This window comes from Bos indicus, chromosome 1 (assembly GCF_029378745.1).
Source record: "Bos indicus isolate NIAB-ARS_2022 breed Sahiwal x Tharparkar chromosome 1, NIAB-ARS_B.indTharparkar_mat_pri_1.0, whole genome shotgun sequence".
NCBI lineage: Eukaryota > Metazoa > Chordata > Mammalia > Artiodactyla > Bovidae > Bos > Bos indicus.
The window spans coordinates 73,475,088-73,618,756 of record NC_091760.1 but is presented as its reverse complement, the minus strand read 5'-3'; the positions used below and the strand labels follow the sequence as shown (position 1 = coordinate 73,618,756).

Below are 143,669 nucleotides of genomic sequence, written 5' to 3'. Positions count from 1 at the left end.
GATCGCTGTGCCTGAGGAGACTTCAAAACCCTGTGAGACCTGGACCACAGCAAGAAATAGTTTATATTCCAGAAGTTCTCATTGTGTCAGAGCAGCATGAATGCTTCATTTTCTGATCCACCCATAAACCAGAAGAGATTCAGTTTAGAAAGATAGTGATGGAATCAAGCCTAGAGCAGAGATCTCCCAACAACCGCCTGCTTACTGTTCTGTTACACTTTCTGTGCCTCTGTTCCCATCATCTGAGTAGCCCAGGGTCAAGGGCCTGCCACCCACCAGAGCAAGGTTATGAGTTTTCTATTGACATTTGTATAAGGTTACCTTTAGGTAATGGTCTCCCTCCATGGCTTATTGATAAAGAACCCACCTGCAATGCAGGAGCAGGAGACCAGAGTTCAATCCCTAGTTGGGCAGATCTGCTGGAGGAGGGCATGGCAACCCACTCCAGTATTCTTGCCTGGAGAATCCCATGGACAGAGGAGCCTGGCGGGCTACAGTCCATAGGGTCGCAGAGTCAGATGTGACTGAAGTGACTTTGCACGGCACCTCTCAGTCAATTCAGTCTTTCAGTCATGTCCGACTCTTAGTGACCCCATGGACTGCAGCACACCAGGCCTCCGTGTCCATCACCAACTCCTGGAATTTACCCAAACTCATGCCCATTAAGTCAGTGATGCCATCCCACCATCTCATCCTCTGTCATCCCCTTCTCCTGCCGTCAACCTTCCCCACCATCAGAGTCTTATCTAATGAGTCAGTTCTTCACATCAGGTGGCCAAAATATTGGAACTTCAGTTTCAGCATCAGTCCTTCCAATGAATATTCAGGACTAATTTCCTTTAGGATCAACTGATTTGATCTCCTTGCAGTCCAAGGAAGTCTCAAGAATCTTCTCCAACACCACAGTCCAAGAGGATCAATTCTTTGGAGTTCAGCTTTCTTCATGGGCCAACTCTCACATCCATACACGGCTACTAGGAAAACCATAGCTTGATGAGCCTTTGACAGCAAAGTAACATCTCTGCTTTTTGATATGCTGTCTAGGTTTGTCACAGCTTTTCTTCTAAGGAGCAAGCATCTTTTAACTTCATGGCTCCAGTCACCATCTGCAGTGATTTTGGAGTCCAAGAAAAGAAAGTCTGTCCATGTTTGCATTGTTTCCCCAAATATTTGACATGAAGTGATGGGACTGGATGCTATGATCTTAGTTTTTAGAGGAAAGTGAAAAAGCTGGCTTAAAACTCAACAGCAACTCTATATAACGGAAAGCAAAATAGCTATTGAGTGGATAAATAGTAAATACTCCTTCCTAAATTCTGTCTTTATAACGTGGCAAGGATTGGGTGGGGGTGGGAATTCTAATGGGTTGTTTATTTTTCATTCATTTGCATAAATGAGTTTCTAAGCCCCCCAGCAAATACCATGAATTAATTAGTAGAATCTGTAGTAGCCAAATCATTATGTGGAGCATTGGGACAGCCACAATAAAAATGAGGACTTATTGTTATTTTTTAGCAACTGATACACCCTAGAAGCATGAAATCATTTCCAGAACAAGGTGGAGTGTACATGGGTAAATATGTTATCCATGTCCCAGTGTAGGAAAGCAGATACCCTAGTAATTGGTGTCTGTTATCCCAAGTCACAAAGAGACGAGATGAACATTCTGTTCTCCCCTGACTTATTCTGAAATAGGCAGGAGGGATCATGAAAAGGGTACATAAGAGAGCCCTTCCCTTAATAATGAGACATAGGGCAGCCTGATTTCTAATCATTCATTAGCTGAGAAAATATTGCTGGAGTCCCCTTTATGTGCAAGGCTTTGCCTGGGGAGAAGAGGCAACGCATCCAGCTAGATCCAGGAGCCCATCCTTTGCAAAGATGCTGACCCGATGGTACAAGGTGACAAGCAGACATAGGAGAAGGTGACTGCTGCCACGGATAGATGTGCTCCCAACTGGAGGCCTGAAAACCTGCCTCCAGTCACAGCTCTGCCCCTAGTGTGCTGTGTGACTTTGGGCAAATGGCTTCATCTCTCTGGGTCTTTATATCCTTGGCTGTGGAATCAGAGGTGAGAAGACTTGCAGAAGGAACACAGCATGGATAAAGGTCCCATAATCCTTCTATACTTTGCTGTCTATGGCTGTCTGGCTCCCCACAGAGAACGCAACAGACCTTCCTCTCCTCACAGATCCACCCATCTCTTCCAAGTCTCCTCACTGTTTGCAAATGACCTGACTTCCTACTGCACAGAAAAAAAGAAATCTCTGATGGTGACTGTTTCACCCTCCCACCACTGCACCTGCATCATGCTCTTCCCATCATCCCTCGTGGACATGGAGAAAGCATCTTTTTTTGTCAGGGTCTTATGGCACATTCTCCAGTCATTCCATCCTAAACACAGAACAAATATAAATTCTCTTCTGTCCTACATCTCCCTCTGGTTGCTAATGTCTCTCTTTCCTCCCTTCCCAAGGTTCCTGAAAGTTGTCTTCACGCCCTGTCTTGTTTCCTCACCCGTCAGTCATTCTTCAGCCCCCTCCGGTCTGGATCCCCCTACACCCACTTCCCCTGCAGCTGCAGCTGCCACCATCACCAGGACCTTTGTTACCAGAACAACCTGTTCACACTTCCTCCAAGTTCTCGGCAGAGCACCCAGCCCAGCTGGCCACTTCCTCCTTCCTGAAACACTCCATTTTCTTGGTTTTCAGTACCACACACTGGTGATTCCTATCTGGGCATTTCTTCGTTTTCTTTACCTGTTTCTCCCACTCTAGCTGATCATTGACCCAGTCCCAGGCTCATGTTCATCTCACCGTACTTTTCTTCCTAAGCAATCTCACTTTTTCTCAGGTTTAAATCAGAGCTCAGTCCCTTGCTTACCTGTTCACATGCATTTATTGAGCCTTTAGAATAGGCCAGATTTTATGAGTTTGAAGTCCGGAGAAGGCAATGGCACCCCAATCCAGTACTCTTGCCTGGAAAATCCCATGGACGGAGGAGCCTGGTGGGCTGCAGTCCCTGGGGTCGCTAGGAGTCAGACACGACTGAGCGACTTCACTTTCACTTTTCACTTTCATGCATTGGAGAAGGAAATGGCAACCCACTCCAGTGTTCTTACCTGGAGAATCCCAGAGACGGGGGAGCCTGGTGGGCTGCTGTCTCTGGGGTCGCACAGAGTTGGACACGACTGAAGCGACTTAGCAGCAGCAGTAGCAGTATGAGTTTGAAGTCAGTTTGCTTCTCTATTTATTACTGATACACTTTATATATTGAAATCATATGACTCAGATTAGGACTAGAACTCACTGTCTTTTATAACTGAGATCACACACCTGGTCTCAGAACTTAATGAAGCTCAGGTTCTTGATGCCTCATTACAGAAATAATCCAGTGAGAGACAAAATAATAGATAAGAAGTGGATTTATTTAGAGAGAAAAGCACTCCACAGACAGAATGTGGACTATCTCAGAAGGTGAGAGTGGCATCAGGGTATAGGGTTGTGAGTTTTTATCAGGGTGGGTAACTTCATAGGCTAATAAGTGGGAGGAGTAGTCCAGCTATTTTGGGGAAGGGGTGGATCTAGAAATTGGGCCACCACCCACTTGCTGACATTTTAGGGTCAGCCTTGGAACTGTCATGGTGCCTTGGGTGTGTCGTTTAGCATGCCAATGTGCTACAGTGAGGATATACTGAGGCTCAAGGTCTAGTGGTATTCTCGTCCCCCATCTTGGACCTAGTTGGTTCTAACCAGTTTGTATCATGTCCTATGGTTATGTTTTTCTTTTAAAGGTCATGCCCTATCCTCTTCCTTCCTGTTTCAATATTAGTGGAGAAACACATTTCGTTGCTGAAATAATCAAAAAAGACTAAAAGAAGCAAGTAAAAATTAGCCATAATTGCATTACCCAAAGATTACCACGGTCCACATTTTGACACATATTCTCTAGCCTTAATCCTCTTCATATAGCTATGGTAGGTTTTTATTATAAAAATTGGATGATATATTCTGTTTTGTAACTTGCATTTTTTTCACCAACAATAAATCATGGACATTTTTTCATGTCAGCAAACATATTTTTAGAACATAATTTTTATTGAATATACAGTACACTTTCACAGAAATTTACCCCAATTTTTCAGCCTATTCTTCTGGTACGCATGTAATTTGCCCTGATTTTCCCTTGTGGTTAAATCTTTACCAGTTTATATAATTATTACTTGGGATAAATTTCTAACAAGAGAACTGCTGCATCAAAACAGGAAGGAGGAGCTACCCTTCTAAGCCTGTGCTCAGGTAGCTGCCTTGACCAAGTGTCTGGCCACAGTCTATTTGAAACCACAGTTGGAGGGTGTTTGATATGCCCAAATCCCAGGCCACATGCCAGGTTTCTTTGTTTTTGAATATGTCAAATTTTATCTTTTCGGGGTTCTTTATACAGGAAATTCTTTACTGTCTGAGCCACCAAGGAATGAACAGAAACTAATATTGCAGCTTCTAGCCTATTACCATTTTAAATTAGCAAAGTCTTTAATTTGATTCTGTGAAAGTGCCAAAGGCCCTGACGTGTGACTGTCTCTCGTACTAATTTGACCTCAAAGAGCTCAGTTTCCTGTGGGCTGCGGTGTTGGGAAGGGAGCACAGTGGGCAGGAGCCCACACAGTTAGCCTAAATATCATGCAGACTGTGGCAAGCCTTATGATAAAGTGCCTTGACCGAGAACAGGGTAAGTTAGGGTTTCGGAAGGTGGTTTTGAGAGCCAGGGGGCAAAGAAAAGACTTGGACACAGGCCCAGAGATGTGGGGAGACTGTGGGGGTAAAGACCTGGCCATCATGAATAGAATGTTTGTGGGTGTGGGTGCGTGCACGTGCGTGCATACGTACACACAGGGCATATTTAAGAGAAGACGGTTTACTCTTGCGGAAAGTCTAAATGGTGTGAGGTTTTGAATCAGAGGCCACCAGGGTTAACCCCTGTACTACAGGCAACAGGAAACTAGGGAAAGACTTTAAAAAATAATGCACAGCCTGGGCAGGGCAATACATCCAAGAACAAAAACAGAAATCAACCCCAAATATTCATTGGAAGGACTGATGCTCAAGCTGAAGTTCCAGTACTTTGGCCACCTGATGAGAAGAGCCAACTCATTGGAAAAGACCCCGATGCTGGGAAAGAATGAGGTCAGGAGAAGGGGGAGACAGAGAATGAGATGATTGGATGGCATTATCGACTCAATGGACATGAGTTTGAGCAAACTCTGGAATGTAGCGAAGGACAGGGAAGCCTGGCTTGCTGCAGTCCATGGGGTCACAAAAAGTTGAACACAACTGAAAGACTAAACAACAACAGTATTGGGCTATATTGTCCCAACATTGTTCTCAGCCTGTCTACTGGTCAGGGGAGCAGAGCTGTCAGCCTGTCCCCTCAGCCTGACAAGTACACTCCCAGAAGCCTCAAGAATAATCAGTGGGGCTTTGTTTTGTATTGAGCCTCCAGATCTGTCAACCTGTCCTGCAGGTCTGCTGCTGCTGCTGCTGCTAAGTTGCTTCAGTCATGTCCGACTCTGTGTGACCCCATAGATGGCAGCCCACCAGGCTCCTCCATCCCTGGGATTCTCCAGGCAAGAACACTAGGGTGGGTTGCCATTTCCTTCTCCAATGCATAGAAGTGAAAAGTGAAAGTGAAATCGCTCAGTCGTGTCCGACTCTTCTCGACCCCATGGACTGCAGCCTACCAGGCTCCTCCATCCATGGGATTTTCCAGGCAAGAGTACTGGAGTGAGGTGCCATTGCCTGCAGGTCAGATGAAGTTATTTCAGGAGTTTGGTGCTCTAAGGGGAAAGAGAGTAAAGAGAGAGACGGTGAAGGCCCAAGAGTACAATTTCTGGAATGCATGGGGTCCTGGCTTGGTGTCCAGAGAAGTCACAATAGAATCAGAGAATCTGTTGCTGGGAGAGGGAAGGTGGCCCAAGGGGCAGTGGGCAGTGATGGGGCGGGAGTGGGGGGCAGTTTAGAAAGTTTATCTGGGGTGCAAAAATTGCTAGTTCCTTTTGCGGCTGCTCCAAATATAGCAGTCCTCCGCTCTTCCCTCTAATCTCGGTGTGGCCACCACGACCTTCCAACTTGGCTGCATCCAGACAGCCCACAGAAATTGTAGTCGAAATCCAGAACTCACAGTAGGACACACCCTGCAGCCCCACACAGTCTGATGAGCTCTGCTGTGTGCAATCCTTTTTCAAGAGGACACATTTTAAGGAGTTAAGGCATGCACTGCATTCTCCTCCACTTGCAGTTTTTCCCTGTTCCTATAGAAGAGAGAGAGTCCTGAAGCCTGAGAAAAAAGATGTGTGGCTGAGGATTCATCACAAGTCTGGTCTCGCTTGCCTTCGCCCAAAAAGAAAAATTCCCTGGAGAACTCAGGACCCAGCACTGTAATTAAACTTCTGACCCAGAGATGGCACTGACAGGGGCAAAGCTGGGGAAACCCCGTCTGCAGCCTCCCTATGGAGCACAGAGGCTGCAGGGGAAACCCTGGGAGTTCATTTCTTTCCACTGGAATTGTCTGCTGCATGCAAATAATCTCTAATTTGCTCCCACTCCCTTTTTTTTCCACAACACCAAGAAACGAAGAAATCCTGCGTCAATCAATGCATACTGCCATTTACCCTGCCAGCAAACCTCTGCCTAGCTTGGTACAAGATGTTACTGCTGTTGCAATCAGGAATGAGGGATTTAGCAATCACTGATGGGAAACTCATGCTCATTATTTTAAAATGAAACCTACATTTTTCAGATTTTCCTTTTCTCTTTCAGCCAACCTCTTCTGGAAAAAGTCACAGAGTCAAATCCTGTTTGCTGGTTCTTTTTCTCTCATCCTCTGGGTCTCTATGTGGGAGGGGCTGGGAACTGACCTGGGAGTCTCTTCTAATCTCTGTGTCTATGTTGGAGTTTGTCTGCATCTTTTGTGTTTTCGTGTTATAAAGCTTATAAAAATGGGAATATTTCATCTATCCTGAAGGAAAGATCTTTGGGGTGCATATTAAGTATGTTAAGGTCAAAAGAGCAATGGTCCCTGAATGGCTCACAATTAAATAATGTGGCAGTCAGAAGGGCTTTACAGAGGAGAGGAATACTCTGATAATGAACATGCCTGTGGGGTTCCCTTCAACTTGAGGCATCCAATTCTAATTTCCTCTATAGGAGCCCCAGAGAAGGAAATAACAACCCACTCCAGTATTCTTGCCTGGAGAATTTCATGGACAGAGGAGCTTGGCAGGATACAGTCCATGGGGTTCCAAAGAGTCAGACACAACTGAAGCAATTCAGCATGCATGCATGCCAACATGCCATAAGCATCTCCCACCTCACCCTCTCTTCCCCAAAGCCTTGTCTCATCTTTACCTCTGTAAATCAAAACCCCAGCTGCTCAAGCCTCAAACCTTGAATCCGTCTTATATTCCTGTTTACTCCTCACATTATATGTAAACCACCTTGCTTGCTTTACCTCCAAAATGTATTCAGAATCTCTCTCACGTCTTCTTTCTGCTATCCTAGAGCAAGACATTATTACCCCGCTTCTGGAGTATTCTAGAACCCTGTTAACTAACCTCCTACAATCTACAGGGATCCTTTTACAATATGAGTCAGTTCAGCTCAGTTCAGTCGCTCAGTCATGTCCAACTCTTTGCAACCCCATGAATCGCAGCACGCCAGGCCTCCCTGTCCATCACCAACTCCTGGAGTTCACTCAGACTCACGTCCATTGAGTCAGTGATGCCATCCAGCCATCTCATCCTCTGTCGCCCCCTTCTCCTCCTGCCCCCAATCCCCCCCAGCATCAGAGTCTTTTCCAATGAGTAAACTCTTCACATGAGGTGGCCAAAGTACTGGAGTTTCAGCTTTAGCATCATTCCTTCCAAAGAAATCCCAGGGCTGATCTCCTTCAGAATGGACTGGTTGGATCTCCTTGCAGTCCAAAGGGCTCTCAAGAGTCTTCTCCAACACCACAGTTCAAAAGCATCAATTCTTCAGCGCTCAGCTTTCTTCACAGTCCAACTCTCACATCCATACATGACTACTGGAAAAACCATAGCCTTGACTAGACGGACCTTTGTTGGCAAAGTAATGTCTCTGCTTTTCAACATGCTATCTAGGTTGGTCATAACTTTCCTTCCAAGGAGTAAGCATCTTTTAATTTCATGGCTGCAGTCACCATCTGTAGTGATTTTGGAGCCCCCCAAAATAAAGTCTGACACTGTTTCCACTGTTTCCTCATCTATTTCCCATGAAGTGATGGGACTGGATGTCATGATCTTCGTTTTCCGAATGTTGAGCTTTAAGCCAACTTTTTCACTCTCCACTTTCACTTTCATCAAGAGGCTTTTTAGTTCCTCTTCACTTTCTGCCATAGGGGTGGTGTCATCTGCATATCTGAGGTTATTGATATTTCTGGCAATCTTGATTCCAGCTTGTGTTTCTTCCAGTCCAGCGTTTCTCATGATGTACTCTGCACATAAGTTAAATAAACAGGGTGACAATACACAGCCTTGACGTACTCCTTTTCCTGTTTGGAACCGGTCTGTTGTTCCATGTCCAGTTCTAACTGTTGCTTCCTGACCTGCATACAGATTTCTCAAGAGGCAGGTCAGGTGGTCTGGTATTCCCATCTCTTGAAGAATTTTCCACAGTTTATTGTGATCCACACTGTCAAAGGCTTTGGCATAGTCAATAAAGCAGAAATAGATGTTTTTCCGGAACTCTCTTGCTTTTTCCATGATCCAGCAGATGTTGGCAATTTGATCTCTGGTTCCTCTGCCTTTTCTAAAACCAGCTTGAACATCAGGAAGTTCACGGTTCACATATTGCTGAAGCCTGGCTTGGAGAATTTTGAGCATTATTTTACTAGCATGTGAGATGAGTACAATTGTGCAGTAGTCTGAGCATTCTTTGGCATTGCCTTTCTTTGGGATTGGAATGAAAACTGACCTTTTCCAGTCCTGTGGCCACTGCTGGGTTCTCCAAATTTGCTGGCATATTGAGTGCAGCACTTTCACAGCATCATCTTTCAGGATTTGAATAGCTCAACTGGAATTCCATCACCTCCACTAGCTTTGTTTGTAGTGATGCTTTCTAAGACCCACTTGACTTCACATTCCAGAATGTCTGGCTCTCGATGAGTGATCACACCATCATGATTATCTGGGTCGTGAAGATCTTTTTTGTACAGTTCTTCTGTGTATTCTTGCCACCTCTTCTTAATATCTTCTGCTTCTGTTAGGTCCATACCATTTCTGTCCTTTATCAAGCCCATCTTTGCATGAAATGTTCCTTTGGTATCTCTAATTTTCTTGAAGAGATCCCTAGTCTTTCCCATTCTGTTGTTTTCCTCTATTTCTTTGCATTGATCGCTGAAGAAGGCTTTCTTATCTCTCCTTGCTATTCTTTGGAACTCTGCATTCAGATGCTTATATCTTTCCTTTTCTCCTTTGCTTTTTGCTTCTCTTCTTTTCACAGCTATTTGTAAGGCCTCCCCAGACAGCCATTTGGCTTTTTTGCATTTCTTTCTCCATGCCATGCCCGAGCAACAAGTGGGATCTTAATTCTTCCACCCCCAGGGATTGAACCCATGCCTTCTGCAGTAGAAGTGCAGAGTCTTAACCACTGGACCACGAGGGAATGCCCCACAATATGAGTCAAATCAGGTCAAACCCACTCCAGGCTTTGTTTCCACTGATCTGGCCCCCCTCCCCCTGATGCTCCTACCCCTGGCTCACTCTGCTCCAGCCACTCTGGCCTGTTCCTCCAATAAGGCAAGCACTTTTCATCTTGGCAGTATCTACTTTTCTTCCAGTACTCTGGCCCCCTTATATGAAGAGCTGACTCACTGGAAAAGACCCTGATGCTGGCAAAGATTGAAGGCAGGAGGAGAAAGGGACGACAGAGGATGAGATGTTGGATGGGATCACTGACTCCGTGGACGTGAGTTTGAGCAAGCTCCAGGAGTTGGTGATGGACAGGGAAGCCTGGCGTGCTGCGTCCATGGGGTTGCAGAGTCAGACACAACTTAGCAACTTACAACAACAACTCTTCCACTAGATATCTGGGTGGTTTGTGTCTTTCACTTTCTTAATGTCTCAACTGAAATGTCATCTCATCAGAGAGGCTCCATCCACCCACATTAAAAACCAGCATCCCCTCCCTTCATTGTTCTGTAAGCTCCCTTATCTTTGTTTTTCTTCATTGCGCTTATCACCACTCAGCATTTTATTTATTCACTTGTTCGACTATTGTTGGGCATCCCCCCATCATAATATAAACTCAGTAGGGGCAAAGTCTTGGCTAATGAATCCCCACTGCTTGGCACCTACTAGGTGTTCAATTGATTTGTGTTAAACCTGGGGGCTTGGAAGACTCTTAGGGTTCATTCTGTCCAAATATATCACTTTATACATAAGGATAACAAGGCCAGAGGGGACAATGGATTAGAGGAGGCCCCTTGGAAAATTAACAGCTCTGCTGGAACAAGTGCCCAAGTGCCTTGACCCCCAGCCAGTTCTACTCACCTCGGCCACATTGAAGAGCGCAGCCTATGATCACACCCAGCACGCGTGTGTCGGCGTGTATCATCCAACGTTCACTTTGCTCTGTGTGAAACACTCTGATGCTTATGATGATTCTCACTCTGTTTCACTTTTTTTGAAAGCTGCTGATCAGATTGTTAAATTAATTTCATGACCTATTAAAGGATTGTGACCTACCATTTAAAAAACTGTACACTATACTACAGGATAAAAAATACATATATATCTTTCTATCTCTTTTTCATTTTTTAATAGTGCTGTAAGTATGGCCACACTTATTTCAAGAGTTTTAAAAGTACCAGAAGAAAATCATGTATTGATAGTCATTCCATAGTGAGTGTGACTACACAAAGCAACAAAAGAAATATCTGAGATCTGGTTTCTAGGCTCTCATGTCTCAGTATATTAATTTTGAAATATCCCCTTGTTCCTGATTCCATTCCTGTCTCCAAGTTTTCAGCTTTGGGTTTCATGCTATGCCATATCATATTCATTTTCTTGGTTTTCTGTACCAAGTCATGCTTATAAATTGCTTCTTTGTACTTGCAGTCAGAACAGTGCATTCCAAAAGGAGGCAGGGGGAATGGTGAGGGTTTTCACATAGCTAACTTTGTTTTGACAATCATGGTATCTGATGGAGGGGGCACCAAGTACAGCCCCACACCAGTCTCATTGTACACACCGACCCCTTGGAACTTCCGGGGGTGGGGAGATTCATACAAGCATGGGGGCGAGAGACTGAAAAGCTGGTCAAGCTCAGGACAAGAAATAAATGGTTATGCAAAGCACAGAGGTCAAGGTCATATTAAAAATCAAGTATGTAAAATATTGGCTCTGGCACAATAACTCTCTGGTCTAAATTTATCCCAGTCTTCCAACCCTCACAGGACTGACAGAGCAGCTAGTGTTACCACTCAAGAAAAAGGCAGAACAATGTCTGAATCTGTATCTACAAGCAATCGCAGAGGAAAGATGCCAAAAACTCAACCTGGCTCCTTCAGAGGCTGCAAAAGTTGCTCCAGGTAATCAGATATTATAGCACGAGAGTAGAGTTTATAAACAAGATAAGTTCACCATCTTCATTATTGTGGCTGTTGTCACCCCCGTGGCTGGGATATTGTGGAGAGTGGACCACCAGGATTAAACCTTTCCACATCTCATCGAGGATGGGAGGAAGACCAGGTGAGACCTGAGACTCACACCCTGGTTATTTTCCAAGTGTGTCTGCCACATGTTCCTGGCCCTGCTCTGGGCCCTCTGGGCTCTGTAACCACATCACCAAGCTTCTATTCCTTTGGCTTCTTATTGAGTTGGGCAGGAGACTCCACGCTGACAAATTTATTCCTTACTCCTTAATACCATCTTCCTTCCTGCTTTACTGCTCTTTTGGCAGTGATCTCGTTCATTTGTGGCTCTGGTTCCTAAGTGGAGGCCCCTCTCCCAGGACTTTTGCTCTCATGGAGTCCTGGCAGAGCGTCTCCTCACCTTACCCTTCAGGCTCAGTCCTAGTCCTAGGGTGCCCACCACTCTCTGTTGATCCCATAACTCTGGCCACACCTTTTGTAAACAGTCCTTTTGTTAAGCTCTTTTTCTCCCCACTCCCACTGCACTAAACACCCAAGTATGCACTGTTGCCTGCTGGGACCCTGACTCACGTACTTGGACTCACACCTATGGATGCTCTAGGCTTCGCTCACACCCAGGATCTCACAGAGGTCCCCGCAGGCAGAATGCTTTGCTGCCTTGAAATCTGACCTCTGGCCCTCGCACATGCCCTTGGGTCTCTCCATCTATCCTCTCAGGTCCTGCTTTTTGGGGATAGTTGCCAGTAGCTGAATGCCAGCAGCTGCTCAGCTGAAGTTGTCACTGAGTTTGTTAGGCAGTGTGGGGCAGGATCAGATAGGGCCACAGGTCACAGCAATAACTCCAGGGTTTTCAGGCCTCATTCCTTTCCAAGGGCGCAGGAACAGTAGAAGTGGACTGGTTAAATCCAGTCCTCAGGCAAAGTAGACTGAAGCCTGGAAAGAACATGAAAGACCATCTTGGCCAATCCACTCCCTTTGCAGTTAGGGAAACTAAGGCCCTAACTGCAGGAAAGGTAAGAGGGTAAGGTACCAGAGAGGCAGGGTGAGAATCCAAAACTGAATACTCATCAGTATTGGAAGGAGCATTAAAGATACAGTCACAGTGAAAGACAGAGTACAAGGCCTTGCCATTTACAGGGAGGGGTTTGGTGACCTCCGGGCCTCATCTGAACCAGGAATAGTCCAGATGGGGCAGCAGGGTGTGACTTGGAGTGAGGAGGCCCCCTTCTGCTGGGGTCACAACATCTGCCCACTCCTGACACTGGCCCGTGGCCAACCTCCTGAGAGCCACACAAGTGTGGGTGGCATGGCCTCCCCTACTTTGTGGGTCAGGCCTGCAGTAGAGGGTTGGCTGTGCTCCCCAGCCAGGCTCACTTCCTGGGCCCATGGCTGGACTAGGTTTCCAGGTCCTTGGAAGTGAGGTGGGGCCCCATGACTAATCCTCACCAACAGAAGCAAGTGAAAGCTATGGGTCAACTCCCATTCATGGCAGTGAAGAAAAAGCTTTACTTTCTCTTCTGCCCATCTGGCTGGACACGAAGGATTCTAAGATGGTGCAGTTACCAGATGGGCTGAGCCAGGATGCCTGTGTCCCTGGAAGATACCCACAGCAGACTATCGGAATGAGACATAAACAAGCCTTTGTTGGGACTTCCCTGGTGGTCCCATGGCTGAGACTCCACACTCCCATTGCAGTCAGGCCAAGTTCGATACCTGGTCAGGGAACCAGACCCCACGTGCTACATACAACTAAGAGTTTGCATGCCTCAACCAAAACCCAGGACAGTCAAATAAATAAATAATAAAACATAAATATTTAATAAATAAATAAATAAGCCTTTGTCCTCACATAGGAAGGGTGGAGGAAGATGATTAGCAGCTAGAGGTAACTACCCTGTTTAATAGCGAAATTGAGGAAATTTACAGGTGACCCACCAATCCCCCAATCCTTCAGGCTTGATCTTTCAAAGACATCTGGGAGCCCCTCTTTCTGCCCAGGTGTCTCTGCAGTGTATCCCATCTTCCTCTCCCTGCCTTTCTTTTCCCTCTCTCCTGCCACTTATCTCCTGATCAGCTTAAACAGACCCACCTAGAGAGTGGGTCTTCTTCCATTGAAAGTGCCCTTCACAGTCTGCCAGAACCACTTCTTGAAGGGTCCTCTGATCCTCTCCAGTCCTGCTCCTGCAATTGCCTGGATTCCCACAGTCATTACTGGGCCATTTTTCTGACGGCAAAGCTGCTGATGAATAGCAAATGCATGCAGAAGTCTCGATTATCTCCTTTATTGTTTCAAAGGGACAATAAATTAAGAGCACTATTTACAAGTTTTTGATAATAACTACAATAATAGCAATGACAGAGATGATAACCCGCCTTTTTTTTCCCATTGTAGAAGCTTCCAGCCATTCACCCTAGCCATCTCTTAAAATAGAGTCCTTCCTATCTTGACTCTTCCCTTTTGGGACATGACCTGGGTTTCTATGTTTAATCTCCAAGATTCTGGGGTGGTACCCACATAAGGATTTTTTTTTTTTTTAATTGTTTGAGGCCAGAGGGGATTTTTCTGCTGAGAAGACAATGAAATCTGTGCCTTTTCCCACAAAAGAGGAAGAAATGTTTCAGGGGACACCACACCTAAACATCCTGGGCATTTCCAGCAAATCTCAGCAGAGGATGAGATAGTTTGGGAGAAATACTGAAACTAAGGCCGATAGCACTCATGGTCTGTTTTGTTTTGTTTTTTTAAAAAATCAGGGTAGGTGGTCAATTGAGTTACATTAGTCTGTTATCAATTTCTCTTGACTGGATCTTGAGTTCTTAAAAGGTAAAAATCTTTAGTGAGATGATCGTGTCTGATTATGGAATGGCCTTAGTGATGAGTGAGTGAGTTAGTGACTAAATGAATGAATTTATAATCTCATGACCTGAGAGCCATGGACAGTGGGCTTGCCAGAGTCAGGAGACCTGGGCCCTAGCCTTGACCCAGTTATGAACCTAACCATGTGATTGTAAGCAAGTCACTTCCACACACTGATACTTGGTTTCATCGCTTGTAAAATGAGGGCCTTGGACTAGACCAGTGCTTCTCACACCTCCATGTCAACACAGGTCATCAGGGGATCTTGTTAAATGCAAACTCTGATTCAGGAGGTCTGGGGTGGTGTTCTAAGATTCTTCATGTATAATAAGCTTCTTCTGCTGCTGCTTCAGTCATGTCCGACTCTGTGTGACCCCGTAGATGGCAGCCCACCAGGCTCCTCTGTCCCTGGGATTCTCCAGGCAAGAATACTGGAGTGGGTCATTCTTCTGGTCCATAGCCACACTTTGTGTAGCAAGAGTCTTGATCTCCAAGGTCCCTTTGCTAATATTCAATGGCTCCATTCTTAACAAATTAGAATAATCAGTTTATTCACCACTCAGCAGCCAGACTCCTTATAAAAGGTGAGTTTGACCCTTTGGTGGTTTCTCATATCATTCAGAATAATATCCACTTTTCACAACGTGGAACTACAAAGCCCTACATGATCTGATTCCACTTCATCACTTCTATGGCACCTTCCTCTACCTCTTCTTCCCCTTGCTTATATATATTCCAGCTGGATCTCTTTGCTGTTCCATCCATGCTCTTGCCCCAAAGCCTTTGAATGTGCGTTCCCTCCACTTGGAACACTGTCCCCCCGCCTGCCCACCCCCCCACCCCGCTCTGCCTCCTGCTGTAGTTTGGTCTTTGTTCAAATGTAACCTTATCAGAAAGAACTTCTCTGATCACCCTCTAAAAATATTCCCCATTTTCATCTATTATTCTTTAACCTCTTACTCTGCTTAATTTTCATTCATAGCAAATCTTGACTTCTAACATCTTGCATAAAGATTTTTGCAGTTAACAATTGTCTTATTTATTAAATGGTTTTTTAATTATCGTCTATTGGTTCAGTTATCTGTCTATTGTCTTTCTCCTCCTCTAGCACATGAGCTCCACAAGAACAAACATTTGGTCTATTTTACCCACTGCTATCTTCCCAGGACCTGACAGATATCCAACCATCATTTGTTGAATGTGCGAATAAAGGAAGAGATGAATAGAAAAGTGAGAAGTGGTTACACTGTTAAAAAATAAAAAGGAGTCCCTATGGCATCATTCAACCCTTCTGTACCCTATCAACAAGAAAAGCTGTGAGTCTCTGAGACCCTAAAGACTGCTGGATGGAAGAAAGGATTCTGCAGAGAGAATGGCTTGCGGCGCACCTTAGCCCCAGAGCAATTTCTGTTCTTACAACTCGCTGGACTCTCCTTTGCAGCCACTGTCACATGGTGAGTTTATATTACCCTCGCCCTGGTGGAGAAGTGGATACATCAGGCCACCATTCAGATCACACCACACTAACTCTCCTTCCTCTGTTCTAGGGACACCACTAGCTTTTGACTGTGATTTGACTGCCCACACTGACTGCCACAACCAGAAAGAACAGGCTGGTCAGGCTGACCCGAATGCCCGCTTCACCTGGCATGTACATGTCTCATTATAAATTAATCACTTGGCATTCTGCTTTATCCCCTTCAGTCTACTCTGAATGACTCAGCTTTCTGAGACTGATTAACTCTGGGACCCAATGGGATCAAGTTTCTGAACCTTCAAAGCCAGACCCTGAACAGTGGCTGCTTCTATAACATGTTGCTGCTCTGTGAAGGTTCATAGCAGGTGGCCAACTGGCCCTTCCCAGCACCATGCAACATCACTGAAGGATTTGTTTAGCATTTCCCCACAAACCCAGCAACTCCACTTAGAGAAGTGACTCTTGTGACCCCATGGACAGTAACTCACCAAGCTCCTCTGTCCATAGGATTATCCAGGCAAGAATACTGGAGTGGGTAGCAATTCCCTTCTTCGGGGAGGTCTTCCCAACCCAGGGACTGAATTCCAGTCTCCTGAATTGCAGGCAGATTCTTTACTGTTTGAGCCATCAGGGAAGCCCATATTAAACAGATATCTGGATAAATACGTAGAGATGTAGAAAAGTGCATTGTCGTCTTCTCTCTTCCTTGGTTGAAGTGGTGGTGGGGTGCTTTTGTGTCCTTGCTGTTCCCAGAATGTGGCTGGGTCCTCGACTCCTCTATTTCCCACTTTCTCTAGCACCCCTAGGAACTAACTGATGGTCGTGTCACTTATTATCATTGTGAGGGGAATGTTGGTGACAGCAGAGTTGGTTAAGTAATCTATACCCAAAACTGGGAAGTGAATGAACTTTTGGCCTCATCTAGTGACCAAGTTATGACCAACCTAGATAGCATATTGAAAAGCAGAGACATTACTTTGCCAACAAAGGTCTGTCTAGTCAAGGCTATGGTTTTTCCTGTGGTCATATATGGATGTGAGAGTTTGACTGTGAAGAAGGCTGAGCGCTGAAGAATTGATGCTTTTGAACTGTGGTGTTGGAGAAGACTCTTGAGGGTCCTTTGGACTGCAAGGAGATCCAACCAGTCCATTCTGAAGGAGATCAGCCCTGGGATTTCTTTGGAAGGAATGATGCTAAAGCTGAAACTCCAGTACTTTGGCCATCTCATGCGAAGAGTTGACTCATTGGAAAAGACTCTGATGCTGGGAGGGATTGGGGGCAGGAGGAGAAGGGGGCGACAGAGGATGAGATGGCTGGATGGCATCACTGACTCGATGGATGAGTCTGAGTGAACTCCGGGAGTTGGTGATGGTCAGGGAGGCCTGGCGTGCTGTGATTCATGGGGTCGCAAAGAGTCAGACACGACTGAGCGACTGAACTGAACTGAACTGAGTGACCAAGGAATTAGGCAGCTGTGTCTCAAGCTCCAGGAGTGCAGTCTTTGTCACAGAGTAGCAACTGACCTGAGAGATTTGAGTTCTGGACCAGAGGTTTGTTGAGTCCTCAATTCTGGTTGCTGCTGTGGACAGGGCAGAAGCAGTTTTGCAAGCTGATTGGGAAGTCAGCCAAGGTCAGATGGTTTCCAGTCACTGACAACTCCTGGAGTCCTTTCCCTGGAGTATGGTAGCTTCTCCAGCAAACCAGAGGCTTCTTTAAACTCTCTTTCCCAGTGGAGAATATAGAGCCCTCCTTCCACCCACTCACATTCCAGGGAGCCTTAGCCCTGCAATCACCCTCATCACCACTTTGTAGCAGCAAGTTTCTTTTAGTTTTCAGAGATGATATACACCCTTCCAAGGGTGACCGAGATGACCTCTTTCCCTGAAGCAGGAAATAATCCCCCATATTAGTAAGAAAACTGAGAACAACTAATCCATGTCAGCATCTGACTCACCACATTAAGGTGTATCATACAGCCATTAAAATGAAGATGCAGATCTATACAGAGAGAAGAATGTGACAAAACTGTCACTTAAAATCAGTCCCAACTTTACAAAAATATAGATGTGCAAGTGGAAACATATGTTTGTGGAGAAATAATTAAATGATATCAAAATGCTAACCATGGTTATCTCTGAGTGGTGAGATTTCTGGTAAGCTTTTTTCCTTCTTACTTTGTTTTATACTTCTCTGTACTATTTGAAATTTTACAAAAAGTATGTTTATTTTATTAGGGGGAAGAAACTATTATCAGTTTGGAAGAAAAAACTTTCATTCAGTTTTGTGTACTCCAGCAAAATGCTAGAGTAGTTGCTGGTACAAGGTACCACGAGACATAAAGCTGAGAGCAGCGTGAACCCTGCCCATTATTTGCAGGACCAGTGTGCCCTGGATTAGAGGACCTCTTCGTAGGTCTTCCTATTTCAAGAACCTATGATTTGAAGACGCCAAACAGTATCTCCAGATCAAAACTATTTATAAGAATCATTTCCTTCATAATGAGTTGGAACTTCCGCTAACTGCTAGTGAGTTTGGATGACATCATCTCTGAGATTTATGTGAAATGACTCCTTTTCCTTGATGTTATCAAGGAGTTTCAGCAGTTGGGTTCCTTATATTTCTTTGTGTTTAAATGACATCTGAAGAAGCTGTCATTTGTCAAGGTTTAATTGTTTCCAATTTTTTTTTTCCTGGCAAGTTTCCAGATATTGCTGGGCAGATTTGATAATGAGACCAGCAAAGATGTTGAGAGATGAAACACACTGAAAGTTCTAGTCCAGATCATCCACTTTTTAGCTATGTGACCCTGAACTTGTCACTTGTCTCTGGGCCTTACTTTTTTTCCATTTAGATAAAATGTGAAGAGTTGGATAAGATGATTTTAAAGATCCTGTCCATCTCTGATTCTCTGTGATGAGTTTTAACTCTGGGATTATTAAAAACAAAACAAAACAAAACAAAAAAACCTCCTTGTTCTGGTCTCAGATATTCTTAAAGTTATCTCAGTATCTGCATCATTCAATAACGATAGAATTATACTGTTAAATATAATCCAGCAGAGTTCTCTGCCACACCACCCATATTAGGTGGTCATCTGTATCTACTAATACCTATAGAAGCAAGAAACTCACTTCCTGCCAAGGCAGACCATTTCCCTTTAGTCAGAAAGAGCACTTGAAAGGTATTTTTGGCAGAACTGAAATGTGTCGCCCTGTGCCTTCCACCCAGGGTTCTGTAAAGGGGAATGTGAAGGCACTATGCTTTTGCCCCCGTCACTGCCCCTTTGGCAGCCTCAGTGCAGGCGTTTCTAATTTCTGATGCTGATCTTGGAGGTGGGGGTGCAGGGTGGTTCTCTCGCTTCCTGTTTTAGACACCAGAATCTCAACAAAGGTGAGCAGTCGTGCAGTCCTTTACTCAAAGTTCCACTGATGGATGTAAACCATATTAAGTCGGGAGTTTGGAAAGTCTGGCATTGAATCTCTTTTCTCAAATGTTGTCCTTTTGCCTCAGACAGAAGTCTGGAGCTTCACTGCCTTGCCCTCAACCATATGGATGACCCTTCCTCTCCTAACATCAGCCTTCTCTCCCTTCTCATATTTCCTCTTTCCTTTTTAAAGCCCCGAGAGTCCCTGCATCTCCCAACCCCATTTTATTGAATTACCAACATTCAGTCAAACATCTGTGTTCAAGTCCCCTCTTATGTCTAAATTGCATAGTTCTTGCCTGGAGAATTCCAGGGACGGGGGAGCCTGGTGGGCTGCCGTCTATGGGGTCGCACAGAGTTGGACACGACTGAAGCGACTTAGCAGCAGCAGCAGCAGCAGCATATCTCTGTCTTCTCTCCACTTTCTGCCTCTGGGTATGGAGAAGAGGTGGCTCCAGCAATGGAAATGGAGGACATCCAGAACAAAGAGGGATCCCATTTCAGAGTGCAGTTCGCTTTCCTCCAAATATGTTAGGAAAACAAACGAAAAAATTAGAGGCGTCTTGCACCTCAAGGATTACAAATTTGCAACTAGTAGATAAATATGACCTGGAGATCTAATGCACAACATAGTAATTATAGTCAACAATGCTGTATTATAAACTTCAAAGTTGCTAAGAGACCAGATCTTCATTGTTCTCACTACAAAAAAAAAAAGTAATTATGTGACTTGATGGAGGTGTTAACTGATACCAAGGTGGTAGTCATACTGCAACATATCAATGCATCAAATCAACACCTGTACAACTCAACTCAAACTAACACAATGTTATGTGTCAATTGTATCTCAATTAAAAAAAAAACCCAGAAACAAAAGGATCAGTTAAGCTTCAATGGGTCTACATTAGATTCCTTTGGTCAACATGATTTTAATCTTTCACTTTCTAGATGATCAGTTCAGCTTCAATGGGTGTACATTACATTCCTTTGGTCAACATAATTTTAATCTTTCACTTTCTAGAGGAACAAAGGTCCCTCTGCCTTCTTAGGTTTACATTTTCATTTTAATATCCTTTTCCATTAAGAGAAAATGAGCCCACGCTATCCTAATTCTTAGGTTTCTCCTGTGAATGGGAAGGTGGGGAATGGGAGGGGCTTTGGAGAGAGGGCTTTCTAATGTCTCTACCAGGATTCGAGTAGAGAAGAACAAGTAGGTGACATATATTAATATATTAAGAGATTCATTGCGAGGAATTGGCCTATGCAATTGTGGGGGCTGGCTGGGCAAAGCTGAAATCCATATTGCAGACAGTCTGGGAAGGTAGGCTGAACCCTCGGGCAGATTCTCTAAGGAAGAAGTTCTTATGACCTTTCAACTGATCAAACCACTTGATTACCTCGGTTAAACTCCCTTAAAGATTACTCCTTCAGTTGCGTCTGACTCTTTGTGACCCCATGGACTGTAGCTCACCAGGCTCCTCTGTCCATGGAATGGTCCAGGCAAGAATACTGGAGTGTGTATCCATTTCCTTCTCCAGGGGATCTTCCCAACCCAGGAATTGAACCTGGGTCTCCTGCATTGCAGGCAGACTCTACCATCTGAGCCATCAGGGAAACCCTTTTCTCCCTTACTTAAAGTCAACTGATTAAGGACTTTAAACATATCTGTAAATAACTTCACAGCAACATCAGTCAATGCTTGACTGAATAATTGGGGACTATAATTAGACAAGTTGATACATAATGAAGACCATCTTGTCTCTCAAATACCTATCTTGGAATCTTGGAAGTTCCAAGAAAAAGTGAAATACGCTCAAATCATTGCTGTGTTTCCTTCCTTTGGAACTAAGACCCCTTAGACCAGTAGAGCCTCAGGTCACAAGGGAAGACAACAGACATTTTGCTAGTGGATCATTAGGAGTCAGTAACTGGAGCCACTCCCGTTTCCACCCCCTGACTCCTGAACCCAGAAATCCTGGCTCTGGGAGAAACAGTACCATATATTGGATACTGATTTACAGAGTACACAGCCTGCTGGAGGACACTGGGCCAACCTCATGAGATACTGCCACCTGGCTGGTGCAATGGATAAGTCTTCAGAAGGCCATCCCACATTCTATCAACATGCAGAATGATGGGGAGCATGGAAAGGCTAATGAATTCCATGAGCAGAGGCTCACTGGTGTACTTCATGAGCTGTAAAGTAAACGTCCTGATCAGAAGCACAGTGGTGTGGGGTAATGAGATGGTGAGTAAATTATTCTGTACATCCCCATATGGTCATTTGGGCAGAAGCATTGTGTGTCGGGAAGGCATATCCATGTATAGATTAAGTGGCTATTGAATAAGAACAAAGTGCTGGCCTTTCCATGATGGAAACAGTCCAGTGTAATCAATTTGTCACCAAGTAGCTCTCTGATCTCTCCAGAATTATAACAGGATCTCAGTACTGGTCTCTGCTGCTGACAATCTGGGCACTTAGCAATGGTCATAGCCAGGTCAGTTTCGGTGAGGAGAAGCTGAGCCCATGCATAATCTCCATCCCTGCCACCATTCCCACTTTGTTTATGAGCCTGATAGGCAATGACAGGACTGATTGAAGAAAGAAGTTGACCGACGGCCACAGAATGTATTACCCCATCCACCTGATTCTTTACTGTCTGAGCCCTGGGGCTTCCATCCAACTCTCACCTCTGCAGAGGTTACCCTTTGGTGAGCATTCACATGGATTACAAATATCTTCACAGTTTTTGCCCATTCAGAGATGGCTATACACTGACTTCTTGCTGGGACCTCCTCGTCCCTACCTTTCCAATAATGTTCCTTTCTGGTTCTTGCCCATTCAGCCCAACCACTGCTCATAGCCTGTGGACCCACATAGACCCTTGCCTATGGATAAGCATAGCAATTCTACATTGAGTGAACAGTGGTATATCTTAGACCACCAAAACAGAGTCACTCAGAACATTCACTCAATTCCCAGACTTGAGCCAGTTTACAGGCCAAGGAACTCTTGGATGAAGTGGAGGCCAGGTCCCTTGAGAAGGGCTCTGGTGCACTGCCAAAGTTTTACACTGTTAATCTTTCTCTCACTCTTCCCCAAAAGAGACCATGATTTGCTAGCCAAATGTAGTTCTCTGTGACTCAGACTGCTGCGATGACTGCCTTGGCTCAGTTGTCCATTATGGTAACCACACCCATCTTCTGTGAGGAAGTACTATCACTTGGTATCTGCCACTCTGGGGATCCTATCATTAGGATCACCAGTGTGCATTAGGGACACCAGTGTGGTGGCTGTAGCTCCTACTGCAGTGTTTGACCTACAGAGAAAAGTGCCCACAGAGCTCTTCAAGGATCTGAGGCTCCCCTCAACCTAAAACACGGAGTTCAGGATCTTTGCTGAGAGGGATTTTACAAATCACCCCCATACCTTCCTGTCAGAAAACAACAGTGATGACTTATTATTCCATTATTTTTGTGGGCCCGAAATTCAGACAGGACACAGCAGAGACAACTTATCTCTGTTGTCTGGGTTCTTTGCTGAAGACTCAAATGCTGAGAAGCTGGAATCATCTGAAGGTTTAACGGGAACTAAAGAATCTGCTTCCAGGCATTGTTCATTCAAGTGCCTGGCAAGTTCTTGCTGGAGATTTGTTCATCCCAACTTGGTCTTTCCATGTGTTGCTTGAAGGTCCTTAATGACGTGGCAGTTGGCTTCTTCAAGTGAGCAGGTCAAGGGCCCAAACTGGAAGCTGTAATGTTTATTAATAGTCTTGTTTGGGAACCCCCAGGGCTCAGACGGTAAAGAATCCACCTGTAATGCCGGAGACCCGCATTCAATCCTGGGTCAGGAAGATCCCCTGGAGAAGGGAATGGCTACCCACTCCAGTGTTCTTGCCTGGAGAATCCCATGGACAGAGGATCCAGATGGGCTACAGTCCATGGGGTCACAAAGAATTGGATACAACTCAACAACTAACACTTCACTTTGGGAAGTCTCAAACCATCAGGTCTGCAATATCTTATTGATCTCATAGATCAGCCCTCTTCATTATGTGAGGGGACTACACAGTTGTGAATACTAAGAGATGAAGATATTAGGGGTCATCTGGGAGGGTGGCTACCACACCTGGCTCGGTGAGGTCAGGTAAAGCCAGATAGGAGAAGTGCTGACAGAAAGCTAAAGGGCAGGTAACTGAGAGAGATGCGTCACTGTGTTGGCTACTGCAGCCCAGGCTTTGTGGATGGTGTTCTCGGTCTGTCCGATTTCCCATCAGCCCAAATAACCTTCCAAAGGTAGAGTTTAAAGTTTCCCAAAAGGGAAGCATCAGCTGGGAACATCAAAGCCAAGGTATACAAAGCCACTTTGCTGGGCTGCGCAGACTCTTTGTTGGCTACATGTCTGTGTTGCCCAGTTTCCTGAGGCACATTGTCTTCAGCTGCTAATGGATTTAGAGCCAAGTGGAAAGGGGTAGGGAAACAACAACAGGGCTTCGAAAATGATTCTCCACTGAGCAAAGCTAAAAAGAAATCTCATGGCATACTGGATTTGGATGACAACGGTCTTCTCACTCTTGGTCAACAGAACACCATGTCTGTATGTGTGGTGATGAGCGGGCAGCACTCTGCAGGAGCCAGCAGAGTTTCCACTTTGGCACAGCGTAGTTTCACACTGGAGCACCTCAGCAGTTGTTCTACTGACCACAGGAAAATTGAAAGTTTAACGTTTTTCCTTCTCATCACCTCGCCACCCCCTGATGGGTGCTTTCCTGTCATTTTGTCTTTCCGGATGGAATGATGCAGAGGGGACCTCTGGGGACAGCTGAGAGAGCTCGTGCCTGAACACAAGGGCGGGGAAAACCAGTGGACAAGATGTGAAAGGGCTTGATAAACATGTGAGAGATATCAAGGTGCCAAAACAGCCACAGAGCTGAGCTGCCAGCTTCACTGAAGCTGAAGCCCCAGCAAAGACTGGGGCATGCTTTCTCTTCTTTCTGGGACTTGAGAGGGTGGGAGCCCCTCAGGCAGGAGTGCTTCTGTTCTCCATGGAGCTGCCCAGCTAAGACCTGCTGCTTCTCAACAGCCAGGTCATGATGAAAAGGAAGAGATTTTCCTCCAGGACAACAAGAGCTTCTGTTTCCAGATGCAGCCCCTGCTGTTACTGTGCTGTGTGACCAGGGCAAATCTCAACTTTTCCCCGTGTAGTTTGGTCATCTGTGGGTAGTAACGAACTGCTTCTCTGGGGCTTGAACAGCTTTGTTTATCAAGTGCAGGAGGAATGAGGAAATACTCACTGAACTCCAAAACACCCTTAGGTGAAAGCCTTACGGGGGCAGGGAGAACTTTGCTTTCTCTCCAATAATCCCCCTGGCTTCTTCCAACGGTGTGTGGCAGTAATACAGGGCCACTGACTTGGAGGCTGGATGCCTGAACACCTGTGTGTTCACACACCTGTACACTCTGCCTTGCTGTGTACCTGGAACACAGGCCCCCCAGGGGGTCTCTGTAGAGTACTGCCTGCTCGGGTCTTTCATAGCCTTGAGTCTAAAGTTGGAACGCCGCCTGGTGCAATGCACTGTGGAAAGTCGACCAGATGGATACGCGAACTCGGGTTCTTGCCCAGCTCTTCCCAGCAGCTCAGAAATTAACATATTCTATTTCTTTACTGTCACTATGTGGTAGGTCACCTGAGGGAACTTGTGGAAAAAAAAAAAAACCAACACTTCCCTGTGTCACCAAACCAATTGAATCAGAATCTGAGGATGAGGCCCTGTTTAGCGTTTTGTTTTTTTTTTTTTTAAAACTCCACAGGTGATTCCAATGTGTTTTGAAGGCTGAAGCATTTAACCCTTCATGATTTAGAGCTCTTAGAGGAAAGAGGCTCAGGTCCAGTGCTGACCCACTCTGTTAGTTGGCAGCAGAGTCAGGACTGGACCTCAAAGCTTGGAACCCCTAATCCTTGAAAAGTACCTAGTAGTGATTTACAAAAATTGCTGCCTTCCCCATGTATAGAAAGTCTTGGGTTTCCTCAATAAAAATCATCCCCAATTCTAAAAATATCCATGGAGGTGCATCCTTATCCACGTGGGAGGGCAGTTGGGCCCTGCACTGAGAGTGACCAACAGTCACCTTCCCCTGGATGGACTCACTGATCACAGGTGCTGCTACCAAGCTGGACAGAGGACCCCTCACTCCCAACTAGGTATGGCTTTGCTAAAATGTTGAGGGACAACTGATGGGAAGTAACCACAGAAAGTCACATCCACCAAGAAACTCTGTTCCCACTTCCACTCACATATCTTCTGAAAGTTTTACCAAACCAAACTTGGGTCCACTTGCCCACCACGCAGCAAAGCCAATTTATTGACATGGGGTTGTGGTGAAGGAACGTACAGCATTTATTCACAGGGCCCCAAGCAAGCAGCATGGGTGGCTCAGGCTCAAAAGACCCCAAATCTTTATTTTATTTTACCTTTATTTTATGGAAGTGTTTTTTAACTCCTTGCTTTTTTTTTCCCACACCATGCAGCACCTAGAATATCCCAACCAGGGATTGAACCCATGCTCCCTGCAGAGGAAGTAAGGGGTCTTATCCACTGGACCACCAGGGAAGTCTGGGGAGGGTTTTTAAAGACAGCATTTGGGCTGAGGGATACAGGGACCATGACGTGTTCTGATTGGTTGGTGGTGACAGTGTGGCTTGGGGAATCTTACTCATCAATCTTCTGGTTCCAACCAGGCTGGGGTCTATATTCGAAGCTTGTAGTCTACCATCCTTCGTCTGACAGGGTGGGGGCCATTAGAGCCTGTAGAACAGCTCAAAGATACACGTCAGACTGTTCTGTATATCCCTTGAGGAAGAGTTCAGATTCTGTTTTATGGAGGAACAATTGTCTTTACTTTTCTTATTTGACTCCTTTTCCTTTGTTTCCGCATTCCGCTACCCTAATTACTAACTGCCTGTGTCTGCTCGTCTGAATTCAGGGAAAGCCTAGGAGACTGAAGCCTTTTGCCACAGACAAGAAACAGGGGAAGTAGGGGGGCTTTTGTACCTAGAGGGGCCCTGAAGGGTTCCGCTTGGTTTCAAGAGGGACGCCTGTTGGTTGTCTCCCTGCCTGGGCCCATGTGGCTGAGGCCATTCTCTTTCCCAGCAGACCAGAAGGTTCCATCAGTGGTCTGTAAAGTTCCAATAGTGGTCTGTAAAGTTCAGAGCAAGGGAGAAAGTCTGGGGGGCAGTCTAAGGGCTGTCTTCTCTTCTGGTACTTGACACCCTCTAGCCTGAAGTCTCCCACAGGCCCATGGCCTTGAGACTTCACCTGGTCCCCTCCTCTCTTTCAGGAGATGCACTAAGCATTGCTCTCCTGCTCCATCTTTCCCTAGCTATGAGACCTGGAATCCCGTCACAATAAAAGGAATTTTGGGGCCTCTAGTCATCCGTCTGGATATGGGTATTGAGAGGTTCAAGTACTTGCCACAAGACCTTGGGTCGATCCTTTGATTCTTCTGAGCTTTTGGCCCCTCAACTTCAGAACAGCAATCTAGAAACAAACCCTGCTTACCCTTCAGAGTTGTGACACAGATCAATCTCATTAGTGTTATGTGAAAGACCTTTGTAAACTGTAAAGACGTTTGAATGAGGACCTTCATAATTAGGGAATTGAGGCTTGGATGGGCATACAAATACTCAAAAGGATTGATTTTTCAGTGAATTAGCCCACATCATTTTGGAGTTGGGAAAGAGCTTCAAGGGGTCCTTACCTAAGGGGTCTATTGCGGAGCGTCTCTGCATTTATGGGCTCCCTGAGGGCATACAGCGGGTGTCCTCTCCCTTACAGAGCGAGGTCTCAGCATAGACCCTGTCCTCTCCTGAGTGGCAGAAGCTGTCCCAGAGCCAGCACCTCTGTAAGGAAGGCTACAGCACCTGTGTTGTTGCAATCAGCTTCATGACAAGAATTTATTTACTGGCAGACGCCAGTAAATGCTGGTTAAGTGAATTGATTCCAACAGAAGGTAATGCCCCATGCTAATCCTATACTCTTTTAAGATCTGCAACTTTTCAGGGCAGAAGTGATGGATACTACTGAGGATCAAATTAATTCGGGGGGAAAAAAGAAATAACCAAATAAATCTCTCTAGTTAAAAGATAATACAGACTGTCTATTGTAGCTAAGGAATAAGTATTACAGGTATGTATTATGCATAGACAACAAAAAGAAATAAGAGCACAATTCAATTTCATAAAACTTTACTAATGACTGTTATCAATATGGGCCCCAAACCAGGCTGGGCACTGCAGTAGGCAGAAAGAAGTCACTCATAGTGTTATAACTGGGTGAAGGATTGAATGGTGATGGGGGCGGGGAAGTGTCAGGAAGGATTTAAGGAAGAGGTAGCATTTGATGTGGGCAAAAAAGGGGAACTGGGGGGATAATCCAAGCAGGGAATCATGTGATGAATGAAACTCTGGGCACATTATGATTAAGTCACAACAGTCACTGCATTTGCTATGTAGGCACTATGCGAAGTGTTTTATATACACTATCTTATTTGTTATTCATGGTAACTCTATGAGGTGGGTATTTTTAAAATATTTATTTATTTGGCTTCAGGGGACTTCCCAAGTGGCTCAGTGGTAAAGAATTTGCCTGCCAATGCAGGAGATGCAGGAGACATGGGTTTGATCCCTGCACGGGAAAGATCCCCTGGAAGAGGACATAGCAACCCACTCCAGTATGCTTATCTGGCAAACCCCATAGACAGAGGAGCCTGGAGGACTACAGTCCATGGGGTTGCAAAGAGTCAGACACTACTGAAGTGACTAAGCACACACACACACACACACACACTCACCGGGTGTTAGTTGCGGCACTCGAGATCTTTGAGCTTTTGTTGCAGCATGTGAACTATTAGTTTCGGAATGTGGAATCTAGTTTCCTGAGCAGGGATCAAACCCAGGCTCCCTACATTGGGAGCATGGGGTCTTAGACACTGAGCCACCAGCAAGCTCCTGAGGTAGGTATTTTTATTCCCATTTTACACATGAAGAAACTGGAGACTAGATGGTCACAAAATGGCAGGAATAATGACACCCCCATCTCCCAAGTCTTTGCTCTTATGGATTCCAGCATGGAAGGAATTAGCTGGCGTGCTGCGATTCATGGGGTCACGAAGGGTCGGACACGACTGAGCGACTGAACTGAACTGAACTGAGGATGATACAATGAGAGAAAGTATAGAATAAAGACAAATCATCAACATCTTGTTTATGGATTCTGAGGCGTTTTATTTAACAGAGATGGAGGGCACAGAGGCTTTCAGGAAGGGGAGGAACACGACTAGAAATGTGCTTCGAAAGAGAGGACGTATGTATTTGTAGAACTGAATCACTTTGTTGTACACCTGAAACAAACACAACATTGTTAAGCAACTACACTTCAATAAAAGCTAAAAAAGAAAAGACATGTGCATCAAGGTCACTCCTGTGGCCAGCGGGAGGGTACACAGGAGACCAGTTAGGAGGCCACAACCAAGACCCAGTCTTGGAAGAAGAATGATGGCTTGCCCCCAGGCTCTGCTCCAGGACCAGTAGCCTCTGCATCACCTGCTGCTGCTGCTGCTAAGTCGCTTACCTCATGTCCGACTCTGTGCGACCCCAGAGACGGCAGCCCACCAGGCTCCCCCTTCCCTGGGATTCTCCAGGCAAGAACACTGGAGTGGGTTGCCATTTCCTTCTCCAGTGCATGAAAGTGAAAAGTGAAAGTGAAGTCGCTCAGTCCTGTCTGACTCTTAGGGACCCCATGGACTGCAGCCTACTAGGCTCCTCCATCCATGGGATTTTCCAGGCAAGAGTACTGGAGTGGGGTGCCATTGCCTTCTCTGCTGCATCACCTAGAGCTCGTCAACAATGCAGACTCTTGAGTCCCACCCAGACCTAAGGAATTTGAATTTACATGTTAACTTGATACCCAGGTCATTCTAATGCCCATGGAAATTTGACCACCACTGCCACAAAGAACTGGAGTTCTGCCTGAGGGTGGAGTGGGAGAGGGGGGGAATGCTCTGCCAAGAAAGATACACCATTTGGGGACAGCAGATCCCTCTGAGAATCAGAGGAAAGTCAAGGGTCCTTGTCCCAGGAAAAAGGGCCCATGGTGACCAACACCCCCACCTGCAACTTTAGGGCTTTCACAGAGCCCTGAAGAGCCTGAAGACCACTGGCTGGGTCTGTAAGGAATCCCCAAGTCTTAATTCATGAATAATTTAGTAGAGGAAAAGCAGCAAGGAGTTTATAATTTTAAAAAATATCCAAGTCTGAAGCCATGGGCTGCCATTCTAGAGACCTCTTCAGAGCCTGGACGAGGCTTCAGTCACGGTGACCAGGGCCAGGTCTGTTTCCATCCCACCCACCCACCCCTGCATTGTTCTCCAAATTCCCTGGTGACCTAAGCAGACACCCTGGAGCAGCCAACAAGGAGCAGCTTCCTCGAGCTGAACCAGGCCTGTTTGCCTGTCTGCCTGCTTTTCTTTAGTCCCAGAAAAGCCAAAATTAGCCTCACTTTTGTTTCTTTTCTCAGGAGCCTCTACATTGTATCTCAGGAAAGGATTATTGTGCTCTGGGGACCCTATCTTATCGTGGGGGAGGTGATGAGTGAAAGGAAAATGGTCTTTGACAAATTGGTTGAATTCGGGCAATCACATGACTTTCCAGTAATTGCCCACCACTGCTTCAGTGAGGCTATTGTTTCAGCTCCCAAATATTTAGCCAAGTAGGAGACTGGGGAGGGCTGGGGAGCCATCAGAGAGGTTTGAGAGCTTGATAATGTGGGGAAAGGACTTTTTTGGGGAGATCCTCTGGTATTTTGATGGAAATAGTGATACCCAGGAGGCTCTGGCCCCCTGACTTCTTTATCACTAACTGAGTTCTTTGGGGTTTAGGTGACACCTTGGGATCACTTACAGAATTTGGAGAGAGAGGGAAAGATTCCTTTGGAGGGGTGGAATCCAGAGGCCATGAGCATGTGAGCCTCATTTGATTGGGCAATCACTTACCTCACGGCTGGACAGGCTGCCTCCCTGATGCCTCTGGAGCAATTTTTCTTCTCACTATGAGCACTGCTCAGAAAAACAAAACCAGGCACAGTGAGCCAGGGGGCAAAAGTGACTCAAACTGTCAGAGCTAAAGTGTTCGCAGGAAAAATTCAAGGCACAACCAGGCATTTGCCCTTAGACAACTTTTCAAAAATTCCTGCATCTCCGGGGAGAGAGAGAGCTCCTGTTGACCTCAGCCAGGCTTGCTCAGCTTGACATCATGGGACGTTTGGGAGATGAGGCCAGTGGCGGCAGCAGCACGTGAGAATGTCGTGTTATCGACGGGAACACTTTTCCCCTGGGCTCATGCAGTCATCTGTCTGATATGCTAGTGGGTGGAGGTGGGCAGAGGGGAAGGGTGTGTCCAGTCACCGGCGACAGAAAAGAGCCATGAGGTCATCGGAGTTCGAGGCTTTCCTCACTGACCGGTGGCAGCAATTGTCTTCCCAGCTTGCGTTCCCAGGGGTTCACCTCCGCTCTCACGGAGTGTTCTGATACTGGGATTCCTGCTTTGGACATATATTTTCTTTCATTGGAAAAATATGCCCTGATAGCCAGATAGGGGCTATATTATTTGGCAAGAGATTTGAGTTTTAACGCTGAGAAGTGCACAGATGACAACTCCTCCTGTCTCAGCCCTCCTGAGAAGCCCCCTTGCCTCACATAAGCCCCTGCTTAGGCACCACTGTGTAGGCAGCCTTTTACCCTCTTTGCCCACACCCTCCCCACAGATCCCTACTTTGGCATCTCATGAGGATTTGAGACTCCTCCCCCCTCTCCCACCCCCAGATCTCCTGAATTTTAAAACTTGAGGATCTGTGTGATGGGCAGGCCCTGGTGATTCTGCTGCATTGAGTTTGGGAATCATTCAGCCAGCTGATCTCGGGGACAGATTTAACTCTGGCATTCTTGGATTGAAATGTTCTGTGGGATGGCAGGCTCCAGGGAGTAAGCCCCCAGCCTCCCACTGGCACAGGTGAGTTCTAATAATCATTAGGTCTCTGTCTTCTTACTTTAGTGATTCTTAACCCTGACAGCATATCAGAATCATGTGTGGAGTTTTAAAGCAATTACATATGATTTCTAAGCAGAGGGTAGATGGGGGTGCAGGGGTGCAGGGGAGATTCTCCTCTCTTCTCTAAAAAGCAAAAAAAAAGGGCTTTAGAAACCCTGGCAGTGGTTTCACCAGAAGGTTATGTGTTCGCACCTGCTAATCTCTTCGGGAATCTCCCTAATGAGGACCAGTCATTTGGGGCCACGGAGGACAGACAGCCTTCTGAGCAAAGAGGGGCATGGGAACCCCATGACTTGCTCAAATGACTTCTTTTAAAACAGTAGCCTTCTTAGGGAAAGGGATGTGCTCAGATGCTTTAGGTTCCAAGATTGTCAAAGAAGCCTCGAACCCTCGGGTAGATCGTTGCAGGGAAGGAGGTAGGGCGATTCTGGCTCTGCCAGCTGGTGGGGTGGAACCAGGTCTTGACTCAGCATTGTGGAGCCAGCTGGTGTCCTGGGAGGGGGCTGTGGAGGCGAACTGCTGTGTTGGGAGAGCACAGTTAGCGGGGTGGCAGGAGGCAGTGGTTCCTTCTCCAAGGGCTAGGGTTGGGCCTGAAAAGCTGCAGGGAGCATCGCGGGCACCAGCTGAAGAGGCGGCAGGACCGGTGCCCAATAGTGACACCATGAGGCTGCTAGCTGTCACAGCACAAGTCGTGATATATGCAATATTCCTTTGGTTAGACCAGCACCGATCTAAGTGCCAAACCCTTATTCATTCCTGTAATAACAGCTCTGTGAGGAAGTTACTATCACCCTTTTGTAAAGAAAAGGAAATTGAGGCACGGAGGTTATATGAGAGTAGCCAGCAGGCTGTGAACCGGACAGTCTGGCTCCAGAGCCCACATCCTTAACTGCCAGACAGGCCTCGCTGCCTCCATAACATTAGCCACTGTTTTCTGAGTGCTTACTACATGCTATTATGTTCTCTGTGTTCACCACTATCTTATGAGGTAGGAGCTGGTTTTATTCCCATTTCAGAGAAGATTTTTTAGTGGACTGCTCATCATTATTCTCGCCCATTCTGGAAATGAAGGCCAGACTAATCCCACCTAATCTCACCATGGTTCCTCTGTTTTTTGGAACTTCTGAGTCTTTAGGATTCTTAGAAAACTGCAGTTAAGTGAAACTCTTGATTAGGGGATCCTAGGCCTGGAAAATCCATGGATAGCAGAGCCTGGTAAGCTGCTGTCCATGGGGTCGCCAAGAGTCGGACACAACTGAGCGACTTCACTTTCACTTTTTACTTCCACGCATTGGAGAAGGAAATGGCAACCCACTCCAGTGTTCTTGCCTGGAGAATCCCAGGGACGGGGGAGCCTGGTGGGCTGCCATCTATGGGGTCACACAGAGTCGGACATGACTGAAGCGACTTAGCAGCAGCAGCAGCAGCCCCAGATTTACTGAATGAGAGTAGATGAAGGGTGGGGCCAGGAAATGTGAATTGAAAACAAAACCGAAAACAAACCACAGGTGATGCTGATGTGCAGTCAGGGCTGAGAATTACTGTCTTTATTTCACAGTAGTATTTTACACCCTCAATGACCCAGCAGCAGTGTTCCCAGGAACTGTTTCTAGTTTCCAAATCCTCCTGCTTAGAAGGAAGCTGCGGGTGGGAGCTGCCTAGAGGGAAGGAGCTAGCTAAAGACTGGGCGCAGAGAAGCCAAGCCCAGGGGACCCAAGGCTCACAACCACGTGCTCTGTGCTCATGCCCTCTGCTGTCCTTCTGTACTTGGAAACCAGTCTGTTAAAAGACAGTCTCAAATGTCTTATTCTTGGTGAACACTTCTCCTGTCCAGCTGGCCCTCCTGGCCTTGCTCCCACAAAGGCTTGCACCCTGGGAGCCCCAGCACAACCCTCCTTCTGTGTTCCCCCCACACCAGGCAAGACATGCTGGCAGGACTGGGTAATTTTCACATGCTCCCTGGCCCAGCAGGGTGTCTGAGACATAGTCCTCTCTCAGAAGCCTAGCTGACTGAGCAGAAGATAAAGGAGGAAGGGAAGGGTGACGACAGAGGGAGGGGGAAGCCAGAAAGGGCCAGGTGCTGAGCAAGGACGGAGGCTGGTCAGTGAAATTGTATTTAGTGCTGACCCCTTGAGCATTTGTGACCTCTCTTTGGACCCATGGAATATGCCAGTCCAGGCTGTCTCCTGGCCACCCAGGAACTGTGGGCAGAGGACCGAGAGAGCTGGGAAAAATTTTATGACTGCACCAAGAAGCATGACTTACTTGTGTGGATGCTTCTACTCTAGGAGGTAACTAGGGTAGATGTTAATAATCTAATTTTACATCTGAGGAAATGAAGGATCAGGAAACTAAAAAACAGGGATTTCCCCGAAGGTCCACTGGTTAGGATTTTGCACTTTCAATGCAGGGGACCAGAGTTCAATTCCTGGTTGGGGAACTGAGATCCTGCATGCCACATGGTGCAACAACAAAAACAGGAAAAGAAAGTTAATATGTTCAAGGTCACATGACCAATAAGCAGAGGATGGGATAATCCAAATTCCTTGCTAGTCAAAAGTAGCTTAGATTCTTAAAGTTGGAAGAGCCCTGGAATATCATCTGATCCATCTCTAGTCAGTAATGCCCCTTCCCCAAAACATTTCAGAGAAGGGGTGATGGAGCTGTGTGGGATAACTTTAGTACCAGGGAACTCCTGGCCTCCACTGCAGCTGGGACAGACGGAAGGCAAGTTCTTCCTTGCACCAGCTCAATCCTCTCCTCCTGAAGATCAGCCAAAGGCATGGCTCCCTTTCCACTCTGTCCACTCTGCTCTACTGCCCCTGAGACGCCAAGGCTGACATCTAGGACTGAGTGGAGGCCCTCCTGTATGGCACTCTGACAGAGGGCCACCCATGCTCGCTCAGCTGGGACAGCGACTCAGCCGGAACAGTGTGGATGAGTCACGGCTTGCCTGTGGGGATCTATTTCCCAGTTACGGTATATCAAAGGGGCAACATCCTCAGCCACTCTGCCCATTCAGGAGAAGTTAGAGCATCTCGAAGCATCTCCATCCTGCCTCCTCAGAAGTTTGAAAGGTTTTACTCATACAATCTCATAATAAAAATGTACTCTAGGGTGGGAGGGAGGCTCAGGAGCGAGGGGATATATGAATATGGCTGATTCACATTGTTGTACAGCAAAAACCAGCACAACACTGTAAAGTAATCATCTTCTAATTAAAGATAAAATTTTTTAAAATGTACTCAGGGTCTAAAAGACATCCAGGTGAGTCTGGCCTGAAGAGGAGGGAAAGCTACAAATCAAATTGCTTCATGCTTAGGGAGTCATGATAATGACTGACAGTTCGATGGCCTTTGGGAGTTGAAAAACCCTTTTATGGTTTGTTTTCGGGTTTTGCAACCTATCAGTAAGGCAGACGGGAGAAAAGGAAATATTTTTGTGTCTGTGTGTGCAAACAAGAATAAGAGAATCGTCCCTGAGCTGGTGAGTGGTGGAATCAGGACTTGCCCCCAGGCCTTCTGGGTCTGAGGTCACTGATTTCGCCCTGCCCCTTGTGCGGCAGGCCTGAGCAAGCCCTTGAGGGACCACCCAGGTGCTGAAAGCACCAGGCTCACACGTGCTGCCGCTCAGGCTCAGTGCCAGCCACTCCCACTGGGACTGGTGGCAGCACTTCTGAGTCTGGCGCTTTATTGCATACTATCTTATCTCAATAGGAAAAGGCAATTCAGGGGAAGAATTTCCTTGTCACTGTGCTCCCGGCTTTCCATTGTTCAGCTTTCTCAGCCCTGGTTCATCCCCTGGGTCTGACAATTACTCATATCCATGGAGGTGCCTTATCAGGGCTGTCTAAGATACAGGGCCTATTTTTCTCTCAGTACCAGATAAACTGGAATCTGTTCACCCTTTATGGCCTGATATCATCCCACAATCAGCCAGCTCAGAAGCCAGCTGCACAGGGAAGCTGCTTGAACAGCAGTCCCTAGTAATCCAGCAGTTTCCTTCACAAAGCCCTAGAATTTCAGGGTCCTCTACAGGCAAGCGTGATGGAGAACCACCTCTTGGTGAAGCTGACTGTACTTCTGCCCTCAAATTTTACTCTGAAAAACTTTCAACCTACAGAAAAGTTGCAAGAATGATACGATGCACATGCTTATACTATTCACCTGGATTCATCAGTTGACCCTATTTCATCACGTTTGTTTTAGTCTTCATGTATAGCTGAACAATACATACTTTTTCTTGTCTGACCATTTCAAAGTGGCCAAATCATGCTGCTTCTCTCCTAAATAGCTGGCATGTCTATCTGAAGAATAGGGGGTTCTCCTACACAAGCATACTATTATCACTCTCAAGAAAATGAAATAATAATGTTAGCTAATATGCAGCACACGCTCCAATGTCCTTGATTTTGGTAATGTGAACGTCATATCCTGGTTAAGGTGATATCCTCACATCACCCCCACAGTAATATGCAGATTTCATCATTGTACAGGAATCTATTTCCATTTGTAATTAATAAAGTAATTAGCAGGGTGTGATGAAATAAAATCTATCTTTTAAGACAGGACAAGAAAACTTAAACATAAAATCCTCTCTCTGCATCCAGTTGCAACTCCTCCCTCTCCTTAATGTCCAGTGAGTATCTGCAATACACATACACCAGAACTTCTCGGTGATGGGGGCGCCTCTTAACTGTAACGTTCACTTTTACCCTTGTTTCCAACACTAGTCATGTAAATTCCCTGAAGATTAGCACTTTTCCCCAATTCTGTAGTGGGTCGTGCTGACTTTAAGCCCACTTTGCACACGTTTCCCTGGACTACATAACCTTGGTGAACTTTATGCAAAACATTAGTAGGTCATTTTGATGTATTTACTGTTCTTTGTCTTGTCCTTTGTCTTAAGAATGACTTCTAACAGAAAGAATAGCTCTCAGAGCTTTCTGAGAATCTGTTTCCTGGGTTATAATCTTCAGTTTGGTTCAAATAAAATTCCCTTTTTTTCTTCTTAGGTTGATTGTTAACTGAATTTTCATACACAAGAGGTACTTTGTGACCCTGTGAATGTCTTCTCATGAGTTTTTAGCAATTATTGAGGTCCTTGCCTGTCAAATATTATTATGATGGATCACTTTGTTTTAATCCCCCCAAAAAATGCTCATTATGAAAAAGGTATAAAATACTGAAAAGTATAATGAAAATATAATTTCTACATCCACACAGAGAGCAAGATGAAAATACATGCACAATACATAGTTACTTATAAGCTTCCCCTCTTCTAATGTTTCCATGAATGTTATTCGGGGGAGCATATAGGTATTCATAACTTTCTTCAGTTTATTTTGTATACTTATATGATAAACAATACTAATTTTAAAAGTTTATAATATTCTGTAACAACCTATGGGGAAAAAATCTGAAAAGGAATCTGAAAGTAAATCTGATTTACTTTGTTGTACAACTGAAACTAACACAACATTGTAAATCAACTATACTCCAATAAAAAAATTTTTAAATGTTAATGAAGCACCAAAAAGTATTTAAAAGCATAACATTTACAAATATATCCATGACAGTTACTTCTGTATATTAACATATATATATATTTTGATATGCCTCTTTTCTTATTCATACTAAAGAAAGTGAAAGTGTTAGTCACTCAGTCGTGTCTGACTCTTTGCAACCCCATATACTGTGGCCCACCAGGCTCCTCTGTCCATGGAATTCTCCAGGCAAGAATACTGGAGTGGGTTGCCATTCTCTTCTCCAGGGGATCTTCCCAACTCAGGGATCCAACCCACGTCTCCTGCATTGCAGGTAGATTCTTTACCATCTGAGCCACCAGGGGGCTCATACTACAGAACTCTCAAAAAAAAAAAAAAATCTGTCCTTTTAGTCTTCCCACCTTGCTTTTAAACAACTAGGCTTTCATATTTTCTCAGGGGCTCTCTCCTGTCTGTTTTCCCTGGTTTGAGAATCACTGCTATCTGGTCTCCCTTTATTGTTCTTTAGTCTTGAGGGATGAGATCAGTAACGAGTTGGAACTACAGCAGCTGCTTGAGCCAAGGGGTTTCTCTTGGAACCAAAGGTTTATGCTGCAAACTTGAAAGGGAAGAGAATTTAGGGGGAAATATTTTTAAACTGGGGAATGTATTCAACTGCTTCTACAGTAAAGAAACCACTACTATAAGAATCCATATAATCCCCTTACTATAGAAAGTCTCATTGTCTTCTGCAGATTTTTCTTTCCATGTTGGAACTGGGAATTCAAGTTGTGAGAATGAGCAAGCCACTCAGGCACTGAACTAGATGATTTCAAGTAATTCAGATCTGTTCCTCTGTGATCTTCTAGGTCTAATACCCAAATAGCATTTGTTCATGAAAGTATAATGTTTAATCTTTCCAAACAAGTGGGGTTTTGAGGCTTTATCACTTTTGTGCCTGTTCTAAATACATTTATGAAAACATCTCACACAAATAGAAAGACTTTAAAAGTAATTTCCTTAGGGCAATGTTCTCAAAGGATCACTTGAGGAGCTTGTTAAAGATTCCCAGACCCTGGGACTTCCCTGGTGGTCCAGTGGTTAAGATTCTGCACTTCCATGCAGGGGGCTCCATGTCTGGTAGAACTAAGATCCTGCATACCTCAGTGCTGCAAACAAACAAACAAACAAAAACAAATGAACAAAAAGCAAACCCCCAAAGATTCCCAGGCCCTGTTCAGATCTAGGAAATCACTAGGGTGGAGCCTAAGAGCCTATTATTTGAACAGATATCACACACACCAGAGCTTTAAGAGCTTTAGGACATACATATTCCACAGTGCACTTGCTGGTCAGAAGGAAAGGCCTGTGGCATAGCTCTTCTCACACATGGTCAGGCTGTCCTTGGGAAAGACAGTGGCAGCTGCAGTGTAGAAGAGCCCTTTTCCGGTTGTGGGTTTAGAAAATCTCTGAGACTTGCACTGGTGATGCTCCAAGCACTAGGACACCTGCAGGAGAGATCAAAGGATGAAGGTCAAGGTCAAGTCCAGAGCAGAGGCAGGACTAGCTAGGCTGCTCTGAGGGCAGGTGCGACTTGTGGTGGGCAGGACTTAGAAGCTGGAAGCTAGATCAGGAAAAAGCAAGAGGAAAGGGCCCTGGCACGAAGGATTCCACAGCAACAAGCAGGATGTAAAGACAGTTTCGACAAACAGTTCTCAACACACCGTGGTGTCTCATTAGCTTGTACTTAATGGAAGTTGGAGAGAATCTAGCCAAGAAAAACAAAACAAAAACAGTATAATCTTGGAAACTTACGGCGGGAAAGCACGTCTGAAATCAAACCTAAAGGAGAAAACTGCTAGAACAAAGCAGTCTTTAAAAAAAAAAAAAGAGTGGGTGGGTGGACCTTTATGGGTAGAAGGGAGGAGCAGGGCGCTGATGTTTTCCTTTACAAGCTTTTTGTTACAGTCTGATTCTCTTTTTAAAAACCGTGTACCTGCGATATTAAAAACAAAAAACGTATTTTAAATATATTTAAAAACAGAGTCTGCTCTGCAGTACATCCTAAAGGATGCTGAAGGATCTCAAATACTTTGAGAAGGGTAATCTCGAGATTATCCCCTTACAAAACAAGCGGTGTGAAATGCACCCCAAGAGCCGTCCTCTGCAGTGCCCCCGAGGCCCGGGCGCGGTGGCGGTGAGGTAGGAACGCGCACACAGCGGGGACTGAGGGGCTGGCACATGCAGAATTCACGACTCGCGTGAGGCGGTGGCTGCACAGTGCGCACGCGCCGAGCCACACAGGCCCTCTCTTCCCGGAAGTCGGCGGGCGGTGGTTTGAATAGATCGCAGGCTGCTGGGGTTTGGCAGAATCACAGAGGGAAAGGTAGCAAGTAGCAGCTGGGATTCACTTCTCATGGTGCCACTAGGGGCCTCCCTCCCCGTCACAACTTGTGGAGGCCACTTACTGCCCCACTAAGGCAGTGTGGAGGGTGAGAAGGGGGCGAGCGCCCCTAACCCAGGATAGGGACTTAGCCCTGCTGCAATCACATAAGAAAAGCTTTTCTTTTTCTAAATGATTGATACAGAGTTCGTTTTCTGTCACTGTGGAAAATATTATTCATATCTCATATTTAAGACTTTTCAGTATTGGAAGGAAACTGCAGACATTTTTAATGTCATATGCTGTGATCTCTTGTTACAGCAAAACTTGGACTCTTCATAAAAGGGGGATTTTATCTTAAACGGATAGTAAAATTCAAACAGAGAGAAGTGCATATTATATAATGAAACCTGTTTTTAAAGTGTATCTAAAATTTCTCTTGATAATGCCTCTTTCTTGAGAGTTTATGAACATGTCAGTCTTCCGTAGGAAAGAATTCACTGGCATGTTCATAAAAGGGAAAAAGGGACAGAGATTTGCCCTTTCATTTTACAGATGAGGAAATTGTAAGGAGAAAGGGACATGACTTGACAAGTCTCTCACTGAAGCAGACCTAGGAACTGGAGCCCAGCCATGCTTCTTGCTCTCCTGGCTCTGGGGGAGCCATACCCCACTGTAACAATCACATGTGAGTGCATCGGGTGTTTGTTCATACGTCTCTTCACCATACTCAAGTACTGGGGGAGATAAGGGGGTTGGTTCTTCAGGGTCTAGACAGATTTTAAGAAAATTTTACTGATACAGTTCTCCCTAAATCACAGATTTCTTTCTTTGGGAGATTAAAATGGGTGATTTTTTTTTTTTTGAGTAGCTTAAGCAGGGGCCGGATGACCACTTAATCACTTATTGGAGTTGTCAGGCTCTTCACTCCTCTGAAGTTTCTTCCATCTGACGGTGTGATTCTTTGGTTACCAGCTGGCTTTCTGGACATATGTGGCCAGGAATTACAGGGAGGAAGGAAACTAATCCTTCTTCAATGTCTACTTTGAGTCATCTAGTGTTAGTAGCGGAGAAGGCAATGGCACCCCACTCCAGTACTCTTGCCTGGAAAATACCATGGACAGAGGAGCCTGGTAGGCTGCAGTCCATGGGGTCGCTAAGAGTCGGACACGACTGAGCGACTTCACTTTCACTTTTCACTTTCATGCATTGGAGAAGGAAATGGCAACCCACTCCAGTGTTCTTGCCTGGAGAATCCCAGGGACGGGGGAGCCTGGTGGGCTGCCGTCTATGGGGTCACACAGAGTCGGACACGACTGAAGTGACTTAGTAGTAGTAGTAGTAGTGTTAGTAGTGTTATGCATTCCATATATATTACTTACTCTTCACAACATGCTTTCTAGATAGCTATTATTCTCAGCCTACCCCAAGAGTTCACCACGTTTAAGTAACAAGCTCCAAGCCATGCAGATAATAGGCAGCACAACTACTATTACACCATCTCTTATGATCAGATGAATGGGCAGGAGAGGAGGATTACACAATTGGTTCCCAGCTTCTCCCTAGTGTAGGCAACCTCTTTGCACTGCTATGTGAGTCTTCAGGGCAATTAACTCCCATTATCATCCTGGTCTGACTGACAGTTAGGGATGGAGTTGCAACAGAGGCCCAGGGCAAGAATCCTCTTAGTAGGAGGAAGGCATTTTGGCTGGCACTTCTTCACAAAGGCTCCAGAGTTACAGAGCTTTGAATAACAGGTTCTTATTAAACAATGAGGCCAAACTTTGCTTCCAAAATTCTCAGTTTAAATGTTCACTCTGGATGAAGAGACTTGGGAGTCTGTTTTGAGACAAGCTCGGACAATGATAATAAGAAATGGTTTGTGAAGGAAGAGGCTGGGACAATGGGATCTAAAGAGATGGTCAACATCTACAGCTCAAGCAATTTGTGCTGGTCAAAGCCAGCAAGATCACTTGATGTTATTGAATGAGTGGACATTCCCATCAGGATCCAACCAACTTCTGGGAGCATAAGCCAGTCTTCCCTTGGAGGGAGGGGACATACTAAAGGCAAACTCCAAGGATGTCATCCTATTCCCATGCCTTTTACCTTTCCAAAGATAAACACTTTTTCTTCCCTGCTGTCACCAATCAGATTAAACACACTCCCCAAGTTGGTACTGTATCCATGACTGTACATTTCTGCTTCCTGAAAAGTTGTGGCTGTAGGGATGGAAAACTGACCAATCCAGCTGTGGTTGATCTGAGGCATGCCAGTCAGCTTCCTACTCTATTTTCCAGTAGCTACCAGTCAGCTATAGAATTAAGTACCAACTCCCAGTTCCTCTCCAGCCTCTTCACCCTTTCTCTATTTCCATTCTGGCTACATCAGAGTCTTCTTTCCTTGGCTAGATTCCCCCCTTCCCTGCTTCCAATTCTCTGTGTGGTTTCATCTTCTGGAATGTTCTCCTAACCCCTACCCCTGCCCCCAACTCAAAAGTTTCATCTTCCATCAAAGTACAGCTTCAGTGATTAAGATCACAAAGCAAAACCAACTTAGCAAACTCCGTTACCAGACAACCAGGGTCCAAAGCAACTGGATAAATAGGGTGGCTTTAGGTTCACTTCTAGTTCACATGTCACACAGGGAATTGATTAGAATCTATGCAGAGACCTGTGAAACCGAACTGCTTCCCAGAGGCACCCCCTCTTTCATGCTGGTGGGACTTGCACTACCCCTTAGGAGCCACTGGGCAGCTGCAGCTGAATCACACAGGCTGCCAGGGGCCAGCCAAGAGCAGAGCTGTGTTTCTTGGCATTTCTCCCAGATCCCCTCGTGGCTGACTTTGGAGGCTGTGCTGGGATTCAGATGTATCCCTGAGCTCCATGGTGAAATACTGTAGTTCTCTCAATCAGGATTTATTCATTCCAGTGTTTCTCCCACCTTAGCTCCAAAATAAACCTGCAAGGGGATCTCGGTGCTTGAATTTAACACCTCCGGCCATGCCTCTTACCCTTTGCGTGCTTTCAGCTACCCTCTAAAGCAGACAGTCCCCTTCACCTGCAGACCCTGCTCCAGCACACACTTTGCCAGATTGGAGCAAGTCCTCGTACCTAGAGCAATTTGCTCTGCTTGCCTTTGCAATACCAGTGATCTTGTAAACACTTGGTTCATCAAACAGTCCTCTCTCAACTTTCAGCAGAAAACTCTAGTGGGTTACTGGAAGGCAGTAGTCAGGTCCCATCAGAACTTGTCATTGTGTCCTAGACACCCAGAATGTGGGCCCACCACTTGCTAGGCTTAGCCAGGTCTTGCAGAATGGGGCTTTGCTGAGATCCAAATATATTAGCTGCTTGTTAGATGAACTCATTCACAGCAGATATTCAGAGTATGGTTGACTCCAAAGGGAAAAGGAAAAGAGGGCCCAAAGTCCTTTAGATTATATGTCAAAGCACGAGTGGTTTTTGACAAACTGCCGATCTTTAGAACAAACTTTGGGCATGTTCAAGTCTGTCCACTGGGCCCAAAGTCTTAGCTCCATTCTGAGCGGTAGTGGAGACCAGCCAAGTTCCATGACAGCTCCTGGTTCCTCACTTTCATGGGCAGCCTCGGTAGAAGCTTAATTCCTACTACGGCTGTCCCTGAAGGTTGATCCCTGCTCAGTTCCTGACAAATGTTTGACCCTGGGCTCTGAGCTGCTGAGTTGGCTCCAGAAAGTGTTACTCATCGGAGGGCAAGTCCACTGGCTTCACAGACCACCTGTGTGCCTGTGATCTGAGTGTCTCCATGCTGTCTTTGTTCCCTCCAAGGTTTACATCTTCAGGATCCCACTGTGGAAAAAAGACACAAGAGGTACCTTGGTGGACTAGACCCATCCTATCTCTTACAGTTCCCCCAACAACAGCTCCAGTCCTGATTCTCAAGGCCCAGGCACAGACAAGAACAAACAGATAAGGACAGGGGAACCAGGCCTGTGATTCTAGGACCTAATAGGGCAAGTGTAACTCTAAATCAAGGAATTAACGGACAGCTACCCTGAATAGATCAGTCCTACTTCCCCTCCTGTTCTCTGTTCCCCCTGCCTTCACCAAGTCCTTCTCTAGTGAGCCTGAGGCATGTTCCCTTTATCCTGAGAATTTCCATCTCTATGCCAGACTCAATCCTAGAAAAGACCAGGAAAACTCAACCTATTCCTTATGGCCTGGGTAAGACTCTCCTCCTCTAAGAAGCCTACCCTGACACCCACTGAGCTCTCACCCTCTTCTCTGTACTGCTTGTATCACTGGTTTGCGGCTGATCATGGGAGGTCCTGCCCTTTGCCTGAGTGTCTACCTTGTCCTCAGGTAGATAACAGAGCCCCCTAAGAGTAGGGCACCCCCCGCTCCCCATATGGTGCTTCTTCTGAACTTGAGGTCAGCTAACTCATCAAAAACAAACACTTAAAACCTAATCCAGAGTGGTGGTCACTGCCAGTGACTATTTCATCACTGACTCAGACAAGTATGGGAAACTGAAATTTGCAGGAGTAGGAATAAAAGGTTAAAAAAAAACAGGTGAGCACACAAGTACTGATGAAGCGGCATACAGTCTTCCTATTGTTCTAATAGTTTGGATAAGAGAGAGAGCTCTGTGTGCGGGCCAAAAGCAAGGGAATCCTTACTGATTCCAGCCACAGAGGTATGTGGGGTTCTTCTGTGGGTCTTCATTTCTCCATGTGTGAACTGGGAGTCTGAATCAGGAACTAGATAATACGAGCTCCCATTTCTGAGTTTCTATGACTGGTGATTCTGAGTCACAAGGCTGCATTTGAAGGTATCAAAAGACCCAGGAAGCAACAAGCAAAGGCCATGTAGGATGTGTCAGCCCAGGCCAGACAGTCTATTTGGGCAAGAAAATAGAGCCAGGCGTAGATGTGCACTCAAGAAAAATGCTCCTCCAGCTGCTCAAACACGAACCAAACAATCCAGTCCTTAGAAGGTCAGGACAAGGTCCTCAAGGCTCCCTGAGTCACTTGACAGACAAATGCCTGCAGCCTGCCAGTTATAAAACACAAATTGTAGCTCTGAACAGAGAGTCCAATTTAATTCGTGATTTACTGGTAATAACTGAACTGATTCTACTACTTGGTCATGAGAAACTGCATCACGTTAAAATGACCACCTCATCTCCCAGTCACTCTGCTGGTGAGGGCCCAAGCTGATCTGCTTGGTGCAGCTCAGTCCCTCGTCTGGGTCTGGGGCTGTGTCAGGCCCTTGTGGTGCTGGTTTCTCATCTATCTGTGTTTGCAGACTTGGAGGGATACCTCTAACCAAATCCCTTCCAGACGTTATCAGAGATGCCAAGTAAAAGAGCTCCCTGGCCCCTCAGCCTCCAAGACCCAGTTGCCTAGCAGTGGAAGCAGGGGCCTGCTCCATTCTCTGAGAATGGACAGTGTGTTTATGGGTGAATTCATTTTCAAGCGGAGACCCACGTGCTGGATCTGGTTTTGGACCAGCCTCACCAGGAGGGCCTAGGGTGCTTACCAAAAAGGCTCCCTTGACCCCATCTGTAGTTTGGGATCTAAGGCTTAGCATTTGAACAAACTCCTAGGGTGATTCTTAGCCACCCTGATGTATCAGAACCACTGCTCCAGCTCCTAAAATGTCTTCTTAAGAGTTATCCTTGCTATTCCCGAGCAGTTCAGCTGCCAGGAAACAGAAACTCTGATGAGGTGCACTCTTTAAACTGGGTTAAAACCTTCAAAAACATTTTAAATCTCTTCCTTCTGAATTCCCAGAATAATGTGTTTTTAAATGTCATTTTAAGTAATAAAAACATCGCTGGAATCCAGGCATTCAGAGAATTTGAGCAAAAGATAATCTACTCTCTGATCATAAAAACAAAAAAAAATCCTGGGAGGTGACAGGCACAGGTGGTTGTCATGAATCATGTGCTCATTTGTCACTTGGAGGCGAGGATGGCAGGGAGACAGGAGCCAGCTGCCCAAGGTCTCCAAGCGACAACAGGGGGGAATGTTGATCCATGCTCTCACAGTCACTCCCAGCACCATTGCCATTAGGGAGCTGCTGGGCCTCCTCCTGTTCAGAGACTTTTGTTCCAAGCACATTTCTTCCTTGGGTCATGTATCTTCTCTGAGTCCCCATTAGATGGTTCAGACAAAGCAGAAAGAACTCTGAATTGAAAAAGCCTGGAAAGAACCTCAACTTTCAGACTCTTCTCTTATTTTCAGATTTTTTTTCCCCTAGAGGAATTTGGCATGGGCCCAGCCATCTCAGAGGGGCTCACAAAAACAGGAACTGAAATCAAGCCACAGGAAGTCCCTTCTGGAATAAAGAGAGAGCACAATTGTCCATACCTGCTCCGAGATTAGGGCTTCCCAATACTTCTGCTGCAGAATAAAAAGAGATAAAGAAAAAAAGTGTTGAATAGAGTTTGCCACCATCACTGAGCAGAGCAGAGATCAGCGCCAGCCCGTCAGCTCCTTGAGCCAGAAGCCTGGCCCTCCACTGGGCTGGAGGCAAAGGAACAGCTGACTTCAGCAAGCAAGAAGGCAGCAGCTACTAGCGGCTCCAATTTAGTTAAATGGTCACTAGGATAATTGTGATAATTATGAAAAAGATTATTATCTATACAGATTTTTAAATTACTATTATTAGGACTTATATTATTAGACATAACAATGAATATTCCATTTATTAACCACATGGCTGAGATGAGTCAACTTGAAACCATAAAACTAAAAAAGAGAGATGCAAATAAAATCTTCACTTCAAAACTACGAGGTATTTGCTTCCACCCAAGATTCATTTTTAATCAGCCTTTACTGTACAGTTGGTTCCACCCCAAGCCTCAAATATATCTGATTCAGGTTCTTAAAGGGTATGTTGCCATCTGCTCTCATTCCTCCGGCATCTCCTGCAGTGCCTGGGACATGTGTGTTTGTGTGTGTGTGTAGCTGTGTTATCTGAATTAAGATTATAAAAACTTTACTGAACCCCTCTATTTGCTGATAACTGCTAGCTCAGAGACGGGGCTCAGCTATGTGTGTGTGGGGGGGGGGTGGGGGGGAGTTCCACTCTGGGCCAGAGGTGGAGGAAGGGGCGGAGCAGGCAGAGAGCTGTCCCAGGCTGTGCTGGCAGAGCTCTGCCCCAAGCTCACACCCAGGGCACCTGGTAGGCCCGGAGCAAAGGGCAGAGACCCCACCTTGACCCTGAGGAGGGCAGGGAAGGGGCACCAAAGCTGGGTTCTTGGTCAGTGCCCCCACACAAGCTTCCTACCCCTCACTGGGCAGGATGTGGTGGCCCCAGCAGGAGAGAGGGCAGAATATGGGGGTAGGTGAGGCAAAAAGAAGCCTGACAGTCTTCTCCCCAGGTCCTCCCTCTTCCCCCGCCTTCCCATCCTCCCCCTTGAAGTCCTTCCCCTTTTTTGCAGGAGGACAGAATGTACTTCAAAAACTTGAGTCACCACTGACTTCAGCTGTACCACGCCTTTTTCTTTTGAACAACTCTTTAATTATAAGATTTTCAATCATACACAAAAGTAAAACAATAACACCCATGGACACACCCTCCTTCATTTGTTCTAGCTCCCCCAAGCTTTCATTTGCTGAAGTATTTTAAAGTAAATAATGTCATCTGTAAATACTTCAGTATGTATCTTATAGATAAGGACTTTAAAAAAATCCTAAGCACAATGCCATTATTATGCCTAACAAAATTGTTATAATTCCACAGCATGCATTTTTTAATGACATCCTGCTGGAGGGAACATAAACTGAAAAAAAAAAAAAAAGATTAATTGGGGAAGATACAAAATTACTAAAAATGATGGTTCCCCATACACTGCAAAAGACGGAAATGTTGATGACAACATAGGGATTGAAAAAGTTATATAACTTCTGCAAACGTAATGGAAATAAAAGGAGAGGTGAAAGAAAGAATGGTAACCTTCATCTTTCTTTAGAAAATACAGATGTTCATGTAAAGTATAATTGGTGATGTGTGATTACCACAGTGAGTTTTGTTGTTTGTTTTAAAAAAATTACTAAATTCAGTGGGATATACTGGATTATATTCTGGAACAGAATAAGAATTTTAATGGAAAAACTGGTGTAATTCAAATAAAGTCTGTACTTTAGTTAACAGTAATGTGCTACCGTAATAATGTTAATTTCTCAGTTCTGACACATGCAGCATGCTGCTGCAAGGTGGTAATCTTAGGAGGAGTTGAGTGAAGGTAAACAAGAGCTCTCTGGACTACCTTTGTAACTTTTCTGTAAATCTAAAATTATTCCCAAAGAAACAGTGTATTTAAAGACAAGCAAACAAATAAGCAAACAAGTAAAGAAGCTGGAGTCCTCCAACTAGGTTTGAAATGAAACCTTGAAACCTCCTTTCCAAAATCTTCAGCAACCTAAAATTTCAGAAGAGTGCCCTCTAGTGGAAGTAGTAGATGAGAATGTCCCTAAGGAGTATGATTAATCCAAATCTTTGTAAAGGAGGTCTCTCTCCACCCCTTACGAAAAAAGGTGAAAGTAACTAACATTTTTGTAGTCTTTTCCCTGTTTCAGGAGCAAAATTTGTTCATTTTTGTATAGAAACTTTTTAAAAAAACAAACTGAAGACTGCACGTAATTCTATCCCTGAGAGCCTTTATGATTTAATGAAGGAACAGCCCTCTGAAACACACACACACACACACACACACAAATCAAATTATGCAAATTCCTTTTCTCTCTTAACACAGAATAAACATTTCTGTATACCCTTAAATTGTCTTTCAGTTCAGTTCAGTTCAGTTGCTCAGTTGTGTCCAACTCTTTGCGACCCCATGAATCACAGTACGCCAGGCCTCCCTGTCCATCACCAACTCCCGGAGTTCACTCAGACTCACGTCCATCGAGTCAGTGATGCCATCCAGCCATCTCATCCTCTGTTGTCCCCTTCTCCTCCTGCCCCCAATCCCTCCCAGCATCAGAGTCTTTTCCAATGAGTCAACTCTTCGCATGAGATGGCCAAAGTACTGGAGTTTCAGCTTTAGCATCATTCCTTCCAAAGAAATCCCAGGGCTCATCTCCTTCAGAATGGACTGGTTGGATCTCTTTGCAGTCCAAGGGACTCTCAAAAGTCTTCTCCAACATCACAGTTCAAAAGCATCAATTCTTCAGTGCTCAGCCTTCTTCATAGTCCAACTCTCACATCCATACATGACCACAGGAAAAACCATAACCTTGACTAGACGAACCTTTGTTGGCAAAGTAATGTCTCTGCTTTTGAATATGCAGTCTTTAGGACCACAATTCCATCACTTTCATGAACCACAGCACACAGTATTTCAATTCACCTCATTGCTGAAAGTACACATTTTTGTGTTCTGAAACCTGCTCCCAGGTCATGTGCTAACTTCTTTGTTCCTGAAGACTCTGAGGTGTATTTCCACCACCAAGGAAAGTCACTTTCCAGACTGGCAGCTGAATGGGCCCCCAGAGACCATCTGTACAACTTCCTCCTTACATTTAGGGAGAAGAGACTTCCCCAAGACTGGGGTGGTGAAATGCTGCTGGACTCAGGACCCGTTATAAAGGGTTTTTTTTTGTTTTTCTGATCATAAAGTTTTGAGAATGACCAGATACACATTAGCTACAGTTCGGTCTTAGATTTCATTAAGTAGATTTCCTTTTTTATTTTCCTCGCACCTCTCAGGCATTTAAACCTTCCACCTTACACTTCAGTATCTCATCCTTCCTATTTCTTCAGTTAATTAAGCAGTTCTGTAACACTTAACTTGGGATCAAACACGGTTTCACCTCTCATACATTCTTTCCACCTATCTACCAGCTCTCTACCTCTCTACCTTACGATTATACAGTGGAAGTGACAAATAGATTCAAGGGATTAGCTCTGATAGACAGACTGCCTGAGGAACTATGGACAGAGGTTTGTGACACTGTACAGTGATCAAGACCATCTCCAGGAAAAAAAAAATGCAAAAAGGCAAAAATGGTTGTCTGAGGAGGCCTTACAAATAGCTGAGAAAAGAAGAGAAACTAAAGGTAAAGGAGAAAAGGAAAGATATACTCATTTGAATGCAGAGTTCCAGAGAATAGCAAGGAGAGATAAGAAAGCCTTCCTCAGTGATCAATGCAAACAAATAGAGGAAAACAATAGAATGGGAAACACTAGAGATCTCTTCAAGAAAATTAGAGACACCAAGGGAACATTTCATGTAATGATGGGCACAAAAAAGGACAGATATGGTATGGACCTAACAGAAGCAGAAGATATTAAGAAGAGGTCCAAGAATACACAGAACTATACAAAAAAATATTCATGACCCAGATAACCACAATGGTGTGACCGCTCACCTAGAGCCAGACATCCTGGAATGCAATGTCAAGTGGGTCTTAGGAAGCATCACTACGAACAAAGCTAGTGGAGGTGATGGAATTCCAGTTGAGCTATTTCAAATCCTAAAAGATGATGCTGTGAAAGTGCCACACTCAATATGCCAGCAAATTTGGAAAACTCAGCAGTGGCCACAGGACTGGAAAAGGTCAGTTTTCATTCCAATCCCAAAGAAAGGCAACACCAAAGAATGCTCAAACTACCACACAATTGCACTCATCTCACACTCTAGTAAAGTAATGCTCAAATTTCTCCAAGCCAGGCTTCAACAGTACATGAACCATGAACTTCCAGATGTTCAAGCTGGATTTAGAAAAGGCAGAGAAACCAGAGATCAAATTGACAACATCTGTTGGATCATCAAAAAAGCAAGAGAGTTCCAGAAAAACATCTACTTCTGTTTTACTGACTATGCCAAAGCCTTTGACTGCGTGGATCACAACGAACTGTGGAAAATTCTTCAAGAGATGGGGAGACCAGACCACCTGACCTGCCTCCCGATAAGTCTGTATGCAGATCAGGAAGCAACATTTAGAACTAGACATGGAACAACAGATGGGTTCCAAACTGGGAAAGGAGTACATCAAGACTGTGTATTGTCACCCTGCTTATTTAACTTATATGCAGAGTACATCATGCAAAATGCCAGGTTGGATGAAGCACAAGCTGGAATCAAGATTGCTGGGAGAAATATCAATAACCTCAGGTATGCAGATGACACCACCCTTATGGCAAAAAGTGAAGAAGAATTAAAGAGCCTCTTGATGAAAGTGAAAGATGAGAGTGAAAAAGTTGGCTTAAAACTCAACATTCAGAAAACTAAGATCATGGCATCCAGTCCCATCACTTCATGGCAAATAGATGGGGAAACAATGGAAACGGTGACAGACTTTATTTTGGGGGGCTCCAAAATCACTGCAAATGGTGACTCCAGCCATGAAATTAAAAGATGCTTGCTCCTTGGAAGAAAAGCTATGACCAACCTAGACAGCATATTAAAAAGCAGTGACATTACTTTGCCAACAAAGATCCGTCTAGTCAAAGCTATGGTTTTTCCAGTAGTCATGTATGGATGTGAGAGTTGGACTATAAAGAAAGCTGAGTAGCGAAGAGCTGATGCTTTTGAACTGTGGTGTTGGAGAAGACTCTTGAGAGTCCCTTGGATTGCAAGAAGATTCAACCAGTCCATCCTAAAGGAAATCAGTCCTGAATATCCATTGGAAGGACTGATGTTGAAGCTGAAACTCCAGTACTTTGGCCATCTGATGCAAAGAACTGACTCATTTGAAAAGACCCTGATACCGGGAAAGATTGAAGGCAGGAGGAGAAGGGGACGACAGAGGATGAAATGGTTGGATGGCATCACCGACTCAATGGACATGAGTTTTGAGTAAGCTCCGGGAGTAGGCGATGGACAGAGAAGCCTGGAGCTGCAGTCCGTGGGGTTGCAAAGAGTCGGACACAGCTGCGTGACTGAACTGACCAGCTCAAACTTCCTACTCAGCTCTTCCTTCCTGGTCTGTACTGAGTAAAATGGGATGTGAGATAGCAAAATGGGTCACAAGCCATGGAGTGCTATGTGCAAGGCCCCTGGTGACCTGGATCAGTGAGAGAGGAGTTCTGACCCACGGAGGGCTGGTTTCCTTAATAAAGATGACAGTTTCACTGCAGGGACATGCCAAGGTTGGCATGAAGGGTCGAGATGGATAAGCCATGTGTATCACAACGGTGGGCAGCAGGGGTTGGGAAAAAGGCCGTTTCTACTCCAGTCACAGGGATTTACAAATACTGTATTTAAGCCAAACTCTAGGACCACCAGGCAACCTTGGCCCTGGCAACCTTGGTTCCTATTCCTGATTCTTTAAAAATCTTTTTCACCCTTTAAAATATGAGATATAGCTAACATATAACATTGTATATTTGTGGGGGTTTTGGAAGAAATTTTGCTATTCATGTGCTGCTCAGACCCAAAGAACTGACTCAGTGTGACTAACCTCCACCTACCTCCCCCAGCTACACACCTTCACACCTAGAGTCACTGCTAAGTGGGACCTGAACGATGACCTGGTCCACAGCTGAGCATCTGCAGGAACGGTGCTTTGTCAGAGCCTCACCAGCTCCCTGAGCTCATTATCTTCACTTACAGAGCAAGTTCAGAAAGATGAACCACGCTGCCTGGCTCAGGGACTCAGGGCCAGCATGGGTGTCCAGCCACCCTGCTGTCCACCGCACCGCATCTAGAACCATCGACAGGCTTGCAGAGCCCCAGCAGCACCCCCATTTGATCCTCACAATCTCTGTAATGTAGGCAGGGGAGGTCTCCTGATTCCTGTTTACAAAGGGAGAAACTCAAACCCAAGGAGTCCAGTGCAGAAGCATGGCCACCAGGCAGGTGAGAGCCTAACAAGCCCCATCCCTGCTCAGCACCCTCTCTTCTCCTCAGCTCTGCTGCCCTCAGGGCCCAGTGGAGAGTCTCTCCTCACCCCAGGGGGAACCAGCTCACTCTCCACACACTTCCAGACATACCATCTCTCTTGGCCACAGGACACATAGGAGCACACAGATCTGGGCAGGGCAGATACCACACCCTGAACTTGATTTCTAGCCTTTGGGGCCTATTGGAATGTTCTGGCCTCTTTCTTCATACTTATATGTATTTTCTTTTAAAACTAGGACTTTTAGAGTCAGTGTATGTGGGCGTGTTAGTCTCTCGGTTGTATTTGACTCTTTGAGACCCCATGGACTGTAGCCTGCCAGGCTCCTCTGTCCATGGGATTCTCCAGGCAAGAATACTGCAGGGGGTTGTCACGCCCTCCTCCAGAGGATCTTCCCAACCCAGGGGTCGAACCCAGTCTCCCACATTGCAGCCAGATTCTTTACTGTCTGAGCCACCAGAGATGATGTGTGGTTCTTTTTATTAACTAATTGTTTTTTCCTTAAAAGAATGATGTGGCTTTAAGAAGGACAAACATCAGAGGCCTCTGTCCTGACCTGCGGGTGCTGGAAGCAGGGTCTGGAACAAGCAGTGCTTATTGTCAAGGTTGTCAAGAGCCTCAGGCACAGAATTAGCAAGACATGGGGGCTGGGACTGGAGCCTCTTCAGACAGCAATCAGATACCTGGTGTTTGGCTCTGTACACACACACACACACACACACACACACACACACACACACACTCTGTGCCGGCTCCAGCCAGTCATTCTCAACATGCAGACTTTCTTTCATTGACAGAAACAGCCTCCCTGCAGAATTCCTACAAAGCTTCTTACACCAGGTCGACAGCATCGCTCAGAAGCACAGAAGGGAAAAAAATGACTAAGTGCTCCTTCCTCACCAAGAGGGACTCAGTCCTTTCTTGCATCCCAGAGGCTAGCAGGGGAAAACCTTTAAAGGCACAGGAGTAGTCTCAACACGAGGGCGACCCTGCACTCATGAAGCAGGGGATGGCCCCTGTCCTGGCAAGTGAGGAGGCTGGCTGGAAAGTCCTGCTCCCTGTGGGCCCAGCCCCCCACCCACAGACTGCGGCTGCTGACCCCTCCTCCACAGGTGCTCAGGATGCCCTCGGACAGCTGTGCTAGGAGTGGGGCTACCTCGTGTTTAATGGCCGAGGGAGTGAGTGGGCACGGTCCCTGTGGAATGTGCCCTCTCTTGTGGAGACATGCAGAAATCCATGCAGCCCACACAAATGACCTCTCCACAGAGTCACAGGTCACACTCAGGCTCTGGCGCCATTCATCCGGTGCCCTGACCAGCCCAGCTGGTGCACACTTCAAGGATCAGTGAAAATAACCCAATTCTCCCTTCAGGCAAGTTTCCACATCTTATCTGTCTGATCCCTCCCTTCTCTTGTGTGTTCTGCATCACTGAAATTCCTGGTAAATCCCAATGTTTTATCCTGTCTGTTAGACAGGGCCTTGCCTGAGAACAAAGGCAGGGCACAGGTGAGCGGAGGGAGTCCTATGGAGAGTTTTTCATCTGTATGATGAGAACGATAGATAATACCGCCCTGGGGAGTTCCTGCTGAGGCAGTGGGGTGTAGTGGGTAACGACAGGGTTTCTGAGCCAGACTTCTGAGCCAGGTTCAGATCCCCAGGTCTGCCAATTATAACTATGATAATGGTGATGATGTTTTCTTGGGCATGTTACTTAAACTCACTTAATCCCAGTTTTCTCTTCTGGGAAACAAATATTTAAAGGTCTTTGCCTCGGGCTGTTAGAAGGATTATACCAAACAGTGTTTGTGAGTATAGAACACACCATGTGTGGCTCATGACACAACCTCAACCACCGTGAGCAACGGTCTTAAAATGCTTAGTGAGCTGAGTGATGTGATACAGTGTATGTGGTATTGAGGGGCCGTTCTTCTCGCCACCTCCCCCAGCATGGCAGGAAGTGGGTCTTCAAATCCCTCAGTATGTGCCCCAAAGCCACAAAGCCACCCTCTGAGAGTTAAGTCACAAAACTGTAAAGGCCAAAGACCACACAGGAGGTAAACACATCACCTTAGCCACACAGGATGTCTCCAGGGCCTCACAGTGGGAATGCGTAAACGCTCCCTTCTGTACCCGAGGGTCAGGCGGAAGCCCAGCTGGTTGGCAATAGACACAGACAATAAGAGGAGGTCAAGGGCGAGGATGCCCACTGTGGCCAGAGAGTAGAGACAGATGCCCCGGCTGCTGCAGCCCAGCATTACAAAACATCTGAACTGTACAATGCTGGGAGCAAGAAAGGCTGCAAACCAGAGGAAGTGGCGACATGGGGCCCAGCATCTGACCGCAGGCCTCAGCCCCTTTGGTGTGTGGTCTGGAGGAGCAAGGTCACAGTCAGGCTGTGGCCAACCTACCAAGGGCCTCCCACCTGGTGAGGTGGGTCAGGACGGCTCACCTGTCCTCAGAAGGTTTGCTTTCAAATCCCGCCCCCCTCAGAACATGCTTGCTGAAAGAGCGAGTGACAGAACAGGTGGGTGAATGCGGCATCACACTCATCAAGTAAAATACCCTCTTGCTGCCCTTCAACCATCAAGGATCCAGAATCTTTAAGAAATACTGCTCTGAAAAGCCAGGGAGACCACCCCATCCCACCACCCTGAGCTGCTGCTGGTTGACTGACAGGCTTACAGCTTAATTTTCATCATTACACCTTCCAAATGTGGAAAACTCAGAAGTGGCCACAGGACTGGAAAAGGTCTGTTTTCATTCCAATCCCAAAGAAAGGTAATGCCAAAGAATGCTCAAACTACCACACAATTGCACTCATCTCACACGCTAGCAAAGTAATGCTCAAAATTCTCCAAGCCAGGCTTCAACAGTACATAAACCATGAACTTCCAGATGTTCAAGCTGGATTTAGAAAAGGGAGAGGAACTGGAGATCAAATTGACATCTGTTGGATCATCAAAAAAGCAAGACAGTTCCAGAAAAACATCTACTTCTGTTTTATTGACTATGCCAAAGCCTTTGACTGCGTGGATCACAACAAACTGTGGAAAATTCTTCAAGAGATGGGAATACCGGACCACCTGATCTGCCTCTTGAGAAATCTGTATGCAGGTCAGGAAGCAACAGTTAGAACTGGACATGGAACAACAGACTGGTTCCAAGTCGGGAAAGGAGTACATCAAGACTGTGTATTGTCACCCTGCTTATTTAACTTATATGCAGAGTACATCATGAGAAACGTTGGGCTGGAAGAAGCACAAACTGGAATCAAGATTGCCGGGAGAAATATCAATAACCTCAGGTATGCAGATGACACCACCGTTATGGCAGAAAGTGAAGAAGAACTAAAGAGCCTCTTGATGAAAGTGAAAGAGGAAAGTGAAAAAATTGGCTTAAAACTCAACATTCAGAAAACTAAGATCATGGCATCCAGTCCCATCACTTCATGGCAAATAGATGGGGAAACAATGGAAACAGTGACAGGCTTTATTTTGGGGGGCTCCAAAATCACTGCAAATGGTGACTCCAGCCATGAAATTAAAAGACACTTGCTCCTTGGAAGAAAAGCTATGACCAACTTAGATAGCATATTAAAAAGCAGAAACATTACTTTGTCAACAAAGGTCCATCTAGTCAAACCTATGGTTTTTCCAGTAGTCATGTATGGATGTGAGACTTGGACCATAAAGAAAGCTGAGTGTCGAAGAACTGATGCTTTTGAACTGTGGTGTTGGAGAAGACTCTTGAGAGTCCCTTGGACTGCAAGGAGATTCAACCAGTCCATCCTAAAGGAAATCAGTCCTGAATATTCATTGGAAGGACTGATGCTGAAGCTGAAACTCCAATACTTTGGCCACCTGATGTGAAGAACTGACTCATTTGAAGAGACCCTGATGCCAGGAAAGATTGAAGGTGGGAGGAGAAGGGGATAACAGAGGATAAGATCGTTGGATGGCATCACTGACTCGATGGACGTGAGTTTGAATAAACTCCAGGAGTTGGTGATGGACAGGGAAGCCTGGAGTGCTGCAGTCCATGGGGTCGCAAATAATCAGACACGACTGAGTGCCTGAACTGAACTGAACATCTTCCAAAATTTCTACAATAAACACATCTTACTTTTAAGAAGAGCATAAACAGATTAGCAGAAGACCCGAAGGGTCACACATCCGACAAGCTACACTGTCCCCTGCTCGCATATTCAACAGTCTGAACTGGGAGGTTTATAATCCCATTTTAGCTGCAGTGTCTATGTCTAGTGAGCTTCTCAGTTATTCAGGACTCAGGGCTTTGCCACGTGTCGTGTACATGTGTTTCAGGTAATGAAGCAGGAGGACTGTGCTGGGGGAAGGCAGGGGTTCGGGGTGGGGGATGGGGGCAGCTGAGCTTCTAAAAATATATTTCTTATTTAACGAGTGCAAACGTACTCATTTCCACTTGCCTCACTTATGAGTGTGATCCCATCCCCTTGGAATTTACGTAGTTAAGCAAATAAATGTCTAAAAAGAGAGAGAATGGAGGAGAGGAAGGGAAAGGGCTGGAAAACACAGAAATGGCCCAGAACAGTCACAGAGACAAATTTCCAAACTTTCCAAGGTCACGGTCCAATCCTGACCTCAGTTAGGGTTTCCACAGAGTGAGAGTGAGTATAGCTTCCTACTCTCTCCCTCCCTCTTCCCCCTCCCCATCTCACCAACTCATCCCTTCCCCTCACTGAACACACTCTGTGCTCAGGCTCCCTCTCTCCCTGGAGCTTTGGACTCAGCCTGGACTGCTGGCTCCCAGTCGCCAAGCCATGCACCTTGGGTGTCTTGCCCACTCTGGATCAAACCCAAGAAACAAACAGCATCGAATGCAGGACTTGGGGATACATGGACCCTGAGTGGTCTCTGGTCTGAAATAGAATCTCTCCCTCAAAACCCAAGCTCTCAGGGACCAGCTGTGTTTGGTCCGGGACGGAGAGATAAAGATGAGGGCAGCCCAGGCCTCCAGACCTAGAAGCCTGTGCACAGCCTGGCAGGGGAGGCAGGTCCCTGCAGCCCTCCAGGCCACAGGGCACACAACAGAAGGGGTGTAAGAGATGTATGGGCTGTGGGCACCCCAGGGAGGGAGGCTCTAATCCCTGGGGTGTGTGTGGGGTGGGGGAGTAGGTGGTATCTGGGTATGATTCTGACATGTGGAAACTGGGCCAGAGAAGACCCAGGAAGAAAGGCCCAGAACCCTGGGGACAAGGGAGCAGTCCATGGCCAAGGGGGACATATAGGTCAGGGCAAGGAAGGGCACAAGGCCCGGGCAGGTGTGCATGGCCTGGAGCCTACGCCACAGGGTCTGGACTCTACCCCTGAAAATCACAGGCTCCAAGTCTTTCAGATTTCCAGGTTCACTATGAGTTCAACAAGTATGGGGGACTGACTCGGGACCTCTGGCTCATTACTTTGCCAAATAAGGCCACTACGACCAAAACCAAAACCTCAGCATCAACTAACCACTTCCTATTATCATCAAGTTATAAAAAGGTATTTAAACATCAAAAGAGTGGGAGAACCCAACCAACCCAGACCGAAGGTATCCCCCACTGACACCACCTGTCCATGATGCTCTCCTTGTTCTCACTGGCTGCAAAGGGAAACTTCCTTCTGTGGGGAGCTTGTGGGGCCGAGAGGGACAGGACCACAGGCCTGAGAATTATACCCATTTCTGTATCACAGAATGTGATGTGTCTTGTTCGCAGATCCAAAAATTCACAATGAGGCAAAGCTTATGAAAGTGCCAGGCAGGATGCCCTCCAAGGGCCTCCGTGTATCACCATGACAGCACCACAGGGAGCAGCTGGTGCTCCTTGAGGGGGAAGAAAGGCTTCCCTGGTCACATGGGTTTGGGAACCATGGAGCCTCTTTAAAAAGTTTGTCATTCAGCATTTATTTCTCTAAGACATGACTGTTTCCAGTGACTCAGTGTGCAGAGCTTCCCTGACTCATCTGACCACAGAAAGTCCTCCCCAGCGCGGACTGTGTCCGAAAGTCCTTGGAAGATGCTTATTCACTATTCAGCAGGCATGAGGTCGACGTGGAGGAGCAGAGAGATGCAGGTACCATGGAGGCACGGGCAAGCCCGGGTGAAGGAGGACACACACACCCACCAGCAGACCCCGCACGTACCTCGAGGTCGGAGTTGATGGAAGAGACCTGGGAGGAGCTGCTGGACGACACACGGGCCTGGATGACCTGGACCGGAGGGTAGGAGGGGGGCTCCTGCAGGGACGTGGCTCCTGTGTCTGTCTGTCCGTCGCCAGGCAGCCTGCTGGCACTGCAGCTCACCTGCAAGGTGTGTGGGGAAGGGCAGGCAGAGACTTAGTTTGCATCTTTATTTTTTGCACTGTCAGGGCGTTCGTGTCCTTCAGGGTTCCAAAGGTAGGAAAGGATGTAGCATGCGGCGGTCTCCACCATCCTCCCGAAGCCACCGAGCTCCCCCTAGAGGCAGCCAGCACTCGTTTGCGTGTCCTTCCAAACTTTCTGTGCACACACGAGCAAATGCGTGGACACGTTCCCCCCACTTCCACTAACAGTAGTACACTCTATAGTCTCTTATGCATCTTCCTTTCTTTTCCACTTAACAACATGCCTTAGAAATAGTACTACAGCAGATCTGTTTTTGTAGCATTGTATAGGTGTTCACAATCTGTTTAACCAGTCCCCTGCTGATGGATGTTTTAGGGTATTCCCAATCTCTTGCTTTTACAATCATTACTGAGTGTGGTAAATTATATTTTACATTCAAAATTTCTGGATATACAGGATAAATTCTTAGAAGTGGAATTGCTGAGTCAGAAGGTATGCACACTTGTCATTTGGATAGCTCTTGGCAAAAGTAGGGCTTCCCTTGTGGCTCAATGGTAAAGAATATGCCTGCAATACGTGAGACCTGGGTTTGATCCATGGGTTGGGAAGATCCCCTGGAGAAGGGAATGGCTACCCACTCCAGTATTCTGGCCTGGGGAATTCAATGGACTGTACAGTCGATGCAGTTGCAAAAAGCTGGAAATGACTGAGCGGCTTTCATTCTTACTTCCACTTGCCAAAAGTGCAGTCCATAGAGGCTTAACCAACACACCTGCCAGCAGCCTATGAGAGTGCCTTGGGAAGGGTTAAGGGAGGAAGAAACTTATGAGATTATCTATCTATCTAGACTTCCCAGGTGGCCCCACAAATGCAGGAGACATGAGACGCAGGCTCGATCCCTGGTTGGGGAAGATCCCCTGGAGGAGGAAACAGCAACCTACTCCAGTATTCTGGCCTGAAGAATCCCATGGACAGAGAAGCCTGGCAGGCTATAGTCCATAGATTCTCAAAGAGTTGGACACGACTGAGGCGACTTAGCAAGCACCCATATCTATCTATCTATCATCTATCTCTCTGTCCATCTCAGAAGAGAGCTTCCTCCCACAGGGCACACAGGTTTCCACAGGGATCCTCGAGGCTATGGGCTGGGGTTTCAGTTCAGCTCAGTCGCCCAGTTGTGTCCGACTCTTTGTGACCCCATGGACTGTATACAGCACCAGGCTTCCCTGTACGTCACCAACTCCCGGAGTTTACTCAAACTCACGTCCATCGAGTCGGTGATGCCATCCAACCATCTTATGTTATCCATCTTATGTTAACAACCATCTCTGTTATCCCCTTCTCCTCCCGCCTTCAATCTTTCCTGGCATCAGGGTCTCTTCAAATGAGTCAGTTCTTCACATCAGGTGGCCAAAGTATTGGAGTTTCAGCTTCAGCATCAGTCCTTCCAATGAATATTCAGGACTGATTTCCTTTAGGATGGACTGGCTGGATCTCCTTGCAGTCCAAGGGATTCTCAAGAGTCTTCTCCAACACCACAGTTTAAAAGCATCAATTCTTCGGTGCTCAGCTTTTTTTGCAGTCCAACTCTCACATCTATACATGACTACTGGAAAAACCATAGCTTTGACTAGATGGACCTTTGTTGGCAAAGTAATGTTTCTGCTTTTTAATATACTGTCTAGGTTGGTCATAACTTTTCTTCCAAGGAGTGTCTTTTAATTTCATGGCTGCAGTCATCATTTACAGCCCCCACCCCCCAAAATAAAGTATCTCACTGTTTCCCTTGCTTCCCCATCTATTTGCCATGAAGTGATGGGATCAGATGCCATGGTCCCATAGTTTTCTGAATGTTGAATTTTAAGCCAACTTTTTCACTCTCCTTCTTCATCAAGAGGCTCTTTAGTTCTTTCTTTGCTTTCTGCCATAAGAGTGGTGTCATCTGCATATCTGAGGTTATTGATATTTCTCCCAGCAATCTTGATTCCAGCTTGAGCTTCATCCAGCCCAGCATTTCTCATGATGTATTCTGCATATACGCTAAATACACAGTCTTGACGTATTCCTTTTCTGATTTGGAACCAGTCTGTTGTTCCATGTCCAGTTCTAAATGTTGCTTCCTCACATGCATACAGATTTCTCAGGAGGCAGGTCAGGTGGTCTGGTCTCCCATCTCTTGAAGAATTTTCCACAGTTTGTTGTGACCCACACAGTCAAAGGCTTTGGCATAGTCAATAAAACAGAAGTAGATTTTTTCTGGAACTCTCTTGCTTTTTCTGATGATATAACAGATGTTAGCAATTTGATCTCTGGTTCCTCTCCCTTTTCTAAATCCAGCATGAACATCTGGAAGTTCATGGTTCATGTACTGTTGAAGCCTGGCTTGGAGAATTTTGAGCATTACTTTGCTAGGGTGTGAGATGAGTGCAATTATGTGGTAGTTTGAGCATTCTTTGGCATTGCCTTTCTCTGGGATTGGAATGAAAACAGACCTTTTCCAGTCCTGTGGCCACTGCTGAGTTTTCCAAATTTGCTGGCATATTGAGTGCAGCACTTTCATAGCATCATCTTTTAGGATTTGAAATAGCTCAACTGGAATTCCATCACCTCCACCAGCTTTGTTTGTAGTGATGCTTCCTAAGACCCACTTGACTTCACATTCCAGCTGTCTGGCTCTAGGTGAGTGGTCACACCATCGTGATTATCTGGGTCGTGAAGATCTTTTTTGTACAGTTCTTCTGTGTATTCCTGCCACCTCTTCTTAATATCTTCTGCTTCTGTTAGGCCCCTACCATTTCTGTCCTTTATTGAGCCCATCTTTGCATGAAATGTTCCCTTGGCATCTCTAATTTTCTTGAAGAGATCTCTAGTCTTTCCCATTCTATTGTTTTCCTCTATTTCTTTGCATTGATCACTGAGGAAGGCTTTCTTATCTCTCCTTACTATTCTTTGGAACTCTGCATTCAAACTGGTATGTCTTTCCTTTTCTCCTTTGCTTTTTGCTTCTCTTCTTTTCACAGCTATTTGTAAGGCTTCCTCAGACAACCATTTGCCTTTTTGCATTTCTTTTTCTTGGGGATGGTCTTGATCACTATCTCCTGTACAACGTCATGAACCTCCGTCCATAGTTCTTCAGGAACTGTATAATCCCTGGAATCTATTTGTCATTTCCACTGTATAATTGTAAGGGATTTGATTTAGGTCATACCTGAATGGTCTAGGGGTTTTCCCTTCTTTCTTCAGTTTAAGTCTGAATTTGGCAATAGGGAGTTCATGATGTGAGCACAGTCAGCTCCCGGTCTTGTTTTTGCTGATTGTACAGAGCGTCTCCTGGAGAAGGCAATGGCATCCCACTCCAGTACTCTTGCCTGGAAAATCCCATGGATGGAGGAGCCTGGTGGGCTGCAGTCCCTGGGGTCAAACAGAGTCGGACACAACTGAAGCGACTTCACTTTCACTTTTCACTTTTATGCATTGGAGAAGGAAATGGCAACCCACTCCAGTGTTCTTGCCTGGAGAATCCCAGCGATGGTGGAGCCTGGTGGGCTGCCGTCTATGGGGTCGCACAGAGTCGGACACAACTGAAGCGACTTAGCAGCAGCAGCAGCAGCATAGAACGTCTCCATCTTTGGCTGCAACGAATATAATCAATCTGATTTCTGTATTGACCACCTGGTGATGACCGTGTGTAGAGTCTTCTTTTGTGTTGTTGGAAAAGGGTGTTTGCTATGACCTGTGCGTTCTCTCGGAGAAGGCAATGGCACCGCACTCCAGTACTCTTGCCTGGAAAATCCATGGATGGAAGAGCCTGGTAGGCTGTAGTCCAAGGGGTTGCTAAGAGTTGGACATGACTGAGCAACTTCACTTTCAATTTTTACTTTCATGCATTGGAGAAGGAAATGGCAACCCACTCCAGTGTTCTTGACTGGAGAATTCCAGGGACGGGGAAGCCTGGTGGGCTGCCGTCTATGGGGTCGCACAGAGTCGGACACGACTGAAGCAACTTAGCAGCAGCAGCAGCAGCAATGCGTTCTCTTGGCAAAACTCTATTAGCCTTTGGTCTGCTTCATTCTATAGTCCAAGGCCAAATTTGTCTGTTACTCCAGGTATCTCTTGACTTCCTACTTTTGCATTCCAGTCCCCTATGATGAAAAGGACATCGTTTTGGGGTGTTAGTTCTAGAAGGTCTTGTAGGTCTTCATAGAACCGTTCAACTTCAGCTTCTTCAGCATTACTGGTTGGGGCATAGACTTGGATTACTGTGATATTGAGTGGTTTGCTTTGGAAATGAAGAGAGATTATTCTGTCATTTTTGAGATTGCAGCCAAGTACTGCATTTCAGACTCTTTTGTTGACCATGATGGCTACTCCATTTCTTCTAAGGAATTCCTGCCAACAGTAGTATATATAATGGTCACTGAGTTAAATTCACCCATTCCAGTCCACTTTAGTTCACTGATTCCTAAAATGTTGATGCCATCTCCTGTTTGACCACTTTCAGTTTGCCTTGATTCATGGACCTAACATTCCAGGTTCCTATACAATATTGCTCTTTACAACATCGAACTTTACTTCCATCAACAGTCACATCCACAACTGGATGTTGTTTTTGCTTTGGCGCCATCTCTTCATTCTTTCTGGAGTTATTTCTCCACTGATCTCCAGTAGCATATTGGGCACCTACCGACCTAGGGAGTTCCTCTTTCAGTATCCTATCCTTTCGCCTTTTCATACTGTTCATGCAGTTCTCAAGGCAAGAATTCTGAAGTGGTTTGCCATTCCCTTCTCTGATGGACCACATTTTGTCAGAACTCTCCACCATGACCCGTATGTCTTGGGTGGCCCCACATGGCATGGCTCATAGTTTCATTGAGTTAGACAAGGCTGTGGTCCATGTGATCAGATTGGATAGTTTTCTGTGACTGTGGTTTTCAGTCTGTCTGCCCTCTGATGGAGAAGCATAAGAGGCTTATGGAAGCTTCCTGAGAGACTGACTGAGGGAGAAACTGGGTCTTGTTCTGATGGGCGTGGGCATGCTCAGTAAATCTTTAACCCAATTTTTTGAAGATGGGTGGAGCTTGTTCCCTCCCTGTTATTTACCTGGGGCCAAACTAGAAGTGACTCATTTGAAAAGACCCTGATCCTGGGAAAGATTGAAGGTGGGAGGAGAAGGGGACGATAAAGGATGAGATGGCTGGATGGCATCACTGACTCGATGGACATGAGTTTGAGTAAACTCTGGGAGTTGGTGATGGACAGGGAGGCCTGGTGTGCTACAGTCCATGGGGTCGCAAATAGTCGGACAGGACTGAGCAGCCTTCACTTTCACTTTCAAACTACGGTGGAGGTAATGAAGACAATGGCGGCCTCCTTCAAAATGTCCCATGCATGCACTGCTATACTCACTGCCCCCAACCCTGCAGCAGGCCACTGCCGACCCACGCCTTGGCCAGAGAATCCTGGACACTCACGGGCAAGTCTGGGTCAGTCTCTTGTGGGGTCACTGCTCTTTCTCTTGGGTCCTGGTGCACACAAGGTTCTGTTTGTGCCCTCCAATAGTCTGTTTCCCCAGTCCTGTGTAAGTTCTGGCGGCTCTATGGTGGGTTAGTGGTATCCTCCTCCAAGAGGGCTTATGCTGCACCCAAAGCCCCTGCCCCTGCAGCAGGCCACTGCTGACCTGTACCTCTGCAGGGGACACTCAAACCCAGTTCTGTCTCAGTCTCTGTGGGGTCTCTGGGTCCTGGTGCGCACAAGGTTTGGAAACTGTGGAAAATTCTGAAAGAGATGGGAATACCAGACCACCTGACCTGCCTCTTGAGAAATCTGTATGCATGTCAGGAAGCAACAATTAGAACTGGACATGGAACAACAGACTGGTTCCAAATAGGAAAAGGAGTACGACAAGGCTGTATATTGTCACCCTGCTTATTTAACTTATATGCAGAGTACATCATGCAAAATGCCAGGCTGGATGAAGCTCAAGCTGGAATCAAGATTGCCAGGAGAAATATTGATAACCTCAGATATGCAGATGACACCACCCTTATGGCAGAAAGTGAAGAAGAACTAAAGAGCGTCTTGATGAAAGTGAAAGAGGAGAGTGAAAAAGTTGGCTTAAAACTCAATATTCAGAAAACTAAGATCATGGCATCCGGTCCCATCACTTCATGGCAAATAGATGGGGAAACAGTGAGAGACTTTATTTTTAGGGGCTCCAAAATCACTGTAAATGGTGACTGCAGCCATGAAATTAAAAGACACTTGCTCCTTGGAAGGAAAGTTATGACCAATCTAGACAGCATATTAAAAGGCAGAGACATTACTTTACCAAAAAAGGTCCGCCTAGTCAAGGCTATGGTTTTCCCAGTAGTCATGTATGGATGTGAGAGTTTGACTATAAATAAAGCTGAGTGGTGAAGAACTGATGCTTTTGAACTGTGGTGTTGGAGAAGACTCTTGAGAGTCTCTTGGACTGCAAGGAAATCCAACCAGTCCATCCTAAAGGAAATCAGTCCTGAATATCCATTGGAAGGACTGATGCTGAAGCTGAAACTCCAATACTTTGGCCATCTGATGCAAAGAACTGACTCACTGGAAAAGACCCTGATGCTGGGAAAGATTGAAGGCAGGAGGAGAAGGGGACGACAGAGAATGAGATGGTTGGATGGCATCACCGACTCAATGGACGTGAGTTTGAGTAAACTCTGGGATTTAGTGATGGACAGGGAGGCCTGGCGTGCTGCAGTCCATGGAGTTGGAAAGAGTTGGACATCACTGAGCAACTGAACTGAACTGAACTGATCTCTCTTCCGTCTTAGAAGACAGCTTCCCCTCACAGGGCACACAGATTTCCGCAAGATCCTCGAGGCTGTGGGCTGCGGTTTCAGGGCCAGGCAGTCATCACACTGACACAGCACAGGGGGAACAACCTGCCTTCCAGACCATGTGTCCACCGGCTAACTGTGTTACCTTGGCAAGAAACCTCGTCCTCCTGAGCGTCACTTTTCTAACCTATAGACAGGGCTGGTGGCCCCTGCCTGCCCTCCTCTTAAGTGGTGTCACGAGGGTAAGGTTTAGTAAACGCCCTGGACACATGAGAAGAACAGCTGCTCATACTGGTCCCCAAATCACGCAGGGCTGCAACCCTAGACAGGTCAAGGGCACAGATCCCTGTGAGAGTCAGCTGGAAGGGAGGAAAATCCACAAAGGAAACACAGGCAGAGACATAGGGAGGAGGGGAGCAGAGGCCTCCCAGCCACAACAACGAAAGAATCTATAAATTCCCCAGGCCTGATCACACCTGAGTCAACAGATAAAATGGAGTTTCAAATGCTGCGAGTTGTGGACTCCGAGGACCCCACGCCCTCGGCCCCTCAGGCCCAGCCCAGCCCCAGCTGCGCCTCTCGGGAAATCTCTCATTAGGCCAGTGTTCAGGAGGGGATGTTGGGAAGAGCAGGGACCTCACTGGCTCGTTTGCCTGTTTCAAAGGGTAGTCCAAACTGGATGTGTATTAAAGCACATGGCATCACGATACCAAACCACAACATGCCCATCAGGACATGCTCATTAAAAAAAAAAAAAAAATCTGCTAACATAGCAGGCATGAAATGGCGGCATAAAAATCATGTCCTTTCTATAAAAGCTCAGGGCCCGGAATCAGACATGCTTATCATGAAACCTATTTTTGAGATTTTTCTAACTATGGGATCTTGGGCAAGTGAGTTAACCCTCTCTGTGCCTCAGTCTAAAACAATAATAAAAGTATTAAATATAATAATTTACCATAATAATAATTCAACAATTTCTATAACAATAGAAATAACACTTGTATCTACTTCAAGTTGTTATAAGAATTTGTGTTGATGATAATTTTAAAAAACATTTATCAAGCATTTACTGGGTGTCAGCCATTATGCCAAGTAAGAAGCTGTATAACTGTAAGGAAAGGCACAGATCTGGGTAGAGACAGGTATGAATCCTGGTTCTAACACCAACAGATCATGTGACCTTGAGCAAGCTGCCTAACCTCAACTGGCCCCTTTTCCTTCTCTGTAAAATGAGCATGGTAACCTCAAGGGTTGGGTGTTTGGATTAAATGATGTAATCTATGTAAAGCACTTAGACCAGCACTCTAAGCACTATGACCAGTACAGTCATCACCAGAAGGGTTGGTTTTTATCAATTACTCAGAGCCTGACAGGTAGTTAGCCCTAATAAACAGACCACCACGGGAATGATGACTCTTCTGCCCAGGCTAGAGGCAGGGCTCCAGGCTCCCAGCTGGGAACTGTCATGAAGACAACGCTCGCCCTCTGGTGGACACAGAAGGAAGAGAACAAGAGAACACAGTCTTCTCCCAGAGTCTGTTTCCCAGCAGGCATCCTCTCAAGACTCAGGTACAGGGAGTCTTGCGTTTAAGTGAACACAACTTTTCCATTATTGTTCTTTATTTTGCATCACTTTTTTATTTTGCATTATTATTTTTCAGAAATTCCATGATTTCAAAATTTCTAATGTAAAGTGTTGGCCAGATGCTGCCAGGGTTCCCTGTGCTTTCCCCAGGGCTTCCAATCACCCACCTACCCACCCACCCTCCCGATGGAAGAAGAGTTTAATGGCCAAAACAGGCTCTTAATTGTGAAAACGTGCTCCGAATCTCCCTGAACTTCACTTACATCACATACAGGCTATTTGCACCCACTTCCCAAGGAACAACAATAAGTAAAACCTCTCTATCAGGACCAAACTCTGAGTGTCAGCATGTCCCAAGGTCAGCTCAGTGGGGCCCCTACTACTGAACTCTTCGTTCCAACACACCTGTGCTGAGAGCCTGTGACTCGATGCACCAGGGTTGACGCAGATGAGACAGAAGCAGACAAAGTTTATATCCAAGCAGGAGACAGAAAACAAAAGTAAAAGATCATGAAACGTGCTTTGCAGAGCATTTTAAAAGGTAATAAAGTAATACAGATGGCGACTGCAGCCATGAAATTAAAAGACGCTTACTCCTTGGAAGGAAAGTTATGACTAACCTAGACAACATATTCAAAAGCAGAGACATTACTTTACCAACAAAGGTCCGTCTAGTCAAGGCTATGGTTTTTCCAGTGGTCATGTATGGATGTGAGAGTTGGACTGTGAAGAAAGCTGAGTGCTGAAGAATTGATGCTTTTGAACTGTGGTGTTGGAGAAGACTCTTGAGAGTCCCTTGGACAAAAGGAGATCCAACCAGTCCATCCTAAAGGAAATCAGTCCTGGGTGTTCAAGGACTGATATGGAAGCTGAAACTCCAATACTTTGGCCACCTGATGCGAAGAGCTGACTCATTTGAAAAGACCCTGATGCTGGGAAAGATTGAGGGCAGGAGGAGAAGGGGACGACAGAGGATGAGATGGTTGGATGGCATCACCGACTCAACGGACATGGGTTTGGGTGGACTCTGGGAGTTGGTGATGGACAGGGAGGCCTGGCGTGCTGCAGTTCATGGGGTCGCAAAGAGTCGGACATGACTGAGTGACTGAACTGAACTGAAAGTAAAACAGCAGAAGAGGTAATACACCCATTTGACTGGGTGGTGGGGGAAGAAGGCCTTCGGAGAAAGTGACGTTTTTACTGAACAGAAAGATGAGAAAGAAGCAGACATGTAAAAAAATCAGGAGGAAGAGCATGTAGGCAGAGGAATGAAGAGATATTCTGTGTAGCCAGAGAGGAGTGAAGCGGGGTAAAAGTGGAGGCAGTCAGGGATGGGGCAAGCACGGGTCTCGGAGGGTCTAACAGGTCTGTGTTAGGAGATTAGATTCTATTCTGTGTGAAATGGGAAGCCAGAAGTGAAGTGAAGTCACTCAGTCATGTCCGACTCTGCAACCCCATGGACTATATACAGTCCATGGAATTCTCTAGGCCAGAATACTGGAATGGGTAGCCTTTCCCTTCTCCAGGGGATCTTCCCAACCCAGGGATTGAACCCAGGTCTCCTGCATTGCAGGCAGATTCTTTAGCAGCCGAGCCACAAGGGAAGCCAGAGGAGTGCTTTAAACCAAAGAGTAACAAGATGTAATTTACGTTTTAAACAGACCCTTAGGGTTACTGGTTGTAAGTGGAGGGGATAGGACAAAAATAGCAGTGAGGGGCAAACCAGTGACAAGTCTCCTGGATCTACTTGTTTCCCACTTTTTAAATTGAAGTACAGTTGATTTACAATGTTATGTTAGCTTTAGGTGTACAGCAAAGTGACTCAGTTATACATATTCACCTGTATATGCCTATATTCTTTTTTAAAATTCTTTCTCATTATACCTGCCAGACTCCTCTGTCCACGGGATTTCCCAGGCAAGAATACTGGAGTGGGTTGCCATTTCCTTCTCCATAGGATCTTCCTGACCCAGGGATCGAACCCAGGTCTCCCACATTGCATGTAGATTCTTTACCACCTGAGCCACCAGGGAAGCCCTATAGTTTATTACAAGATATTGAATATAGTTCCCTGTGCTATGTAGCAAAATCTTGTCATTTATCTATTTTATACATAGTTGTGTGCATCTGTTAATCCCATGCTCCCAATTTATCCCTTCCCCTACCCTTCCACTTTGGTAACCATAAGTTTGTTTTCTATATCTGTGAGTCTATTTCTGTTTTGTAAATAAGTTCATTTGTAGTATTTTTTAGATTCCACATAAAAGTGGCATCATATAATACTTGTCTTCCTTACTTCACTTATATGATAATCTCCAGGTTGGATCTACTTTATTTTTATTTATTCATTTTTTGGTTTTGTCCGTGCCATGTGGGATCTCAGTTCCCCAAACAGGGATCAATACCTATGTTCCCTGCATTGGAAGCGCAGAGTCTTAACCACTGGACCACCAGGGAAGTTCCTGGATCTACTTTAAATGAAGTATTTACAAGACTCGCCCACAGGTGAGATGGGCATAAGCATGTAGTGAGGAGAAGAGGAGGATCTGGGTTTGCCCCACTGCACTGACATGAGGAAGATAGGGAGAGGAGCGGGAGCCGGTCTGGGCATGGAAATCCAGAATTCCATATTATACACGGGGTGTGTGAGATGCCATGTGATGATAATGAAGAGGTAGCAGAGCAGCCAAGACTAGAAAGGATGGAGACACAGGCAGGGGAGATCGCAAGGGCTGGCAGGTGGGGCTATGGGATCAGAGAAGGGAGCCCTCCTGAGGTGGAACTGGGGCACTGCAACCTTGAAGTCAAGCTCACCGGGAGGAGCCGCCAGGAGTGGGGAGTCGGAAAAACTAGGACAAGGAGAGCCCCAGAAACTGGAAGAAGCGGGTGGCTGAACGAGTTGAATCTCAACTAGGACAGACATTATCCCAGGATTTAGCGGTAGGGAGGTCACTGTAGCCTTGACAGGAACATCCTAGTGGGGTGTGGGATGTGAAGTGGGTGTCTTACCACCTTTTTCAGTCTTTCCTCCAACTCTCCTCCTCCTGCTGCTGCTGCTGCTGCTAAGTCGCTTCAGTTGTGTCCGACTCTGTGCGACCCCATAGACGGCAGCCCACCAGGCTCCCCCGTCCCTGGGATTCTCCAGGCAAGAACACTGGAGTGGGTTGCCATTTCCTTCTCCAATGCATGAAAGTGAAAAGTGAAAGTGAAATCGCTCAGTCATGTCCGACTCTTGGCGACCTCATGGACTGCAGCCTACCAGGCTCCTCCGTCCACGGGATTTTCCAGGCAAGAGTACCGGAGTGGGGTGCCATTGCCTTCTCCGCTCCTCCTCCTGAGGACCCCACGAACAGGCCGGAACCCCGGGAGTCACCCCATACCCTCACTGCTCCCACTGCTCTACCCACTGACTCCACTGAAGCTCTGCGTCTCCATCAGCTCTGACCTTGGTTCAGGCCACACCACCTCTTTCTTGGACTTGCAGCCGTTCCTCACTGACCCGCTTATAGGCTCCTCTCTCTAATCTGCCCCCAGCACGGCCTGAGTGATGGCCCTAAAATGCATGACTGACCCTGAGTCTCTAGTCCTGAAGTCTCCTGGACTCCCGTCATCCTCAGGATGATGCTCAGCTTCCATACTGTGACCTTGCCTCTTCGCCACCTTTTCATCTTCCCAGCTCCACTTCATCTGACCACCTCCTCCCTACCGAGGCCTTCAAAAGCTCTTTTTTACATGCTTTCCTGACTCATCCTGCCCCTCCTGCAGTTAAAGTGTCACCTCTCCAAGAAGCCTCCCATGACTACCCCCCACCCTCTGGGCACCCAGCTGTGGCTCACGGCCACTTGCCTGCTGCACCGGTTCAATGGTCAGCTCCATGTAGCGACTGATGGCTGCCATCCTCTGGAGTGGCTTGCAGTGTGGGAGTGTGGTGAGCGGCACCCAATCCGAGTTCTTTCAAAAGGAGACAGGAAGACAAAAAGGAAGAAGGAGACACTTTCTAAAAACAGGATTCCATTTTCTTCAAAAGAATCCCTACAGTATTTTTTCTGTTCTTTTATGGCACAACTCACTTTCTACTTCCTATAAGATGTATCTTATCTGTCTCTTTGATGTCACAGAAGGTGGGTGGGTCCGAAACTTTGCTGCACAGTGGAACTACCTGGGCTTCTTAAAAAACAGCTAATGTTTAGCTTTTAACCCCAGACATTCCTATTTAACCAGTGTGGAACTGACCTGGAGAGTTTAAAAGCTCCCGGGATAATTATAAAGTTTGGCAAAGCTGGGAGACCATGTAGGTGGGTGCTAAACAAATGCTTTTAGAAGAAGTGGTTCTCGAACTTCACTGTGCATCAGAAGCACCAGGAGGACTTATTAAAACAATTGAGCTGTGTTTTGGTAGAGCTTGGTGGACCCTGGAATTTGCATTTCTAACAAGTTCTTGGGCGATGCTAGTCCAGGGACAACACTTTGAGAACCAGAGCTGTAAAGACTGCTGAAGAGATGGTGAAGGCTCTACTTACTCTCTTCAGAACACTAAACACATGGGGCTTTCCTGAAATATTTTAGCTCCCTTTTGGAATATAATTCACAACAGATTCTAGAATGGAATGAAAATAACATCCCATCAGAGCCTTCCTGGGAACTTGGATCTTTGGTCCAAGAACCTGTATCTCCCCTTTTAGCTTGGCCATACCTACACGCTATCTCCTGTTTCATTAGCTCAGTCAGATTATGCCGTTAAAGCTAGAGCATTTGGAGGAGTGGGCCTGGCTCACTCACAGGGAGTCTCATTTCCACTCTGAAAGAAATGAGAATAGTGAAGAGTCTTCATAGGACACTAGATTTTTTTTTTCCTGAAAAAATTATCTTAGAAAAGAGGGAGGTGCTTTCTGTTCAAGTCTTTACAAGCTGTCTTATCATGAGGCACTTGTTCGATTATTTGCAGTCAAGGACTTCTGACAAAGACAAACTCCCTCAGTTAGCATAGTTCTCCTTACTTACAGGGGTCACCTGATTAAATCAGTAAAGACAGAGACAGACACATTTACAGATATGACATAATTGCAAAGGGCGGATCTTACTGTAAACAACACTTTAAAAATCAGCTTTTTAGCAATATCAACTTTTTAAAAAATTGTGTTATTGGTGGTGATGCTGTGGGTGTCAAATGCATGCAAAAGTAGGAACATAAGTTTTTACCAAACGAGGGCAAAAGCACATTACTTCTAAACTCAAGTATTAATTTATATAGTAAGTGAATTTCAATATATGTGTAAATTACCAAATAGCATAAGTGGACATTTGACTGTTTTATCTACATTGCTAAAAAATGTTCAAGTTCATGCAGCAATCAAAGAAAAAACTTTAAAAATATTTTGTACTTGGAAAAACAGAGGATCCTATTTTCTCAGGGCACTCAGCATTGGGCATAACAGTAGTTCTTTAAAGTGACTGACTGGCCCACACCGAAGGGACCTCCAGATTCCCAGGCTGGGCCCTGGCAAGGCTCTCCACCTCTGCCCACGCTGGGCACAGACACTGGTTGGCCCCATCCAGCTGGGAGACCTTGCCTCGGTCATTGCCTCCTGGTTTTCTTCCTCCTTCTCTGCACCGGTCAGAAGGGCTTGGGTGTCGGGGTTCTCTCCCGCTTCAGAGGCAAATCCCAAGACCTGCCTCATCTTGCTCTTCATCACGCAGGAAAGGAAAATGATCTGAGAAGTGGAAGTTAAGGTTCAAGGAAGCAGAGAATTTCAGTTGCCTGATGCTGCCTTTACCTTGGCACCCCGAGGGCTCCACCCTGGAGTGACGCCCTCTCTCCCCAGAATCATCCTTCCAGGGTAGGCCTCAGAGCAGACACAAGACCATCTAAGGACAGAGCCAGGTCCAATTCTCTCTGTCCCCCCAGGGCCCACCACCCAGCCAGGTGCTCCAACAAGCACCTGGTGAATACTTGTTAAACCAAAGGATTGTGAAAACCATCTTCCTCGGCTTAGGAGGGACGGTACACGTAGTGGGTTGAACAGCGTCCTCTCCAGATTCATATCCACCCAGAACCTCAGAATGTGACTTTATTTGGAAACAGGGTCTTTGCTGATATCAAGAGTTAGTTAAGATGAGGTTGGCAGTGGCCTAGGGCGGATAAGGTAAGTCCCACAACAGGAACTTCAGAGGAAGAGAAGACAGGCAGAGATGCACAAAAGGAAAAGGGCCATGTGACGGTAGAGGCAGAAATGGGAATTATGCTGCCAGGAACCAAGGCACCCCAGGAGCCCACCTGAAGCCGGAAAAGGCAGGGCGAGACTCTCTCTCGGAACCTTTGGAGGGAGTGTGGCCCTGTCTGGACTTGGGGCTTCTGGTCTCCAAACCTGAGAGAATAAATTCCTTTGGCTTAAGCCATCGAGTTTGTGGCAATGTAGGTGAGAAAATCTTTTTCGTAACTTTTATGCTAAATCCACAGGGTTTTTTCACACACTCCCTCGCCAGCCGAGGCTTATCCACTGTCAGCATCTCCACCCGCCACTGTCTGAGCTTAGTGTGCCCTTGAGGCCCTCACAGCAAGGTCACCGGGGTGTCAGCACATCGGGCAACATCCCCCTGGGGACAAGAAAGGGGGACAGCTTTTCTCCCTGCTTCCCCACCCCAGGCTCCAGCACCAAATAGGACAGGACGTGCAGGATCAGCTGTGCAGGCCAAGTCAGCTCTCAAAGCCCTTTCCAGCCCATGAGAAAGACAAGGCAAAGGTGAGAAAACAGATTCACAGAGGGTTGTTGGGGCCAGAGCAGCGGGGAGCAGCATGGAGACAGGAGCTGGCTCTTCTCTGAGCTCAGGGCCAAGAAGTTCACATTCCCTCTCTGCAGTTTCACAGAGCTCCAGTCAAGAGATCCTTCTTCTTATTTAAAAAAAAGAAAAAAGAAAAAAACACATAATTGCACGCTGCAATTGTGTCTGCCTGCCCTAGGCTTCAAACCACCACCCTGGCCACTGAGAAAGAATTCTTTCTACCAAGCGGGTAGGAGGGCGTGGTGGGGCAGAGGGGAGAGGAGACACAGGCAGTCCAGCCCCGGGACCCGGGGTGGATACAGACAGGTCCAGCGCTGCACGGCCGAGCGAGGTCAGCAACCAGGGCGTGGCCCGCAGCAGGTACTCAGGCCGCCGGTCATGGGCCACGATGGCTGAGGCGTAGAGGAGACCAGCCAGGGCTGACAGGAGCCGGGTCCACAGGTGGATGCAGGGAAATGTCTTACCCTGGCACTGGGCAGAGAGAGGAAGGGGCTGGGCTGGGAGGAGCACTGCCGCCTCACCCAGCTCCCTTCGGTTGATTCTAAGACCCAGGCCCCTTGATGTGAGAGGTTGGAGGGCAAGCCCTCTGACCAAGGCCAGCCCCCAAAGAGTTGTTTCCACTGGGCTTCAAGCTGCTTCCGGGAATTCCCTGGCAGTCTGGTGGACTGCACTCTTTCACGGCAGGGGACACAGGTTCGATCCCTGGTCAGGGACCTAGGAACCCACAAGCCATGAGCCAAGGCCAAAAAAACAGTTGCCCCCTTTGTCTGGTGAACTCCTATTCATCCCTCAGAACCTGGCTTAAAATCAACTCTGGGAAACCATCCCTTACCGCCTCCACCCTAAGGGGAGCAAGTAATTCCTACTTCTGGGTCCCTCACACCTGACACTCCCTCTACTGGAGTGCCTTTCACCCTGGTCACGACTCAGCTCCTTACACAGCTGTCTGCTCAGCAGACAGAGAGCTCCTCAGAGCAGGGCTGAGGGCCTCACCACCTGGGTGCCCTGGAACTCAGCACTGGGCAGGGGCCCATGCATTTCAGTGGGGAGAGCATGAGGGAGATAGACTTATGGAGAGCCAAGCCCTGACCCTTCTCTTCCTGGGCCACCAACTCTGAACCAGGCCAGATGGGAAAGTCAGGGAAATTAGAGATAACATTCTGGTAATTTTGAAGCCAAGGGGTTATTTTTGGAGAATGAGTAATGAATATTGGTTTTTTAAAAAGGAAACATATGCAATATCCATATGTAAGTACCATTTACAGGTATAAAGTCACTTTCTATACACATTAAGTATATAAACACTTATGTATTTCCAATTTATACAATTACATAGGTATTTAAATTAACACAGAATACATACATATACACGTGTGTTTACATATATACACACATGTTTATATGCACACACGTGTTTACATATATATACATGTGTGCTTACATATATACACGCGTGTCTACATATATACACACATGTGTTTACATATATATATATACATAAACTTAGTTTGTTCATTAGATGACTGTATTTGGAGACATGCAGTCCTTGCCTAAGGAATGGACAAAATTCAAGAGAAAAAGCATGTTTTGGTTGATCTTCCCCATTTTAATTTTAATCCTCAAAAGGACTGAATTCCCAGTGGTTGGAACTCTGTGCTTTCACTGCCAAGGGCCTGGGTTCAATCCCTGATCAGGGAATTAGGGTCTCACAAGCCATGCAGAGCAGCCAAGGAAAAGGAAACAAAAACAGATTCCTCAGGAGTGCTAGGTCTCCCTCTGCATCCCTTCTAACTTTGTTCCCGGGCCTCCCTGTCTCTGGCTCACTACCTGCTGGTGGCTCAATGTGAAAAATCCACCTGCCAGTGCAGGAGCCGCAGGAGATGTGGGTTCAATCCCCGGGTTGGGAAGATACGCTGGAGATGGAAATGGCAACTCATTCCAGTATTCTTGCCTGGGAAATCTCATGGACAGAGGAGCCTGGCGGGCTACAGTCTATGGGGTTGCAGAGTCAGACAGGACTTAAGAACTAAACCACCACCACAACACCCCTGAACAGACAGCACCTAGCTGGGGAGGGTGACCCCTGAACCGCTAGCCCCAGAGGCTGCAGGTGGAGTGACCGCCCTTCCCTTGGCCCTTCCTACCTCACACAACGCAGGCAGCACCACAGTAGCAAGAAACCTTTGGGGTCCTCCAGCCCACCCACCCCATTTTACAGGGGACATTGATGGCCAGAGGCGCAGTGACTTGCTGAGAGGGGCTCAGCCGGAGGAGCCCTCTGGTCTCACTCTGGTGCCAACCCACGCCCAGCACCATCTGACTCAGCACTCAAGCTCTTGTCAGTGTCGGTACTAGGGCTCTGGAGGGCTAGAGGGCTCTGTTTGCTTGTGGCACTGGGCACACAGCAGGTGCCTCAAGCATTGCTGCTTGAAGACTGGAACTGGCTTGGTGACTCAAGATGTGGCAGGAGCTTCTCCAGCACACTCAGGCCTGCCTAACAGTTCAGGACTGATGGTTGAGGGGACAACCCACCTGGTGGTTTCCTGGCAAATTTGTGCTGGGGGTTGGAAGTGGGCCATGCCTCAGCCGCTCCTGCAGCAGCAATGATTCCCCATGTCGTCAGCACAGTGCTCTGCTAATCAGAGCATGTTTCACACTCCTTGTCCCATTCAAGGACTTGCCCCTGGAAAAATGGGATCTTCTCCCATCAAAGCTACCCAGCTGGACTGCTCAGTGCCCCCACCAGGGGTAAGTTAGAAGCAGCTTCTGGGGGATCCAGGGTCTGAGGCCATGCTGGCTCAGCTTCCATTGCACCCCAGTCCTGCTGGCTTTCTTCCTAATGAGGGAACCCTAGCTCTGGGATTTTGTTCACTGGGCCAGACACACTCAGGGCTGGCAGTCCCCCCTAGATTACCCAGCTCAGTCCTTGCAATCTCCCTCTATCTTCCTGCCAAGGGGTCATCTGGCTTGAATGCCTCTAGTGATGAGGAGCTCACTACCTACTAAAGCAGGAATAACAATACCAATTGCTCTCAACATGCCAGCCACTGGGCAAAGTGTCTAACCCATGGAGTCTTTTTTCCCACTGAATGGGAAGTGGCCCTCCCAGTAACCTCCTGGTTATTGGTTTCGGTCTTGGTTCTGATCACTAAGACTGCAGAGAACAAGGCTACTCTTTCTGCCTCAAGACAGTCCTCCATTTCCGGTATCCATGAACTCCCTATTTTCTAGGCCAGATACAGTTGCTCAGTAAGAAATGTCTCCTGGCACTACCCTGGGCAGACCCCAAATGTCGGGCACACAGCAAGAAGTAAAACTGAAAGGGCCACTGCTCTCACGGTGCCCACCCTCTGCTGGGGAACCAGGCAGCCACTAGGCAAATAGCTAAAGGAGCTAATTTCAGGCTGTGATAAATGTGATCAAGAAAATGAAGCAGAGGGAGGGACCCAGAGGTGGGGCTGGCCTGAGGTATTTTAGGGGGGCTGGTGTTATGGGTTGGATTGAGTTTCCCCCAAAAGACATTGGAATCCAACTCCCAGAGCTAGTAAATGTAGCTTTATTTAGAAGTAGGGTCTTTGTAGATGATCAGGTTAAGCTGAGGTTGTTAGAATGAGCCTTAGTCCAAGATGACTATGTCCTTATGAAAAGGGGAAAGTCAGATACAGGAACATATGGAGGAAAGGCCACGTGAAGACTACATGCATTGGTGTGTGTGCGTGTGCATGCACACTCACACACACACACGGAGAACACCACACAAATCCTGGAGTTGTGCTGCCACCAATCAGGGAACTAGCAGAAGCTCAGGGAAGGGCCTGAAACAGATCCCTCTCTAGGACCTTCAGAGGGAGCGTGGCCCTGACACTTTGGGGTCAGGCCTCTGGCTGCTGAGACTTAAGACAATACATTTCTGTTGTTCCAAGTCTGTGACACTTTGTTACTGCAGGCGTAGGAAACTTTTACAATACAGGTGGTCAGGGCACTGCAGCAATTTCTTCAAAGGTTGTCACGTGACACAGCTTTCCAGCCCCCACACCACCCTGAAGACCCATCCCAGGGGGGCTGAACTGAGCACAGTACTCCGCACACTCTGGAGATCACACCTTTGCTGAGGAGGCCCGGTGCCCTGGGAGGTTTCACTGCTGCTCTCAGAGTGCTCAACTAAGCCCCCGCCATCCCCAAATCCTGTTCTCCTGGAACTGCTATTAAATCACAGCGCTGGGACTTCCCTGGTGGTCCAGTGGCTAAGGCTCTGCACTCCCAGTGCAGCGGGCCCCAGTTCGATCCCTGGTCAGGGAACTAGATCCCAAATGCTGCAACTAACAGTTTGCATGCCACAACTAAAGATCCCATGAGCCACAACAAAGGTCAAAGGTCCTGAGTGCTGTGGTTAAGACCCGGCCCCGCTGAATAAATAAATTAATATAAAGAAACACAGTGCTCTTGGGCAAGTGACTGTTTTAAGACTAAATGATGGGCTGGCACATTCCTGGGGTCACGTAATATGTGGCTCTCTTGCAGATGCCCTCTTGCCTTGGTGGCCTTTCCCGTGCTCTCCACTGCCCCTAGTGCCTCCCCTCACCTCTGCTTCCTCAGGCCCCACCCTGCCTTCCTGCCAGCCCAGGCACTCCAGCACCCAGTGGTGTCAACAGTTTCCACCCTCATTCATTTGCACAACGCAGAGGTTTCTCTCCCTCTTTTCCAAAACCCCAAACATTTGATTCTCTTTCTTAGAGCATTCGAACACCTTGTTTTCCATTTCTGTGTCTTCTTGAGACTGAGCTTGCCAAGGGCAAGCAGGACATCTCAAGTCATGTCTGTTTCCCCCAGAGGATTGGCCAACATAGGGTTTCCTTTACCCCAGACACTGGGAAAATATCTGCCAACAAGACACTCTTGAATATAAAGAGCCCAGGAGCTGAACAATCCTATCTTCCAAAACCTCAAACCTTTTCATTCCTAGGATGTTTGTTCATCCAAACCCAGGGGCTCCTTCCTGAGAACCTGCTTCTCATTTGCTACAAGAAATGGAGTGAACACAGAGCCCTCCCGCTGTGAGCCTCAGGATCCCTGGAGGCTGGGGCCAGCTGTCCTCTGCCCCGCACACACATATACACAAACATACCCACCCCATACATACACACACGGCTGGGCACATGGGGACACCACCTCTCCACCCCAGTGACCTGGAGCTGGGAGGATGGTCCCAGATACCCTAAGACCTGCAGGAGTGACCCCACAGTCCCAGCCCCAGGCTCACGATTCTGGAGAGTGGGGGGATCCGGGAAACCCAGGAGCCCAAGGCCGCGATGCCACCCAGCAGGAAGCCGAGGATTTCTGTATTGTCCTGTGGGAACAGTGATACACTCAGCACCCTGGGAAGACACCCAGGCACCCTTGGCCCACCCTTTTCTGCTTTTAGGTGGTTCTTCCCAGCAAGGCCTAGACCTGGCCCCACCCCCAGGACACTGGTTGGGACTGTGTGGAGGGGAGGCACCCGCATTCCCCGACATCATACCACTCTCCCCCAGCCCGAGCAGGCCTGGCCTCACCTGCACCAGGATGCCCAGCAGCCTCCTCTGCGGCCCTTGGTCACGGCCTGAAGCCCATGGGATGGCAGCCCACAGAGCCCAGCCCGGGCCCAGGCTCAGTGGCAGGACCAGGGCAAACATGCTGGCCTGGAGCCGCCGCCTCCTCTTCCTCGCCCGGGAGCCCCGTCCTGCAACAGACACCAAGATCCTGCTCGGGTGCCAGGATCTGGAACCTGACAGACAGCTGCGTGGGAAGAACTGGTGTTGACCCCGGCCACGAGGCCAGCACAGGCTCCCACGTTGTTCCACAGGCCAGACCTTGCCCACTCTTGAAGGGCCTGTGGTCGTGCCCCCTCATTCCTCCCATCCCCCATGCCTGGTGCTCTTCCCCTTCTCAGCCTTTCACGTCGTTTTGTTTCAAGGCAGGTCAGCGTTATCCTTTATCACATACATCTGCGTGCACACAGTGCTATTCATCCTAGACTGGAGCCCCCTAAGGGCAGGCACTGTGCCTAGGCAGCTCTAGAGTCTGCACAGAGCCTGGCACTGAGCAGAACCCGAACAAGCTTGGTGAATGCACCATGAGTGGGCGGAGTGGGGCCAAGGCATCAAAACTGTGAACAGGAGAAGCATTGACTTTGAAAGACTCCTTGAAATAGAAGACAGATCCTCCGCTGAACAATTCCAAAAACAGCATTCCTCCTCTGGGCAGCATTGAGCCCAAGGACATCTTACATTACGCCCTGGTACAAGCATTTCCTTTTCAGATAAGGGTCCGAGCGTGTTGCTGCCCCTTGTCAGGAATGTCTGATCCCACATATTCCCAGCCTACTCATCCCGTCTCAGCCACCTCCAGCCCCTGCTCTGCCTGAGGCCATGCAGGCCGGTCCCTGGACTCCATTTCCAGAAGTGGTGGGGCTTCACCTGAGCCCCCGGACTTGCACATTGAGTATCACCATCTGTCCCCTAAGCCCTGCCCCCTCCTTCTTCCCGACCTCTTCCCAGGCTGCTCTTTCATCTGGAAGGCCCTTTCCTGCAGTCCCAGTTCCAACGTCACCTTCTCCAGACACCTGCAGACCCTCCCCTCCTCTGCTGCCCACCATGCGCACACCCCTCACTAGCAGTGCTGACTACCTTTTAGGGCCCTGACTCCCTGCTCTGGCTGAGGCCGGGGAGCTCGCCCATTCATCTGTGCCTGGCAGGGGCCCAGCTCGGGCACGACAGGGAGAGGTACTGATGAATGAAATGAGTGGGTGATGAAGTCAGGAACAGGTGGCAGCACACTCACCCGAATTAGACTTGAATTTGGAGCCACAGACTGGGAAGAGAACGGACACAAAGTTCACCAGGTCGACAGCTGCTAGGTAGGTACCAGTGAAGACCTGCGAGCAAAGGAAAGGTCTTGGTGTTCAAACCTCTTTAAACAACTGTAGTACCTCTTGTTCTGGATCTCCTCCACCACATATGTTCCACTGAAATAGGGTTTCCAGGGATACTTCCCAACCCATAAAGGTTGGTTATCACCTCCATTTGAGGAAATGGGGTTTTGCTCAAGTGATCAAAGCCATTATGAAAACGTTCATCATAGAGATGGGACAGGATCCCAGCCCGCCACACTTTCCATAGTACGGCGTAGTCTTATGCAACTTTGGCCCAGCCACTGACCTTCCCAGGGCCTCTGTTTCCTCATCTGTAAAGCAGGGATAATAACAGCACTTCTCTCAGTGTGAAGTAGATGATATGAGCTGACATGTGGAAAGTTGCTTAGGCCAGTGATTGGAGGAAAGTAAGATGCACCTGGCCCACTCCAGTGTTCTTGCCTGGAGAATTCCAGGGACGGGGGAGCCTGGTGGGCTGCCGTCTATGGGGTCACACAGAGTCGGACATGAATGAAGCGACTTAGCAGCAGCAGCAGCAGCAGCAGCAGCAAGGTGCACCTGCCGAAACTTGCACTCGCTACTGACTACAGTTGACACTTGAACAGCTCAGGGGTTGGGGCGCCCACTTCCTTGCAGTGGAAATTCTGAGTGTCACTTTGCAGCAGGTCCTCTGTATCCTGTGTTCTGCATCCATAGATTCAACCACCCATGGACCGTGGGGTGCCATAGTGTGTATTATTTGAAAAAATCCACGTATAAGTGAATGCACACAGTTCAAACCCGTGTTGTTCAAGGGTCCACTGTATTTAGTGCTTAACAGCATGTGTTCTAGGGTTTGAATCCTGACACTGCTACTTACAAGAGAGCGACTTTAGCATGGTTATTTAACCTCTCTACACCTCTCCACACCTCTTTTACACCTCGTATGTAAAACAGGGATGATGCAAGCACCCATAATTTAAGGATTAAGTGATTTAATAGATGAAAAACCCTTACTATTTAATAAATATCAGCTATTATTATTGGACTTGAGCTGAACTTCATTATCTTTTATCAGCTAGTGAGAACTGCCTCCAAAACGAAAGGTGATTTGTTTCTGATAGAATGCTGCTCACAGCAGGGTCTAGAACTCTCCAAATCTGTGTGCGACCACCAGGCTGCCCTCCATCGCATCTCCCTGGGTGGCAAAAGGCCAGGACCAGCCTCCTGAAGTGGGGCCCACAGGTCCTTCTTCCTTGGGATATGTGTTTTGAGATAGGCCCCTTTCTACACAGATTTGTTTAAGGTCCCAGACTTTGGAAAAACTTGAAATGTTTCTCATTTGCTCCAAAGCCCACATCACCACCTGGGAAAGGATTCAGATACCCCTGCATGAGTGGGGACAGTGCCTGGGCTCTAAAAAACAGTAATAGCAACCATCCTTTTTTTTTTTTTTTTAATTGGACTATGTGCCATATAGTCCAATTATAGCTGCCACTATGTGCCAGCTCCTGTTTTAAGTGCTGGGGAGATGGCACTGAATTAAAGTTGTTGCCCTTATGAAGCTGACATGCTAGTAAGGGTTAACACGCAATAAAGAATAGACATAATGAATAAAGTAAGGCAGATGGTACATTAAGGGGGAAATGAGCAGGATAAGGGGTCTGGAGCAGCTGTGGGAGACGCAGGGCACAATTTTTAACAGATGGCTAGGAGGTCTTATTGAGAGGAGATTTTTGAGCAAAGACTTGAAGGAGGTAAGCAGTGAGTCACGTGGTTATTGGAGGAGCAGAAAGGCCAGCAGGGGCACAGACCCTAGGTCAAAGCTGCTTTGCGTGGGGAAGGAACAAAGCAGAGGCCACAGTCACCTGTGGGCCCAACCCACCTGAATGGTGAGCTGCTTGGCCAGAATCGCCCCAATGGTGTCACACAGACTAATCAGGAGGCAGCACGCAGCCCACAACGCTGACTGGTCCCGTCCAGATTTCCTCCCACATCTCAGATACAGAAGCCTGAGGAGACAGACAGGAGTGTGGACAGAATACAGAAATGTAAGGCTGGGCTCCCAGAGCAGGTGTCTGAAAAAGGCAGTTGTGACTTGGTGTCCTTATGAATCACTTTCTTCCCCAGATATTCACCAGGTGTTTTTGACCTTAGTTTATAGATGCAAAAAGTAAAGGATGGAAGGGACTCTGAGCCTCTGACCAACAAGCCCACAGCAAGAGCCAGGCCTCACAAAAGGAGGAGTTTCTTTCCCCCTATCAATCTGGCTGCCTCAAATTCAGACCCACCTCTCAGTGCTGACAAACGAGCTGTCAGCTTTTCTTTTTTTGAAAGGAAACAGGAGAGTTATAAAAGTAATCCAATCATTGCAGTTTTACTGCAGAGCAGAGTTAATTGCCTAAATTAAAAAGGCAACTTGTTTCTTTGCAATTAACATGAAATCCTTCTAATCCATCTGTGCAGTGAGATGGCTCAGTTTCTGCCAGCTGCATCTGAGTTGATTTCATTTTGGGTGCACGTTCTTCGCACACAAGGGAAGACTCCTCAAAGATGCTGTGGCACTTTGGATTGCCACTGCTGGCTTCTCTCTCCCTTACTGCTCACTTTCTACCCTCTCATTCCCCCAGGAATAAGTGCAGGAAGGCAGGACAAGCTGGAAGGGGCAGATGTCTCTTTGTCAGCATCATCAGTCGGATCTTGGAAATACTTTGTCTGAGATGTTTTCCTGCCAACATTTCTACAGGGAGACTGAGGCACAGTTGCAGCTCTGGTTTCATTTCCTTTAACCACAGGGTAGGACTTACTCCACATCATTAGGACCATTTGGCCAGTTCTGAGCATCAGCCCTTGGGACAAATTGATGTGGACAGAAGACAACTGGGCTCCCAAACATTCCTGACTGGCTAGACAAAGCCCAGAGCTCCCAGTGGGAATGTCAACTGTTAATTTTGAGTCCTGAAACTGAAGGACTGAGAGTGAAGACTCTACACTAGAGACTCTCCGAGTTGGACCCAAGTTAGAAATAATTCATTTCAACCCTCCTATTTGAGAGAGGAGAAAACTGAGGGCTATGGTGAAAGGTGAGTTAACGGCAGGCCTTCCACTTTACCTGTGGAGGCCCTGCGTGTGCCCTGCTGATCTCCAGTTCTCAGGGGTCAGGGACCCTGGGTTGGCCCTGATCCAGCCCCTACACAGCTGAGGCAGGGTGGAAAGGCAGAGGCTCTGCTCTCGGCCCAGCCAGTGGGCATTCTCACAGAAGCTCTGTAACAGAGGGTAAGCTGTCTGATAACACCCATCTCAGAGGGTGGCGGTGATGAACATGTGAGACAATGCAGGTAAACTGCCTCCTTAGTTCCCATCCTCTGGTCTGGGTAGTCACCTCACAAGCCTGCCCCTTCCAGTAGGTCCTGGGGTTTCAGTTCTACCCATTCACTCAGGCAAGTTAGTTAGCTTGTCAGAACCTCAGGCGTCCTCATCTAAACAGAGTCAGTGACAGTCCCTGCCTCACGGGGTGGTGGCAGCGATTGGTGAGTTAACGATGGCAGGACTAGGCCCTCAGCAAATGTTCCAAGTGTTTTCTTATTCATGGCCTGCAGACTCTCTCCAACAACGTCAGACCTGAAGTAAACGGGATTGTGTGCTAAAGGTGAGCAGGTGCCAGCCTCCCTGGTGGTGGTCCTTCTCTCCCTCCCCCTCCACCTAGGGAATACATGGTGGGGGGCACCATCCTTCAGAGCTTGGGACAGGGTGGCAGAAGACCTAGAGGCCACCTTTAGCCAGACATCACCCTTAGAACCCAGGTTACGGTGATCACTCAGCCAGATCACTTCCAGTGTTGGCAAAGTTTGTAGCCAGAGTTATATAATTACCTCTCCCCTTCTCAGCTAGGAGGGCCTTGGGTAAACTGAGTCCAGAAACATGGAGAGACAGGCTCATGTTCTCTGCCAAGGGTGGATGGCAGTGCGGGAGCAATAATAATGCTGTTTAATGAGCATTTAAGAAGAGCTCTACCAGCACTAACTCATTGGATCCTCCCATTCAGTCCTATGTGCTAACATCCCCATTTATGTGAGGATAAGTGAGTCCCAGGGACTTTACACCTCGCCCAGCTCACAGGGCCAGTCAGTGGGGAAAGGCTAACAAGAGAACCCAGGACTGGCGGCTTCCAGTCCACGGTCCCGCCCACCATACCACCCAGCCTTCTGTGGGCTCCCAGCCCAACCTCCTCGTTCGTGGAATCCGGAAAGAAGGATCTGATTTCAGTCTACAGCAAAATGTTCCTTTCAACCCTGGAATTGTCTTGCCTCTTGGATCCTCCCTTTCTGCCCTCCTCCTTCTAGGTGCCCAAGAGCGAGTCAGCAGGGCCAGCGCCCCGTTCCCCCCGCAGCCGCCCCGGCCCCCATTACAGCGCGTGGACGGCGATCCAGCAGGAAGAGGAGCAGATCCACAGGCCGAAGGAGATGCAGACACGGTGGCGGGCGAAGCAGCGGTCCAGGTAGTCCCAGTCCCAGAGCGCGAGCGCCGGTGCGCGGCTGGGAGCCTCCCCCATGGCAAGCTCCATTCCGCCCAGTCCGGTGCCCGCGCCTTCGCGTGGCCAGGGACCCGCGTGCAGCCTTCCTTGCTGCCCGCGGCCCCGGCGCTGCCGCCCCGCACGCCCCCTTCTGTGTTCTGTTCCGCCGCACCAGGCCAGCCCGAGCACACAGTTGGCCGGCCGGAGATGGGCGCGCCCAGCTCCGTGCTCCCGGGGGCGCGCGGCGGCGGTCAGGACTCCAGGGAAAAGTTTCCGGAACCGTGCTGCTCCCCACCCCTCCCGCTATTGTCGGGGGTCTGCGGGCGAAAGGCCGCCCCCCAGCGGCGGGAGCCCGGAGCAGCCTCGGCACAATGGCTGCGCTCCCTGCCCCGCAGACAGAAGGGGCGCGGCTCCGCGGACCCCTTTGCTGTCACCCATCCCCCAAACCGGAGGCCAGAGCGGAATACAGTGACCTGCCAGACCAGTGGGAGGCACCTTCATTACCCGACATTTCCTGAGCCAAACAATACACACTTCGCTCCCGGCGAGCCGCTTGGGCTCTGGTGATCCCGAGAGGTGTGAGATCGTTAAAATGGCACGATACAAAGGGTGCGGTGGGAGGCCAGGAAAGAGGAATCGCACGCGCTCCCCGTCATCCTCTCTCACCCTCTTTTCTGAGGCTGTGGCTGCACCCTGCGTCCCCACCATTTGCTCAAGCGGGGCTCTAGAAGTGAAGTCCTCCTAGGCGGCGACCCCCGCAGTCAGGGAGCCCCGTGATTTTTGCAATCTGCCCCCTCCCATTCAGACACACGGCCACTCAAGTACATGGGACTATTTTTCTTGAAAATAAACTATTATAATTTAAAATTTTCCTTGTTGATTTTTAATAACTTAAAGAAGGACTTGTCTGTATCATTTCTTTTTTTATTTTTAAAGATAGCTCTATGGAGATCCCATTCATATACCATAGAAAATTCACCCTTTTAAAGTGTACAAGCCAGTGGTTTTTAACATATCCACCGAGTTGCTGCAGCCACCATCATTATCGAATTTTAGAACGTTTTCATTACCTGGCAAAAAACCTAGTACCCACTAGCGTTTAGTTACTCTCCGTCCCCCTCAAGCACTCCCAGCCCTCAGCAGCCTCTGTCTCTATGGATTTGTCTATGCTGGACATTCCTTATAAATGGAATCATCCAATAGATAACCTTTTTGTGACTGACTTCTTTCACTCAGTATGATGTTTTTAAGGTTCATCTACATTGTGGCATGTATCAGAGGGTCATTTCTTTGTTATTTATTTATTTGACTGCACCGGTGGTTGCGGTACTCAGGAACTTCCATCTTCATTGAGGCATGCAGGGATTTAGTTCTCTGACAGGGATTCAAGTGGGGTCCCCTACCTTGGGAGTTCGGAGTCTTAGGGCCTGGACCACCAGAGAAGTCCCCATTTTTTTTTCACAACTAAAAAATAATCCACTGTATGGGTGTACCACATTTTATTTATCTTTTCATCACTTGATGGACAATTGAGTTGTTTCCACTTTGGGGACATTATGAACGATGCTATTACGAACACTTGTGTACAAGTTTTTGTGTGGATACAGGTTTTCAGTCTCTTGGGCATATACCTGGGTGTGAAATTGCTGGGTCCCCGGGTGACTCTGTGTTTCAAGTTTTGAGGAACTACTGGACTGTTTACCAAAGTGGCTGTGCCATTTCATGGGTTCATTCATCTTTAAAAGTTAGGATCACTCACGGGAGAAATGAACACTGTCAGTCTTTGTGCTAAGAGCTGGGGACACACTGCTGAGAAAAACAGACATGGTTCCCACCTACCTTTACAGTTCAGTAGAAGAGAAAGATATTACGTAGGCAATTGAGCAAAGAGAGATTAAATATATTATTAAACAAAAGGGGCCAAAATTCAAATAAGTAAAATGATTAAGATGAAGTATAAAATTAATGCCAACTAAGACAGTTGGTTCAGTGGTAAAAAATTCACCTGTGAATGAAGGAGATGCAAGTTTGATCTCTGGGTCGGAAGATGCCTGGAGGAGGAAATGAAAATCCACTCCAGTACTCTTGCCTGGAGAATCCCATGGACAGAGGAGCCTGGCAGGCTACTGTCCGTGAGGTTGCAAAGTTGAATACAACTGAGCATGCATACATGCGAGACACGATTAGAGGGGTAAATTAAAAGGAAAAATATATACAACCCAAGTTTCTCATAGTCTATAAACAATAAATACCCTTAGTCTAATCTCTGCCTTCTGGTTCTTTTTTTTTTTTCCTTCTTTTTGTTTTTGTCTTCTGGGTTTTTGTGGGTTCTTCCGGTGTTCTCCTCTGTGCTTACGAATGGCCGTCTCTGCCTGGATCTAATCACGCATGGGTGCTGACTGGTGGCCACCTAGATCCTGGGTTCCTCTGGTGCCTACAGCTCCCAGAGGCAGGTCTATCCCCAAATCATCTATCCCACTAGTTGTCTTGCTAAAGTGAGCACTGTCCAGTTTGGTGTCGCCCTTTCACCAGGCCCAAGATCACCTGATACTATCAGTTTTGCTTAGATCTGAAATTACCACGGTTTAACTTGATTCAGTCTTTATTATGGTTTCCTTCTCCCTCAGCCTCAGCATAAATCCTGGGGAAGTGGACCTAATTTAAAAGTTGTTTCAGTAATTCTCTGGTGGTCCAGCGGTTAGCACTTAAGGGTTTAAGTCCTACAGTTGCCCTGCCTGAGCAGTTGAGGCGGTGTGGCCCATAGATTGTCAGTATCAGAATCGCTCTGGTTGCCCTTCAAAAAGCAGACCTACTAAATTTAACTCCCTGGGCATGTGTCCTTGGAATCCACATGGATTAGTGTCCTAGATCTGCTGAAACAAATCATCACAAATTTCGTGGTTTAAAGCAACAAAAATGCATTCCCTCACAGTCCTGGAGGCCCAAAGTCTGCAATCAGTGTCACAGGACTAAAATCAAGGTGTTTCCTGGGCTGCCTGCTTTATCCCCTTAGTGGTATCTGGTATCTGGTGCCTGCCCTACTCCCTGGCACTTTAAGGGAGAAGCTCTTTCTTGTCCCCTCTCTTCCAGCATCTGGTGGCTGCGAACATTCCCTGCCTTGCGGCTGCATCACTCTGATCAGTCTCTACCTCCTGTCTCCATGTCTGTATTGCCTTTTCCTCTTCTATGTTTAATCTCCCTCTGCCTCTCTCTTATTTGTGGCCTCCTCAAATAATCCACAATAATCTCCCTGTCTCAAGATCCTTAACTAAATCACACCTGCAAAGACCCTTTCTTCATACAAGGTAACATTTACAGGCTCCAAGGATCAGGACTTGATATCTTTGGGGGCCATTATCCAGCCAACTGTACTGTTTTATGCAAGCTTCCTGGGAGATGCTTATGAGAAACAAGGTTATGAGATGGCCCTCGCTTGGGGTGGAGAAACTGTGGGGAGCTGTTTCCAGTCACTGGATATCTGGGGACATCGGACAATGCAGTAGGAAAGTGTGGGTTTTCGATAATCTTGGACCGGATTCACATTCTGCCTCCTTGCAGCTATGACCGGGTAAAGCGCTGATCCTTTTTGCACAGGAGTATTCTTACCTGTAAGCTGATAACAAGAGTACCTACCATAGAGTTACTATGATTATTAGAAATCCTGCAGATAAAGCATCTGGCACATGCCAACTGTGGCAATTATTATTGTTACTGTCTTTCCCAGGAAGAGCCTCAGATATACTTAAAAACAAATGTGGTTCAGGGACTTCCCTGGTGGTCCAGTGGCTGGAGCTCCGTGCTCTGGTCTGGGAACTAGGTCCCACGTGCCGTAACTAAAGATCCCTTGCGACACAACTAAGACCCAACGCAGCTAAATACATACATACATACACATATGTATATTATATACAAATGTGGTTCACTGAAAATGTGAAAAGGAACGTCAACTAATGGAGACACAGCTCAGTTCTTAGTTCTGTTTTCTACCATGTGCCAGGAGCATCTGTCTTCTGCCCCTGGGTCTCTGGAGTGAATTATCCACAGCTGAGAACTCCCACAGTTCAGTCTCACATAGCAACTGCCTTTGTGACATGTCTTGCATATCTTAATTGAGCACATCTACAACGAAACTGGATGATTTTCCTTTCCAAAGCTGTTCCACCGGGGTGGTCTTCCCTCACAGGTGATCGGGGATCTTGGTCCTGAGGGGTCCAGTGCCCACTCTACTCCTCTGGTAGGGACTTTCAAGCATGCTAAGTGTTGTCTTTCTACCAGGCTGTGAGCGCCTTGCCATGGTTTTGTTCGTATCTGTCTCTGCAACTCAGTGCTTGGCACATAGTAAGGAAAATACATAGAATGAAAATATTGATTTTTAAACAGGCCAGAGAGTGATATGTACTTAAGAACATACTGGAAATGCTCTAACAATACCTAGTATTGTGTGAATACGCTAGGGAAGGCTCTCAAGAAAGGCATGAGCTGAGCTTTGGAGATCAGGTGCTCCTGATGGCAGGAAGGGCTGGCCTGTGGGCACAGGCAGCAGCAGATGCTGCAGCAGGTAGAGCCATGTGAGGGGCAGTTGGTCCAGTCCCAAGGGAGCCAGGACTCCGTCCTGTAGGGGACACTTAGGATGATGAATTCTAACCAACTCCCTCCCTCCCAAATTCTTCCAGTACCTTCCATAGGGCTCTCCACATGATCCACCCTCAGGAAGTGAGTCAGTTCCTTTACCAGGCTCCTCCCAGGCCCAAGAGTGAATGTCTTCTGGCCATGGTCCAGAGTTTAACAAAAAGGAAAACTTAACAAGGGAACCATAACACACGTCCTCCCCACACAGCTTGTAAGCACATCCTGTTGGCAGAGGCACTGCGGCCACTGGCATTGTCCTGAAGAAGGAAGGGCTGTGGCAGGCTGACTAGCCCTGCCGGAGCGGGCAGCCAATCGGACCATAAATCCCAGCTGCCTGTGAAGAGGGGTGGGGTTGGTGAGAGGGTGGGAGGTGGCTGTGGGCAGGTGAGCAGCTCAACAGCTTTCCTCTTCTGAGGACACACTGTCTCCTGTCAATGTTCTTATAAAATGCATTATTTAGAGAAAGGGCTTGTGGCTACTCCTTAAACAATAACATAAAAAAAAGTTCATCAATTTAATTTACCTGCTATATAGAGAGAAATTCTAAGATAATGCATTAAAAAAAAAAATGTATGTTTATCTATCTACTTGGCTACCCCAGGTCTTAGTTGCAGCACACAAGACCTTTGATCTTTGTTGCAGTATGCAACATGCCTTTAGTTGAGGCATGTGGGATCTAGTTCCCTGATCCAGCATTGGGAGAGTGGAGTCTTAGCCACTGCATCACTCAGGAAGTCCCTAAAGAATGCATTTTGAAATACTGGCCATTCCAAATCTTAAGCAGTCCCATTGTGGACAAACTGGAGTCAAGACTGAAGTGATAGGATTGTTAAGGTCCTGAGTTCTATTTAGAACTTTGCCATCAACACACTGTACGATCTTGTTTTTAATAAAACATTTAAAATTTTTATTTAGGGTCTATTGAGTGGATCACAATAAACTGGAAAATTCTGAAAAAAATGGGAATACCAGACCACCTGACCTGCCTCTTGAGAAACCTATATGCAGGTCAGGAAGCAACAGTTAGAACTGGACATGGAACAACAGACTGGTTCCAAATAGGAAAAGGAGTACGTCAAGGCTGTATATTGTCACCCTGCTTATTTAACTTATATGCAGAGTACATCATGAGAAACGCCGGGCTGGAAGAAGCACAAGCTGGAATCAAGATTGCCTGAAGAAATATCAATAACCTCAGATATGCAAATGACACCACCCTCATGGCAGAAAGGGAAGAGGAACTAAAAAGGCTCTTGATGAAAGTGAAAGAGGAGAGTGAAAAAGTTGGCTTAAAGCTCAACATTCGGAAAACGAAGATCATGGCATCCAGTCCCATAACTTCATGGGAAATAGATGGGGAAACAGTGGAAACAGTGTCAGACTTTATTTTTTCGGGCTCCAAAAATCACTGCAGATGGTGACTGCAGCCATGAAATTAAAAGACGCTTACTCCTTGGAGGGAAAGTTATGATCAACCTGGATAGCATATTCAAAAGCAGAGACATTACTTTGCCAACAAACGTCTGTCTAGTCAAGGCTATGGTTTTTTCAGTGGTCTTGTATGGATGTGAGAGTTGGACTGTGAAGAAAGCTGAGCGCCAAAGAATTGATGCTTTAAAAAAAAAAAAAAAGAATTGATGCTTTTAAACTGTGGTGTTGGAGAAGACTCTTTAGAGTCCCTTGGACTGCAAGGAGATCCAACCAGTCCATTCTGGAGATCAGCCCTGGGATTTCTTTGGAAGGAATGATGCTAAAGCTGAAACTCCAGTACTTTGGCCACTTCATGCGAAGAGTTGACTCATTGGAAAAGACTCTGATGCTGGGAGGGATTGGGGACAGGAGGAGAAGGGGACGACAGAGGATGAGATGGCTGGATGGCATCACCGACTCAATGGACCTGAGTCTGAGTGAACTTCGGGAGTTGGTGATGAACAGGGAGGCCTGGCGTGCTGTGATTCATGGGGTTGCAAAGAGTTGGACATGACTGAGCGACTGAACTGAACTGAGTGAGCACTTTTTGCTAACATAATGCCTTAAAAAAAAAAAAAATCAATCATTTTGTTGTTGTTTTGGCCATGCCATGCATTATGTGAGATGTTGCCCCACAAAGGATAGAACTCATGGCCCCTGCAGTGGAATTGGAGTCTTAACCACAGGACCAGGTAAGTCTTCATTTTTAAATTGCTCAAAATGGTTGTTGTTAACCTTTTTATAACTGGAGACTTTTGAAAGCACTATCTTTCCTTTCTGTATGGCCTCTCACCCTCAACTAGTATACAGTACATTGAACACGACAACAAATGGCTGTAAATGGTGGAAATTCAAAAATTTTCCTCACTTCTCCACAAAGACTGAAGAGGGGAAAGGGCTAATAAAACAAGGTAGCACTTGGATTTCTGGCCTGCTATTAATTTTTTCCTGTGTATCCATGAAGAAAACATTGCTATTGGTTTCTTGACAAAAACTTTACTTCCTTCTAATTTCCTGAAAGTAAACAGATGACAGATGTACAGCAGGTTCTGCTTTAAAAGGATGGTATGTCCCCTGTAAGAAAAGACTTCAGAACAATAAAGTGATACTGACTGCCCTGCGAAAACCTCAAAATACTAACCTCTACAAGGGTGGGCATACTATTTACAAATTTCAAGTTTGCTTAACAAGACATATTCCAGGCAGAAGCGAAAGTGAAGACAGAAATTCCCTTTCAGGATGTCCTAGTTTGGGTTCCTCAGACTCTAAGCAAAGGTTCAGTTAGTTTATTTGGGAGGCAACTCCATGAAGCAGAAGTGAGGAAGCAGCAAAAGTAAGAAGGGTAGGGAGAAGAGCAAGGAAAGGCGAGTTAACACGACAGTTTAACCACGGGCAAACAGGGCTCAGTTCCACTAAGGATCTTGTGAGAAACCAGAATGTGCGTGCTGCGTGACAGGAAGCTGGGGTACTTACCAGCCGGCCCCCGCTCCTTCCTGGTTGGGGGTTACTCTGCGGGGGTTCCACCTCCTGCCCTTCCAAGCTGCCCTTTGTGTAGGCTGAGCAAGCTCCTGGGGTGCAGGAAAAGTCCTCAGGTGGGAAAGCAGGGAACACAGGGCTTGTGGCAAGCTGTCAGCCTGTTCAGGAACTGGGCTGCAGGCAGGCGGACGCCATTTGACACTGAGGGATGTGGAGTGTGTGTGTGTGTGTGTGTGTGTGTGTGTTACTGAGGGATGTGGAGTGTGTGTGTGTGTGTGTGTGTGTGTGTGTGTGTGTGTGTGTGTGTGTGTGTGTGTGTGTGTGTGTGTGTGTGGAGAGCATCTGCATACACATCCATCTCTTACAAGCTGTACTTGCTAGAAAGCTGAGTCCGATACCATTGACAGTTGTTATCCACTCATGAACGTTTGACTTGTCAAAGGTACATCTCTAGAAATGCCCTCACATTTATGCTTGATTTTCCACACAGGTGCCCAAACAACTACATGGGAGAAGACTGACCTTTCTAATAAACGGTGCTGGGTCTACTGGATACACACATGTAAAAGAATTAAGCTGATCCATTTCCTGACTCACACTATGTACAAAAGTGAACTCTGGTCCAGAGACCTGAATTTAAGAGCTAGAACCCTAAAACTCTTCAGAAAAAAAATGAGTGTATCTTAGTAATCTTGCATTTGGCAATACTTTGATTCTAACACCAAAGCACATGCAACCAAAGAAAAAAGATAAATTTAGACTTCATCAAAATAGAAAAGTTGGTCAATGAGTATTTGTTAAATTGGTGAATAAAAAATTTTAAATTCCCCAGATAGAACACATTTTCAAGTATACCAGATATATTACAGTCAGTTAAAGGCAAGTCTTCTTAACTGCGAATTCATGAACTTTGGGGTCTATGAATCTCTGGATACATTTTGCACATTTGTGTAGGTGGTAATGCACATTTTTCTGGAGAAAGTGTCCATAACTTCCACTAAATTTCCAAAACCATCTATGACACAAAAAGCACATGCTCCCCTCTCTGGGGTGGACACTCAAATCTTCAGTAGGTCATGCTCTCCACAGGCTTTAAAACTCATCCATGTCAAACCCTGTTCTAAGATCTGATATGCCTTCTGCCATATCAGGGGCATAAGCTGGGTATGTGTGTGAGGTTAAGTATCACAAATTTAATCATGTACTAAAAAATCCATCCAGGTTTCAGCAAATTAAAATCATTTAAAGAATGTGAAATGTCCAAATAGCAATAAATCTATATGAGCCAATAAAAAACTCACAAGTAGCAACTGAACTTTAATATCTTTCCCCAAAATTCCCAATTTATAAATTACTCTGCATTTGTGTATATATTTACACAAATATACATCATAAATTCCCTCATCTTAAATTCAGCCTTTCACAGGAGCAGGGTTCTGGGAATCTGAGACAACTGCTAGTCTGAGCTGGTACTCTAAAGAGCCCCTTGGTCTTAACACCGGCTGCTGTGTGCGCATCAGAAGGGTCCACCCTGTAGCACCACAGATGCACAGCCAAGGTGCCAGTTCCGTTGCAGTCCAAGTTCACATATCCAGGTGCTTATAGAGTCTGCGGCTTTTCTCTTTTTTATTTCTGTTGCCATGTTTTTTCCAGGGCTTCCCAGCCCCCCTCTCAGAGCTCACAGCAGCTGCTGTCACCAAGCCACTCCCAGGCTTGTAGCCCATCACAGCCTGGACTCCTTTGGTCAGAGCTCTCACATTTTCCTAGGGAATAAGGGAAGATATTAATGGCGGTGTCAGCAGTCTCCTTCAGAGGATACACACAGAATTGTTTGTGGAGAACTCCAGGATAGTGGACTTCCGTCTCTCATTGCTCTTCTTTCTCTCCCCATTCCCGAAATAAGTTTCTCAGAGTTTTGTCTTCAATTCATTCTGCCTTCAACTTTTATTTAGTCCCATGGCTTCAAACACCATCTATATCAATACTCGTAATACCAGCTATTTTCTGGAAATCTCTCTTGATATCAAAATTCTACTTGTGTAACTCAGTTAGTTAGAAGCTGACTCTACATTCTTTATTTCAGCCAGTGGTATAAGAACCTGCTCAGCCCCCAAGATGACACACTCCGTCTTATCTGTCACAACAGTTAGGCACTGAGTTCCATGGACTCCAGTCTCTAGAACTTTATACATCCTTCCCTCTTATCCATCCCCACTGCTTTAACCCAGATGTTCATTGGCTTTTACTGGACCACTGCAAGACTCGTTGAGTCCAGAGTCCACACTTCTATTAGAGTTCTCTAATCTGTATCTCTCTAAGTCCTGTCCTCACAGATCTCTGAAGGCCCCTTGCAGACTGGGGAATCAAGTCCATATTCCTTCCAGTGGCACACAGGGTCACCTGCAACATGGGTTCGGTGCTGATAAAACCCACACTCCCGTATCTTTTTGCCTCTGTTCATTTACTCCTTCTGCCTGGAAATTTCATCACATCTTCCCACTGACACATTTTTATTTGTTTCTCAAAGCCTAGCTTAAATATCATTACCTTTCTGTAGTCTGGCAAGGATGTGGAGGTATTAGAACCCTCATACATTGCTGGTGGGAATGTATAATGGTGTAGCCACTTTGGAAGATAGTCTGGCAGCTACTCAGAAGGTTAAATATAGAGCAATTCCAATGACCCAGTAATCTTACTCCAAAGTATACACCCAAGAGAAATGAAATACATGTAAACAGAAAAACCTTCACGTGAATGTACACAGCAGCTGTATTTATAATATACAAAAAGTGGAAACAACCCAAATATCCATCAACTGACAAACGAATAAACAAAATGTGGTATATTCCATTTAATGGAATATTATTTGGCAATAAAAAGCAAAAGAAGTACGGATACGTGAATGAACCCTGAAGCTGTTAGGCTTTGCTAAAGAAGCCAGCCACAAATGATCATACAGTATATGATACCATTTATATCTAATGTCCAGAACAATCTATTTATAGAGAAAGTGGATGACTGGTTGGAAGTGGCTAGTGGAAGTGGGGAATGGGGAGTGAATGTTAATGGGTACAAGGTCTCCTTCTGGAGTGAAGGAGTTCTATAATAAAATGTTCTAAAATTAGATGGTGGTGATGGTTAACACAACTCTGTGAATATACCATAAACTATTAAATCATGTATTTTAATAGGGTGAATTCAATGATATGCGAATGACATTTCAATAAAGCTGTTACTAAATAAAGCTGTTTCAATAAAGTGTATTGGATCAGAAGTTAAAAAAAAAAAAACTTAAAACTCACCTGATGGAAAAAAGCTTTGTCCACTACATTTTCAATCTGATATACCTTTTTATTTCTAACCACCTGCAGTTTTATTTCCCCACTATTCACTTTTTTCTCCAGGAGTCGCTGGTGTTGGTACTGAAAGGTCACAGGATCTCTGCCAGGAGGAGGATGACAGTACAGGAGTTTACCCTGCAGAGATAACACGTGTGGTAACAGCACACCCTCAGAGCACCTGTGTGAAGTTCACAGAGGTGGCCTCTCCCCAGGGCACACTGATGGAACTTTCGTTCTTTTGACAGCCGAGATGGGTTCTGGTCACTGCAACCAGACAGTCCTAACACCCAGAAGACGATCCTTAGTGTTCTAGAGGCCTCACTCCTTCCATAGTCCTAACTCAGAATGTAACCTTTCTTCTCTGTGCCCCTCTTTATCTTCTTTAATGTACTCCTCAGTACAAGTACGTGATTATATTGGGTTGGCCAAAAAGTTGTTTGGGGTTTTTCTGTAACATCTTATGTAAAAACCTGAACAAACTTTTTGGCCAATCCAAAACTTAATGTGGTAGTTGGGGGTTTAGTCACTCCGTCGTGAACAACTCTCTGCATCCCCATGGACTGTAGCCCACCAGAATCCTCTGTCCAGGGGATTTCCTAGGCAAGAATACTGGAGTGGGTTGCCATTTCCTTCTCCAGGGCAATCTGCTGACCCAGGGATTGAACCACGTCTCCTGCTTTGCAGGCAGTCTCCTGCACCGTAGGTGGATTCTTCCCTGACTGAGTCATCAGGGAAGCCCTATACTTGATGTATTTTCCGAAACAAAAGCCAGGATGCAGTTGGACAGTGTGGCTGCACTAATGGGGACTCTGGGCCTAATGCTGTCGTTCGCTGGGCGCCAAGTTTCCTCTTCCTACCATGTGTTCTCTAAAGACTGTGCTGTGTTTTAACTCATTTCCCCCATCCTCTACCTAGACAGCATATTAAAAAGCAGACATCACTTTGCCAACAAAGGTCCATCTAGTCAAAGCTATGGTTTTTCCAGAAGTCAGGTTATGGGTGTGAGAGTTGGATCACAAAGAAGGCTGAGCTTTGAAGAACTGATACTTCCAAACTGTAATGCTAGAGAAGACTCTTGAAGAGTCCCTTGGACAGCAGGGAGATCAAATCAGTCAATCCTTAAGGAAACCAACCCTGAATATTCATTGGAAGGACTGTGCTGGAGTTGAAGCTCCAATACTTTGGTCACCTGATGTAAAGAACTGACTCATTGGAAAAGACCCTGATGCTGGGAAAGGGGGTGAAAGAGGATGAGATGGTTGGACAGCATCAGAGACTCAATGGACATGAGTTTGAGCAAACTCCAGGAGATGGTGAAGTACAGGGAAGCCTGGCACGCTGCAGTCCATGGCGTTGCAAAGAGTCAGACACAACTGAGCGACTGAACACAACCACCACCCATCCTTCACAGATTGACAGATGGCAAAGAATAATTAATAAATAATTCATCCATACAAGTGTTCTATTAACTATTTTCTTCCTAAATTAAGAAAAAAAAGAACACAGCTGTCCTCTTTCACTTCTGTGCCCCAAAGCCCCACTGATGACACACTGAGAAGAGGAGGGAATAAAGCGACATCCTCACAGCCAATTATTATGAGCCTCCTGGAATACTTTTTGTGGAAAGAAGTAGCTTACTACTACTGTTAATAAAAACTACCGGGGCTAACTTTACACGAGGCACTGAGCTAAGTGGTGTTTGTGTATATGGGGGTGTCTGTGTCCAACTCATATCACCATTCTCATTTATTTCCCATAATAATCTCATGAGATAGGTACTATGAACTCCTATTTTGCTGATGAGAAAAACCCAAAACTTACTATGTCCTCACTGTAACAGGAAAATAATAGCTCACAGACTTACATACTTTATCATCTTTACTGATAACAGATATTCAGAGATGTTCATCTATTTCATATCATGTCAGTCCTTTCTATGTTTTATATGATGCTGGCTCCCCTGGATCAAGAGTATAATTCCAGTTATAAAACAGTATCAACAAGAAAATATCTCTTTTATAACCCAGCTGGTTGCCATTACCCTAAACACAGGCAATGGAAGAAGACCTACTTACTTATTGGAGAGGAACAAGAGGCAGGGTTCACTTACATTGACATAATCCTTCAGGATGTAGCGTGCAGATCGAGGCTGGTCTGGCTGTCCATGTGCTGTCATGAATCCTCGCATACCTATGAGGGGAAATGAATTTTGTAAAACCTAAGTTAGAAGACACTGTAATAAAGAAACTTGAGGTTAATGGAAATCTAGCCTTTTCTATAACTACACTGCATTCTTATGCTACCTTAAAAAAAATCAATTAACAATGTAGAAAATATTTTGGTTAGCATTACAAATCTGACAATCCAGGACCGACTATACTGGTGCATCTGATCTTTTGACAAACGCCTAGCAACATGTTGTGACGGACACGTTCAGTCTCTCTCTACTCTAGTTATTTCTTTCATCTCTTTGATTTTAAACACTGATCCAAGGAGGCTACTTGTAGAATGCTACATTGTCATTATCAGCAAAACCAAAAGCAACAGATCAAGTTTTCTTATTTAATGACATACCTACACTTTTTTCAGTTTCCCAAACATACAACAAAGATCCCTTTAATACTAATCCAATTAGAAGGGAGCAACAGAGCAGAGCTGATAATAACACAGGCTTTAGCTGACAGGTTCAAAACCCAGCTCCTCCTACTAGCCCTATGTTGTTGGGTCCTTTAGTTTAGAAGAAAGCAGTTACACAACTATACACAAAGATACCTTTGAAGGAGGATGAAAATCTAAAAATTAAAAAAAAAATGATAGGAAAACAGCTTTTCCCAAGTAAAACACCAAACCCAACAAAACTAAAAACCGAACAAAACTGACTTCTATGGGGCTAAAGAAAATATACATCAAGAAAAACATTTGAAACATAGGTGGCAAAGAATTGCTACAAATCATTAAGACACAAATGATGCATAGAAAAAAGTGATGCTTAGAAGATAAAATGGTTAACAAATACATGGACAGATGATGGATTGTACTAGTATTTTAAGAATGTTTAGGCATGTGTTTTTACAAATTGGCTTTGTCCTCACTTTTTGATTTACCAGAGAGAATTAGATGAAAAATTTGAAAAGACTCATATTACTTTCAGTTTTATCTGGATATCAAACCAGATGGAAAGTCTGATACAAAGTCTACTTTTCCCCATCTTTCAGGCCAGCACAAGGGAGAGATGGATTAGGAAAGAAACCTAGGTTCTCACTGAGGCTATGCCACTGACCAGACACCACCTTAGGCAAGTTATTTCATGCTCAGAGTTCAGATTACTTGTTGTAAGGAAAGGGAGAGGAGAGATGGGGAAATCTTTAAGACCCCTTCTTGTCCTATGATTTTGTGACTATACTAGTCTTACCACAAGTGCTTAGTATCCATCCTCTTTAAAATATCTCAACTAAGGCAAAAATTCAAGGTCTGATTTAACTGTGGTTTATATCAAATCACCTTTCTCTGCCAGGAAACACTCAAATAACCTGAACTCTTTCCTGGCTGAGGGCAATTTCTTGAAAGGCAAGATACATATACATGGAAACTTTTTAACACTGGTATTTCTTTAGGTAGATACAGGTCTCTCCAGATTAAAGTTTGTGTTTAAGATAAGTAAATCACAGTCAATTGGAGAAATGACAAAGATAATTCTCACGTGTGTGTATGCTAAGTTGCTTCAGTCGTGTCTGACTCTGTGCAACTCTATGGACTACAACCTGCTGGGCTCCTCTGTCCATGAGATTCTCCAGGCAAGAATACTGGAGTGGGTTGCCATGCCTGCCTCCAGGGGATCTTCCCAACCGAGGGACTGAATCCTCATCTCTCATGTCTTTTGCACTGGCAGGCAGGTTCTTTACCACTACCACCACCTGGGAAGTTTCTACATGGAGCTCCCATGAAGAAAAGCCAACAGAGCCTCAGGTCAGAACCCCTACGTCTACACTTGGGTCCAAGGCCTCCTACCGGAAAGGGCCTGAAACCACCAAAGCCTGGGAAGACACGTCTCCCAGGCACTGATTTCTACGATTAAAGCCTGGGGAAGAGGCAAGGAATATAGCACACCTCCTTCTCTAACTCTAAAAAGCACCTAACATGGAATAAAATACCACTCAGGCAGCAGCTGGCTCCCACTCCTTTACTGCCAGACCCCCAAACCACTACCAAGTCAGCTACCTGGAGGCTACTCCGCAGGAAAGACCAACAGGACCACAGAAGTATCAACCCTGAAAGATGACAAAATGCTAAGGGAAAATTCTGAATTTGTATCTTTGCAGGGTACTTCTATCAGTAATTATATTGTTATTTTTTGTTCACATTTTAAAATAAACCACCACTCACATCCATAAGCTGTCAGCAGTTCTTCTGATGTTGGAGGTCGCCGGGGATCTTCATCCTCTCTAGGCTTTATGATGTCAATGCCATATGTAGCTTCTAAAACATGTCTTGGAATATTCTGGCAAACATAAGCTTGTCAAGGAATCTACTTCTCTGAACTGACCCTCCTCCTCCTCCCCATGGCATCTTCTAAGAACATGTATTTCAGCACCATGGTGACAAAAAACTTTCCACCTCTCCTAAGAAGTATGATTATTCTTAATTTTAAAAGACTTTCAGTCCTTCTTTTAAAAAAAGCCTTATGCACCAAATGTATGCACCTCCAAATGTATCCTTTAAAAATATTATCTCTGAAACAGACTTCAAGATGACAAATTTTTACCTAAATACATTACAGATTTGTGAGATAATCCTAATTCAGAGATAAGTCACACAATCTTTGTTTCTAATCCTTACAATTATGTAAGGAGGGATGATTTTTACCTCCCCTGTTTAATTACCCAGATTTTTCTGAAGCTCCAATATACACAGAACAACCACAATTTTGGCACAGCACCAAGGATATTAGTGATACAGGTGGGACATGGTCTCTCATCTGGTCAATCGGGAGGATTCCACTGCAAATCATCTCGGCTTTGGTAGAGACAAAGGAGGGCATCACCAGGCCTGGGCAGTCACACAGGCAGAGGCCGGGTTCTACATAGAGAGTCTGAAGGACAAGTAAGGGGGTTAGGCTGGGCACACGGCACAGGAAGGGGAAGAAGAGCAGCACACGAGCGGCAAAGAACTCCAGAAAATACTCAGAGGGAGGAACTGTCTGAGGAGTAAATGCAGAGGCTGATGCTGTGGAAATACCTGAAAATGCTTGGTGTGGCCGGGCGTAGCAGACACAGATACCTTCTTGTTGCCTAGGATGGTGTTGATTGTTGAACTCTTACCAACGTTTGGATAGCCCACCTAGAAGGGAGTCAGACAGAATGTCTACAGTAAAAGTTGGCAATCTTCACAGGATGCCAAAAGCCTACCCTATCTAAAAAGCCTGCATCACAGGATGCCAAAAGCCTACCCTACCTAAAGGAAAGAACACTGGATCAGAGGGCAGAAGACAACCTTAAAAGTTTGCATTCTGGTATATCTTGTAAGTCACGAATCCTGTAGGGATTAACTGGGAGACTGCAGAAGGTGACTAATACGAAGAGGGGTGTAACCAGTTTAAGCCTTGAGAAGTTCACTCTTGGAGCTGGGCTTCGTCTGTCACACATGGCCTGCTCCTACGGCGCCCACGGGCAACAAGAAGCCTTCAGTTCCCTGTGGCACCAGGGCCTGGCTGGTCTCTGGGGTTCCAGGGCAGTGGGAATACAGACCCTCATCAATCAATTTTATGACCTATCTCATCTTACCAGTCCAACAGTAAGTTGTCCATCCTTCACCTTCTTTCCAGAGTGCAGCTGCTTAAAGACCTCCAGCAATTCCTGCTTGGATACCAAGTGACTAAAATTGTGTATTTGCCTCTTTTGTGGGGTGTTCCTTCCTTGAGCCTCAGAATCCACAGTATGGCCCTCCTTGCAGTCCTGGCCACAGGCTTCCTCATCAGAGCTGCTGCTGTCTTCCAAACACGTCTGCCAGTCCTCCTCCTCCTCCTGACAGTCCTCATACTCGCTCTCATCTTCTTCACTACTGGCAGCTTCACCAAGTGAAAGATGTTCAGTCTCTTTGTGTAGAATTTCAGCTTCGTCGCAACTGGAGTTTTCAAACTCGGCTGTGATAGCTTCTCCAGTGTCTCCGTTTACGTCTTCCTGATGAAATAACAGAAACCACATAAGTTCAGAAGTGTGTAACAACTGCACTTTTCACTCCGGTGAAAACACTCAGAGTTGGTTATCTAAGATGAACAGAGGACAAAAAACATTGTGAAGAAGAGGGAAGGTGACAGATGGAGGAGACGAGATAACATGAGAATATAACTGAACTATCAACAGTGGTGCCCTCTAGAGGTGGACCTTCACATCACACATTTTTGTTACTTGAACTTTGAACAAATAACATCTATTATTTTTCTAATAGATAACTCTTGTCTAAGGCCATACTACCCTGAACACCTTGATCCTAATAGATAACTCTTTTATCTATTAAAAAGAGAGTAAGAATTTAGAAAAGTCTGTGTCAAGCTGATTTCCTTGGCAGTACTTTTGCAATGGACTGTAGAATAAAATAAAAGCATTCTCATTAACAGTAAAACAGTTAACATTCTCTTCTATGCACAAAGCAAGATGGGTATAATTTATAATATATATATATTTGCATTTTCAAAGACATGGATTTTCATAGTTAAGGAAACTTCTTTTATAACTGCCTTTAATAAATCATAGCACCATGGAGCACAGGTCCCTGTGTGTGAAACATGAGAGCAACAAAACAATGCTGTGCATGGAAATTATTCACCAAACAATGATTTTTTTTTTGGAAACAGAATGGTAAAAATCATTTACAATTCATGGGTATATTAATCCTTCTGGATGAATTGCAAGTTGGAATCAAGTTTGCCAGGAGAAATAACAACCTCAAATATGCATATGATACCACTTTAATCACAGAAAGTGAAGAGGAGCTGAAGAGCTTCTTGATGAGAAGAAGTAAAAGTAAAAGAAGTAAAAGAGAAGAGTGAAAAAACTGGCTTAAAACTCAACATTCAAAAACTAAGATCATGACATCTGGTCCCATCACTTCATGGCAAATAGATGGGGAAAAATATAAACAGCGACAGACTTTATTTTCTTGGGTTCCAAAATAACTGCGGACGGTGACTGCAGCCATAAAATTCAAAGATACTTGCTCCTTGAAAGAAAAGCTATGACTAACCTAGACAGCATATTAAAAAGAAGAGACATTACTTTGCCGACAAAGGTCTGTACAGTCAAAGCTATGGTTTTTTTTTCCAGTAGTCATGTATGGATGTGCGAGTTAAACCATAAAGAAGGCTGAACATCAAAGACTTGATGCTTTTTTGAACTGTGGTGTTGGAGAAGACTCTTGAGAGTCCCCTGGACAGCAAGGAGATCAAACCAGTCAATCCTCAAGGAAATCAGTCCTAAATATTCATTGGAAGGACTGATGCTGAAGCTGAAACTCCAATACCTTGGCCACCTGATATGAAGAACTGACACACTGGAAAAGGCCTTGATGCTGGGGAAGATAGAAGGCAGGAGAAGGGGACGACAGAGGATGAGATGGTTGGATGGCATTATCGACTCAATGGACATGAATTTGAGCAAACTCTGGGAGATAGTAAAGGACATGGAAGCCTGGTGTGGTGCAGTCCATGAGACCACAAAGAATTGGACATGACTTAGCAACTTAACAACAATCATTCTGAATTCTTATGGATAATAAAGCAGAAATACAACAGTTTACAGTATTACCAATTCTTATCAATAAGGATGAATTGATTTAGATTTAGAAATGATGCAAACCTATCATTTCCAAATAATCTACAGGAGAGGGCATGATCAACTCAGTTAAATAGGTATCCTACATTTTAGGGAAGAAACAAAGTCAGGGAGAAGAGGTATGATTTCACTGTCATTTCAGGTGACTCAAAAAGAAACTTGGAATTGGAAGCAATTTCTATAATGAATGTCAAGAAGTCACTGTGTACTATTCTGAATCATTTAAAAGTATGAAAGAGGCAGAACACAAGAATGTGGACTGAACATGGGTATGTACTAGGAAAACTAAGGCTTGAAGCAGTTTAGGTTCAGGAAAAATGATAAAGGCAACATAAGGACTTTGCAGTAGTTACATCAAAAATTTAAAGAAGAGACCAATTGAAAAAGTATATACAGGTCCCTTGCTAAGACTAGCCAGTGAGGCACTCTCCACCCCCTTCTGATGTCTATGTCAGAAGCTTTATCTGTCCCTTTTTCACTTTAATAAAACTCTGCTACACACACACCAAAAAAAAAAAAAGAAAGAAAGAAGGGAAAAGTCCATCTTTTGGGGAACACGGTGCAATTTAACAAATGGTCAAGAGAAAACAAAAGTACTCAATTAAAAAAAAAGTCTCATTAAAAAAAAAATAAGAATGGTTAAATCACCATGGCTGTTGCTGCTGCTAAGTCGCTTCAGTCGTGTCCGACTCTGTGCGACCCCAGAGACGGCAGCCCACCAGGCTCCTCTGTCCCTGGGATTCTCCAGGCAAGAATACTGGAGTGGGTTGCCATTTCCTTCTCCAATGTATGCATGCATGCTACGTCACTTCAGTCGTGTCTGACTCCATGTGATCCCATGGACAGCAGCCCACCAGGCTCCTCTGTCCACAGGATTCTCCAGCCAAGAATACTGGAGTGGGTTGCCATTTCCTTCTCCAAAAAACCATGGAGAAAGAACCAAACTTCAGATAGGTGAAAAAATAGTGAATATCTATTTTTAGTAAGTTCATGCTTGATATTCAAATGACAGATGTGATTAGATACGATATCACAACAGTAGCTGGTAACAACCTGGAAAATCGTGAACAGAGATTTCAGAAGACTTAGGAAGAATAAATAGGGTTCAACTTTTAGAAAGGAAGAAAGAATATCTTCCATAAACCAAGCACTGGTAATCCAGTCTGACAGGGAAACAATTCCACAAGTTAGCTGACAGTCAGCAACAGGAGGCAGCAAAGATTCCCTGAGAACAGATCATGCAAACAAATTCCGTTTCCCTTGGGAATCTACTCCTCGATTGTCAGTTCAGGGAATACCACAGATGTAAAACTGATCCTTTTCCCATTTTTAACAGGGCCACTGGGTTGCTGTATCAGGGCTGAGTGATATATTGATAAATAATTATTCAGCACTGCAACTAGACACCAACTTCCAGGAAGGATTTGAAACAAGAGAAGCCATGGTGAAGAGGACAGCCTATGAAGCCAGATTGCCCAAGGATTACAAGCACTTACACTCTTTCTGGAGAAGATGAAATAAAACACAGAAAGTACTCAGAATAGCAGTGTCTGCTAAGAACAGGTTTTCTGTGGGTTAGCTTTTATTAACAACAGTAATAGCACAATAACTACTTTTATAGCCTTTCAAATACATCTTAAATGCTTGGTACACCTGTGCTTATTAAGTCCACGAAAGGTCACAGAACTGTCCTCGGCCCCAGACTACTCAACAGCGTTATCAATGAACATTAAGAATACACAGAAGGGCCAACACAAAATCTGCAGATGATTCAACGGTGGAAGAAGAGAAAAGCAAATGACACATCCAAAATGAATTCTACCTTGTCCGCAAACCACTAATATTTAGGAGTTACATGTCCTAAGCTGAGCTAAAAATAAAGTGAAAAACTTTCCCCACATGTAAAGATTGATGAGCTGTGCTTGGTAAAATCTTATCTTTTAAATACTGAGTTGGTCAAAAAGTTCATACAGATTTTTCCCTTAAGGTAGTACGGGAAAACCAGAACAAACTTTTTGGCCAACCCAATATTTGCGGGATATGGTTGTTCATAGGTTTAATGAGCCAAAAGCATAAGCTCCTTTGAAAGGAGGTGAATTAACAAAAACTCTGAATTCCTGGGAGTATCCTGATTACAAGAAATAAGAACACATGCCCTGGGCAAACCACATCTGAAAGACCATACTCATCAGTGGCCACCCATTGTAGGTGCTCTCCTGACTCAGGCAGAGAGGCCCTCAGCGTGAGGAGCGCGCTGGAGGACAGGTCTATAAGGAGCGGCAAAGCAGAAAAATGTATCTTCTGCAGAAGAGGGAACACCGGGAGAAAGTAAGAGGCCTTAGATCAAAGTTAGGAGAGCTGAGCCTCACTGGACTGGATGAAGAACTTTCACCCTGGAGAGAAAAAGAATGAGACATGTGGTATGTCTGGCTGCAGACAGTATGTGACTGTCTGCCAGGGAGGTGGACGGAAGAAGTCCTTCACAGAGGTAGAGCTCACTAATTTGTGAGCTCACCAACAAGAAGGCGTGTATTCAGAGCACCCAGCTCCGGCCACTAACTAGTCAGCAATGGCTGATAAATAGAGGTGAGACAAAAGGAGGTGGACAGGAAAAGATACGACTTTAAGTCTCTTTCAGCTCCAAGATGTTATTGCTAAGTTCTTTCCATAGCTGGTTATCATTAATTTTTATTAGAAAATAACTCAAACTGTTTCTATCAAAACTGGGTTAAAACACATGGTGTATCTTAATTTAGTATTAACTCATTTCTTTGTTTTCAAAATAAAATCAAAAGAGATTCTAGTTGAGTCCAGAGAAGTTACTACATTCAGCTGTATCTGGATTTTGGTTTTGACTGCTCTTAGAAGTAACTGTGAAGTCATTAGGAAACGTCCTACACAACTTTCTGCCTAACATTTAAAACAATTATGTGTCTTCAGAGAAAGCAACTTTGCGACTCACTTTTCTGTAAGTCATCATACTACCCTACTGCTGCTGCTGCTAAGTCGCTTCAGTAGTGTCCGACTCTGTGCGACCCCATAGATGGCAGCCCACCAGGCCTCTCCGTCCCTGGGATTCTCCAGGCAAGAACACTGGAGTGGGGTGCCATTTCCTTCTCCAATGCAGGAAAGTGAAAGTGAAAGTGAAGTCACTCAGTCATGTCTGACTATCCTACTATAAATAAAGCCCCACAAATCAACAATAAGAAAAAACAAACAAAGCGCACTTAACAGAAACCGAAATCTTCCTCCCTGAAGTCCAACCTGAAGAAGTCCCAGTTACCTTAGAGTTACCCATCAGCTTAATGGCTTCAGCCAAAGCTGACCAGAAGATGACCTTTACGTTTTCTTTTTTGAAAAATTCAGCCCAGGCACTCCGCTGCTCGGCAGTCAACAAGTCTGCCTTATTTATCAGAATAACATTCTCCTTGTTGTCATCAATGGTTTTCACATAACATTCCTAGGCAAGACAAAGATATTCAGATATTTCTCCAAATGGGGAAAAATTTGGCTAATTATACTGAAGACCCCCTTCCCCCAGAAGCTATTACTAAAAGGTCTTACTGTCCCCAGTTTTAAAACAGTCCTAATACAAAAGATTTTTAATCATGGTACATTCTATGGATCCTTTCAGCAGGCTTTGAAAAGAAGTTAGGTCACATACACTTACAAACTCTTCACATAAAAAACTAAAGGGTACATGCTGATATATGGCAAAACCAAAACAATATTGTAAAGTAATTAGCCTCTAATTAAAATAAATAAATTTAAATTAAAAACAAAACAAAAGGGTAAAAAAGAAATGCTTTCCTGCCCTGTTCTCATTTCTTTATACAGTTTCTTTTAAGCAAAAATAAAGAACTGCTGATTTGTCAGTCAGCAAGAACTATTTTCAAGCCAAATGATGACAGCCAATAATAATCTTACCTTTTATTACAAAAAATATTTTTGAAGTCTAAAAGGAAAATAAGACCCAGTGATTAAATTAACTCCCAACCATAGCTTTCCATTAGGAAATACCCTAAAAATATTGAAAGCTGAATTAATAAGATTTCCTTATTTTGAATTTTGCTAGTCACCAGTAGATTTTAAAATAATGGTTCTACTATGGTCCTCAAACAGAAGTAGGAATACTTCATGTGTGTTCAGTCTTATTAATTCAAAACCTGTATCACCTCATTTCTAGTGCTCCTCACACCTTAATGATGACCCCTGCAGTATTTACAAACTTAGATCATTTGTAGAATACCACAGAAGGTAGTAACTATGGTGTGAGAAGAGAAAGCTTAGTGGGATGAAGGGACTAGGCATACGCCAAACTCAGCAAAATGCTACTTCATTTACTGTCTCTTCAAAAATGAGAAACATTGGCAAATGCCTCTGAACAAAGTGGCTTCTAAACTAAAACCTAGGAAGTTCAAGTGTTTGTGCGTTCCTGCAGACGGAAACAACTGTCTGAAGAAAACATCTGTCTGAAGGGCACCACTATGCAAGCTCCTGGCCTTGGAAGGAGTGGGGGACCGGATAGGGTGCAAAGGCTGGCCCAGAGCCACTGCTGTCAGTGACACGGTTCTCCCACTGCTGCTCCAAGGACAAGTTTGAATCTTGTCACGTTTTACTTACCAAATCCTCACACCTAAACAGGAGCGGATTTCGAGCATCTACTATCTGGACCACGATATCACTGAAAAACAAACGGGAGACGCCAATCACTGTGAAGTGAAAGGAAACAGTATTGAGAGCAGACATTCTCCATGTCAGGCGCTGATAGAGTTAACTTTCAATGGGCACAATTATCCCCAGTTTATATGTAAAGAAGCTGAAGCTTGGAACAGCTAAGTGGTCTATTCAAAGTCACAAGGTACTAAGTGATGGAGCTTGAAAGGGAACTCAAGTACTCTGGACCAGAGATCATGCTGTAATCGTAACATTTTCCTGCTCTCAATATGCTAAAAATTTTAACTATACCTTCTTGTCATCTCTCCTGGAAAGATTAAAGAGTTATTTCAAAGATTTCAACCCAAGGTGAGGTTGACTGTATGCTCAGCACCCAGTCTACACTTGTGTTAAGCAAGGCCTCAAAAAGCCCTGATACATCACCTGATCACAGCTGCCACTATAAACCTCATTGAAACCCTTCTGACATGTAGCAAATCATCATTCACCAGTTTCAAGAATGTGCTTAAATGTAAAGATTCAAAATAGTGAAGTATCAACTGAAGTTGCCATGGTGAAGCAGGAAATGATGAATCCAACCCCTTTCATCACACAGAAGATGATGGAGCAATGTGAAAACTTTCCGTGCAGACAGCAAGTCCCTCGAATTCTCACAAAGGTAGCGGGGACCAGCAGGCCAGCACTGTACGACTTAATACTGCACTTCTCCGGTAGGATCCTCCCTGCCCTCAGCCTCTGCGGCTAGAACGCCGTGACCACAGCTGGGAGGGAACAAGCTGCGCATGTGCCAGCACCTTCTAATAGTCTTCCCAATCCATGTCCGGTTCACTCTTCCTCAAGTAACTCCTATGCAACTATGCTGAACACCAAGGAAATGTGTTAAATCAAGGCTACCATTCAGGGCAGAGCTTTTGACAAATCTGGGTTTGCATTTTCCTTCAGAATAAATTTCCAGCATAATCTTGTGAGTAAAGGAACTCATAGACTTGCTAATTTCTGACAAGATGCTTAAAAAGTTCTCTAGTTAAGTGGGTCCTAGTATTTCCTTCTTTAAGGTAATATCTACTGCTTTCCAACTGTAAGGATTTAACAGTAAATGCAAAAATGACTGCAAAAAACGGACAAAGTCTAATGAACCAAAGTCCATAAACATTACGTCTACCTGCCAAACAGGCAGAAAAAATAACCAGCTTAGACACACCAGTAAGAAGACAAGTTTAAGATGGCATGCTTTGTGTACTGAATTAAGATGCAGGGCAAAGTGCCAGTTATGTGCTGCAAAGGCTTGATGCAACGCAACGGAAACGCCCTGTCTGACCAGAAGCAGCATTCTGCCCTCCGTGCCTCAGCGGTTTCCTGCATTTCAATGAAATGTCATACACCAAATCCTTTCTGATAACTATTCTTGAACTTAAAGAAACAGATGACATAGCTAGCCTGTTATCAAACAGGAGACATCTGCCGCTTTACAGAACATATCAATAAATATTTCCTGTTAAGAGACACAGCAGGAGTCACTTTAATGATATTTTTATGTAATTCAGATCCACTTCCATGTGATACAGCAACAGAACAAGTGATGCCGTAATCCAATTGAAGCTACAAGTTTCAACAGGTCCAGGCTTACTCTGGGGAAACAAACAGCTTATTTAGGGGCATAAAAAATAAGGGCCTTCCCGTTAAACATGGAAAAATTCATATGGTTACCATTGTTCCCTCTCAAGACCTACAAAAATGAAAGTAAAGGCTGGAACTCATTAGGACAAAAAGAGCAACTCAGAAAGTTAGTCAATGAGAAGCAGGCCTGTTCACACTCCAGAGCTCTGAGAAAGCTCAGGATCAGAAGCATCAGATGCAGCTTTTGAGACAAGGGCAAGGTGTGGGGCTAAAATCACTCTGAACAGGGAGGGATTAGGTCCATTCCCTTGTTCCATTCAGCCAGGCGGCCACACTTCACCCCATAGCCCCTCAGCCCTCTATCCCAATGGCAGAAGCCAGGCTTTATTGTGGAGAAGATGAACCTGAGAGGCTCCAGAACTAAGACCTCAAGCATAGGAGAAGGTGGGAAAGAAATGCCATACTGAAGAGGAGGATTAACGTCAGTCGACATATACCCCAAATGGTGCAAAGGCCCAGTCCCCGTGTAGTATATCATCACCTTTACCCCGTTCCTGGCAGACGAAAGTGCTTCTCTTTAAGAAACTGACTGATCCTAGGGAAAACACCCTAGATACGAACATCTTAGGGTATCCCAACCAAATAAAATTGATCTCTGCTCAGTCACCACACAGAGAAGTTCACCTGGTGGCAAAATCACCCAAACAGAAGTTCGTCAATCAGCTTTGTAACACTTTGTTTTCTTAAATATGAACAGATGGCAAACATCACTTGATATCTGTGGAAAGCCTCTTACACAAGTCAGAAACCAGAATAAACAGGGAAAAAAAGAAATATGGAAAAAGACAGACAATATATGAAATAGGAGAAAATCTAGAATTAAAAAATAAACTAAGAGTGTGCAGATGGGGGCATTCCCTCAAGGTAGAAGTTTCAATATTTCACACTGTTATCAATCCTCTTTGGAAAAAAAAAAGCGCATTTTCAGCAATATACATCCTAACTGCATGAAGGAGACATCAGTCCACGTCAGTCCCCAAAAGAACCATAATGGGTCTTCCTAAGCCCCATTCAAACCTAGGTCAATCTAAGGTCTGCATGGAGCCTGGCAATTAGCAGCAACCTTCCCCTTCCTTCCGGAGAAGGCAATGGCACCCCACTCCAGTACTCTTGCCTGGAAAATCCCATGGATGGAGGAGCCTGGAAGGCTGCAGTCCATGGGGTCGCTGAAGGTCGGACATGACTGAGCGACTTCACTTTCTCTTTTCACTTTCATGCATTGGAGAAGGAAATGGCAACTCACTCCAGTGTTCTTGCCTGGAGAATCTCAGGAACGGGGAAGCCTGGTGGGCTGCCATCTATGGGGTCACACAGAGTCGGACACGACTGAAGTGACTTAGCATAGCATCCCCTTCCTTTAGGCTTGGAGATTTGCCTTAATATTTTCACCTCCTCACATCCCAGCCCAATGACCCTCTCTACCCAAGGGAGCAAGATGGGCTGGAGGCATGTAAATGACTTTTAAGAAAAAGAGATAATTTGTGTTATCATAAAATTCATCCTTTTAAAAGTATACAATTTAGTGGTTTTTAATACAGCCACAAAGTTGTATAACTATCACCACTAATTCCAGAGCATTTTCATCACCCTAAAAAGAAATGTAAGTGACTTTTACAAATTTAATCCAAGCCCTTCTTCTTCGTAATAATGCTAAATATGCTAATATTCTTTCCCAAGAATCCCAGTGAAAGCATCCTGTTTCCTAACGTTCTTACTGGGTATATTTTATAGATTAAACACACACACCCCTGCTCCCCGAAGGCTTATTGTTAAAAGCATCATTTCAAATATAAGGTTAATTTAAGGGGTCCTTATAAATAACTCATACACTCTTTTGACAAAAATAAAAACCCTTTAGCAATAACAAAGAATGAGATTGAAGAAAGCTGATTCATCAATTTCTAACTATCAGGATATGGCAATGATCGAAAAATCTCCCATTCTCAACTTACCAAAGTCATTCTCTTATTTTCAAATCCCAGTTGAAACAAATCACTCCTAAATTCCCCCAATACTACTAACTGTTCCTTCAGCTCTGACTTGGCCCGTGATCCTTCATCTGTAACACAGCAGGACTCACACTTCATCTTGTATTTTACTAGTATTTCGTCAACTTAGTGCAAGGATTGCATTTCATCTATCTGTGTGTCCCTGGTGTTTGACCCCTCCCCAAAACACATTTGCTCTCTGCAAGCAGACACCAATCCTTTTTCACATCTGTATTTTCCATGTTACTAGTATGAATTCGTATACGTTTGCTGAAATAACTATAGATGGTTCACAACTCATCTTACAGAAAACAATCATTAAGTTTATCGATGTGTTTTATTAATAACAACCCCCCCCCCCCCATATTTTAAAAGAAATGTAGGATCACAGTTTCAGTTTTTATAATAATTCTCAGTAGCCCTTTGTATAGCTTGATCCTGTTCCCTTAACCCCTCTCTGGGCTCACAAACATATATAACATGCAAATCTAACATAACACCATCACCACATCCTTCTTACACCAGAAGAAAACGGTAATCTACCTTCTCTCAATCACCCTCCAGAGTTGGCGCCAAAAGTCCAAATTTCTTTCAAATGGTGTCAATATCAGGTTTTGTTCCTCTTCCAACCTGGTTTTAGAATGAGAAGTTTATCTTTCTGCTAGATTTTGATAGTTAGGTTTCAAGTGATATAAATACTCAAATTCATTGCATTAAAAAATAAGCATGCAAATATTAATTGTCAAATGATTTTTATATCCTTTCTGTTGAGTTAATATGTAAATCAAATTTAAATTTTCTACTCAAGCTTTTAAGTCCTAGAGGTTTATCCATCACACTGCAAGAAGGCTCCAGGGAGCGGTGATCAACTCCAGAGTGACAAATGGCGGGAGAAGGATATGAAAAGGAGAAAAGGCCAGGAATGCAGCGATGAACTCACAACCTTTGTGCAAGGAAACACATGCACAAAGCAATGTGGCTTGCACACACACACTAATTTGCACTTATAAGATGAAATCTACCATTTCTCTTTAAAAGAACAAAGCCTTAAAAATGCAAACAGCAATGCAAGGACACCAACATGCCTAACTTAAAATTTCAAGAAAATTCTTCACGGAGGTGAACACTCACCAGACAAGCTGACGTCTCCATTCTAGAAAGTTATCTTTCTCTGCTTGTTTGAGTTCTTCTGGGCTAGTTTTTTGGTCCCACTTTGGTCTGAAACAATCATAAAAAAAAAAAAAAAAAATCCACATGAGTTACCAAAACAGAATAGGATAACTGGATTTAATAATGGCAGTTGAGAAAAGAAAGCAGAAAAAAGTGAACACCAAATAAAAAATTTTACATTTAGTGGATTTGTTATGCCTTTTGATATACATTTTTACTCAACTCACCTCCTTGGTATACACAGGAACTGTTTGTTTTCTTCATGGAGTTTCTTAATTCTCTGGTTCTCCTCAAAAGATAGTAGTCCAGTTCTAGCCTCAGGAGGCACAAATTTAATATTAAGCTTCTCTGTCCATAGGGGGGAAAAAAAAGTACTGCTATTTAAGAGGCGGTGAATTCATTACTTAGAACACTAAAAATATGAGCACCTAAAACAGAATTTAAGCTTTCTTGATCTACATAGATTTCCCTAACCTAAAAAAAAGGAAAAGATCTTTACTAAATGTTTCAAAAGGTCAACCACTTTTTCCAGTACTGATTTTTATAAAACTCCATATGCTAAATGCATTTCTTGGAACCAGAAACAATAGAAATGGGAAGCAATTGAAAATATTCATTACAACCAATCTCCTCATTGTACCCATGGAGAATAATTATAAGCCAAAGGGACTGAGGGGAAAAGCAAAGTTCAGCAAGGAGACGCACTCCAGTCAAACTGGTGAGCTACTACAAAGCTAGAATTTACATAAAACATTTATAAACATTCACAATTAAGCTGTACAAGAATTTAAAGGAATAAAAAAACACCCAGTGTATGTATAAACCAGAGGCTTCTGCTCTAGGCTTTATCCCCTGAAGCTGCTCCAGGCCTCTCTACTGCACCTCTCCACACAGCCACCTAGTCTCCGAGGCAGGTGACTCCAGTGAGATAAGCACTTGGGAGCCAGCTATGCTTCTTACCCAAATGCTGAGAGGAGGTCCTATTCAAGGATAACAGGTCATCTTCAGCAATGGTTTTCTTGATCTTTAGGCAAAGACGGCAATCCACTACCCTCATGTGACCATCAATACTGGACGGTCCAGTCACCATTCTCATCATGTCATCCTCAACCACCAGTCAGAACACACACCCCTCTAACCCCATGCTTGATCATTTTTTAACATTAATTTCTCCTTCCAATGGTGACCTCCTACCCAATGTTCCCACTTAATATGGGAACTTACTCACCATGATGTTAACTGGTCTCTTCCCTGATGAGAGACTGAGTTTCTCGAATTTGACATGACAGATAACCACAGATACTTTTTAGAGCTTAATTTTAAAACCGTGGCACATTTTGAACTTCCCTGTTGAATTCAACTGACCCTTCCACACTGCTCCTGGGATATCTGCCTTTGGGTTAAAAACAGCTCCCTATGACTTTAGGAAGATTGGCAAAACACCCCCAAGTAGACTTACTTGTATCTAGTCAGCAAAGACAGAAACGTGTTGGAGGCACTCAGCAACAACTTACCAGCTACAAACTCTGTTCCTGCAAGTTCTGCAGTGGCAAGGAAGTCATCCAGGGAACTCTGTTCAGTCACGGACTGAAGATTAAGTCGACCCCAATCATAGCCATCGTTGAGCTCACTTGTGTGTAGCTATGAGTAAAACATACAGCTGCTTTCTTCTGCTCTTCACATCCAAATAAACGCTATGTTCTCAAAAAACCATTCTATGGCCTTGAGGGTGGTGTTAGCTCTTTTAGTCAACACTAGTAACAGTTAACATTTAAATGGGTACTTTCTTACCTCGTAATAGTTATTTTCCTTTTACTTTCTTGTTTAATTTTCAAAATCTTTTGAAATAAACTTCATGTCTCCATCAGGATTAAACTGGAGAGAATAAATTGCCTATAGTCATAAGCTAATAAGTGGCAGAGCTAATATGTGGTTTATAAATCCATAAACCATATACTCTGGTTCTGGCAGCCACTGTTGGTCAACTTTTTTAGACAGACACCCACAGTAAGCAATACACTTCGGATAGTGACTTAAATGCTGTGAGATACTGTGAGATGCTGTGTACCATTCAGTATAGTGAAGTGAAAACAAAAGAATCCTGAAAGTTACCTTTATTACATTCCACACAACGTGGTATTTTCTTGAGTTTTATTCTGTGGGGTGAAAGGCTTGGCTAGTTGCCACTCACTGTTCTGATTCCAGACACACCTCAGTTTGATAAGATAAACATCATCCTAAGCTACATGCTCTGTACAGGTACAAATAAATGAAAAAAAACTGAAGGTTAAAAGGCTAGGTGGTTTGCCCAAAGGCCCCAGAATCAGCAAAAATCAGGGTAAGGATTAGAATCCAGTTCTTTGCTGAGAACTTTGTGAATTCTAACACTTCGAGGAATGAATGTCAAAATGACAATTACAAATCAATCAAACCACTTCATCCGCTCTTCAAGGATCCTAAAGCTATGACCGTTTCCAGGCCCAGGAAGCTACTAGGCCCGCCAAACTTTGGAGAAATGCTGCCCAGTTCTGAGTAATACCACTAGGGAATAAAAAAAAAGTGAAGCACGAATCTGAGTTATTTTGTACTTCTGCTACCAACCAGCGGCTCTTGGAGGATCAATTCTTTAGAAAAATGAATACAACAAGAAGTAGTTTTTGCGTCATTCCTGTGAGGAAACTTCCAAATGCTTCCACGGCCTACAGGATAAATATCAAACTTTTGCCCTGGTTTCTGCCCTGGTTTTCAAGATCTCACTCCGACCTCATCACATTAGCCTCCACCTATGGGCCCTGTGTCTTGCTAGGAGGGCCTGTTTATCCGTCTGGTCGATTCTAACGGTCTTGAGCATTTGCGCATTTCAGTATCCCAGAGGGGCTGGGGGTGGGCCTAGAACGGATCCCCGCCGTTACCGGGGCGCAACTGTATTCATCCCTAGAAACCCTATTTTGGCATCATTTCCTTTGAATATTTCCCTGAGAACCTTGACCGTAAATTTCGCAGCGTTCAGACTCACAACTAGGCAGAAAGGCTGAGAAAGACGTTTTTACCCAGGAGTCAGTGTGGCGGTGGCTACGGCTCCGTTGAACTTGCTGGCGGATAAGAGCCCGGCCAAGGGTTCCACCCTCTGGCGCTCTTCTCCGTCCCATGCTTGTCCAGAAGACGAACGAAAAGCAGCAAGTTAGAGTCACACCAGTTTGCTGGGTATTCAGGAGCGCGATCTCCGGAAGTGACGTGTAGACGAGCCGAAGTGGTTAAGGCCCGACATCGCAGGGAAACAGAATAATCTGCCTCAAATCTCCACTTATATATCTCACACTTGCCACTACGATAGAAAGTAAATGCAAAAAGTGGCCTCAGAGCTTAATTTTCAATATATATTCCTAAGAATATCTCAAAGTTGGATAGGGCGAGTAGATTACACGAATGGTACCTTCTAAATTTGTGCGTCGACTTTTAGTGTTCGGGGTACAACTAGGAGATTCGGAAAAAAATGGCCGGGCATATTTGCGGTAGCAGCCACGCCTCCGGTTAATTTCGTCAGGAGGAGGAGGAGGTGACGTGCGTGTAGAGTGTTCTGGAGCGCTAGGTGGCGTTGCTTCCTGGCGCTAATTTTCGGCCTAGTGTTGTAAGGTGTGGCTTTACTGCTGTCACGCCTGGCAACTAAACAGCTTTGTGTTTACTTGGTCTTCCTAAGCTGTGAATTGGTGAGAAGAGTTCCTGCGTGGATGGCCTTTTGGAATGGAAAGAGCTTGACAAGGTTGCAAGGAAAGCCAAAGGAATCTGACTTAAACGTGTTTTTTTTTTTTTTTTTCCCAAATAGCTTTTAAAAAAGTGTTTAAAACTTCCAGCTAGAATTGTATTTAAATTTTCCTATAAATTAAAATAAAGTGAAAGCAGTGACCCCGCTCCACTCTTTGCGGCCTGACTTTTGCTCCTCACTTTATCTTTAGAGAAGTCAAATTAAAGTTATGAGGGTGTTGGGGGTTTTAACTCCATTCTCATTAATCAGAACACCTCATTGTTGTGATGCTCTGAGAGCAAGCAGCATGCCCAAATCATAGCTGAAATATATTCGGTCAGGCATCAAACCCAAGTCTCCTCAATATTTTATCAGTTCCTGGGGCGGATAAGAGGGGAGAATGAGGGTTGTTATCGTGTATTTTAGAACCCAGTTCTTCCCCAACTTTGATGTGCATGTGAACCCTCTAGGAATCTTGCTAACGTGCTGATTCTGACTGATAAGGTCTAGGGTCTGGCTGCACTGGGTTCTTCCAGGAGATGATGATGATGTTGGTCTGGCCCACAGGCCACTCTGAAGAGCAAGAGAAGTCCATTTCCTGCTGGTGCAGATGAAGATCCTGAAGAGCACTGGCTAGAAGTCAGTCACAGCAAGTCTGGGTCAGGAAGAGCTGGAACCATATCCCCCACCCATGTCTGCATTCCCTGGTAAGCCCTGCTGTGGGCTGTATCTCACTGCTGACTCTAACTGAATTGGAGTGCACTTTGGGAAACATGCTGACAAACCATGTAGTAGTCGGCAAGGCTTTGGGAAGGTGGTGCTCACAGATCAGTGAAGGAAAGCATTAGAACGTGGTTTCTTCCATCTGTCAACTTAGAGACAGCATATCTTTAAAAAACCTGAGAAATTTCCGTGGCAGTCTACCGATTAAGACTCCACCCTTCCACTGCAGGGGGCATGGGTTGGATCCCTGGTCAGGAATTAAGATCGTACATGCATTGAGGCATGACCACAATAACATACAATAAAATTGGGTTACTAAAACAAACAAACAACCCCCCCCCCAAAAAAAAACCTGAACATCAACTCAGTTTCTGGCATTCTCTTAGAGCTGAGTGGATAAAGAAAGAAAGAAAGAAAGAAAATAAATGTGCTCAGTCACGTTTGACTCTTTGCGACTCTTTGCGACCCCATGGACTGTAGCCTACCAGGCCCCTCCGTCCATGGGATTTTCCAGGCAAGAGCACTGGGGTGGGCTGCCACTTCCTTCTCCAGGGGACCTTCCTGTCCCAGGGGTCGAACCCAGATCTACTGTGTTTCAGGCAGGTGCTTTACCCTCTGAGCCACCAGGGCTCAGTGGAAAAAACTAACTCATAAAGCAAGATTCAGTGAACTTTATATTCTAGTGACAATAATAATGAAAGGATGTAAACAAACCTGCCACCTAGAGCTCAGTTAGAAACTTGGGACTTCACTTTCATTTCCTCTTCCAGATTTTGTCACCTTCAGTGATTTAAGGAAAACAAACACTTTTGGTTTCTATTGTTATTCTTCTCCTAGGCGTCAAAAAATCTGGATCAAATAAAGTGATAATTTAATCAAGATAGGGCATCAAAAAGACACTGACATCGTAAAATGTCAACAACTACTCTTAGCTGACAAATAAGTAAGGCATAAAAAAAATCTACTCCCCTCTGAGATATTCCTCAAATCTACCACTGACAAAGAACTAAATCTCAGCTTTCTTATCTGGTTAATGAGGATAATAATAATTCCTGTCCTGCAGAGGTAGTAAATGAGATAATGCTGCAAGATCATTGCCTAGTATTTTGTGTTCATTTTCACAACTGAAAAAAATTTTTCCCCAACAACTGGATAATGCCGGTGAGATTCCAGATGTATAATTGGTTCATACTGAAGGATTATGAGGCTAGTTCAGTGAGAGGGCAAGGAGGAAGGGGAATTGAGGATGCTGATGAGACACGATTGTGGGATCTAGATTCAGAGGAACAAAGTGAGATGGGGGTACAGGGAATGGTGATGGTGATGGTCAAGGGCGGAGAAGGTGTTGGTTGCTGCTCCTGAGTGAGGAAGTTGCAAAGATGAATCAGCCCAGCCCCTACACTCTAACTACAAAAGCCATTCCACCCACACACTTCAGGGAACAACACAACCCAGCCAAACTCCCTTCATCACTTTGTCACGACAGTGGAAATGTTTGTGTCTGGAAGACTAGTCAGATCTTCCTAATACCCCATATAGCTGAGACCTGTTGAGGCCAAGATTCCCTAAATAGCTGACTCCTGGGGAATGTTGCATTGATTTGGAGCTTGGAAACCTCCTATTCAGTTTCCAAATAGCAATATGGGGTGTTCCTCATTCTTGATTTACTGTGATTCAACAAATGCAATTCCAAGTCCCCCAAACCTACATGCAGGAATAAACCTTGGAGTAGCTTTCTGCTCTCCAGCTTCACACTCTTGTGCCTCTGAGCTCCACCTCTCTCTGGGGATGGAGAGGGGTGAGTGGGTGGGTTTCTGTTTTGGTTTTGTTTTCACCCCTCGGCCAACAATGTGTCAGTGGCAGAAAAATTATCCCAAGGCAAGCTTGCAACCCTGCCCTCCCTCTTTCCCATTCTCTACACCAACTTCTTCCACAAGGACATTAAAGCAGTTTGCATAAGCCTGAGAGTTGTGAAAATAGAAGTCTGGCAGTCCCCACAGAGTCACTGAATCAGTAGGAAACTCCCTTCGATTATCTATGATTCTCAATTTATCCCTGTCGAAAATGGGTGGATTCCTACACATAAGCAAGTTTCAATAGTTCAGCAGTGACTATACATGATAAATTTGAGTCACTTCAAACATTGCTTTCCTGCTTGTGCAAGTCACTGTGTGTTCAATGAAACATGTAAAAGACCTCTCGTTTTGGTGGGTAGGCGACAAGATCCTATGTGTTCTGTATTTGAACCCATGAATTTTTCCCAACTCTTGGAGTTGTATGTGGAATTTCTGGGTTTTTTTTATTCCCAGATGACTCTGCAAATTATTTTTTCCCTCACAACAGCAAATAAGAAAGGGCACTATCTGTTTTCTGAACTTTTGGCAGTAGAAATTGAGATCCAGTGAAGTTCAGTGAAGTAATACAAAATAAAGAAGGCTCCTAGTAGAATGAATAATCAGCAACTCTAAAATCTTCAGATGGAAAGTGCCAGGTTTCTTTCATTTGTTCATTAATTCATTCATTACTAGTCTCTGGGGTTCAGCAATGGACAAACTCCCTGCTCCCATGAGCTTATATTTTAGTGGTCATCAGTCCAACAGAGGGACTCATCCAAGGTTAAATAGCTCAAGTCAGTGGTGGGGTGATGAACTATACCACCAGTAACTAATCCACTAGGAGGGCCTTCTGACCATTGGGATTTCACTGTTTGTCTCTAACTGTGGTCCCTCCCCTAAATCATTTTATTAGATACATCGATAATGTTAGCAGGTACACTTGGATGGCAAGGAAATGAGAAAAAGTTGGAGGAAGTGTGAACAGAGTCAGGAGAAAGTATATAGGGCCGTTTCTGTTCATCTGAAGGACTGTCATAGGGACAGGAGAGGATTGTTTTGACAAAGAAAGTGGAACTAGAACAAATAGGGAGAAACTACAGAGTTGCCATTTCAACCTGTGTGAGCCTTCTTACAATTGAAGTGGTTCAAAGATGGAATGACAGCTTTGAAAGGGAGTGAGCTCTCTGTCACTGGAGGTGTTTAAGCAAAGGCTAAATAATCAAGCATCAGGATGTTCTCAAGTAGGCTCATGCTTCAAAGTGGGTGTTGGAATAGATAATCACTAAGGTGCTCAATTAGGTAAGGTTCTTAGCTAATAGACTCCTTGCCCCTCCTGCTTATGCCACCCTTTGTTTCACTCCAATCTCTGAAATAATAGTAGCACAATGATGATCTCAGAGAAGGTGCCTAGGCTGGCAATATCAGCATGGTACCTTCACTATATAACCCAGGAAGAAGAGTACATCCTGCCCTCTTTGTCATGTAAGGGTCAAGGGCATCATGAGCCAATGATCTAGCAAATGTGCTCATTATTATTTATAAGTACTACAAGCAGCCCTGGGATTTCTTTGGAAGGAATGATGCTAAAGCTGAAACTCCAGTACTTCGGCCACCTCATGCGAAGAGTTGACTCATTGGAAAAGACTCTGATGCTGGGAGGGATTGGGGGCAGGAGGAGAAGGGGACGACAGAGGATGAGATGGCTGGATGGCATCACTGACTCGATGGACGTGGGTCTGGGTGAACTCCGGGAGTTAGTGATGGACAGGGAGGCCTGGCGTGCTGCGATTCAGGGGGTCGCAAAGAGTTGGACATGACTGAGCAACTGATCTGATCTGATCTGATCTGACAAGCACTTATTCATTGGAAGGACTGATGATGAAGCTGAAACTCCAATATTTTGGCCACCTGATGCAAAGAGCTGACTCATTAGAAAAGACCCTGATGCTGGGAAAGATTGAAGGTAGGAGGAGAAGGGGACAACAGAGGGGAAATGGTTGAATGGCATCACCAACTTGATGGACGTGAGTTTGAGCAAGCTCTAGGAGTTGGTGATAGGGAGGCCTGGCATGCTGCTGTCCATGGGATTGCAAAGAGTCAGACACGACTGAGAGACTGAACTGAACTGACTAGCACAAATGAAAATGTGGATTGAAGGCTCCAGTTTTAAAGATAACCATGCAGGCAGAGCAGTTTCTCTGTCCTCTGCCTTTTGAGGGAACAAACTTGGCATTCATCCCTTGCCTCTGGTGGTGCTGATGAGAAAGGCTCACTTGCAAGGCTCAGAGTTTCACTTCTCTTGACTGCCTTCTTATGCCTTTGCATTTCTGCCAGGCCCTTCTCCAGGTGGTAAACATTCCAAGCAAGCAGTGCTTGAAAGGCAGGGCTTCAAGGCAAGCAAAGTCAAAAAAACGTGAGAACATTTTTGGGGCCTTAGGACACAGGACGACCTCCAAAGTTTATAGACATCTAATCTGTCTATTTTCTTCTCTTACCCTTGCAATTTCCTACTATGGCCTTTGCTTTGAGTTGAATGCTGTCTTTCAAAAATAGAGATTCCAGTCTTAACCTGATATTATTTGAAAATAGGATCTTTGCAGATGTACTAAAGTGAAGACAGGGTTACATGTGATTAGAGTGGGCCCTATTGCAATGACAGATGTCCCTATAAGAAGACACAGATTTGGGCACACACAGAAAAGATACAAAACCGGGGGAGAACATCATCAGAGGAGGAAGGCAGAGACGGGGTGATGTGTCTACAAGCCAAGGAATGCCAGGGATTGCAGAAGCTAGGAAGAGGCAAGGAAGGATGCTATCTTCTACTAGCCTCAGGAGCTAAGAGAGAAAAAAAATCTCTATTATTTTCAGCCATTCTATTCGTGGTAATTTGTTATGGCAGACTTAGAAAGCCAACATAGCTTCTTATGATCTTAGAACCAGAGGGGAATTTGCTCAGCTCACAAGCAGGAAGGAGAGGGGCCAGGAAGAGGCAGCATCTTGCTCTGGGACCCTCAATGAGTCAGAGCTGGGACATGGGCGTCTGAGCTCTGACTCTGATCACAGCACATCCCTACTCAAAGGCCTCCAGTGACTCACCCAGCTTGCAAGATGCCTCTACCTGCTATTCAAGGTCCTCCAGACTCAGTCCCTGACCTGACTCAATGCAAAGAGCATAGCTTGGGAAAAAATATTTGCAAATGATGTGACCTACAAGGGCTTCATTTCCAAAACAGCTCATACAAACAGCTCATACAACTCAATGACAACAATAACAAAATCCAATTGAAAAAATGGGCAGAAGATCTAAGTAGACATTCCTCCAAAGAAGACATACAGATGGCCAACAAGCACATGAGAAGATGCTCAACATTGTCAATTATTAGAGAAATGCAGATCAAAACTACAATGAGATACCACCTCACATTGATTAGAATGGCCATCATCAAAGAAGCCTAAAAATAATAAATGGTGTGGAGAAAAAAGAACACTCCTGCATTGGTGGTGGGAATGTAAATTGGTGCAGCCACTATGTAAAACAGTATGGAGTTTCCTCCAAAAAACTAAAAATAGAATTGGCATATGATCTGCAATTCCACTTATGTTCAAACAAAACTATAATTCAAAAAGATACATGCAATTCTATGTTCCTTGCAGCACTATTCATAGTAGCCAAGACATGGAAACAATTAACAGATGAATGGATAAAGAAGATGTGGTACACACATTCAATGGAATACTGCTGCTGCTGCTACTGCTAAGTCACTTCAGTCGTGTCTGACTCTGTGAGACCCCATAGACGGCAGCCCGCCAGGCTCCCCCGCCCCTGGGATTCTCCAGGCAAGAACACTGGAGTGGGTTGCCATTTCCTTCTCTACTACTCAGCCATAAAAAGAATGATATAAAGTCATTTCTAGAGACATGGATGGACCTATAGATTATCATACTAAAGTCAGAAAAAGACAAATACCATATGATATCCCTTATAGGTGGAATCTAAAATATGACACCACTCTAACTCTTTTACATCCTGCTTTCATTTTAAAAAATTGATGTAACATAAAATTATCCCTGTTACAGGGAATAATTAAGTGGTATTTAGTATATTCAAAATGTTATGCAACCACCACCTCTGTCAAGTTTTGTAACATTTTTATCACCCCAAAGGAAACCCTGTATACCTTAAGCACTTGCTCCCCCTTCCTCCATCCCTCCAGCCCCTGGCAATGCCCAACCTGTGTTCTGTCATTAGGGTTTCACTTTAGCATAATGTTTTTGTAGATCTCCACTTTCATGGACCATGGTGATTAGAATGAGCCCATCTGGATAATTCAAGCTATTTTCCCTGGTTATTTTCAGTTGGTTAGCAACCTTAATTCCATTTACAATCTTCCTTTCCCTTTGCCATGTACTGTAACTTATTCATAGATTCTGGGGGTTAGGACGTAGGCATCTTTGGCGGGGGTGAGATTGTTGGTGGTGGTTGTGGTTATTGTTCAGTCACTCAGTCGTGTCTGACTTTTTGCGACCCCGTGGACTGCAGCACAATAGGCTTCCCTGGTGTCCTTTGCCATCTCCTAGAACTTGTTCAAACTCATGTCCATGGAGTTAGTGATGCCATCCAGCCATCTCATCTTCTGTCATCCCCCTCTCCTCCTGCCTTCAATCTTTCCCAGCATCAGGGTCTTTTCTAATGAGTTGACTCTTCGAATCAGGTGGCCAAAGTATTGGATCAGTACTTCAGCATCAGTCCTTCCAATGAATATTCAAGACTGATTTCCTTTAGGACTGACTGGTTTGATCTCTTTGCAGTCCAAGGGACTCTCAAGAGTCTTCTCCAACACCACAGTTCAAAAGCATCAATGCTTTGTGCTCAGCCTTCTTTATGTTGGTGGTGGTGGTGATTATTCTGCCTGTTTAAGATGGTCAGAATGTGTCAAGGCACTGTCTGAACAACTGGAGGATTCTACTTACGTTTTGACTCCAGGAGCAGAGCACAGAGACGGTGGTAGTAATCCAGGGAAGGAGTGGATACAGTGCACAGAAATTGTGAACCTGATGCTCATCCAGAAGGTCTTGGATGAGGAGGAGGGCAAGGATAAGAGGTTAGGAAGGGGTTGATAGTGGGAAAAATGAAGTGGGGTAGGGCAGAGCTCCCTGCACTTTAGTATCTGTTCAATCATGAGAAGTTGAAGCACACATATTGCCAACCTCTAACACCAGATATCTGGTTTATGGGTGGGATCCAGGAATTTCCCCACAGAATTCTGATACAGCCAGGGGGTGAGTCTGCTCTGTGAGGAATGCTGATGTGATAGGAGTCAGGAATGAAGAGGGCTGGAAGAATAAGAGGCTGTAATCTCACAGTAAGATTTTGAAGTTGGAGAGTCCTTGAACCCACTGGAGTCATTCCCACCTTGGTGACTTCACACTGGCTGTGAACTCTGCCTAGCACAAAGCTGTCCAAATGCATAGTTTTAAATGTCCAGCAGCCACATTAAAGAAGTAAAGGGAAATGGGAAAAATTAATTTTAACAGCATATCCTACTAACTCAATGTAGCCAAAACATTATCATTTAATATATAATTACTATAAAATCATTGAATATTTTACATTCCTATCGAGGTCCTTAAAATATTGAATGTATTTCATGTTTGCATCACATTTCAATTTGGACCCAGCACTTTTCAGGTGCTCATTAGCAGCATTTGGCCCATGACTACCATTTTGGCCATCACAGGTTGGAATGCTCTCCCTCCATTTCTTTGTCTGGCTGGCTTCATCCCATCCAGGTCTCTGCCCAGAGAGGCCTTACCTGGCTATGCAGTCCAAACCAGCTACTTCCTCCTCCTGACATTGCTTTCTTTTCTTCAGAGACTCTTCACTAACTGATATTTTCTCAGGTGTTTGTTTGCTTGTTATCTGCCTCGCCACAGGATATAAATCCCATGAGGGCAAAGACCTGTCTGTCTGCTTTGGTGCAGTATCCCCAGCAATGACATCACATCTACAGTGGACTCTCGACAAATATGTGTTGAATGACTTTGAAGATCCCAGGTATGTCATTTGTCATGGCTGAAGCCAATGTTCATTCAGTGGGATGTAGGGGGAGGGGGACCAAGCAGGAAGAGCATTATTCGAGAAATAAGGTGGGAGAAAGCCAGCCCCAAAGCTTCGTGCAAGCTAAAAGGCTTACTCTTCGAATTTATGTTAGAGGCTGGGTTTCTTTCCGGCTGTGACTTGGCTGTGTGTTGGTTCTGCTGCTGGCTTATCTGGTTCTGTGAGAAAACGTTTCGCCAAGTGTCACTCTTGCCTGGCACCAGTAGATGGGGCAGTGTCATAAAAAACAGTCTGTGGTCCGTGCAGTTTCTAGCCATGCAGTTTCGGTCAGCCCTTGCCAGCTGACTTTGCTGAGGTCTATTCTGGAACTGTTCTACATCTCAGGTCTACACGGTGTGTGTCTTACACATCGGAGTGCTCATATTTGCTTAAATCTTCTGTGTCCTCCCAGGTTGAAAATAAGCTTACTAAGAAGATAGCCCAGGAGCAGCTCTGTGAGCCTGTGCATCTGGGACATTGGGTCTGCTAGAAAGCCTGGCCCGCCAGTGGAGTCCTCCCTGCTGCTGTGCACCACTGTTTTCTCTGCCACTGCATGAAGCCCAAGGAGGTGCCTCTCGTGGAGGTTGAGACAAGCCCTAGCTCCCATCACCAGCGCCTCCACTTCCTCCCTAAACCCTTCTGATCCTTGGTTGTTCTTCACTGTTGTTCAGTCACTAAGTCGTGTCCGACTCTGCGACTCCACGGACTATAGCATGCCAGGCTCCTCTGTCCTTCACTGTCTCCCAGAGTTTGCTCAAATTCACATCCATTCAGTCGGTCGGTGATGTTATCTAATCATCTCATCCTCTTGCCGCCCCCTTCTCCTTTTGCCTTCCATCTTTCCCAGCATCAGGGTATTTTCCAATGAGTTGGCTTTTTGCATCAGGTGGCCAAAGTATTGGAACCTATCAGCTTCAGCATCAATCCTTCATTAGAATATTCAGGGTTGATTTCCTTCAGGATTGACTGGTTTGATCCCCTTGCAATCCAAGGGACTCTCAAGAGTCTTCTCCAGCACCACAATTTGAAAGCATCAATTCTTCAGCACTCAGCTTTCTTTATGGTCCAATTCTCACATCAGTACATGACTACTGGAAAAACCATAGCTTTAACTATATGGACCTTTGTCAGCAAAGTGACGTCTCTGTTTTTTAATGTGCTGTCTAGGTTTGCTATAGCTTTCCTTCCAATGAGCAAGTGTCTTTTAATTTTCATGGTTGAAGTCACCATCCACAGTGATTTTTGAGCCCAAGAAAATAAAATCTGTCACTGCTTCCACTTTTTCCCCTTCTATTTGCTATGAAGTGATGGGACTGGATGCCATGATCTTAGTTTTCGAACGCTGAGTTTTAAGGCAGCTTTTTCACTCTCCTCTTTCACGATCTTCAAGAGGCTCTTTAGTTCCTCTCTGCTTTCTGCCATCAATGTGGTATCATCTGCATATCTGAAGATGATATTTCTCCTGGCAATCTTGATTCCAGCTTGTGCTTCATCCAACCTGGCATTTCGCATGATGTACTCTGCATATACATTAAATAAGCAGGGTGACAATACACAACCTTGTCGTAATCCTTGAACCTCTGAGTAATTTGGAAATGTTAACTGCTTGAACATGATGTCTGCTTTTGTAGAGTCTAGACTTTGAAATATGGCCTAGCTAAAGGTCACTTGCTGCTGCTGCTGCTAAGTCGCTTCAGTCATGTCCAACTCTGTGCGACCCCAGAGATGGCAGCCCACCAGGCTCCCCTGTCCCTGGGATTCTCCAGGCAAGAACACTGGAGTGGGTTGCCATTTCCTTCTCCAATGCATGTAAGTGAAAAGTGAAAGTAAAGTCGCTCAGTCGTGTCCGACTCTAGCGACCCCATGGACTGCAGCCCACCAGGCTCCTCCGTCCATGGGATTCTCCAGGCAAAAGTGCTGGAGTGGCATGCCATTGCCTTCTCCGAAAGGTCACTTAGCACAAGTTAATTTGGTGTGGTTTTTATAGGATTTTTTTTTTGTTTGGACTACTTACTCTCTCTACTTCATTGCCACTATAAGATATTCCTGAAATGCAAGCAGAAGAGGAATTAACCTTGGTTTAAGTGGCTTTTTACAGTCCTAACCAGCTCCTTCCAACACCTTGCCTCCATTAACCTATCAGGGCAGTTGAAGGGTAAGTCATTATAGCACTGTTCTAATCACATTCTGGGCCCAGCCAGCCATGAAAAGGCCATTCCTTCTCTAAGAGACTAGGAGAGCCCAGAAAGCACGATCAGCATAATTCCTTGTTTGATCAGGAAATTTTCCTCTTTCACTTAAAAAAACTATTTATTTTATTTTGGCTGCCCTGGGTCTTTGCTGCTGGATGCAGGCTTTCTCTAGTTGCGGAGAGCAGGGGCTATTCTGTGGTTGCAGTGTGATCTTCTCATTGCTGGGGCTTCTCTTGTTGCAGAGCACAGGCTGAAGGGCATGTGGGCCTCATTAGTTGTGGCACATGGGCTTAGTTGTCCCATGGCGTGTAGAATCTTCCTAGACAAGGGATCGAACCCATGTCCCCTGCATTGGCAGGTGGATTCTTAACCACTGAACCATCAGGAAAGTTATCCTGTTTCATTGTTATTAAATGCCATCCTAAACTGCACACGTGCATGCATTATTATGTTCTATGTTTGCTATATCTGGAAAGCCCTTTAACTCTTTCCGGCTTGGTGACGTCTTGTTCATTTTAAACATAACCACCTCTGTGGAACCTTCTTTGATTTTCCTAGTCACAAAGAATCTTTTCTTCTCCAGCTTCTCAGAGTACTCTGGGATCTTCGCAGGCCATTTGATCCACTCTGTCTTCTTGTTTACATGCATGTTTCATTCATTCATTCAACAATTAAGTGGTGCCAGGCATTGTGCAGACAGGGTGCTCTCATAGAATTTATGTTCCAGCAGAAGCCCAGAGTTGGGTGAACTTTATATCCTTCACTGGACTGGGAGTTTCTTGGAGACAGGAATTAGGTCTGTCGACTCCCAGTTCAGGGCCTGGTTCCAAAAGGTACTCAGGAAAGTTAAACTGAAATTCAGTACCAATGACTCTAGAAAATTGAGTCATGGCTCAGCTGGTAAAGAATCTGCCTGCAATGGGGGAGACCTGGGTTCGATCCCTGGGTTGGGAAGATCCCTGGAGAAGGAAAAGGCTACCAACTCCAGTATTCTGGTCTGGAGAATTCCATGGACATACAGTCCATGGGGTTGCAAAGAGCCGGACACGACTGAGTGAATTTCACTTACTTTCAAAGAAAGGTTAAAAGTTAGCAAAAATAGAGGGCCAGAGAATCTCCAGGAGGGGTTACGGTTGTGCTGAGATCAGGACCTGGCATGGAAGCCAGAGACACCCAGATCCCCAGAAGCCTGGGCCTGGAGAGTGGGAGGGTCTACTGTCCTCCTGTGGGATGAGCTTGGGTGTTCCATGCAGGGTTATCAGGACACTTATTACACATTTCAGCTACAAGTGGTTTTGCTTTGAGTGAGCAGACCATAGAGGAAAGCTGGTTGTTTCAAGGGCCCAGAAATGAGTTACTAACCAAGGGTCAGGCCAGCCAGATGATTAAAGTGACAGTGTCAAGCTGGCACAAGAGAAGAGAATGATTAATGCTAAGCATTCTCATGGAGGGTGGGTGGGCATTATTTGAAACAAATAAAAGTCATTTGAATTTTTACTAGGAATTTTCATCCATAATGTGATAGTAATGTAATAAAACTAAATGCCTGGCCTGCCAAAGTAAACTGAGTTCTTAACCACACACAAGGATTATTTAGAAACTGTATATATCTCAGAAAAGTGCTCTCCCGCTTAGGCCCTGACAGAAGGCTGGGCCACTGCTAGGGGTTAGGAGCTTATTTATCAAATACACACTGTAGTGTTCACTCCAACCATCTTATTACCACTCATCTCTCTTTTCATTATCTGCTCTTTACATGTGGAGAAGGGGCTCCAAGAGAATGAAAGATGTTTTCTTTGCCCTTCTTTATTTTCTTTGCCAGAATAAAATTCTGGGGAAAAAAATAGCACCCAGTCATTCTCAGAAAGCTGTCACACACAGAAAGAAATACTATTTCCCCAACCTTTTTGCACATTATAGTCTAAATCCCACCTTCCACCGCCTCCCCCAGAAGTTTCGATGGAGACATACATTTATTCAGTGAGTTGCAATTCAGCCTGGGGGTGGAGTGTCAGAATCCAAGTTGCTTTTCCTGCGGGGTAACCCCAGGTCTTGGAGATTTCTGTAGATATAGGGGATGTTGGTAAATTTGGGATGAAATTGCCAGACTGGATCGGTCTCCCTTTCCCCCCAACCAATGGCTGCAACCAGATCCCTTTAAGAGATCGGCAAACCGCCGGGCGTCCAAGCCTGAAACAGATCCTTGTCTCTGCTCCTCCCCTGTCCCCGTGCGGCGAATGGTTCGTGCCGGCCTATATTTACCCGAGATCTTCCTCTCGGACTGCAAGGATGTGAGGCTGGCGAGGCAGCTACCGCTCGTAGCACCGGAGAGGGCGCGCTGCAAAGGCTGGCAGCCGAGCCAGGGGATCCCGGGAGCCGAGTCAGACACCCTCCGGAGAAAAGAAATGAGGTAGCGACCGTCCCGGGAGCCGACCATGCGCACGCCTGGCCCTCGGAGCCCCGCGCTGCCCCCGCCGAGCCAGCCCTAACAGTGAGCCGCGGAGCCCGAGTCCCCGGCGTCCTGCCTGTGGGAAGATGCAGTGAGCCACGGGGGGATTGCTGCGCGGGGCCCGCCGCGGCCATCCGACCCACCATCGGAGCGCACTTGGGGCAAGCAACTGCTTCTGGGACCCGCTCAACCGAGGGGCTCTCTGCCTCCAGGACCCCTTGGAGGTGGGGAGTACCGACCCCTGGGTACACTCGCGGTTGAGTTTCCGCGGTTTCTGGCCCTAGCGACTGTGTGTGTGAGTGTGAGAGGGGGGGCTCTTTTCACCTTCGCCGAGGAGTTCCTGCGTATTCTCGCACCATCCCGGCTGCTTTTGCTGGGGGCTTTCTCGTTTATTTGCATCTCTTTTTTTCTAAAGACGTTTTCCGCCCCACTCTTGTGCTGTCTTTCTCTCATTTTGCCTGCCTAAGACTCTTTGCCCTGATCCTGCTCAGGCTGGGATAAATCTGTGTGCTCCTTCCCTCCTCCCCCTTGCAGTTAAATCTTAAAAAAAAAAAAAAAAAATTCGACCCCTACCTCTTGTGCTGGGTTCTCGAGCCTTATACACCCCTATTCCCCCGCCCCCACTCCGGAGTGGGCCACTCCTAGCAGAGTTTTGTTTTTCGGTCTTGCCCGGGCCGAGCCCGGCCGGGGCGGGTGGCTCAGCCGGGCTCTCAACCGGCGCTCCGCCGCCGCCGCCCAGCTGCGCGGGGGCGCCCTCCGGAGATGCTGCCGTGGAAGAAGCACAAGTTCGAGCTGCTGGCCGAGGCGCCGCCACGGCAGGCGTCTAAGCCCAAGGGCTACGCGGTGAGCCTGCACTACTCGGCGCTCAGCTCTCTAGCGAGGGCGTGCCCCGAAGGCGCGCTCAGCCGGGTGGGCAGCATGTTTCGCTCCAAGCGCAAAAAACTGCACATCACCAGCGAGGATCCCACTTATACTGTGCTCTACCTGGGCAATGCCACCACCATCCAGGCGCGCGGCGACGGCTGCACCGACCTAGCGGTGGGCAAGATCTGGAGCAAGAGTGAGGCGGGCCGTCAGGGCACCAAGATGAAGCTGACTGTGAGTGCGCAGGGTATCCGCATGGTGCACGCCGAGGAGCGCGCGCTGCGGCGCCCTGGCCACCTGTACCTGCTGCACCGCGTTACCTACTGTGTGGCAGACGCGCGACTGCCCAAGGTCTTCGCCTGGGTGTACCGGCACGAGCTCAAGCACAAGGCGGTCATGCTGCGCTGTCACGCGGTACTCGTGTCGAAGCCCGAGAAGGCGCAGGCCATGGCCCTGCTGCTCTACCAGACGTCGGCCAACGCTCTGGCGGAATTTAAACGGCTCAAGCGGCGGGACGACGCGCGTCACCAGCAGCAGGAGCTGGTTGGCGCTCACACCATCCCGCTAGTGCCGCTGCGCAAGCTGCTCCTGCACGGACCCTGCTGCTACAAACCGCCGGTGGAGCGCAGCCGAAGTGCGCCCAAGCTCGGCTCCATCACCGAGGACCTGCTCGGCGAACAGCAGGAGCAGGAGCTGCAGGAGGAAGAGGAAGAGGAGCACGCGGAGGGTTGCCCCGAGGAGGAGGAGGACCGAGCCGGAGAAGGAGAGCCGGCAGAGCCAGAGGCCGAAGCGAAGCGGGCGCTGGTGGTGGCCATGCACTTCGAATGCGGGGACTTGCTGGACACGCTGGAGAGTGGCCACGAGGAGGCGCTGGGGGGCGGCGGGGTCTCGCCGGGCCCTGAGGCTGGGTCGTCGCCTCTGCTGCTGGGCAGCACCTCCGACATGAGGGCCGAGCTTTCGCAGCTTATTAACGACCTGGGCGAGCTCAGTTTTGGCAACGACGTGCGCAGCCTGCAGGCGGACTTGCGGGTGACGCGCCTGCTGTCGGGCGAGAGCACGGGTAGCGAGAGCTCCATCGAAGGAGGGGGCCCGGATGCCAACACTGCCACCGCCGGGGACCCATCCGGCCCCGCGGACTGCGCCAGCCCAGACGAGCCCCACTCGGGCTGAGCTCCCAGCAATGTCCTGTGCGCGCCCTTGGCGCCCGATCGTGATCCCCACGCGCCTCTCCACCACTTCCTTACCTCCCGACCTGCCCCAGGAAAGGGGAGATGGGACACTTGAGGCCCAGACCCGCCCCCTCTACACCCATACATATGGCTGTGTTTGAAGCGGGGCTCAGATTGCAAGTGGAGATACGGGGGAGGGGAAACCATACAAGGAAGGGGAAAGAGGTCGCCATTTGGGGTCTGGGGAAGGGAAAGGCCGCTGGTGTTAGCAAAGCCCGGCGGGCTACAAGTGCCTGCCGGCCAGTTTCCTGTTTGTGGGGCAGCTGGGGCCTGAGGAGGAGGGGTTAACTTCCTCCCCCACCGGTCATCTGGGAGGGCCTAGTGTTGTCATTGACATGGCAGTTTTTGTTTTTTTTTGTAATTGCTTTCACAGTGTTTGAGGCTTTAATGCCACCTCCTTGGACCCAGTCTTTTTGGTGCAAGAGCTTGGGTTGTTTACCTCAGATTCAGACCCTTGAAATTCTGCCAAATTCCTCAAATAACTAGTGGGGAAGGGAGAGGGGGAGAAAGAAAGTCGCATTTTGTTTACAGTTATTGACATCTAATACCTAGAAAAAGTTTTCCTTAAGAAACACACACCTTGCTCCTGCTCAAAAGATCTCACTCCGTGATACTGTGTAAAATATTTTTGCACTGTTGTGAAGTATTTTTGACATCTTTTTGGTTTTCTTGTACATAACTGTGTTCTCAGAGTCCAATGTTTATATCTTTTGCTGTGCAAAAGGGACATGTAAAATGTTGTTCAGTTGTATATACAGAAATGTGTATAAAACATTTTGTTATTTTTTAAGAGTAGCACTGCTCTGGTTCTGTTTGCACGCCAGTGGGGAAGAGAATAAAGAGGAAAATTGAACAGAACAGGTGAGCATCCAAAACTGCTTCAGAAAATGCTTGGCCATGGGGGTGGGCGGGAAAGGGTGTGACCATGACTGCGATAGGGTTGGGAGGCTAGTCTTTGTCCTTCGAAGGACTTGGAGGTGATTGAGAAGGGGGAACCCGCTTTATGCGTAGTCTGGGGCCTTTCCTGTCCTCTGAAACTCTGGGTACTGCAGCTGGGCCCGGATTCTTCACTTATTCAGTTCTATAAGCATCAGCTGTTTCTTTTTTTTTATTTTTAAACTTTACATAATTGTATTAATTTTGCCAAATATCAAAATGAATGATTTGGTTGAGAGTCCCTCTCCCTTTTCCTGAATACCTCAGATACACACTACTGAATGATGTTTTCAAACCCCCAGGTAGAGAGAGGTCAGGAAAGTCAGCTATGTGGTCCATTACTAGTTTGCATGCTTAGATCTCACATTTCAAATTATTGCTGTGCACTGCCAGGTTCTTCTGCTGTTTGAAACTGATAAGAGCCTTAATCAGGGTAAAGATCATTTGACAAATACTTGGAGGTGGGGCAGAGTCTACATGTCATCCTTCTTAATCCAACTGAGTCCAGAGAGAATGCCATGGTGGCTTTAGTCTGTGATTAATGGGGTTACAATGATGGGTCAGAAAACAGACGAATGACATTCATACCAATACCATCAATAAATACAAGGCAACTATGTCTTTAAAGTCTGATTTTTCCTATTCTCTGATTTATAAATAGGGAAGGGGTGTTTAGAGGGTGAGGAAGCAGGAAGAAGAAAATAAGCAGACTGCAGAAGAATCAGCTTCCTCTACTCACCCCACTGTGCCCTCCCTTTCCCTCTTTCCTCCCCTCTACTTTTTGGCTTTTATCCCCACTGCACCCCAGGGCTCTGGCTGTTGTAATTCTAGATGCAATAGGAAGGTGATACATGATTCACCTCTTCTTACATCTCAGTCTTCCAGGGATGATATCACTAGCGTAAGGAGAGATGTTTTGAATGAAAAAAACAAAAACCCGAAAACCAATTTACTCGTAACACTCAGAGGGAAAAGTGGTGTGACACAAGTACAGTGTGGCAGAGGAGATACACGTTACACGTTATGGAACGCACCTGAGGTCTGGTTTATTCATCAAACAGCTTGCAAGGTGAGGTTTATTCGTCAAACAGTCTTGCAGGGTGAGCCTCCTCTTTCTCCTTTACAAGCCAATGGTACCTTAAATGCAGTGAGACACTTGCCACATTCTTCGCCAGTGTGAGTAATCCTCCGTGTCCCACAGGAGGCATTCACTGCATGAAATAAGGAGTGACTTGTGGTGGCAAGAGAGATGGTTGCAGGGGTGGCTGTATACATCCACAGAGGAGGCGTTCCTCCACCTCCCTCAGCACAAGCATCCCATATTTGCAGTTTGTTGTGTGTGTTGAGGCAGAAGGAGGGAGGAGCAGGATGGTGTAGAAGAAACAATAGTATTATGTACCCTTTCAACTATTACAGTGTCAGACAAAACACCCACTCTACACACACACACACACACACATGCTCCCCCCTAAAGAAAACCTTCCCTCACACTGCCCCACAGTCAGCAGAAGAGTAGATTTTAAACAAATTAGAAAGGCTCTGTTATACTAAGCAAGCATGATGCCCTCTCAGGGACAGAGCTGCTTTTAAGAGTTCAGCTTGTGAAAGGAGATAGATCTGGCTGGTAGAATCCACCTCTGGCACCACACTGGAGATTAGAAAACCTCATGGGAGTTGCCAAGAACCATGAGAAACATAATTCTATTACAAACTCATTGCCCTCATTTCTACCAAGATTTAGTAATGGAATAAGCAGAACTTTGCTCTGTGTAGTATGCATCAGTAACCTGAATATTTGCTGGTCAGTGATGCACAACAGAGCTAGAAATGTGCACGGACAGCTGGGGCTCGGAGCCCCGTCTGACATGTGGGAAACTATTCAGGGCTTCAGGCATGCAGGCAGGCCCCTGGGGCCATGGTACTCTGTATTCTCTGCACCAAGTTTTTCTATACTTGGCCACATCTGTCTCAAGGTAGTTTTTGATTTCCTCTTTGATTTCTTCCATTGGTTGTTTAGTACCATATTGTTTAGCCTCCACGTGTTTGTGTTTTTTGCAGTTTTTTTCCCCTTGTAGTTGATATCTAGTCTCATAATGTTGTGGTCGAAAAAGACACTTGATGTGATTTCAATTTTCTTATATCTACCAAGGCTGGCTTTGTGACCCAGCACATAAACTATTCATGAGAATGTTCCACGTGCTCAGCACATCTGGATCTGGCTTTATGGTTAGCTGGGGCCTTTCCTGCTTCTGTTGGCTCATCCATGTTCACAAAATGCCTGGGACCACACCAATATCCCATCCATGCCCCCAGCTCTGGAGTGACCTAATTTGAACAGCCTTAAGTAACCATCATTTCAGTGGTTTGAATAGTTAAGTGGCCCTGGAGCTTGGCACTAATTCCATCACTTTTCTAGGATTGTTCGGTGACACCAGCAAAGGCCCCTGTTTCTAACCCCCAAGGAGAGGAGCCCTGGTGACTGCCTCCTTTCTGGTTTCTCCTCTTCATCTCTCTCCAATCTCAGTTCCTCCTATAACACATCATTCAGGTGTCACCTATTACCCAGCTTTCTACCTGACCCTGGCTTCATTTCTCTTCCTTTCCACAAACCTAGTTCAGAATTGAGTCACATAAATGAAAGGAAAGCCCAAACTTTAAAAGAAAAATAAGCCAAGCAGGCAGTCATTCATCAGCACCAATCCTGCAATCCCAGGGCATGCTCTGGCCCTGCCCCCCCTTAGAAATGAAGAAATGAGGCACAAAGGGGTGATGTCCTGCCCAGAGTCATACAAGGAAACACCATGACCGAGGGGTCCAGACTCCTAAACTCCTCTTTTCACATTCCTCCAGTTTTAATGGCTCATAACTAGGTTTTTAGCTTTGGGATCCAGAAACTGGCTGTTTTCCTCTTTCTAATGTATCCCTACATTTTACACATGGTAGATGCTGGATAATAAACTCGTGTGCCCTTCATCAACATGCCACTCCCACCTTCAACTCCCACCTCCAAGTGTGCGTGAGTGTCTACTGGCCACATGATGCTGGAGGGAGAGGGGCCAGGTGTCTCTTCCTGGCAAGGACCCTGCTGCAGGGGTAGAGTGGCAGCCCCCAGAGGAACCTGGTCTCCACTTGCTTCACCTCTGAGATCTGGTCTGGCAAGGTCTTGCCCTAGAAAAGCAGGTATAATTTGAGGGTGGGGGAGCTCTTTCCATGGTACCATGTTTATTGATCATCTGTATCATTCCTGGTTGGCTGAGTTCTCCAAGGACAGGCACGTAACTTTAGGCCTGTCTGATCCACCAAATTTAGCATACAGCCCAACACTTAGTAGGTGCTCAGGAAATGCTAAGGAAGGAATAAAGGGGTGATTCCACTTCAGGATAGGAGAATAGGGCTGATAAAGTTCAAGGTCATCACCCAGATGGAGGAGTCAAGATTTTAAGGACATATGTTTGGAAAGGAGGGAAGGATAGGGATTCAGTTGACTTCTCCACTCTATATCAGGTAGATTCAGTTCTCAACTTTTTCCTTGAAACTTCCCTAATCTTCTAAGGGAGGGATGGTTGTGGTTAGAGAAGGGTGGTTTACTGGTAATTGTCTTTGAATGGAATCGTGGACCAAATCTTTCCCTGTAACTTGAGCCAAGTAAAGGTTCACATAATGTGGTATGGCGGACGTCTGCAGGAAGAGTCTTGAATCCAGGCCTTGAAGTGATCTGGACTCTGGCTGCATTGAGCCAGTCAAGTCATTTTCTCTCTCTAGTCTCAGAATACTTGTAGATAAAATAGATGGGTGTCATTGCTGTTCAGTCACTACGTCATGTCTAGCTCTTTGTGACCCCATGGACTGCAGTGTGCCAGGCTCCTCTGTCTTTCATTCTCTGCTGGAGTTAGCTCAAATTCATGTCCATTGAGTCTGTGATGCTTTCTAACCTCTCATCCTCTGCTGCCCCTTCTTTTTCCTTCAGTCTTTCCCAGGATCAGGGTCTTTGCCGATGAGCTAGCTCTTTGCATCAGGTGGCCAAAGTATTAGAACTTCAGCTTCAGCATCAGTCCTTCCAGTGAATATTCAGGGTTGATTTCCTTAAGGATTGACTGATTTGGTCTACTTGCAGTTTGATAATTGCAAAACTAATGTTCTGAGTTAAAAAGTAACAAAGGTTAAAGTTAAGAGTGTTTCTGCTTTCCTCTATCTGCTAGTAGGTAAGAATAGAAGAAACATCTGCCTGTGGGCTAGAAACTGTCTGGAGCTCTGGGAACACCTTTAGGTCTCACTGTGGCCTCGGCCATCACCACAGTTTAATTTGAAAGTGATGTTCCTCTTGGCCAAGGCAGAGCAGGAGTTGCCTGACAGACATCCCTTTCATTACCTCCAAAGTTGGAGGCCATGCTGTGTCCTAAAATGCAGACTGATATTCTACCTAAGGGCCAGGTTGTGTGTGCGTGGTTGCTAAGTCCTATCTGACTCCTTGGGACCCTGATGGACTGTAATCTGCCAGGCTTCTGTGTCCATGGAATTTTCCAAGCAAGAATACTGGAGAGCTTTCCCATTTCCTTCTCCAAGGGATCTTCCCAACCCAGGGTTTGAACCCATGTCTCTTGCGTCTCCTGCATTGGCAAGCAAATTCTTTACCGCTGCTCCACCTAGCCAGGTTAGGGGACATAGAATAATGTGTCCAAGATCACTCAACAAGCTGGGCCAGAAGTCAGATCTCCTGATTCAAAGTCCTACACCCTCGTGCCCTGTATCTTTTTGTATTGGGATAAGTTAGTTTGCAAGCAACCCAGCTACTCTTCGAGGAAAGAGCCTCAACCTCTGATCAAAGACCACGAGGGAAACTCGAAGCACTGGAAGAAGTCTGGGAGTAAGAGGGAGTTGGCATCCTGGGGCATCTTCCTCACCACCTTGCTATTCTCTGCTCCAGGACCCATCCCAATCACAGATCCCTGTCCTAGGAGAATTTATTCTTTGTTGCCTGTTGGGGATTCTCCATCCCTCTGTCCCAGGATTAGCCACCAATGAATGGTTCAGGAGGTCACCAGCTCACTCCCAAGATCATCTACTCTTTCTGAGAGTCTGAGGGCCAGACGGAGCTAGTCAGTTCCTTCCTTTTACAGATGAGAACACTGAGCTCAGAGAGGGGAAAGGACTTGTTCAAGTGACGTGGGTAGCTTATTGCAGAGCCATGAGTAGAACTCAGGCTTCTAATTTCTCTCAATCTCTTTCCAAGATGCCACACTACTGCCTCTTAGAAGTCCTCAACAGGAACGCAGTGGGCCTCTCTGCCTCAGGGACGTGGGCTGAATATGTGCGTGTAAAGTGCAGGGCCCGCCTCCCTTCCAGAAGTGCCCACATTCATGCTTCACCTTTTCAAGCTATTGTTCCTAAAGCCAACAGTGAGTCCGAAATTCTTTCCTAAGTCGCTTTTTCAGGAAACTGACATTTTAATAGGGGTCTCTTGGATTTTAAAGCTTTTGAGATATAAAAGGCTGAATAATAGAATTTCAGGCACTGTGTTGGAGAAGGCCACAGTGAGCAGGAAGAAATATTTTAGTGCATCACAGATGCACTCTCCTAACATCACAGATGTTCTGCAGTCTAAGCCATGTTCCTAAAGGTTGCACTTTTGCAGCTGAACTCATACACAGAGAAAGCGAGCTTTCCAAGATCACCTGAGTTCAGGAGGGAGGGTGAGTAGGGCCCCTGGGTCCTACTCTCAGTTCTGTGTGCTCAATCAGGGCTGGCGAATGATTCCCAGGTACCATTTAAAGATCTACAAGTCCAAGAACTGCAGTTCCTTGTCCACAGCTGCTGTCTGTCTTCTCCCAAGGTTTCCTTGGCAGGTAAACCTGTCTTTGTCCTTGCAGGCCAATACATTTCTTCCTCAGCGTCCTTGATTCCCAGGGAAAATGCTCACACTACCTGATTTCCAATAGAGGAGCTCATCTCTTTAAAGGAGCACTGTGCAATCAGGTGCTCCTGTTTATGCTGCTTGCTCGAATGAGATATGGAGCCACACCAAGGTGTGTGGGGTTCTTCTCACATCAGTAACAGTTGCTGCTGATGAAGGAAGTTCACAGAGCCCATGGCTGGTCAGACCCTTTTGGAGGTGTTCGCGTTGATGAACTCCAAAGAGACTTGAGTTTTATGTAGTATGTATCTCTGCTACTTCCTTCCTTTGACCCAGGTCTTAGAAGATGTCCAGTGTTAACTGACAAGTGTGAGATTGCGGGACTAAGATGGAGTGGCCACAGTATTCCTGTGGGTGAGACTATGGGTATAGCTGAAAGAGAAGTGGACTTGAGACTTGGTTCTCGCCTTGATTTTCCCATACATCAGCTCTTTGACCTTGGGCAATTTCCTTTAGGGGGCCAGTTCTTTTTTGTGCAATGGAGATAGTGACAGCTAACCAAACCATCTCTCAGGTTGCTTTGAGGCTCCAAATCTAAATGTTGAACAAGTTGGTGCTCTTGATAAAGAGCAGTGGAGAAAAGGAGTGGTGGCTGCTGGAATATTCAGATTGAAATAACACAGTTGGGATGAGTGAGGCTTCATGGAGCTCCCCCAAAGAATAAATGTGTACCTGGGCAGGGACATTTTCCATGAAACATGTTCCAGAACCCAAGGAGGAAAAACAGGCAAATGAGGAAGTAATCTGTTAGGAAGAGGAAACAGTAGGTGGGGGTTTGATGGTATGGTTTCTGTGGAAATATTATGGGCTAATTTTCCATCTGAAGCTCAAGATATTCACCTAAGCTACGTGGATCCATCTCCAGCCCAAACTCTTTCAGCAGCTATGGCAGAAGAGATGGCAACTGCCTGTGTTCTCTGGCTGGATTTTTGTTTGTTCTCTGTAAAGAGAGTCATTTTGTCGCATGTGGTGATCAGCCGAGATCAGTATTTCTAATGTGATTACTGTTCTATACTCAGATCAACAGACATACACATTACCTCCCCCAAAATATTTACAGTCATTGACCTCTCTAATAGATGGCCCTGAAATGGACAGAGTTCACCTTTCTAGAAATGTGGAAGCTCTAGGTTGTTTCTTGGGAGACGTGCTATATAAATAGAGTATACACAGGAGTGCTTAGGATCTCTTTTTTTTTTTTTTTTCTCTAATTTTATTTTATTTTTAAACTTTACATAATTGTATTAGTTTTGCCAAATATCAAAATGAATCCGCCACAGGTATACATGTGTTCCCCATCCCAAACCCTCCTCCCTCCTCCCTCCCCATACCATCCCTCTGGGTCGTCCCAGTGCACCAGCCCCAAGCATCCAGCATCATGCATCGAACCTGGACTGGCAACTCGTTTCCTACATGATATTTTACATGTTTCATTGCCATTCTCCCAAATCTTCCCACCCTCTCCCTCTCCCACAGAGTCCATAAGACTGTTCTATACATCAGTGTCTCTTTTGCTGTCTCGTACACCGGGTTATTGTTACCATCTTTCTAAATTCCATATATATGCGTTAGTATACTGTATTTATGTTTTTCCTTCTGGCTTACTTCACTCTGTATAATAGGCTCCAGTTTCATCCACCTCATTAGAACTGATTCAAATGTATTCTTTTTAATGGCTGAGTAATACTCCATTGTGTATATGTACCACAGCTTTCTTATCCATTCATCTGCTGATGGACATCTAGGTTGCTTCCATGTCTTGGCTATTATAAACAGTGCTGTGATGAACATTGGGGTACACGTGTCTCTTTCCCTTCTGGTTTCCTCAGTGTGTATGCCCAGCAGTGGGATTGCTGGATCATAAGGCAGTTCTATTTCCAGTTTTTTAAGGAATCTCCACACTGTTCTCCATAGTGGCTGTACTAGTTTGCATTCCCACCAACAGTGTAAGAGGGTTCCCTTTTCTCCACACCCTCTCCAGCATTTATTATTTGTAGACTTTTGGATCGCAGCCATTCTGACTGGTGTGAAATGGTACCTCATAGTGGTTTTGATTTGCATTTCTCTGATAATGAGTGATGTTGAGCATCTTTTCATGTGTTTGTTAGCCATCTGTATGTCTTTTTTGGAGAAATGTCTATTTAGTTCTTTGGCCCATTTTTTGATTGGGTCGTTTACTTTTCTGGAGTTGAGCTGTAGGAGTTGCTTGTATATTTTTGAGATTAGTTGTTTGTCGGTTGCTTCATTTGCTATTATTTTCTCCCATTCTGAAGGCTGTCTTTTCACCTTGCTAATAGTTTCCTTTGATGTGCAGAAGCTTTTAAGGTTAATTAGGTCCCATTTGTTTATTTTTGCTTTTATTTCCAATATTCTGGGAGGTGGGTCATAGAGGATCCTGCTGTGATGTATGTCGGAGAGTGTTTTGCCTATGTTCTCCTCTAGGAGTTTTATAGTTTCTGGTCTTACGTTTAGATCTTTAATCCATTTTGAGTTTATTTTTGTGTATGGTGTTAGAAAGTGGTCCAGTTTCATTCTTTTACAAGTGGTTGACCAGATTTCCCAGCACCACTTGTTAAAGAGATTGTCTTTAATCCATTGTATATTCTTGCCTCCTTTGTCGAAGATAAGGTGTCCATATGTGCGTGGATTTATCTCTGGGCTTTCTATTTTATTCCATTGATCAATATTTCTGTCTTTGTGCCAGTACCATACTGTCTTGATAACTGTGGCTTTGTAGTAGAGCCTGAAGTCAGGTAGGTTGATTCCTCCAGTTCCATTCTTCTTTCTCAAGATCGCTTTGGCTATTCGAGGTTTTTTGTATTTCCATATAAATTGTGAAATTATTTGTTCTAGCTCTGTGAAGAATACTGTTGGTAGCTTGATAGGGATTGCGTTGAATCTATAAATTGCTTTGGGTAGTATACTCATTTTCACTATATTGATTCTTCCAATCCATGAACATGGTATATTTCTCCATCTATTAGTGTCCTCTTTGATTTCTTTCACCAGTGTTTTATAGTTTTCTATATATAGGTCTTGTCCTAATGCAGCTGGTGTGTGTGTGTGTGCATGCATGTTCCTGTGGGTATGCCTGGGACTATGCTCTAGGGCACAGCTGAGCTGTGCTGTAAACTCAAACTGTTGTGCTGGGCGTAGTGGGAAATGATCAGTGAAAACTCATAGCACAATGTGAGAGCTATGCTGATCCTCCCAGAGTTTAGCCAAGAAAAACTTCAAATCGCATCCCCCTTTCCTTTCCGTTGTACTGAGTCTTCTTTTTTGTTTCTCTTTGATCTTAAAGTGTCCTTAAACGAAGAGAAATCACCAGTTTCCTTGGGGAGGCCTCTGTATCTTGGGCGGCCATGATCCACAGAGGCCTCTACTGGTATGGCTTAGTTGTGGCTGGCAGGATCTTCATTGTGGCATGAGAACTGGTTCGCTTCAGACAGTTCCCATTTACACCAGTGTCTTCATGTAATTATAGTAGAGCCATCTTTCACTCTCAAAAGTGACCTAGTTTGGATGATAAATTATGTTTCCCTACCTATTACCTAGATAATTTTGACCTTAACCTGTGCATGTCTTCATCCATTCATTCCCATTCTCTCCTTCATGGAAAAAAACATTTATAATGCACCTACTGTGCGCCAAACACTATTCTGGTTGTAAGCGTGAGGTGGGTGAGTCTGACGAGGGGATTGGGGTGGATCTAGGGAAACAAGAAGGCATCCCTGCTCTCATGGAGCTTGTAATCCAGTGGAAGAAACTAAAACATGTAATATCTGTGTGCTTAGTCACTCAATCAGTCCGACTCTTTGCGACCCCATGGACTGTAGCATGCCAGGCTCCTTTGTCCATGGGGATTCTCCAGGAAAGTATATTGGAGTGGGTTGCCATGCTGGAGTGGGTTGCCATGCCGTCCTCCAGGGGATCTTCCCAATCCAGAGATTGAACCCAGGTCTCCCGCATTGCACCCAGATTCTTTACCAGCTGAGCACCAGGGAAGCCCATTTAATATCTATACAACCTAAAAAGAAGTATGGACAGTCTATGTCCATATTGAGGGAACCCAGAGGAGGGGGCAGCCAACCCATCCCAACCCACTCAAGGGAGGGAGGGATGGTCACAGAGGGCTTCGCAAAAGAGATGATCATCCTTTTCAGCTACCATGGTGGTCTTCTGACATGTTCTGACTAAGTTATAGAACTTTGACTTATCTAGATTCTGGGGGAAGTATAATCCTCCGTAACTTTTTTTTAAGGGA

General features: G+C 45.7%; 3 protein-coding genes and 1 long non-coding RNA gene across 7 annotated transcripts; 2 read left to right on the top strand and 2 right to left on the bottom strand.

The window, feature by feature from the left end:
- Positions 1–32,792: 32,792 nt before the first annotated feature.
- TMEM44 (transmembrane protein 44) lies at positions 32,793–85,914 on the bottom strand. Of its 4 annotated transcripts, none has more exons than XR_011566657.1 (11): positions 85,067–85,914; positions 82,543–82,669; positions 80,588–80,681; positions 79,321–79,487; positions 79,029–79,115; positions 74,069–74,239; positions 72,559–72,699; positions 70,835–70,939; positions 58,397–58,555; positions 38,343–38,521; positions 32,793–38,182 (listed from the first exon to the last, which is right to left on the bottom strand). XR_011566657.1 is itself a non-coding variant. In XM_070789598.1 (11 exons), the coding sequence occupies exons 1-11, from the start codon at positions 85,219–85,221 to the stop codon at positions 43,116–43,118; spliced, it is 1,350 nt and encodes a 449-aa protein (XP_070645699.1). In that variant the 5' UTR covers positions 85,222–85,914; the 3' UTR covers positions 41,977–43,115. The 4 variants fall into 4 exon arrangements, 3 of the variants coding, with proteins under 3 accessions (XP_070645699.1, XP_070645703.1, XP_070645708.1); XM_070789598.1 differs by lacking the exons at positions 32,793–38,182; positions 38,343–38,521 and adding exons at positions 41,977–43,226; positions 45,752–45,784; XM_070789602.1 differs by lacking the exons at positions 32,793–38,182; positions 38,343–38,521 and adding an exon at positions 41,977–43,226.
- LOC139183156 (uncharacterized) lies at positions 85,062–94,059 on the top strand. The gene is made up of 3 exons (XR_011566659.1): positions 85,062–85,155; positions 90,715–91,961; positions 93,236–94,059. It is a non-coding gene; the product is annotated as an uncharacterized lncRNA (long non-coding RNA).
- On the bottom strand, positions 94,043–116,665 carry LSG1 (large 60S subunit nuclear export GTPase 1). Its single transcript, XM_070789615.1, has 14 exons — positions 116,475–116,665; positions 114,939–115,065; positions 113,652–113,772; positions 113,386–113,472; positions 112,798–112,884; positions 108,536–108,596; positions 107,196–107,372; positions 101,867–102,262; positions 101,322–101,423; positions 101,023–101,175; positions 100,470–100,584; positions 98,197–98,276; positions 96,048–96,221; positions 94,043–94,508 (listed from the first exon to the last, which is right to left on the bottom strand). The coding sequence occupies exons 1-14, from the start codon at positions 116,571–116,573 to the stop codon at positions 94,329–94,331; spliced, it is 1,959 nt and encodes a 652-aa protein (XP_070645716.1). The 5' UTR covers positions 116,574–116,665; the 3' UTR covers positions 94,043–94,328.
- A 13,625-nt stretch (positions 116,666–130,290) lies between these two features.
- On the top strand, positions 130,291–133,416 carry FAM43A (family with sequence similarity 43 member A). The gene has a single exon (XM_019957704.2). It carries the CDS (start codon positions 131,228–131,230, stop codon positions 132,497–132,499), a length of 1,272 nt encoding a protein of 423 aa, XP_019813263.2. The 5' UTR covers positions 130,291–131,227; the 3' UTR covers positions 132,500–133,416.
- The last annotated feature ends 10,253 nt before the right edge of the window (positions 133,417–143,669 follow it).

Bases quoted from the DNA above. Each gene is read 5' to 3' on its own strand.
- TMEM44 (XM_070789598.1), bottom strand. From the start codon at position 85,221: ATGGAGCTTGCCATGGGGGAGGCTCCCAGCCGCGCACCGGCGCTCGCG. The intron at 82,670-85,066 runs GTAATGGGGGCC...CTGTCTCCTCAG, and splicing joins TGGATCGCCGTCCACGCGCT to GCTTCTGTATCTGAGATGTG. The intron at 80,682-82,542 runs GTGGGTTGGGCC...CTTTGCTCGCAG, and splicing joins CCAAGCAGCTCACCATTCAG to GTCTTCACTGGTACCTACCT.
- LSG1 (XM_070789615.1), bottom strand. From the start codon at position 116,573: ATGGGACGGAGAAGAGCGCCAGAGGGTGGAACCCTTGGCCGGGCTCTT. The intron at 113,773-114,938 runs GTAAGTTGTTGC...CCCTATGGACAG, and splicing joins AGGAACAGAGTTTGTAGCTG to AGAAGCTTAATATTAAATTT. The intron at 102,263-107,195 runs GTAACTGGGACT...TTATTTCATCAG, and splicing joins AGCTGATGGGTAACTCTAAG to GAAGACGTAAACGGAGACAC.
- FAM43A (XM_019957704.2), top strand. From the start codon at position 131,228: ATGCTGCCGTGGAAGAAGCACAAGTTCGAGCTGCTGGCCGAGGCGCCG.